Below are 144179 nucleotides of genomic sequence, written 5' to 3' on the forward strand. Positions count from 1 at the left end.
TGAATCCATCTCTTGGACGCCTTTAAAGAGTAAAATTATGAGTAGTTTTACAGAAGGGAGACAATGGGGGCAATAAGGAAATTAAAAAAAGAACACTTAAATCATGTGATCACCCACCATGTGATTAGGAGGGGTCATAGAGGGTCAGGGTATTCTCAAAAACAAATCAAGGTCCTGGGTTGGGGAAGGTCAGGTTCCAGGAAACAGAGAGCAACTCAACTCTCATGGTAAATAGAAACTTATTTTTAAAAATACAGCATAAGGGCTCCTGCCTTTAAAATGGAGTCAGGCAGGTTCCTCACTCCTAGAGTAGATGTCTTGAAGATATTGCTAACATTCTGAACTGCCCCTTGGTCTTCCTGACATTTTATGTAAAAGCCCTCTGTAAGAAAAAACCCCTCCCCTCCTTTTTCTTCTTCCTCTTTTCCCTCTTCACGGGGCTGTGTGCACCTCTGCCTTCCCTTCTCTCCTTTTCTCTCTTTCCTTCCCTCTTTCTCTCCATTCTCCCCCCTCCCTTAAACTTTCCACGTGGGTCCGTGTCTGCATGGTGTAACTATCCCACCTCTGCATCTGCGTGGTGTGTGTCCCTCACCCACTGGGGCACCCTGACCCAGCCGCCAAGTCCTGCCGTGCACTGTTTCACAACATTAACAGACGTGGCCAGAGCAGCCTTCCCACCAGAAGAACAAGGCCTGCCTGTCCTGGTGGCCTGGTCTGCAGTTAGTCCTTAGCCATCTACAGGGCTGTGTGAGCACACTGTGCCTTGGTTTCTCTGTGAGCGGTTGCTAGAACATTCTAGGGAGATGAAACATCTAGTGGAAAGCGAGGTTTTAGAGTGGACCTGAGTTCTCATGCCTACTGTGCTGCTGGAGCCTGAGTCATGTCCTGTGACGACAGTGACAATGGTGGTTACTGTCTCAGGGTGGGTGTGATGATTGAATGACGGTAGTGCTGAGGGGCACAGCCTCATAAATCACAGCACCCACCTCACTGTACTAACACATTTTCTTTCACACAGCTATCTGATGTAAGTGCTCATCTTTATCAAAGAGGCTAGGTAACATCACACTGCAGTGGCAGGGCCCAGGAGTCCAGGAAACCGTCACACTGCAGTGGCAGGGCCCAGGAGTCCAGGAAACTGTCACACTGCAGTGGCAGGGCCCAGGAGTCCAGGAAACCGTCACACTGCAGTGGCAGGGCCCAGGAGTCCAGGAAACTGTCACACTGCAGTGGCAGGGCCCAGCACTCCAGGAAACTGTCACACTGCAGTGGCAGGGCCCAGGAGTCCAGGAAACCGTCACACTGCAGTGGCAGGGCCCAGGAGTCCAGGAAACCGTCACACTGCAGTGACAGGGCCCAGCACTCCAGGAAACTGTCACACTGCAGTGGCAGGGCCCAGGAGTCCAGGAAACTGTCACACTGCAGTGGCAGGGCCCAGGAGTCCAGGAAACTGTCACACTGCAGTGGCAGGGCCCAGCACTCCAGGAAACTGTCACACTGCAGTGACAGGGCCCAGCACTCCAGGAAACTGTCACACTGCAGTGGCAGGGCCCAGCACTCTAGGAAACTGTCACACTGCAGTGGCAGGGCCCAGGAGTCCAGGAAACTGTCACACTGCAGTGGCAGGGCCCAGCACTCCAGGAAACTGTCACACTGCAGTGGCAGGGCCCAGGAGTCCAGGAAACCATTACACTGCAGAGGCAGGGCCCAGGAATCCAGAAAACTGTCACACTGCAGTGGCAGGGCCCAGCACTCCAGGAAACTGTCACACTGCAGAGGCAGGGCCCAGCACTCCAGGAAACTGTCACACTGCAGTGGCAGGGCCCAGCACTCCAGGAAACTCACACTGCAGAGGCAGGGCCCAGGAATCCAGGAAACTGTCACACTGCAGAGGCAGGGCCCAGGAATCCAGGAAACTGTCACACTGCAGAGGCAGGGCCCAGCACTCCAGGAAACTGTCACACTGCAGTGGCAGGGCCCAGGAGTCCAGGAAACCGTTACACTGCAGAGGCAGGGCCCAGCACTCCAGGAAACCATGTCACACTGCAGTGGCAGGGCCCAGGAATCCAGGAAACTGTCACACTGCAGAGGCAGGGCCCAGGAATCCAGGAAACTGTCACACTGCAGTGGCAGGGCCCAGGAGTCCAGGAAACCGTCACAGTGCAGTGGCAGGGCCCAGGAGTCCAGGAAACCATTACACTGCAGAGGCAGGGCCCAGGAATCCAGGAAACTGTCACACTGCAGTGGCAGGGCCCAGGAGTCCAGGAAACCGTTACACTGCAGAGGCAGGGCCCAGCACTCCAGGAAACCATGTCACACTGCAGTGGCAGGGCCCAGCACTCCAGGAAACCGTCACACTGCAGTGGCAGGGCCCAGCACTCCAGGAAACTGTCACACTGCAGTGGCAGGGCCCAGTACTCCAGGAAACTGTCACACTGCAGTGGCAGGGCCCAGCACTCCAGGAAACTGTCACACTGCAGAGGCAGGGCCCAGGAATCCAGGAAACTGTCACACTGCAGTGGCAGGGCCCAGCACTCTAGGAAACCATGTCACACTGCAGTGGCAGGGCCCAGGTCTGTTGTTTCCTTGGCTTTTGTTATGGGAGATTTCAAACACAAGTAGGAACAGATTGTGCAAGGCTCCTGATGACTGAGGAGTGTGGTCATTGGCAGGCTTCCAAAGACACCAGCGCACAGTGGAAGCATGAAAACCACAGCTCTCACCTTGAAGCAGGTAGGAGATAATTTTTTTTTTCCTGGAGCCAAATATGAACAGCCACAGTCCCAAACAGATTTAGTTTACCCAAAATTTTATTTTGCAACATAAGAGTTTTGTGAAGTTTTTATAGTTTAAGAACAAAGAAAGTCATATATCAAGATATTTTCTAAATAGATTGGCAGGAACATCAGGTAGGCAGGTTATAGCATAGTTATGTATCTGATGACATTTTTAGCCTTTGGGTTGGTGGAAGCCGGGGACCTCTTCACACCTCTCAGAAAGATGGGTCTAATAGCAGGTTAGGTCATGTACAGAGGAGGGCAATAAATGACTGGTCAGAGGGGCCAAAAGATAGCCCAAGATATTTGTCTCAGAGTCAGCAACACTGTAACATCTTCACAATTGGTGAAGCCACAGTTGGCCAATCCAGTCTGTAGACCGTTCCAGATCGGTGATAAGTTCTCTTTCTGGGAACTTTAGTTCATAGAGGTGACATAGAAACTTAGTATCTGTGTCCTCAGTAACTTAGCTGTTGTCTCAGTCAAAGAATTCACACAAGACCCACAGTATACTGAAGAGGATGGGAAAGGTTTACTACAAAAGAGGCCCTTTCTAGAAGGGATGGTGGGCGATGGCCCAGGGACCATTGTGCTAACCTTCATTTTTAGGTAGGTTTTCCTGTCCGGGTGATTGACAGGCTTACTTGGATCAATTCTTGAGAGGGGACAATGGTATGTTCTTCACCAGAAAGAGCCTCAGTTTCAACAGTAACTGAACTTCGGGGCCCTTCAGATTGTCATGTCCCCACTCTGGGCCAGCCATCTGACTTGGACCCTGTTCTTCTGGCCAGCAATCAGAGTGCTGAAGTTTGAGGTCCCAGTTTTACAAGCTGGGATTCTGAGGAAGGGGCCCATGCTTATGAGCTTCAAGCTACTATCTGACTGGCTGCTTAGCAGAGGAGGTGAACCGTGGAGGACCAGCTCCAGAGGCCACAGTCTCCACTCCAGCGTCAATGGATTCCCTCACTCTGCACTGCCTAGGTGTGTTTGAACAGGCCTCCCCTGGTGAGAGAGACTGCAAATTCTTAGGTGTCATTAGTATATGAGTTCGGCGTCCCCTACAGGGTGCCTAAAGGGGCATGCTCATAAGCCATTGTCTAGGTGAAGAAGAGCCTTGCCAGAAGACATCAAGAGAGATGTCTGTCCTGTGGGCTCCTTATGCAAACATTTGAGGGTTCTTTGACATACAGGATCTTGAGTTGTCTAAAAGCATGAGTTTGGGGCAGCAAAGGTATTTGTGAATCCCATCCCTTGGCTTTCCAGCTGAGCAGCCTCAGGCTCCCACACCTGAGCTCTGGGACTCCACATCTGTTAATTTTACCATTGAGATGGTAAGAGGATAAATTGAAAAACAAAACCAACATAGCATCCTATCCAGTAGATCATAGGAGCTCAATAAATGTCCATTTCTGCCCTCATCAGTGTGTTCAGAACCCCACAGAACACACTTGCACTCCTGCTCCCCAGGCTTTCTTAGCAGCTCAGATTGCAGAATACAACATGCGATGAGCCCATCACATGCCTTTGAGTCTTGCTTGCCTCGATGCTCTCCTCTTGTTCTGTGGAAGGACATGCAGATTTAAACTAGATCTACAGGTCAATGACTAGGCAGGTTCAGTGGGCTCAAAGTGGGCTTCTGAGTCTTGCTGCGAGAGGCGACCTCCTGGTGGGCATGAGATGTTGGTTCACTGGGGATCTGTTGGGTGGAAGCTAACCAATTCTCAGGGTAAATTGTGTTCTCTCATGTGGGTGCTCTTGGTAATGAGTTGAGGCACTGGCTTTTGAGTTCTTCCCAGGTACTCACTGGCTTCGTGACAAAATGGAATGATTTCTTAGGCACATCAGAGAGTCGTGCTGAGGTTTCTGCAGCAGGATATTGGACTCTTGGTGTTCAGTCCTCATTACTGAGCATGTTCCAGAATGGAAATCAGGTGGGAAACAGGAAAAGGAACCATGGCGGTGAGTGTAAATGGTGTCATTTGTTGTGTACCAATGCTACCCTGGGTGTCTGCTTACCCATTCTTTGGCTAAGCAAAATCTCAGTAACCCATCAGTGCAGTTGTTGGGGTGCGAAACGAAGAATTCAGACCCAGTCTTCTCTCAGTGTGACATTGGCCAGGCGCCTATGTGGGTATGTCTGGCTGCAGATTCTCATATAGCCTCTGGTACCCCAGAGATTCTGAATGCAGCATCAACAAAGTCCCCACATGAGTAAAAAAGGTCACGCAGAACTCAGGGAACCGGCAACCCTGAAGGGAGAAGCTTCCAGGAAGCCTGCATGGCCTCTCCACCTGCTCTGTGTTGTGTGGCTGCTCTGATTACTTATGAGCCTGCTCCGGGGAGAGCAAGGGCTCAGTTTGATGAGTTCTGAGGTTGACTCCTCTAATTCCTCCCTGGCTAGTTCAAAGAGTGCTAGGCATGCAACCCTCCCTGCTTCCTGCCAGCAGCCAGGCTCATCCGAGAATTGGAGACGCTGACACTTGGCTTGGTTTGTTGGCAGCATTCAACAGTCGGCTCTTCCCCTGCCCCCCAGAGGATCTTATACCATTCACTTACTTGCTAGAGGAGAGAAAGAGGGAAGTGTCTTGGTTATGCCCACCGTCATGTGTGTCTGCATCCTCTGCAGCTGCTCCTTGATGCTGTCCCATGTGGTACGTCTCCTGCTTTTACCAGGGATGTGGTTTCTCTCTGTAGGAGCCATGCTGATTCTGTGTTCTCTATGGTGTCTGCCACATCCCACTGTGCAAATATCAGGCATGAGGTACAGTATCTTCAGATTAAGGAAATACGTGGGAGCCGCCTTCTAAGTCCTTCCTGAATGCCTGCAGTAAGAATGGAGGTGTTCAGGCCTTGGAGGTGACTGTCCCTGTCCTCACATTTCTGATATTAGGAAGAGTAAGTGTGCTTGTCCGGCCTGCCACACCTACTCTGCTGGACCCTGTTTCCTTCTAATGAGTCTTTTGTGTAGTATCTTGCCTTCCACAACAAACTTCTTTGACATTAGTATATATCAGGTGCTGTCCTGTGTTATTTCTCTGCCTGCCAGTTCTTTCAAAAAGAACAGCCTTTTCAAAAAGCTTTTAATCCCTTCAGCTGCTAAATCATAAGCACTGTGGATCCCAGAGAGCGCCTGAATGCTTGGTAAAACTGGTAAGACCCTGGCTAAGCCTCTCTACTTTCCTTGGCGTTCTCCTCCCCACTGTTTCAGAAAAGTTGTCTGTCTTTGAACTCCCCCAGCAAGAACGTTTTTTTTCAACTTTTGAATGTTCCTTTTCCAGTGTTGATCACCTGGCTGTTTCATAAGGCCTGCTAAGTTTCTGGGATTAGACGCTGGTTCTCAAGTTACCAGCTGCTTCAGAATGGAATAAATGAAGAAAACCTGCTATGAGAGCCTTTTGCAAACTCCCCCACTTTGAAACACTTCTGCTTCCAACTCTGTCACTGACTGCTTGAAAGCCCGGCTGACCCATTTCATTCTCCACACTCGGAATCCGCAGACATTAAAATGCCTGCCTCACACGATCCTCCCAGATTGGGTTTTCAAAGACATACATAAAGCAGAAATGTACAAAGAAATGGAGAATAAGAAGATGGAGAGAGATGAGGCAAGCATACATGAACAAAAACCATGGCAACAAATGAAACAAATCAAAGGTGGATGTGTCATGAGGGGTAAAAGATGTCAGATACTAGTCAGGCAGCGAAAAGCTGGATGTGACTGTAGATGTGGGGGTTGATAACCTGGCCCCAACTGTATAGGAAGCAAGTGACTGCTGAGGGGACCACAGGAAGACATGGTCATTTGGATTGTTTTTTTATGATTCACCTTTCAAGTAACTGAGCATTAGAATAATAAAATTAGTCAGCTTGATCTGGTAGATAAATAGCTATAAGCAATATGTTCCCTCAACAGGAAATGTACATTTTTAAGAACACATACCTGAAAACATTAATTAAAAATTGGCTAATTTCCAAATTGGGTGAAAAATATAAATCTACAATTCAAAGTTTCAACAAGCACTAAGCAAGATCACCTTGGTCAATTCACTGGAGACCGAAATTAAATTGTGGTGGGTGTTGAAAACAGATGGGATGGAGCAGGAGTTCCTTGGCTCTTTCCTGGTTGAGCTCTCTATTCTCAGGTGCTCACAGTGCTGTTGCCTTGGGGTAGCTGCTATTCTTGGTCTTGGTTACCTAGCAGTGAGAAAACACTGGTTTTTGGTTCTTGTTTTTATGGGATGTGCATTCTGGTGGGTGACGGCTAACATACGACAGTAATACAGAAGCCTTTGTGAATGTGGGGCAATTGAAGACTGTTTTCGTATGAACTTTTTGTGGAGAAATGATGAAATTCAAACATTCAAGAGAGAAATAGAGAAAAATACAGCATGAGAATTTGCACTGGGATTTAGAATCGCATTCCTGGTCATGTTTCTGAGATTATGGCTTAGGAAAAGCTGGCACAAATTGGAAGTGGGAAGGGAAAATAAGAGAGTGCATAAGAAGCCTATCTTTTACTCTTTCATTAGGTTTTACCGTATAAAGCTTACAGTATGTGATAAAGGGTAACCTGAAAGACAAGTAGAAATGTAAGCAGCTAATTTGGCCTGGGGTGGATGTATCAGGAAGTAAAAGGGCATGTTAGCCTCTGCATATATGCAGGGTCACTAGACAGGGAGTGGAGACACAAGGAAGCTGCATGACTGGTTTGGACAAGGAGGATTTAGTTTTTTGTTTTTCTTAGAGTCAGGACCTCAAAGTAACAGTAGGCAAATTGATGTTGCAAAATTCTTGTGCATAGTCAAGGAAACAATGAATAGCCTGAAAAACAGAATGATAGAAAATATTTGCAAAGTATACATCTGATAATGGGCTAACATCCCAAATATATAGGGAACTCAACTGGAAAGTAAGACAGCAGATGAATTAACTGCAAAGAAGACAAAGGATCTGAGTAGAAAGCCCCGCCCACCCCAAGCCACCCAATGGTCAAGGAGGATGTTAAAAATGCAGACCACCAGTCTGAGGAATGGGACTACAACCATGAGCTAGCACCACACACCTGTAGAGCAGGATGTCACCCAAAGCCTTAAGGATGATTGGTGGACAGGATATGGAGGCTATGCGGCCATTTTGCTGAGAAGGTAAATGAGCTGGGCTAGTGGCAGCAAGCCCAAGCAGCTTTCCTGCTTCCTCCCTCCACAGTGCAGGGCTATAGGCATGCACGGCCATGCTTAGCTTCTCATGTGAGTGCTGAGTTTCCGACTTCTGTCCTTCACAGCAAGCACTCTCAGCCACTGAATCATCGCTCCAGTGTCTAAATACAGATATTTTAAATGATTTAAAACTTGTTTTCTGCTAAATTATGGTCAAAGTGACTGAATGGAAAGGCTGGGAAATGAGATGAATTCACAGTGCAGATATTAAACCACAGTGTGATTGTTAGAATTCTGCCCTCACCCCAGCTACATCACTGCACATGCGCAGTTCAGGGTCTTGCATTTTACGTCATCAATAGGCGCTGGCGACTACGTATGCATGGCGTGGTCACACAATCTGTGCCTTAAAAGCCGGATGCAGACCCCACACTCTCTCTGCTCTCTCTTCTCTGCTCCCCTCTCCCCCACCCTCTCCCCCACCCTCTCCCCCACCCTCTCCCCCACTCTCTCCCCCACTCCCCATCTTTCTCTCTTTCTAGACCTGGCTCTCCTCTCTCCCCTCTCCCCTTTCCCTCCTAATAAAGCTCTGAAAACTAACACTGGGTTCTGTCGTGACCATGACCTTTCCATGCAGTAACCAGCGCCACCACCAATGCCGTTTATCATCAGTGATTGCAAGGACTCAGAAGACTCCAAATCTTGTTTACAGGAGTGTGGTGGAGAAGTTACTTACGGGAGTGTGGGCAGCTTATCGGTGGTTATACCACTCAAGACGTGCCTCTCTTTTCCACTTACCAGTTTGTATCTTCAAGACTGAGAGAGGCCCCATGAGCCCCTCACTGTCCATGAGGGAACATCCATGGGTCTCTTCTTGAGTGGGTCTTGTGCAGGTAATCATAGCTGCTGAGCAGTCAAGCAGGCAATGGCATGTCCTACAGGGGACAGCTTTCTCTAGCACCACCATTGAATGAACGCTGTATGAAAGTCTAGACTTGATTTTACAGGCTCCATCTTAGGGAAAGGGCCACCATCTCAGACCACCTGCTATATACTCAGTTTCAGGAAGGACCTCAAGAATGTGCCATGACAACTTGAACAGATACTGTCTGCAGTTTATGGCCCCTGAAGATATCTAGATAATCCTGCTGCGCAGTCCAGATAATCCTGTTGAGTGGGTGTGGTTCCCCGCCAAAAGTCTAGCCCAATGGTTTCAAATGTGGTTTCCCACCCAAAGTCTAGACCAATAGTTTCAATAAGTCACCTTGCCCTATATGCCTTTTACCCAATCCCAAGTTGCCAATTCCTGGCTTGTGGTTTTTCCTTATAAAAACTGTCTACACCTGGGCTCGTGACCACCACCACATTTCCTTCCATCTGCCGTGCGGTGACTCAGGTTGAACCTGAATAAAAGGACCCCCTTATGTGCTTGCATCAGAAACCAGCTCCTTGGTGGGCTCTGGGTGTTTTGCGAAACAGGTACAACAACTGCCTTTCTTTCTTGTTTGCATTGAGCTCTGTAGAATAAACCACAGCCTGTGCACCACATCCAGCTTGCCACCTGTTGGAACAGATAGCAGCTAAGAATAGTTGTTTTTAAAAGTAAACTTTTATTTTGAGATAGCTACAGACTCACATGTAGCCGTAGGAAATAATGCAGAGATTGTGTGTACCCCTTACCTATCCCTCCATTAGGAATTGTATGTGGCGGGCAGAAACCCCAGATGCAGCAGTGGGCTGGTGGGTGGCCCAGTCCATGTGGGCACAGCTGCATGTCAGCAGGTGGTGATACACAACCCAGACGCTGCACCCGCACAGAAATGGTTTATTATAATAGAGAGATGAAGAGGCAGAAAGACAGAAAGAGGGAGACAGAGAGGGGGTGAGGGGTTCGAGAGGTGCATACCTCGTGGGAGGACAGCGGAAGAGAGAAGAGAGAGGAAGGGGTGGAGTTTTCCCTTAAGAATGGGCTTCTATGTCAGGGCATACAGTGTTGTGTGGGGGGGATCAGAATGCTAACAAACACCCCCCCCCCCCCCCCGATTAACTTTCTCACACCTATCATGAGTGTCTGAGGGTAGCCTGACATTGGTGCCACTGAGATGAATTACATGTACCTGGTGCCTGTGGAGGGCGTTGGATTCCTTGGACTGAAGTTACAATTGTGGGCTGACATGTGGGTGCTGGGAATCGAACCCGGGTCTGTCACAAGAGCGGCCAGTGCTGTAACCTTCTGAGCCGCCTTTCGAGCCTTGTTTGAGGATTTTCATCTTCTCTTTGCTGACGCCAGTGTCTTGGTTCTTACTGCAGTTTACTTTGCATTTCCTGAATGGTTAATGCTTAGACTTCCCCCATGTGCTTATCTGCCGCCCCTGGTTCTCCTCAGTGAAGTGGGGTGGAAGGGGTCTCCACAGCTCTTAACTGTATCTAGCTGGATTGCTGGCTGTTTTGCTGTGGAGTTTGCAGAGATTTTTATACATTCTAGACACTAGTTCTTGTCAGCTATGTGATTTGCAAACACTTCCCAGGAGGCTTTCTTTTCATCCTCCTAACAGGGCCTTTAGCTGAGCAAATGTTTTTGGTTTTGGTAGCTCCCCACTTACCAATTTGCCTTTCTATGCATTTTGATTTTCCCGTCACATCTCAGAACCCTGCCTAGCTGCAAATCCCACGGTTTTTATCCTAGGCTTTTTTCTTAAAAGATTTAATGGCTTCACATTTATATCCATGATTTGTGTGTTTATGTGTGTGTGTGGTGTATGCATGTATATTTGTGTGTTCATGTCTAAAGGACAAAGGTCAATGTGGAATGTCTTCCTCTAGTTCTTTCTACTGAATTTTGGGAAACAGTCTTTCTTTCTCTGAACCTGGCGCTTGCTGACTGTCTAGACTGGCTGGCCAGCGGCTTCTGCCTGTCTCCATGCAGATATCAGGCACATGCGACCATGCCTGATTTTTACATAGATCTGAGTCCAGATCTCCGTGCTTTCAAGGCAAACACCTTACCGACTGAACCAACCCCCATCTGTTGTTGTTGTTTTTTGACAGAGTCTCACACAGTAGCTCAGGCTGACTTTGATCAACTTCTCAGACTCTGTCTGCCTGAGATCCCCAGGTTCTAAGATTATAGGCTTATTCTGTCACACGATCTATTCGTACAATTATTAATTGTATTATTTATTAATTTTAAAACATTAATTTGAGCATAAGGTACACATTTTCCCTTTTGATGTCCTAACAGGCCTCTAGCATTTGCTGAAAGGCTGCCATACCTCCTCTGAATAGCTTGGTATTTTTGTGAAGAGTTTGTTGGGCATGTTTGTGTGGGATATTCCTAAGGTCCTTATCAGTACCTGTGATGGTCAGTCTCAACTGTCACCTTGATGTCTAGACTCACCCAGGAGAAGGGCCTCTGGGCAACCCTGTGGGGGATTATCTTGATTAGGTTGATTGATTAGGAAGACCTGCCCGCTGTGGGTGGGATCCTTCTCTGACTGTATCAAAATATTAGATTATATCAAGATCCTAGACCATATAAAAAAAGGAGAAAGAAAGCTGAACACAAGCATCTACTACTCTGCATGTGAAGGGGCTGGACCTGCAGACCTAAAGCTGCAAGATCTCTGTGACACAGGGCAGCAACAGGCTGTCCAAGAGGGGTCCCAGTGAGGACCCAGTATCAAGGGTGCAGCAGAAGCCAGAGGCCTCGAACCAGACCAATGACTCACTGCAGTGAACACTTAGGAGTAAAGATGTGTGGACTAAAGGGCACACTGTGTGACTCGCCACAGTCCATAACCCCAGGCTTTTTCTATTCTTTCTTTCTTCCTTCCTTCCTTCCTTCCTTCCTTCCTTCCTTCCTTCCTTCCTTCCTTTCTTTCTTTCTTTCTTTCTTTCTTTCTTTCTTTCTTTCTTTTCCTTCCTTCCTTCCTTCCTTCCTTCCTTCCTTCCTTCCTTCCTTCCTTTTTTCCTTCCTTCCTTTCTTTCTTTTTGGTGTGTTAGTTAGGTTTGATTGTTTTTGGTTTTTCTTTTAATTTTTATTTTATTGGGGGGAGGGTTGCAAAGGGCAGAGGGTGGATATGAAGGGATGGGGAGATGAATGAGATCTCCCCTGATCCTTACCACCAGGGAAGCTCTCCAGGACTGCCCCAGCTAGCTCACCCAATGCAGCAGGCAGCAAGGAGCAGGGCCAGTTCTCCTGCTCTCACATCCTTGGGGCCAGCTCATCCACACCCACACCACCAGAGCCAGCTCTATTTTGCCCAGGCAAGATGAAGGACCCACTCTCTTCTATGCTGCAGCTCATGAGCAGCAGGGCCAGCTCTCCTGCCATGGCAAGGGGCAGTGGGAGGATGTGGTGATATATTGTTTGTAATCTAAAAAACAAAACTTGCCTGAAGATCAGAGGATAGAGCCAGCCACAGAGTTAGCCACAGAGGTCAGGCAGTGGTGACACATACCTTTAATCCTAGCACTCAGGAGACAGAGGCAGAGATCCATCTGGATTTCTGTGAGTTCAAGGCCACACTGGGCTACATGACATTAATCCAGTCTAAAAGAGAGACAGAGCCAGGCAGTGGTGGCACACACCTTTAATCCCAGCACTAGGAAGATTGAGACAGGAAGTGATGTGGCTGGGTAGAGAAAGGAATATAAGACAGGAGAGACAGGAACTCTCACTCTTTCAGCTGAAGAGTTGGTAAGGTAGAGGTGGTGGCTGTGACTTGCTCTGCTTCTCTGATCTTTCAGCTTTCACCCTGATATCTAGGTTTTTATTAAGATCAACTAGGATTCGTGCAACAGGGGGAGGCCTTCTTTCCTTACCGGTACTGCCACATGGCAGACGAATGGGGGTGGGGGTCAGCTCTCCTGCTCTCACCCCCTCAGGACTGGCTCATCTGCACCCCCACCAACAGGGTCAGCTCTACTCTGTTGCCTGGGGGGAGGTGTGGGGGCCCATTCATTCTCCCAAGTGCTGCAACCTGTGAGGTACACACAGGACCAGCTCTCCCACTCTCATAAATTCAGGGTCTGCTACAGGTAGCAAGAAGGATGAGGGATGGGGAGGATATCTCTCCTTCACCCACTCCACCATATGGCAGATAAGGGGGTGGGGCCAGATCACCTGCACCCTTGTCAAAAGGATCAGCTCGCCGGGCGGTGGTGGCACACGCCTTTAATCCCAGCACTCGGGAGGCAGAGCCAGGTGGATCTCTGTGAGTTCGAGGCCAGCTTGGGCTACCAAGTGAGTTCCAGGAAAGGCACAAAGCTACACAGAGAAACCCTGTCTCGAAAAAACCAAAAAAAAAAAAAAAAAAAAAAAAAAAAAAGGATCAGCTCTACTGCGCTGCCCAGGTGAGGTGCAGGGCTGAAGCTGGCAAGGGGGCACGGTCAGCTCTCCCCGCTGGTGACCCCAGGACTAGCTTTCCTACCTGCAGTAGATGGCAAGGGGTCATGCTGTGGATATCGCTCTGTATAAATAAAACACTGATTGGCCAGTAGCTAGACAGGAAGTATAGGCGGGACTAACAGAGAGGAGAATTGAAGGAACAGGAAGGCAGAGGGAGACACTGCAGCTGCAGCCAGGACAAGGAATATGTAAGGTACCAGTAAGCCCGAGCCACGTGGCAAGGTATAGATTTATAGAAATGGATTAATTTAAGATAAAAGAACAGTTAGCAAGAAGCCTGCCATGGCCATACAGTTTGTAACCAATATAAGTCTCTGTGTTTACTTGGTTGGGTCTGAGCGGCTGTGGGACTGGCGAGTGAGAGAGATTTGTCCTGACTGTGGGCCAGGCAGGAAAACTCTAGCTATAAATGGCACCCAATGGCTCGAGTTTCCACCTTAAACCTGAGAATATTTAATAAGCAATTCTAAACAGTGCCAAAACCAGGTTCCTGCTTCATGTCTCATACGGGCAGCTAGATGCCGCAAAACGCAGGTTTGAGCTACTGGTGGGTTCCTGGCATTTGCGCTTGACCTGCAGTATGGTGGGAATGAGGCATCTATAAGTGGCACATTACACTGCTGCTGTGTGGTGGATTTAGCCTTTCCTAGTATAAAAAAAATAAATAAATAAAAGAGGTTTCTGGGCTACACGCTGCTTTGATAGAAGCATAGACCTACTATTTCTGAGAGTTGATGGCTCCCAGAGCTGGCAGAAAATGTACCACTGCCATGTTGGGAAGCTAAAGTGGGCAGAGCCACCAGCCACAGTGGCTGGTCTTAGAATGCTGCAGTTTAAAGCAATAGGTTCACATTAAGACTGATTCAGATGGAATAGTTTATAATGTATGTAAAAATGTATGTAGGCTTGAAAGAGAAAGAAAAAGGAATATATACAGTTATATAAACAAATAGTTTTTAAAAATAAAGTCTTTAAAGAGACAGTAAAATTAATATAAAAAAATAAGGCACGTAAAGATGGCTATCACACAGAGAATCTGGATTATGTTCTCTTTGATATTCATAACTGAAGAAAAACATTTGATTGTAAAAGCTGTTGAGTTATGCCAAAATGTAAATTTTAAAGATACCTTGACTTCAAAATTTGGATATAAGGATATGTTGCTTTGGAAAAGAGGCTATGGATTTGTTCCAGATCAAGATACATCAGGTTTGACCAGCCAAGACCCCCTGAAAGGTCTCCGATGACACCATGGTCCAGATGATCCAACATCCAGAACAGTTTCAAGGCAACTGGCTCAGACAATACAGCCTCACAGACTACTCCATAATCCTAAAATTTTCTTTGTGTCCCCATAAGATACAGCGCCTTCTTCCAGCAGGAAGTAGTAAGAGAAGCTACGCCCAAATTCCCAAATATACTAAGCTGGCTTTGGAGATAGAATCAGTTCACTCCCTCTCTAAACCCAGACATATTGCTTAAAAAAAAAAGGTTAAGAGATTCTTGTGCCCCCAAATCACAAGAGCCCTCTGGCGTGGGACAGAAAAAAACCAATATTTTTATTTAAAACAGGTTGATTATAAATGCAATTTCTTTCTAAAGAACAACAGGGGATATGATGTAGATATGCTAGGATAAAAGGGTAAATTGCTAAACCTATTTTAAAAATCAACAACTTGTTTAAAATGTTTTACATTGGTGTAGATTTTAGTTTATTGGTACAAATTTAAAGTTAATTTTGTTATACTGTGTGTATATTTCTACTCTTGTTTAAGGTATTATGTTTGTACAACTCATTTAAAATTGTAATGGATAATTAAGAAATAGATTAATAATTAGTCATCTATGATAATCATACTTGTAGCCATGTTAGTTAAGTCTTCTAGGTATATATAGATATATTTCAGATAGATAAATAATCTTCAAATACTTCAAAGACCTACAGAATATGGCATTTAAAATATTTTTAAAAATTTAGACTTTCTGGACAATGAGACATGTCTGCTCCTGGCAGCACCAGATTTACTTCAGAGAGGAAGATGGGCATCGAAGACACTCTATATGGAGTTTATCTTCTTCTTGACAAAAATAGCCATTTGGGCAAGAAACTGTTCTTGCTTGGACTGCTTGACTGACTGGACATGCAGGACCCATAGGAAGGTGACCACTGAACTTTGCTTGGCAAAATGGTCCTTCAGGTTCCTGCTTTGCAGAGGAAACTGCCAGACATTCTACAGGACACACACACACCAAAAAAAAAAAAAAAAAAAAAAAATGACTGAGAGACTCTAGCCCTGTGGGCTGAAGACAGATGCCCCAACTTTACAAGAGAACTTTAGATGACTGCCCAGGATGCCAGCTGTCTCTGTCTACCCTGCAAGACTCCTGAAAGTTGCTTGCATCCTTCTCCCATTTCTCAGGTAGTATTATATTCTTCTGAGGTCTTTGATGTGGTTGAAGACTAGATACTTATAATTTCCTCAGATATGATAAAAGATGGGTTAGATATAAAACCTTAGACTCACAAATATAAGATAGATAGGTTATCTTCTTTAATATTGTAACTGTAATTCTTGCTTGATAATTGTTTTGTTATATGTAATTTTACTATGTTAAAGTTAAAAACCTTCCTTTTTTAAAAAAGAAAAGGGGAAGTGCTGTGGATATCGCTCTGTATAAATAAAACACTGATTGGCCAGTAGCCAGACAGGAAGTATAGGCGGGACTAACAGAGAGGAGAACTGAGGGAACAGGAAGGCAGAGGGAGAGACTGCAGGCTAAGGTACCAGTAAGCCACGAGCCACGTGGCAAAGTATAGATTAATAGAAATGGGCTGAATATAAGAGTAAGAGCTAGATGATGATAGGCCTGAGCTAATGGCCAAGCAGTTTAAATAATGTAAGCATCTGCATATTTATTTTGTAGTTGGGCTAAGGGACTGCTGGGGCTTGGCGGAACCCAGAGAGAAAACTCTAGCTACAGGGTCATCTCTCCCTTGCTCCACGCCACCATGTGACAGAAGGATAGTGGGGCTAGCTCTCCCACTCTCAAGCCTTCAGGGCAGGCTCACCCCCTGTCAATGGGGTCAGCTGTACTGAGCTGCCCAGGTGAGGTACCGTGTTGGTGGGGTCAGGGGCAGTTCTCCCTAATGCAGCAACCAGTTTGAGGCAGGGCCAACTGTGTGCATTCCCATCCTCACTGCCTTTGGTGGTAACAAGAGTCACTCAGACATCAACACAGAATACAGCTATGGCAGGGCCAAGGACCTAGACATGGCCTTTGGCAGCAACCCAGGCCTGGATGACACCATGGCCCCAGGTGGCAACACAGGCCATTCAGATCTGTATGGCCCTGGCAGTGGCATGGCCCTTGGACACTAACATGGCCCTAGGAGGTGACCCAGATGACCCCAGACTTCCGAGTAGCCTTTGGTAGCAACACAGGCCATGGGTTCTGGCTGCAGTTGGACCATGGACCCAGACCTGGTCCTTGTCAGTAGCCTAGGGCAGGATGTCACCATGGCCCTGATTGGCATGGCCCGGCAGCTGCAAGTCCCTTGAACACCAACATGGCCGCAGGTGGTGGCCTAGATCCTGGGCATCCACATGGCCCCCAAAGGCAAAAGGAGCCTCAGACATCAACGTTGACCCTGGCAGCAGCCACTGACCCAGATATGGCTCTGGTCACAATTCAGCGAGGACAACATCATGGCTCCAATTGGCAGCACGTGTCACTAGGGTCTGTATGGCCCTGGCAACAGCACAGCCCTTAGACTGCCACATTTTCTTTATTCTTCTGTTGATGGATATCTAGGTTGTTTCCGGTTTCAGGCTATTACAAATAAAACTATAAACATAGTTGAGCAAGTGTCCTTGTGGTATGGTAAAATGTCCTTTGGGTATACGCCCAAGAGTGATGGAGCTGGGTCTTGAGATAGGTCGATTCCCACTTTTCTGAGAAGCTGCCATATTGATTTCCAAATTGGCTGTACAAGTTTGCAATGGAAGAGTATTCCCCTTGCTCTACATCCTCGATAGCATGAGATATCACTTGTGTTTTATATCTTTGCCATTCTGACAGGTGTAAGATGGAATCTCAGAGATGTTTTGATTTGCATTTCCCTGATGGCTAGGGATATTGAACATTTCTTTTGAGAATTCTTTATTTAGAGCTGTACCACATTTTTTTAATTTGATTATTTGGTTTGTTGATCGCTGGTTTTTTGAGTTTCTTATATATTTTGGAAATCAGCCCTCTGTCAGATGTGGGGTTGGTGAAGACCTTTTCCCATTCTGTAGGCTGCCATTTTGTCTTTTTGATGGTGTCCTTTGCCTTACAGAAGCTCTTCAATTTCATGAGGTCCCATTTATTAATTATTGATCTTAATGCTTATATGATTGGTGTTCTGTTCAGTAAGTAGTCTCCTGTGCCAATGTGTTCAAGGCTATTCCCCACCTCCTCTTCTATCAGGTTCAGTGTGTCTGGTTTTGTGTTGAGATCTTTGATCCACTTGAACTTGGGTTTATGTAGGGTGATAGATATGGATCTATTTGCATTCTTCTATATGCTGAAATCCAGTTAGACTAGTACCATTTGTTGAAGATGCTTTCTTTTTTCCCTTGTGTATTTCTGGCTTCATTATTAAAAATCAGGTGTCCTTAGGTATGTGGATTTATGTCTAGGTCTTCAATTTGATTCTGTTGATCAACATGTCTGCTTTTATGCTAATACCATGTGGTGTTTATTACTACAGCTCTGTAGTACAGCTTCACATCAGGGATGATGATACCTCCAGAAGTTCTTTTATTGTACAGGATTGTTTTAGCTATCCTGGGTTTTTTGTGTTTCCATATGAAGTTGAGACTTGTCCTTTCAAGGTCTGTGAAGAGTTGTGTTGGGATTTTGATGGGGACTGCATTGAATCTATAGATTGCTTTTGGTAAGATGACCATTTTTACTCTGTTAATCCTACCTATCCAAGAGCATGTAGGCTGCCATTTTGTCTTTTTGATGGTGTCCTTTGCCTTACAGAAGCTCTTCAATTTCATGAGGTCCCATTTATTAATTATTGATCTTAATGCTTATATGATTGGTGTTCTGTTCAGTAAGTAGTCTCCTGTGCCAATGTGTTCAAGGCTATTCCCCACTTCCTCTTCTATCAGGTTCAGTGTGTCTGGTTTTGTGTTGAGATCTTTGATCCACTTGAACTTGGGTTTATGTAGGGTGATAGATATGGATCTATTTGCATGTGTTTTTTTTTTAATTTCAGTTTGTTTATGTAGTGGATTATATTGACAGTTTTTTGTATGTTGAACCATCCCTGAATCTCTGGGATGAAGCCTACTTGATCATGGTGGATGATCTTTTTGATACGTTCTTGGATTCAGTTTGTAAGTATTTTATTAAGCATTTTTGAATCAATGTTCATGAAAGAGATTGGTCTGTAATTCTCTTTGTTGAGTCTTTGTGTGGTTTGTGTATCAGGGTATCTTTGGCCTCATAAAACAAATTTGGCAATATTCCTTCTGTTTCTATTTTAGGAGTACAGTATTGATATTAGCTCTTCTTTGAAAGTATGGCAGAATTCTGCTCTAAAACCATCTGGCCCTGTTTTTTTTTGTTTTTTTTTTTTTTGGTTGGGAGACTTTTAATGACTGCTTCTATTTTCTTAGGGGTTATAGGTTTATTTAAGTTGTTTATCTGATCTTGATTTAACTTTGGTAAGTGGTATCTATTGAGAAAATTGTTCATTTCTTTTAAACTTTCCAATTTTGTAGAGTTGAATATTTTGTTAATTTGAATATTGCTTCTCTGCCTTTTAGTTAGTTTGGACAAGGGTTTGTTTTCTATCTTGTTGATTTTCTCAAAGAACCAACTCTTTGTTTCATTGACTCTTTTGTATTGTTCTCTTTGTTTCTATTTTATTGATTTCAGCCCTCAGTTTGATTACTTCCTGCCTTCTATTCCTCTTGGGTGTGTTTGTTTCTTTCAGGTGTGCTGTTAAGTTGTTAGTATGAGATCTCTGTAGCTTCCTTATGAAGGCACTTAGCACTTTGAACTTTCCTCTTAGCACTGCTTTCATAGTGTCCCATAAATTTGGGTATATGTGCATTTATTTTCATTGAATTCTAGGAAGTCTTTAATTTCTTTCTTATATCTTCTTTGACCCAGTGGTGATTCAGTTGAGAGTTGTTCAGTTTCCATGAGTTTGTAGGCTTTCTATTGTTTCTATTGTTGTTGAAATCCAGTTTTAATCCATGGTGGTCTGATAAAGTACAGGGGGTTATTTCAATTTTCTTGTATCTGTTGAGACTTGCTTTGTGATCAAGTATGTGGCCAATTTTGGAGAATGTTGTATGAGGTGCCAAGAAGAAGGTGTAACACAAATCGCTAAATGGTTTTATTAATAAAAAAACCTGGAGCTAGATATTGGGGTGAAAGCTTAGAGATCAGAACAAGCCAGCCACAAGTTCTTACTGCTAGGAAATCCTCAGCTCAAGAGAGAGCTACTTCCTTATACTCACACCTCTTTCTGTGCCCTGTCATCTTACTTTCTTTCTCCGCCCATCTACATCACTTCCTCTTTCCACCCAGCTCTATCACTTCCTGTCTGTCTGTATAGACCTCCAGACCTCTATGGTTAACTAGTGCTAGGATTAAAGGCATGTGCTCTCACTGCCTAAATTCTATGTTTAATATAGTGGCTGGCTTTTTCCTCTGATCCCCAGGCAACCTATATTTATTAGAGCACAAATAAAAAATCACCACAAGAAGGTGTATTCTTTTGTGTTTGGGTGAAATGTTCTGTAGATATCTTTAGGTCCATTTGGCTTATAATGTCTGTTAGCTCTGTTATTTCTCTGTTTAGCGTTTATCTGGATGACCTGTCCATTAGTGAGAGTGGGATATTGAAGTCTCCCATAGTTAATGTGTGAGGTTTAATGTGTGATTTAATCTTTAGTAATGTTTCTTATACAAATGTATGTGCCCTTGCATTTGAGGCAAAGATGTTAAAAATTGCAGTGTCATCTTGGTGGACTTTTCCTTTGATGAGAATGAAATGTCCTTTTCCGTCTCTTTTGATTAATTTTGGTTGGGAGTCTACTTTGTTAGATATTAGAATGGCTACACCAGCTTGCTTCTTAGGTCTGTTTACTTGGAATATGTTTTTCCAACCCTTTACTCTGAGGTAATGTCTATGTTTGGTATTGAGGTGTGTTTCTTGTATGCAACAGAAGGAAGGATCCTATTTTCATACCCAGTCCTGTTATTCTGTGTCTTTTTATTGGGGAATTGAGTCCATTGATATTGAACAATACTAATGACCAATGGTTGTTAATTCCTGTTATTTTGGTATTGGTGGTGTTGGTGATAGTGTGTGTGTGTGTGTGTGTGTGTGTGTGTGTGTGCATGTTTTCCTTCTTGTGTTAATCTGGTGTGAGATTATTTATTGCTTGTGTTTTCATGAGTGTAATTAACCTCCTTGGGTTGGAGTTTTCCTTCTAGTACCTTTTGTGGGGCTGGATTTGTGGATGAATATTGGTTAAATTTTACTTTGTAATGAAATATCTAATTTTCTCCATCTATGGTGATTGAAAGTTTTGCTGGGTATTAATAAGTTTTAGGCCTCTGATTTGGTTGCAGCAAACCAAATCAGACCGAATCAGGAAAAGCCCAGGTTTAATGGGTGATATATTCCCAGGCGATTCCCACCCCATAGAGAGGAGACAAGGAAGGGAGACCAGAAGAACCACGAGTCTGTTTTTGGGGTGGGGGTGGTGGATGCTGCTTATATATCTCCTGTGGGAGTCATCCTGAGCCTTTCTGGGGTGGAGCTGTGTTTGGTGGGCTTTGAAGGGGCGGCTTTAGGGAGGAGCTGTATTTGGTAGGCTCTGAAGGGGTGGGTTTGGGGAGGAGCTCTGTGAAGTGGAGCTCCCACCCAAACAGGTATAGTAGTCTGGGTTGTCACTCATGGTCTAAGAGTCTGCAGCATATCTGTCTAGGCCTTTTTGGCTTTTAGAGTGTCCACTGAGAAGTCAGGTGTAATTCTAATAGGTGCCTTTATATGTTACTTGGCCTTTTTCCTTTGCAGCTTTTAATATTCTTTTTTGTTCTATATGTTTAGTGTTTTGATTATTATGTGGTGGTGGGCCTCTTTTTCTGGTCCGCTCTATCTGTAAGGTTCTTGTACTTTTATAGGCATGCTCTTCTTTAGGTTAGGAAAATTTTCTTCCATGATTTTGTTAAATATATTCTTTGGGTTTTTGAGCTAGGATTCTTCTCCTTCCTTTATACCTATTATTCTTAGGTTTTGTCTTTTCACAGTGTCCCAGATTTCCTTGATGTTTTTGTATTAGGAATTTTTTAGACTTAACATTTTCTTTGACCAGTGAATCTATTTCTTCTATCATATCTTCAACGCCTGAGATTTTCTCTTCCATCTCCTGTATTCTGTTGGTGATATTTGCATCTATAGTTCCTGGTCATTTACTCAGATTTTCCATTTCCAGAATTCCCTCAGTTTGTCTTTTCTTTACTGCTTCTATTTCCATTTTCTGGTCTTGAACAGTTTCCTTCAGCTGAGTGTTTGTTTTTTTCTTGGCTTTCTTGGCATTCTTTAGGGCATTTATTGATTTCCTCCAGTATTTGTCTTTTCTTCAGTTTCTATAAGGATTTTTTTCATTTCGTCTTTAAGGACATATATCTATTATCTTCAGAAAGTTGGTTTTAAGGTTGTTTTCTTGTGCTTCAGCTGCACTGGATTCTTCAGGTCTTGCTGGGCTCTGGTGGAGCCATGTTGTCCTTTCTGTTGTTGATTGTGTTCTTACACTGGCTCTAGGCATCTGGATTTGGGATGATTATAGATCTAGGTGTTGATTCCTAGATGTTGTCTTTGTTGGATGGGTCTTTTGTTCCTTGGTTTCTTTGGTCTTCTGGTCTATGTGGCCAGGGGTTCTGGTGACTAGTGAGTCTTCAGATCCAGTAGATTGTCTCCAATAGGGTTTTTGCAGCCTCCAAGACCTCTGGAGTTTTGGGTGCCAAAATTGCCTCTGCAGTTTCAAGTGTGGCCTCTGGGGTTCTGGGTACCTGCTTGGTCTCTGAGATTGCTAGTACAGCTTGGCCTCCAGTACAGCAAAAGTTTTCTGCCAAAGTTGTGGGCTGGGACGTGGAGCTCAAGGCAAGGGGGTTCACTCTGGGGCTGTTGGGTAGGCTTTTAAGGGGTATTAGTGGGCAGTGGGTGATGTCTTACTTATGGTCCCTAGGACTAGCCTGGCCTCCTGTAAAGGAGCAGGAGGTATGGGCTGGGATATGGAGCCCAGGGGAGGGGTGCTGCTGGGGGACATTGGGCTGGCTTTAAGGAGTGTTGGGAGGTGTGTGGGTATGGGTATGAGAAGGGGGTCTAAAATTTTATATATATATATATATATATATATATATATATATATATATATATGTATGTATGTATATGTATATATGTGTACACACACACACACACACACACACACACACACACACACACATATATATATATATTTGTCTTTCGAGTCAGGGTTTCTCTGTGTAGTTTTGGTGCCTGTCATGGATCTTGCTCTGTAGACCAGGCTAGCCTTGAACTCACAGAGTTCTGCTTGGCTCTGCCTCCTGAGTACTGGGATTAAAAGTGTGTGCCACCACCACCCGGCTAAAATTATATTTTTAATTAGCTTACAAAGTGTGAGTTTCCATAAAGTCTTTCATATTGATTTATGGTTTTGTTTTAAGGACTTGGTCCATTTCAAGTTGGTTTTCTGATAACCATTTGTGTTTGTATCTGTTCTTGTTTTGATAATTTATACCCCCCCTTTTTTTATTTGTCAGTCTGGCTATAGATTAGTCAATTTATTGATTTGTTTTTCAGAGACAGCTCTGAGTTTTCTCCATTTTCTCTGCTTTGCTTATCATTGCTCCCTATGCTTCATTGCTTCCAACTTGTTTTGTGGCTTTTTTTTTTTGACTTTTTGCTTCTAGATTCTGCAGATTTGAGTCTTATCCTGTTTGCTAATGTATGCATTTAGTCACTAAATTTCCCTCTTTGCACTGCTTAAGCTTGCTTGTGAAGGAGACTCTCAAAGTGGAAAGGTGGCTAACCTATCAAAGCCTCAGCTGTCTAGTGGATAGCCTATCAAAGCCCCAGGTTTCACAGTGGATAGCCTATCAAAGCCCCAGGTTTCACAGTGAATAGCCTATCAAAGCCCCAGGTTTCACAGTGGATAGCCTATCAAAGCCTCAGCTGTCTGTGGTCTCTGACTGGATTAGTCTTGTCTTTTCCTAGTGAGAGAGGTGTTTTGCTGAGGTTTTTTGGTTTGATATATTGCCAGCTTTTCCAGCTCCAGTTCAGGGATATGAGAGGGTGTTGGTTTGCTGGGGCTACCCCAACAGTGTGACACAGACTGGTGGCTTAAACAGCTGGAATGCATTGTCTCTCAGGCCTGAGGGCTGAACATCTGAAATCAGGATGTTGACTGGATGTGTTCCTGCTGAGTGCTGTGAGGAAGAATCTGGGTTCAGGCCCCCTTCTTAGATGCCTGTGGTTTGCTGTCAATCTTTGGCATTCCTTGACTGATAGGAGCAGGACCTTGGTTTCTGCCTTTGTCCCTAGTGTGCACCCGTGCCTCTGGAGCTGTGAAGGATGAACTTCTGGTGTTTACAAGTCATCTGGTCTAAGGTATTTTGCTACAGTAGCCTAAATAGACTAAGACAGCAGGTCACCACACTTGAAGGAACACAAATCGATAAGTGAGAGGCTTAATTATTGGAAATTACCCATTATCTGTGGTGTGTGTGTGCAGGCTTGCACACGCCACAGTTTGCCTGTGGAGGTCAGAGGAGACCTTCCTGGAGTCTGAGTCCTCCTTGCACCTTTCCGTGGCTCTGAGGAGTAGATCCTGGTTGCCAGGCTCCTGCAGCACGTGCTTTAACTGCTCAGCCATCTTGCCAGCCCATTAATTACCTTATGAGAAGCAAAGTAAGTTCTCACTCTTGTTAAGAAAAAACAAGACAAAACATGTTTAGAGAAAGCTGATATTAAGTGGAGTGCTGAAGTGGTGATTTAACTCGAGTCTGCTCATGGGTTGATGCGCTGGTGCATGGAGGCTGGGCCTCAGGACACAGTCTCCCACTCTCCTCACAGCTGATGTCTGAGAATGCTGTATCCTAGATCTTGGTTACCCCAAGGAGACTCAAGTGGTCCAGGACTTAGGACTCGGTGAAGGTATGTTTAAACTTTCTGATCATTTCTGTTTGTTTTAGGGATGTACAGGCTGTAGACAAGATCAGATGAGTTCAGGATGGTTTGGCCATGGGCCCCATTTCTAAGTAAACAATTTCTTCCCATCTTCTAAGGAGAACACCGACATACCTTTTTTCTCTATTTGCTTGGGGTTTTGGTCCTTTTTATTTTTGTTGTGTGGTTCGGGATTCACCTCAAGGCTTAACACATGTTAGACCCATGTTCTTTGTTCATTGTACCCAGCCTAGAAACTAGTCAATAACAGAAAAGTACTCCAAATCCTATGGTTTTCCTCACAAGGGGCTTTTGTGGGCACATTAAGGGCATGGAACTCTCCGATGTTTCGACTGTATCTCTCTTCCCATTCTGCCTGCTTACAGGAAGTGATATTGTGATGAGAGCCAGGAGTCCACAATCCATACTCTTTTGTGGTGATATATTGTCCACCCCAATACACAGTATGTGTACCCTAATAAACTTATCTGGGGATCAAAGGACAGAGCCAGCCATTAGATTAGACATAGAGGCCAGACAGTGGTGGCACACACCTTTAATCCTATCACTCAGGAGGCAGAGATCCGTCTGGATCTTTGTGAGTTCAAGGCCACACTGGACAGAGCCAGGCAGTGGTGGCACACACCTTTAATCCCGGCACTTGAGATTTCATGTCTTTGCTTGGGAAGGACACACACTTTTAATCACAGGAAGTGATGGCAGGAAGCAGAAAGGCATATAAGGTGTGAGGACCAGGAACTAGAGGCTTTTAAGCAGTTCAGCTGAGATCCCTTCTGGGTAAGGACTCAGTCTTTCAGTCTAAAGAAACAGGATCAGCTGAGGAGCTGGGGAGGTGAGGTTAGCTGTGACTTGTTCTGTTTTTCTGAACTTTGTTTTCACCCCATTATCTGGCTCCAGGTTTTCAATTAATAAGACCTTTTAAAATTTGTGTTACAGTATGTATGTGGATGTGTGTAGAGGCCAGAGGGTGTGTGCAGAGGCCAGAGGCCAGAGGCCAGGTGTCCTGCTCTGTCACTCTCTCCCTAATCCCCTTGAGACAGGGTCTCTCAGTGAACCTGGAGCTGGGCTAGCAGCCAGCAAACCCTGGTGATCCCCCTGTCTCTGTCCACACAGCATGGGGCTTACAGGTGTGTATGGCCATGCCCTGTCTTTTTACATCAGTACTTGGATCTGAACTCAGGTCCTCATGATTAAGCAACAAATTCTCTTTCTCATTGAGGCACCTTGGATACTCATTTTGCTAACATCAAATTCTTAAGTTTAAATGGTGCTGTGGTGTGTTTGTGTGTGTGCGGGCACACGTGTGGTGGCTAAAGGTCAATCTCAGGAGTCATTCCTCTGGTATCTTCTACCTTATTTTTTGAAACAGAGTTTCTCATTGGCATGGAGCTCCTGGGTTGGACTAAGCTAGCTGACCAGTGAATGGGGGATTTGCTTGTCTCTGCCTGTCCAGCACTGGGTTACAAGTGTAGCCACCACACTTGGCTTCTTTACATGGGTTTTAGGGACTAAATTCAGATCCTGTGTGTATAAAGCAAGCACGGTACCTACTGAGCTGGCTTCCCAGCCCCTTAGAAGGGATTTTATACCATAAATGTATCTCCCCTCAAATTTATATGTTGAATTCCCAACCTTCAATGAGATGCATCAGGAGTAGGTGGGGCAGGAGGTGGGGTGGGGGAGCTTTAGGAAGGCATCGCCCATATGAGGGTGGAGCCTCATAAAGGTAATGGATTATCATCCTTATGAGACCTGAGAGAAATTGTTTTTCTCACCTCATGTGAGAATACAGCAATAAAGTGTCTGTCTCCAAACCAGGAACTGGGTTGTCATCAGACTCTAATCAGCCGGGTCCTGGATCTGGGACTTTGCAGCCTCCCAAACTGTGAGAAATCCTGTTGAAGTCACACAGCCTGTGGGGCTTTCATTGTAGCTTAACTACCATGGCAAGCTTTTGAAATGTCAGGAGCTGTAGAGGCACAGACAGCGATGCTTCCCAAAGTAGATAGCATTTTGTATAGTTCACATGAAAACAACACTTGTTATCCACGGACATAGGGCTTCTCTTTCAGCGTGTCCACACTATTTCTTTAAAAAGAAAGGAGACTGCAAGAGCTGTAGTCCTACCTTGAAGTTCTTCATAATCTCTGTGTGCTCTGATACAGATGTACAGGCAGGGGTGTGTGTGTGTATTCCATGTTTAAAGAACAAGACATCAGATTATCATTTTGTATGTTTATTATGTGAATTTCCTTATTCATTTTCTTGCTATTATTTCTGTAGAAACTGGACACTTGTAAAGCCACTGAATTTTGCATTCCTTTATTGTATTACAAACACGGATGATTACAAAGGAGACAGAGGAAACATGGTGCTCTGTGTTTGCTGTGTCTCAGTGGCAGCATGGCTCTCTGGCTGTGCACAGCGCACATTCAGGATCCTGCTTGATGTTAAGGCAGAGACACTACAAAAGTGAATGTAGAAACAGCAAAGGCATGTCCTTGTGCTTCTAAAGCAAATCTTAGGGTGTTTACATAGTCCAGTGTATCTATCTAAACACCTTTCACTTTTAGACGTCCTTGAGCTTTTGTGCCCAGCACAGAGTGGCTGCACTCACTTTCCTTACATTTGAGTTGAGCACTTCCCTTTCTTGCTGCCTGTTACACAGGAAATGGGACTTTAGCATACATGATTAAAATCAGAAATAATTTATTTTTATTCCCAAACTGTTCCTTAGACAGGAAAGAAACCCTTTGGGGCTAGTCATGCTTATTCTATCCTAACAGAACAATTAGTATGTGAAATGCAGAAACAAGGAGCTTTATGGAACAAATGCTCTTTTCTAGCTGCCTTACAGAAGAGTGAATGGCTTGTGGAGACGGAACCAGATTTCTGTTTCATGAGCCTGCTTTGCAAGTGTTGCGCTGGAGCTTTCCCCCTTTCTTCCTTTTGGAGAGGAAGCAAACAGAAAAGGTGCAGAGCTCATATGTGTCTGCTGTGCTTGAACTTGGTGTATTTGTTAAGCGTGAACTCGGTGTGTCTCTGCAGCTCGTCGATGTGTGTGTTGAGCAGCTTCTCAAGCTCCTTGGCCCGTCTCTCTTCTTCCATCAGGAAGTGCTGTGTAGCCAGGGAAGCCGGGAAGGATACATCTGGTGGAGACTGAAGAGAGGGAGACAAGTGAGGCGTGGCCAATGCGGAGCCTTAAGTCACAGGCATGCACCTCCCTGTCAGTCAACCCTGCAGCATTGACAAAGTACCCAGTTTTGAGCAGAGTCCTCCTCCCCTTGCAATGTAGTCCCTGCTAATGAAACCCTCGAGGATTTGAGACATCTCGGCTCCACACCATTAAAGAGCTCTAGAAATGAAAACTGCAATGACCAGCTGCAAATCCAGGGTGGACCTAAGTACCAGGGAACCCAGGCAGAACACATTTTGCTGACTTGCAAGGCAGGTAATCAGAACACAGGTAAGTCCCAGATCTGGAGTGAAGATGTAGTAGATTGGGTAAAGATGATTCATTTGAAACAGAAATCAGGCTAGGTTTGAGGAGGGGCTGAATGCCTAGGGGAGTTAGGTGGGGAGGAGCCTGGCCCAGGACATCCTGCTGGAGGTGGCGCTCTCTCTGTCTCTGTCTCTGTCTCTGTCTCTGTCTCTCTCTCTCTCTCTGTGTGTATGTGTGATGGAACTAGTGCTCCAGTCCTCCCCACCTGTCCTCCCCACTAGTTGGGCTTAGTGGAAGAAATCTGAGTGATGCCCAGTATGCCTGGCTGGGAGGTGTGGGGGTATTTCACAGCTTGTGATGTGCTTAGTGTATAATTTACGCAAGAAAAAATTATGGAATAAAGGGCATTAGTTTTATTTAAACATCATAAAATTATTAAAAAATTACACTTTAATTTTCTAGTTCTTTTATCTACCCTTCTTCCTCTTTATTGTTATTTGAGACAGTGTTTCAGGTAGCCCAGGCTTGCCGGTAACTCACTCTGTAGTTGAGGGTGACTTGGATCTCTACTTCCATAGTGCTAGGATTCCTGGTGTGCACCAATGCACCTGGCCACCTTGATTCTTCTTTACTTTTTATTTGTTACGAAGAATGAAGCTTTATGGAAGTGAACCAGGTTCTAAGTTTAATTCATCAATCTATAGAAACTCCAGATCACAGCAGGCGATAGCAGAGGCCTGTAGCCATGTCCAAGGGTTAAATCCCAACTGTACCTTCTGCACCAGGTGCAGCCTCTCCACCAGAGTCTAAGGAAACAGCCTTGAACATGCAGTGTCTACTGCTGGTGGGTCAGGCACACTCTTTCTAAATATCCAGGGCAAAGATGATCAGAAGCAGTTGTTGTTACATAGGATGGACACTGTTAACACCAGGTTTGCCCCAGCTTGTGCTAATGATGTGTCGTAGTGAATTCCAATGGACTTTGCCCATTCGGACACCCAAAAGACCATGCCTGTGTACTAACACAAGTATCAAGTTAGAGAAGCTGAGGAACCCAAGGCTTGAAAATTTGCACACACTCCAGGAGTGGAAACAAAGCCCCACACAAGACTCAGGGGCTTGGCATGCTTTTAGGTTGTGTGGGGCAAGCAAAGATATCCATGTAGAGTGTAAGTTAATGTGTACTGAAGTTCTGTGCTTTCGGATAGAGCAACCTGGTGCCATTACCGGGCAGCACAGAAGGCTGGCAAGCCTAGAACAAAGGAAAGTTCCATAGTGGGTTCAGGATAGGTTAGAAATCCTGACTCTGGGGTCAGATGAATGGTAAACCCTGTTCTAGAAAAAATCTCCAGCAGGGAGAATGCCTTGTGCATTTCATAAGCCTCAGAGGGAAAGTCATGTTGCTGATGTTTAAGACCAGAGTGAGGCTGTGTCTCCTATAGCAGAGCCTGCATAAACCTTAGACGACGCCTTCCTGTGAGCCCAGGATGACACAGAGCAGCTAGCAGATGGACAACGTTACCTGTCCCATTTTCTGTCCTTGGCAACCCCAGAGGATATTATGTATGGACCCAGTGGCAGAGTGGCCCTCCCATTGAGAGCTACTTAGCTTGCTTCTGTTGACTCTTGGGCCAGCTGAATCCAGGAGGTGTGCCACCCCTCACTGACACTAGGCAGCCTCTTGGTTGCAGCGAGACCTCACTGGGTCCCTTGTACTTTGGAGAGGGCAGAGTTTTCTCCTCCCTGGAAGTGATCTGCATTCCTGGGCTGACCCTTTCTGCCTCAGGGCATTAGCACTTACATCAATGTTCTCTGGGATGACTCAGCACATGGCCATGTTCAGTTTATACATGCTACTCTATGTTAAAATCTATTTGGGTCTGGTGGTTCATGCCTGCAATTCCAGTACCTGAGGCGGGAGGATGGTTGTAAGTTCAAAGCCAGCCTGGGCTGCCTGGTGAATTCTAGGTTAGCCTGAGCCCAAGTGAGATCCTGTCTCTAAAGAATGAAAACAAAACAAACAGAAAACTAAAAAGTATAGCCAGGATTCTTGGTGGGGTGTTATCTTTTCCTTTTAGAGATAGGTGTGGTCAAATGGCCTGTAGAGAGCACCCTGCAGTCTTATTTCAGAGGTCTTTGCCACACACCTTTAATCTCAGCACTCTGGAAGCAGAGGCAAGTGGATTTCTGAGACCAGCCTGGTCTACAAAGTGAGCGCCTGGCTAGCCTGGGCTACACAGAGAAACCTTACCTCAAAACCACAAAACAAACAAAAGAGAAAGAAGTGACATTTTAAGCTCTTCTGCCCTTCCCTGTATTGGTCTCAATATTGAATAATCTACCCTTAAAGGAAAACTCAGCTTCCAGAAACTCACCAGAGGGAAGACTTCATCGTCACTAGCCAAGGGACTTATCATTTCTTTAGTCTGAAATGGCAAAGGTGGTATCGGTGGTGTTGGGCATCTGCTCAGCTCACAGTCTTGGCTAATTCTAAAAGAGAAGAAATGGATGTCAATGGTCTTCCTAAGTATCCTAGTTTGTTTGGTTTCCTATTGCTGTGATAAAACACCATGACCAAGGCAACTTATAAAAGAAAGTGTTTCATCTGGCTTATGGTTTCAAAGGGGTGGAGTCCATGATGGCAGCATGGCAGAAGAGCTGAGAGCTCACATCTTGATCTATGACCACAAAACGAAGAGCTAACTGGTAATGGCATAAGTCTTCTGAATCTCAAAGCTCTCTCCTCCCCATGGCACACCTCCTCCAGCAGGACTGTACCTCTGAACCCTTCCCAAACAGTCCCACCAACTGGGGACCAAGTATTCCAATTTATGAGGCCACTTTCATTCCAACAACCCACCAAAGGCCATGTGCATTATAGCAAGTTTTGATTTCCCTAATGTTCAGCTAAGGAGAGCCAGTTGAATGAATGAGTTTGTTGGCGTATTTCTTTGAAAAAAAAATTTTTTTTGAATAATCTCAACTCCCCTTTAAAAGCTTGGAATGCAGAATTATGAAGCAGAAAGCACAAAGATTGCTAGGACAGTCTACTGTCCTGTAGTCTCAGCCTTCCTAATTCTGTGTTGTGCTTTTGTATTCTAGGCCAAATAAATAACCGGAGCAAATCTGACAGAAATCTGAACACTGAACACTGCTGCCATGGGGGAGACATTTGAGTTCTCTGCTGCACTTCACAGGCTTTCGTAACAAGTCATGCTTTGGGGATGTGGTACCACGTCTCTGTACTAACCAGTTCCTTTGGATTCACTAACACAGTCTGCTTCCCAATGGCGCCCTCCCAGGCGTCTTGGTCACTTGTTTTCTGACTTTCTCTCTCACCTATGAGAAAGGGTTCTTAGGACAAGTGCAAGGTCAATGCATGCAGAACACGGAGAACACAATGCCTGCTGCATTCTCGACACCCAGTGAGGGTCAGGGTCATCTTGATGCTCATTTGATCTTCAGAAAAGCCCAACAAGGTGAACATCACCACAGATGAAGAAACTAAAATGTAAAGTTAAATTATTTACCCATTCATTTTCTTTTCCTTTTTTCCTTTCTGGTCCTGGGGAACTGAGCCCAGATTCTTGCAAAGACTTCTAGGTGAGTGCCCTACCACTGAGCTACATTTTAGTTCTGTTTATTTATTTATTTATTTTAAATCCTAGACAGGGTCTCCCCAGGCTCTCCGTGAACTAGAAGTCCTCTTGCCCCTGTGCCTCTCCTTCCCCTGATGCCCCAGCCCCACTAAATGTGGGATTATATCCTCTGAGTCACCAGTCCAACTTCAATCATTTATTTTAATTGTATGAAATTTTTTTCTTTTATTTTTGAGATTACAATATAACTACATCACAACCCTTCCCTTTTCTCCCCCAAACCCTCCTGTATACCCCTCCTTACTCTTTCAAATTCATGGTCTCTTTTTCCATTTTTACATGCATATATATGTATAAATATGTTTATATATTCCTAACTACAAACAGCTCAGTCTGTCTAATGTTACTTTAGATTTCAAAGAAGAGAAGCAATGGACAGTCCTGCACAGCCATGACACCTGTGAACCACATCAACAAGCAGAATGGCACTATAACCTTAAAGGTACGGCAGTGCCTTGGTGATAACTAACAGCTCTCTAACTGGACTTAAGATACACTCAACAAGTGGATAATCATGCCTGGTACTAGAAACCCAACCAACTACCCAAGGCTAATGAAGTCATGGATCTTGGAGAAGAACCCATAATTTTACTAAACCAGTGTAGTCTCAACTACATTGGAAATATTTGTCCCTGTACCCATATAAGCATAGTCCTCATCCCTCAGGAAGGAAACTTCTCTTTGCAGCAGAGAGAAGCCATTATAGAAAATTATAACTAATCAGTATAGAGTTGTGGAGCCCAGTCCCAGTAGATACATCTACAATACAGCTCCTGCACCTAAGGCTCAGAGAACATTGCAGAAGATGGAGCAGAAAGATTGTCCGAGCCAGAGGACCAAGTTTGCTGTGAGACTGTCCCTCCTAGGAATGTCAGAAAGTCTTACCATCGTGATTGCCCAAATGTGAACAGAACAAGGCCAACACCAATGGACACACCAAAGTGGATGGAGGAAATCCTATGGTGCCTCAGCTCTGCACAAAGAACTACAGGCAACTAAGGAAGGCTGAGAGGGAGAAATAGTCTTCCTTAGGGAAGAGTACACCAGTTGGTTATCTAGTACCAAATGGTCAACCCTGGCGTGGGAGCCCACAGAGGCTTCCTAGTGACAACTTACTCAGGGTCAGAAAATCTCAGCTTGCTTTACCCAGTAGGGCTGTGTAAGGAGATGATTTGGCCACAGGCGTGTTTACCAAGTGTTTGGAAGGATCTACACTTGGCTGTACAGCATGCTTTGATCTTTGCTTCTCCCCTTGGCATATTATAAAAAGCCCTTTTCAATAAAGGGCAAGGCTGTTGGGTATTGACCCAGGCCCTCCCGAAGCTATCCTGAGTCTCTGTCTTTCTTTTCTTTGTCTAGGTCTATCTTTCTATCTGATATTTCCTCATTCCTCTCTCCTCCATCTAAGAACCCTTCAAAAGGTGGGAGCGGACTCCCACAACCCTAAAAACAATAGTTTACTTTAAAAATGAGAATAAATTGCTAGGAACTGGTAACTTTGAACTCAAATCCAAGTTTTCCTGAAGTTGAACCCCACAACAAGAATGCAAAGCACACTATGGAATTTATTGTCTGTGCTAAAATATTGGGTGGAAGATGTAAGTAAAAAACAAACAAACAAACAAACAAACCACTGAACAGATAAGCAAATAATGGAACAACACAACATACCTTAAAATTGGACCAAAGACTATCCCACCTGGCCTGTTTGACTAAGTAAATGTCTTTCATGAAAATGGGGCTTAAGTTTAATCAAATCATCAAAGACCATGAAAACATAAAAACTCTTTAAATGAAAGCTACTTATCCTTATTAATAACCCAGATTTCCCACAGGTGTTGACTATTTTCAAAGCAATGTTTTGATGCAATTTAAAAACCCACACTGTATTTTTCTGTTCTCATCCCAAGCCCAGTCCATGTAGACTTGCTTCTTATGCAAACTTCTTCAAGTCTGTGCATATAAATGGCACAAAGCATCGTGCTAGGTGCCTGCAGATTGGTGTAGAGAAGCAAACAAATGTTTCCCAGTTTTAGTTATCTTGAGATAAATCTTTTCCCCCATTATCCCACACCATAATTACCATGAAAACAGAAGAGCAAATTAAATGGAAATAACATGGTTTATGATGTGAACAATAGATGAAACATCTCACAGTTCAAACTGAGCAGTAACAATCGTATAATGCACCCATGTATCATCTCTGGCCTGAGCCTAGTGTCTACACTTCCAGGTGGAAAAAACAAGACAATTATAGAGGTGATCTGAGAAGTGTGTGTGTGTGTGTGTGTGTGTGTGTGTGTGTGTGTGTGTGTGTAGAGATTTTATACAAAGTATTATTTTTTCTAAATTATCTAAGTAATTATCCCAATTATCCATTTTGCTATGAATGCATAGAGATGGCTTTATGGTGTTAATTACTAAGATTTATATAGGAATATTTTTTATATTATAAGATCGATAAAATATTGAGATTGAAGGAAAAAACTATATTATGAAGTAAAGTGCTTTGCCTTAAATCATCTTTATAGCTGAAAGCCCTTCTAGGACATAGCTATTCAAATACTTCATAAAACTACCTTACCAAAATGCTGCACATATCAATTTAAAGAGGGCTTAAAAGTTATTGCAGAAGGCTTTTGATATCCACTCACAAGTCCCACTGTGTAATTAGCTTTCCCATAGGCCCTGCTCCAGGCCTGCTAAGTATGGCAGGCTCTTCTACTTGGATGGAATGTGAGGTCCTGTCTGACATGTGCAGGCCTTTGACGTGTGGCCCATCCCACTTCTCCAGGTCCTCCTTCTGGACTATGGGATAATGTTCTAGCTGGGGACAAGAACCCATCACCTATTGCTCACCTCCCCAGCCTCACCTTCTCACCGTTCTGTGGCCTGCACTGTCCAGGCCTGGACCCTTTATTAGGCTGTGTTCCACTTCTTACTTAATACCACAGTACAGAATTTCTTAACCTATTTTTGGCTTCTAGATTCATCCCCTGACAAGGGACCTTGCAAGCAGCAATGACAGACCTGCTAACTGTGTGGCCTTTTCCTATTGGACACTAACTTTATTAGCTAGACATGAAGCCATCTTAATGATTAATGTTTCCAATTACTGATGTCTTCTTGGTTCATGATATAAGAATTTAAACCATGAATATCACATTTTAAAAGATTATTTATTTTCATGTGTATGTGCCTATGTGGGCTTACTTGTATGCAGGTGCTGGTGGAGGGCAGAGGGAGTCAAATCCCCTGAAACTGGAGTTGCAGGAGGTTGTGAGACACCTGATGTGGATGCTGGGAACCAAACTCAGGTCCTCGGAAGAGCAGTAAGTGCTCTTAACCACGGAACCATCTCTCCAGCTCCTGTGACTTCACTTTTAAGTGTGTATTCTCATATAAAGACAAGCTCCATTGATTACAAAATTGGTTTGTCGTTAAAATTGGTTATATATTAACAATTCTGGATCCCAGTACTTCAAATCAGCTTGTAAGTTCTCCCATAACTTCAAAACACTGTTTTTTAAAGAACACTACATAGAGCATCTTCACTAAATTCCATTAAATCTCATAAAAATTTTAAGTCATGAGTAGATTATTATTCTAGAAACTCGATGCTTTGGATCACCTGAAAATGCTTCAGATTTCAAGTGAGCTAACATTAGGGTATCACTTCAGACAGGGGTGAAAGACAAACGTTAGGAATGAACAACAGATTGTCTAACTCACAGACTGCCAGAATCTTCCTCACTTACAAGGGAGCATTTCCTTAGACTGCGACCTTGAGGTTTTATGAAGCAATTTTATTTTTCCTTCTCCAAATAGTTTAACCCATTGGTTTGTAAAGATGACTTGGGTATTTTCTGGCTAAGTTACACCAGAAACACACCCTACATGTACAGACCCACATACATACATATATACACATATAAACTATATATATAGAATACATACACATATGCATACATATATACACATAACACACATGCATATACATACAGATACATATATACCACACATACACATAACCACACACATTCACATACATATATACATATATATACATATACTACACATACTCACATGCACACATACACCACACATATTTATATACACACGTATGCATATGTATACACACACATCCATGTAAATGCACACATATGTGCATATGGATTTTGCTTCTTGACTCCCGGAGCTGGGCTGTGAGGAAAGGCTTCCTCTTCCACTGACAGCTTCAGCGGGGAGCTACCTGCTTTCTGGTTCTCCACTGCTGAGCTCACAGTGTCCCTGCATCTCAACAACTCTTCCCTATAGTGGGGTTTACATGGCAATAATTTATTCAGACTATTTGAAATGCTGTTTCTTTTCAAAACCAGGTCACTGAAGAACACTGAAATCAGACGAGGCATTAAAACAAATTTAATGAAACTTTCAGCAAATGGAGCTGGCAGGGCACGGCTCTGCAGTAGGAGCAGTTGTCCAGACAGCTTATTAAGATAATCTCCCGCGGAGCCTTTCACTCCCTCCTGCCTCTGTCTCCCACTGTCTTGTTTTTGTTGGGCACTTTCAATACATGCTGCACTGCCTGACAAAGTAAGATTAAGGGCCAAGAAAAACATTTTTAAAATCACAAACTGCAGAGTAATGGCACAATACCTCACCTGACGCTACCGGAGTTGCTCTAGTGACTGAGGTGAGGAGCTGGGAGCCCAGGGCCTCAGTGACTCACTGACATCAGCCATCAGTGGGCCAACCCTTCCCAGCATCTTGAGGGCTCTGTGGAGACTGAAAGTACTGACATGCTTTGTGAGGTTTCGATTCTAGATTAGAAAATGACCTCTTAGAACAGGTTTTCAGGTCTACCGGGTGATCAACATGTGTTCAGTCATCAGAGGACAGGTTTTGGGCTGTGGCTAGAGGCCTCTTCATTTTCCCACAATGCTTACACTGAAGCCCCCATCATTGTGCCATACCATGGCACTCCTTCCATGGCACCACCACCACCATGGCGCCTCCACCACAGCACCCCACCGTGACACCCACACCACAGTACCCCACCGTGACACCCACACCACAGTACCCCACCATGACACCCACACCACAGCACCCCCACTATGACACCCACACCACAGCACCCCCACCATGGCACCCTCATCATGGCATCCCCTCTAGGACACCTCCACTATAACACTCACACCATGGCACTCCCAGCTATGACATCACCACCACAGTACTCATATCCTGGCACCCTCACTATAGTGCCCCCACTGTAGGACCACCATAGTACCAACTGTTGTGGAATAATCTTTTTGTACACTGTGAAGAAATGTCACTAGGATTGGTTTAATAAGAAACTAAATGGCCAATAGCTAGGCAGGATTTTTGGGGCAGGGAGAATGCTGGGAAGAAGAAGGGTGGAGTTGCCAGACAGACAGAGAAGTAGTATGGACAGTACAGAGTAAAGGTCATAAACCCATGAGACAAAAAGTAGAATGATAAAAATGGGCTAATTTAAGTTGTAAGAATAGGTTAGTAACAAGCCTAAGCTATTGGCCAAGCTTTTATAATTAATCATAATAATTAATATTAATAATAATTTTATAATTAACAAATGGCACCCAACATTCAGCCACATATATCCACATAAGACCTGAGAAAACTTAAAAAAAATATTCTAAACACACAAAAAATGAGCCAAATGTGGCTTCCTAGTCTTGTGTCTCTCATGCTGGCCACAGTACAGAGACAGGTCTCCCGGCAGCTGCCTGAATGCTCGAGCTACCAGTGCACCACGATCTAAGCTGCATGGCAGGTTTAAGGTTTTGCTCATGCAGAGAGAAAAGGTTACCATATGCAGCAAAGTAGGTTCAGATGGACAAAAAACCTCTAAATAGGTTACAGTGTCTTTAACAATGTGTCTAGGCTTAAGAAAAAAAAAAGGTATAAACAGTCATAGAAAAAATAGTTTAGCCGGGCGGTGGTGGCGCACGCCTTTAATCCCAGCACTCGGGAGGCAGAGCCAGGCGGATCTCTGTGAGTTCGAGGCCAGCCTGGGCTACCAAGTGAGTTCCAGGAAAGGCGCAAAGCTACACAGAGAAACCCTGTCTCGAAAAACCAAAAAAAAAAAAAAAAAAAAAAAAAAAAAAGAAAAAATAGTTTAAAATAATAAAGTTTTGAGAGAGTAAAGCAATAAAAAAAATTAAGCCATGTAAGGATGGGAAACACACAGGGAGTCTTGATCCTATATGGTGTCATTAACTTTGAAATATTAAATGCTAATGTACAAAAAACAATAGCTGCTGAGAGACATTGGATTATGGAAACTGCTAAATTAAACCAACCTGTATATTTTAACAATGTCTTAACTTCAAAATGGAAATCTGTCAATGTGTTGTGTTGAGAGAGAGGTTATGCTTTTGTTTCCAGAGGAAATGAAAGGCTGTGGATTCCTTCTAGGTTAATAGAGATTAGATTTGACCAGGGGAGACCTCCTGAGTATCTTGGCTACAGACATGGGGGAAGAAGCCAAAAAGACTACAGGACAGGTGACATGTAAGCTGATCCCTTGACATGGGAACAGCTCTGAGATAAGATGAGACATGATAAATCTTGTTGGCTACAGAGTCCTCGTGACTTATTATATGCCATCCTTTCATATGGCATGGATAGAGATTTATATTACAGTTTGATTATATAGTCCAAACGGACTTAGAAAGTTGACAGATGTCTTTCACCTGCTCAAACATAAAACAAAAAATTATCTCTAGCTGACTTGTGGACATTGTACATTCTACACTTGTGTTAATGCTGATATGTATATTACCTTTGGAAGTTTAGATGTTTTCAGAGCAAGGGGGCCAGACACCAATGAAAATGGGTGGCACAGATGACCCAGCCTCTTAGAATGCCTCTGTTGCAGTTTCCTCAGAGTTCAGCATTCAAAACAGCTTCAAGACTGCTGACTGAGATAGTCCAGCTTTACAGACTACTCCAGGTAGGATTTAAAATAAGCTGTGCACTTTCCCATTGCACAGAGACTGGACAACAAATAATACAGCTAACTCTCCCAGGACTTGACCATTATCCCAATTTTCTCAGGGTCTTCTAAAGATTTCAGCACCCCCAGACAACAGAAAGCAGTCTAGAGAACGCCCATATTCGCAAGAGGTGGGCTTGATAGCTTTTGGTCATTCAATGGGTTACAGATATTTGTCATCATTTAGGAAGGATGGTTACAAGTTGTTATTTTTTATGGTCAAGAAAAAAGCTAAACAAAGGAGTTAGATTCAAGGATCCCTTTCTGAAGGAAAAAAGGGAGATATAGTATAAAAATGAGCTAAAAGGGTAGATTGGTGAGTCTAATTTTGAACAATCACTAGTCTCAATTATTTTACATTGGTATGGATTTTTGTATATCGATACAAATATAAGATTATTTTTGTTAGAATAGATATTTCTACTCTTGTTTAAGGTATTGTACCTATGCAGCTCATTGAACAATGCAATGTAAATTTCTAGTCCTTGAAAGTTATTATTACAAACTATTTAGGATAATAAAGAAATGAAGGTTAATAGTCACCTATAACAATGAAACTTGTAGTCATGTTAGGTATGTTTTCAAGATCAGAGATACATTTTAAATAGAAAGTCTTCAAACACTTCAAAGGCCTGCAGACTATGGCATTTAAAATGTTTTGTTAACATAGGGCTTTTCATGACAATGAAACATGTATGCTCCTGGCAGCACTAGAGCTTTTCATGACAATGAAACATGTATGCTCCTGGCTGCACCAATTTACTCCAGATTATGGACATCAAAGAAACTCCATGTGGAGTTTGCTTTCAATGTGGCAAAACTAGCCATTTGGGCAATAAACTGCTCTTGTCTTGACTGCTGACAATATGATGTACAAAGTGTACAAACAGGACACAAAGGAAAAAGACTGTAGAACTTTGCCAAGATGAGGTGGGGGTGTCTTTCAAAATTTCTGCTTCATAAAAATGTCTGCCAGACATTCTGCAGGACACATAGGAAAGTGACTGCTGAACTTTGCCAAAACAAGGTGGGACAGTCCTTCAAAATTCCTGCTTCATAAAAAAGTCTGTCAGATATTCTAGGCCTGTAGGCTGAAGATGGATGCTCCAACATTACAAAGGAACCTTGGGTGACTATCCAGGCAGCCAGATGATTGTCATTTCCATAGGTTTGGAAGTGGCTTACATTGCACTTCCTGTTTACTCAGGTAATATTATAACCATCTGGGGGTCTTTGATGGAGTTGAAGACTAGGTAGTTATAGTTACAGTTTTCCTTACTTATGATAGAAGGTAAATTAGGTACAGAGCTTTGGACTCACCAAGATAGAATAAGTAATAAAGTATTTTTCCCAAATATGCCAAATACAAATGGACTGAACATTGTAAATGAAATTCATACCTGATAGTTGTTCTTATATATAGTTTTACTATGTTAGAGTTAAAACCTTTACTTTTTATTTAGGCAGAAAGGGAGAAATGTGGACTAATTCTTTTGTACACTATGAAGAAATGTCACTTGGATTTGTTTAATAAGCTAAATGGCCAATTGCTAGGCAGGATTTTAGGGGCAGAGAGAATGCTGGAAAGAAGGGCAGAGTCGCCAGCCAGATGGAGAGGAAGCAGCATGGACAGTACAGAGTAAAGGAAACAAATCCACAAGACAAAAAGTAGGTTGATTAAAATGGTTACCTATGGGACTGAAGTAGTGAAGGGAGAGCACTGCTCTAGAGCTTGGGAGTGTTGAGCAGACTTTCCTCTCCCCCCTGTTTTGGTCTGTTCCATAGGTTTTGCTTAGCTATCAAGATGAGCCTGGCATCATCACCTTCTCCAAACCTCAGGGTCAGCTACTAGTCTAGTCGCCAAAATACACATTTTAGTCACCATGAATTATTATAGAAGTATTAATAATATAAATACAATTTATTAATAATATTAGTGATTAGTGACCACCATTAATGCGACTACACATATTACACAGATTCTCTCATACAATCTCCACTAACACCCCACACACAAGAAACCATGACATCCACGCTAAGTGTCTCAAGCTTCTGAGGACAGGTTGAGTTGCAGTGTGGTCTGGACTTTCTTAATCACCATGAAAGGCTTATGTCAGGGAAGTTTGGTGAAGGCAGCATGCCATAGCCCTTCTCAGAAACCCACACTGTAAACTAACATCTTCATGGCTCTGAGAAGTTCTGTGGAAAAAGAATCGCTTTGCTGCGCATTTTGTAAGATTGAAGAAACAGTGATCAGCCTCCAGAGACATTTCTGACTCCATAAATCCTTGGTTAAAATTGAATTAATTAGCATGTTTCATTGTTAACATTGACTTAGGATGTGAAATGGACAGTGGGTATTGATCTTCCATGCACTCTACTCTCTTACTGTCCCTAGGGCCCTTGTAAGGATGTGACCAGCAGTTGGTCACCATGGCAAGAATGACAGCACCAAGTGGCTGTACCATGGAAGGACAGACAGAAGTGACGCTTTGCCATCATACCTAACGGAGTAGATCTAGTTTTCTCTATTCTCAGAACATTAAAAAGACTACTAGTTTATTTGTACAGCATGTCTTCTTGCACAAGTGTTCTGAAGCAACTAGCAAACAAAAAACCCTGGGAACTCTCCGCCCAGCTCACCATTGTAGTTGGGCAGCTATTGCCAGTGGGTACTTCTTATGAAATAGTGTGCCCCGACTCCTGTGTTATCACTACCAGATAAATTAAACACCCGAAGAAGCCATCATTTGATATTACTTATGAATTTCCCCCAAGGCATTTTTAAATATCTGTTCCTGATGGTCAAGCCAGCATACCTGTCTCCACTGGTCTCCATCTTCAGCTGGCTCTGGTAGGCATATGCTCCTGCTTCATCATAGCTACTCTGATTAGACCATGCTGCTTTTCCATTGACATGGAGCTTTGCAAGATCGCTTCGGAGCCTTTCATTCTCGTATTCCAGTTTGTTAATCGATGTGTACCGTGAATGCGTCTTGTCAGTGCAGTCCACACTCTAGGGAGTAAAACAAACCCCCGCTGAATGACCTCACACACGACACGTGCTTTCCACATGTTTGAACTCATACTCTGGGAAGGCCTTTTCATTTGAGCTAGGTGACATGGTTTTTGTGAACTCTTTGTTTCCCCAGAACATTTTAGATTTAATAAATTAATCAAAATATATTTTAAAAGACTTTCAATGGCTGCATTAAAGAGGTGTAAAATTTATTTAATCACTCCTGTTCTTCAAAATTGAGTCTGTTTCAAAATCATCAATGGCACTGTGACTTGCTCACAGACTTTCACTGGCATCCCTTTAGAACGTGGGAATAAACTGAATGGGTGTCTTCGAGGACCTCCCTGGGAAGTGCTACTCCCTCTCATTACTCTCCAACATTCGACATGCGGGCTGGAGAGATGGATCAGAGGTTATGAGCACTTGCTGCTCATCCAAAGGACCAGCATTCAGTTCACAGCACCCACATTGGGCATCTCACAACCTCCTATAACTGCAACTCCAGGGGATCTGATGCCCTTTTCTGGTCTCCAAGGGCTGTGAACCGTGAGGCGCGCACACACACACACACACACAAATAAATAAACAAACAAATAAATAAATCCTTAAAAGAATCTCACAAATTCCCACCAATAGACTAATGGTCTTATTTATTACACTCCCAATTGAATATTAGTATTTGTTAGATTTGCTAATGGTAAATAAACACCCATCTTCATCACTGAAGTTGAATATGTTTTCCTTCTCTTTTGGCAATTTTCACTCTGTGTTCTCAGTTGCTTCTTGTATTCTTTGGTCATATTCCCACTGAGGAATTTCTGCTTACTAATATCGGCATATTTTTTAACAGTAGAGGCCGCAATCCAATGTTTCTCCCTTTGGTGAAAGTATGGTGTGTGTGGTTTTTAAAAAGATACTTTTAAAGTTTTAATTGTGGTATGTGGCATGTTTTATCTGGAAAGGGACTTTGAGTTTCGTTGTTTTAATTTAATGAAACGTCATCTTTTCCTTGTGCCTTCCTCTTTGCCTCACATCCAATTTTCTTTTTTTTTTTAAAGAGCTATTAAATATTTACTTCTACTTTCTTATGTTTGTTTTATGATTTCATTATTTCACATTCAATTCTTTAGCTTATTCTGAGTTAATTTTGCTATAAAAGTAGAAGAGACAGTAAAAATAATAAATTCTTCCAATTATTCCAATCGCATATTGATTAAAGTATCATGCCCCGCTGCTGGGTGATGTAACAAATCACATGATGACCCTATGTGGACTGGGCCTGGAATCTGGACTGTTTGCTGCATTGATCTTGCAGTTGAAGCAGAGTCAACCCTGCATATCTGGAGCCATGTCGTTTCATAGTAGAGATTTGCTACCTGGTACATTAATGCACCACCTCAGAATGTAAAATGAAACATATTTAAATTACAAAAATTAAAAAAAATACAAGCTTTAAAAAGAGGCTTAGAGATTTCTCAGGCTGTTTTAATTAAACACTGTAGGAAGTTTCCAGGGCAGGTGTGTGTGTGTGTGTGTGTGTGTGTGTGTGTGTGTGTGTGTATGCACTCTTCTTTCTCAAAGCTTTGTAGGATAGACTCTAATCTCACATAGCAAGTTGTGGGAAAGCTGTGTGTGACACTCTATTATCCACCTCGATCCTTCCAGTCCTGTGAGTTGACCATCCCAAGCTGCATTGTGGCTGACGGGACAACAGAAGGGTAGAAGGGCAATACCTTAGCACGAAATGCTTGGCTTGGGCAACCCCTCGCTTTTGAAGCTCCAAACATTTGGGATTCAAGGCCTAGAAAACTAAATGATTGGAGCTTAGGCATTTCTTTTTGAAATCCCTAGACTCCCAAGCTTTGAGAACCATTCACATAGAATAACACTCAACATTGCTCCCAGCTTTCTCACATTTTTTGAATAGCTTGCATAATGATAATCATTCATACCATCAGTTAATATCAACACTGAAAATAAGCTTATAAATACAACTATGCAATATGTACATATAAGCTATTAAAATGATTACTTGTTTTGTGTCAAAGGCTAGCTACATCTACTTACTGTTTTCTTGCATACTATGATAGTTTAGGAAATGCAGAGGAAGGTCTGAATTCTGGCTGAAGACTCAGGAGGGCATCCAGTCGGCTCACTGAGACCTGGAGAAACTTGGCCACTCTGTGGCTGACCCAGCCAATCCTTCTCCACAGCTAGAGGAAGCTGCCCACAGGGCAGTGGTACACAAAGCGCTTCCCCACCACTGCCCAGGCGTCTTAGATCAACTTTTTCTCCTCAATGGAAGGACGCAAGGAGCTTCAGAATTAGGCAACCAGGAGCATTCTCAACTCTGTATTTATTTAGATAGGACCAATCTCAGGATCAGAAATTTCCTGTCTAGAAAGGAAATTCCGGGGCTGGAGTTATAGCTCAGTGAGTGGTTAAGAGCACTTGCTCTTGCAGAGGATCCAGGTTTGGCCCCACTATGCACATGGCAACTCATAACTATCCCTAATCTTAACTCCAGTTCCAGGGTATCAGACACCCTCTGACTTCTGCAGGCAATGCATGCATGCGGTACGCAGATATACATGCAGGTAAAAAAAAGAAAAAGAAAAAACAACTACTATTTTAATATCACCCAAATATCACAAATATTAGGAGGCTGAAAATAATGATGTATATATTTTGTTTTTTTATACCTAGGGTGAAATTTCAGCTCTAATCATTCAATTTTATATTTGTATATTCTAGTAATTGCTGAAATAATTATCTGATTATGGGATTTTTTGTATTTACAGAATTTTAATACATAAAAGTAGAGTTTTCTTCATTTCATAAAATTTGAAAAGAGTAACAAAGTAAAATAAACAGGAATAAGAAATTGACAAACTCTAATAATAAATTAAATAGGGTGCTAAAGAGAGGGCCCTGGCTGGTCTTCCAGAGGACTCAAGTTCAATTCCCAGCAACCATATAGTGGCTCACAATCATTTGTAACACCAGTCGCAGGAGATCTGATGTTCTATTCAGGCCTCCACAGGCACAGCATACATGTGTTCCACAGGCACAGCACACATGTGTTCCACAGGCACAGCACACATGTGGTCCACAGTCACAGCACACACTTGTGGTCCACAATCACAGCACACACTTGTGGTCCACAATCACAGCACACACTTGTGGTCCACAGTCACAGCACACATGTGGTCCACAGGCACAGCACACATGTGGTCCACAGACATAGATGAAGGCAAAATAATCAGACACAAAATAAAAATAAAGTTTAAAATTTTAAAAAATAAATGAAGTAATAGTACCCTCAAAGCCATTCTTTATACATGTCAATAAAATAAACTTGTGAGTCATAATTAAAACAAATGGAAGAGAATGTGTTCAACCACCCAAGCCCAAGAGTAAGAAAGGAAACTAAAACCAGAACTGGGCACAACAGTTCACATCTGGAACTCTGACACACAGGAGGCTGATGTAGGAGCTCAAGGCCAGACTTGGATAAATAGTTCGACCCTGTCTCAAACAAGAAAACCTGACAATAACACTTGGCATATGGGAGATGAATAAAGCTGCTGGCTCTGAGTAACTTCAGTAATGAGGAAACAAATGGAAATGAGCATGTTTCCTAAAAAGATACAAATGACCTTAGAAAAAATAGAGGCTTGAATAAGCCAAGAGGAAGAGGCAAAGGGAGCTCCTTCGTGTCCAGGCTGACATGTCTCATTGTTTGCTTCACCTTTCCTAATTATGCTGTTCCTAACCCCTAGTCAGAACAGGGTCTCCACAGAGGCAGTGGGCCCAGAGTGAACACCCAGCAAAAGGAAAAGGAAAACCTGCCTCCTGAGGATCATGGGATGAGTCAGACCTGGGAACCACAGCACCCTGAGACAAAGCACTGGTGTGAGGCACTCTTCTGCCCAGGAACACCAAAGACTGTCTCAGACCAGCGGAGAAAGAAGAGGAGAGAGGGAGGGAAAGAGGGAGGGACCGGGGGTGGGGTGGGGTGGGTTATGTGTGTGCAGAAGCCTCCTGCACTGAGGTTAGAGGGAGCATGGCCCTGAGGACATGTTTGGGACTTCTAGCCTCCTCCCAGAGCCCTGCTGTTCTAAGCAAACACACTGTGACATCAAGCCAATTTAGAACTGGGAAGAATATCCCAGGAACCCAAATTTGGATGAAAACTGGGAAATACATCAACCACAGTCTCTACACATCACCAAATGCAAGGGGGAGACTCACTCAGTGTCGTCTCTGCTGCAAAGGCCCTGGCAAGCTCTAGCAGCTGCATTTCACAATGGGCAGAAAGGACGACACAGGATCATGAATTGAAAACAAATTTACATCCAGCAAACCTCCAAAAGTGAGACATTCATAGTCATAAACTAGAAAGTTTGCCAGCAAGTACTGCCATGCCTCTCCTGGAGGTCCTGGCAAGGGCGTTGTGACAATGATGAGATTGGGGTGAGCACAGGAAAAGAGGAGAGAGCCAGAGAGCTAAACTCCATTAGCAAAGTTCCTTCTAGAACGGGAGTTCCCAACCTGTGGATCGTGACCCCTTGGAAGGTCAAATGACCCTTTCACAGGGGTTGCCTTAGACCATTGGAAATGTCAGATATTTACATTACAATTCATAACAGTAGCAAAGTTACAGTTATGAAGTAGCAGTGAAATGATTTTAGGTTGGGGGTCACCACAACATGAGGAACTGTATTAAAGGGTCACGCATTAGGAAAGTTTTGAAACACTGCTCTAGAAGGAATAAAATAACCTTCTTCTATATTGGCAATTAGCTGCTTTATGTGGTAAAAAGCAAGCTATTCCATTTATAACAGTGACAAGAATTGTAAATAACTTGGGAAATAATTTTAAAGAAAGGAAACAGGAACTATTCAAAGAAAATTGTATTATTGGGAAATGTGTTATAAAGAAATGGGGAATCATGCTATATCTTATTATAATAAAGGCGTTGTCTTCAAAGTTAATACAAAACCAAATTCAATTCCAGATAGAATGCACAGGAAATTATAAGAACAAATCCGGTGTACTGAGCATGTCTACATGAAAATTTTAACTGAGATATTACACATTGCATTTCAAAGTACAATTTAAATGGATTGAACAATTGGATGGAAAATATAAAACTTCTGAAAAAATACAAAAGCATATTCATATGTGTGGAAAACCCTATTACCAAAAAAGGAAGCTCCAAATATATCCATAAAGAGAGGGTGATTTTTGGCAAGTCAAAGTTTAAAACTTCTTGTATCACAAAAATATAAAGTTACAGAAAATACTTTGAAAATGCTTCTATAAATTGACAAGTAAAAGAAAACTAACATCAGAGAAAATATGCATAAAGTGTGTCTAATTCATATTGTTACAAACTGTCAGCTACGGCAGGAAACTGATGCGTGTCTATTGGCAGGGAATGGAATCAAAGTGCTGTTGGAAAAGTTACTGTAGCAACAGTACTGGCAACAAGAAAGCACAGTGCTGCAAAAGAGGCAGGCTGTGATAATGATATTAACATTAAAACACACATGTCCCGTGAGCATGGCTCCTCCCCCAGAAAGCTGCTCCAAGATGGACGTGTTGGGAGTTTCATGATCTATTTATCCAGGTGAAAATACAAAAACAGAGTCAAATACACTAGGACTAAAATACTTATGAAAAACAGTCTAATACATTTTGATATATCAACACCATGGAATATTACACAACTATTATAAAGGGTAGACTATGTTTCAGCCAGTTGGTGTGGAAAGGCATTTTGGAGCAAACAAAAATAAGACTCATAGAAGTGTGGCATGTAGAGGTATGTGAACCTAGGTTTTAAAAAATAATTATATGTATCTCTGTGTACCTCTGTGTGTATATATGTGTGCCTTATATGTACAGGAGCCTGAGGGGATCAGAGGATGACATCATATACCCTGGAACCGAACTTGGCAGGTCATTGTGAGCTGCCATCTCGGGGTGGGGAACTGAATCAGATCTATACAAGAGCAGCAAATGCTCTGAAATTCTGAGCCATCCCCTCTATCCCTGTCACCCTTGATTGTTTTTTTTAAATGATAAAATCCCCAAATAAGCATATATGTGTGTATGGTATGTAAATATACAAAGTGGTAGATACAAACCGAGGAATCATTGTATCTGCCTGGCACACGGGACGAGATGTGGAAGAAGGGCATGGAGAGGCAGAAGCAAGGAAAACGTGTGCTCTGAAGTCACCTGAATGCACATTATGGTTAATTCATAGACAATTATGTGCAGTTTAGATGAGTGTAAAGTTTCCTAGGACTTGCTGACTTGTACTGCTGTCCACACACACACATGGCTGGAGGTCAGCTCTGGGCAACGCTTGAGTTTCACATCTATGTTGTAGGAGACTCCGTCTCCCACCTTATCTGTGGGAATGATCAGGAAAAAGCCATTGTTTGCTGCCACAGAGCCTTCTGCTGCCCAAGTGGGGCTAGAGAAAGGGGTGTGGGTAATTAGCAGCTGCTTTTATATATCTTTGTGCGTTTTAGTTCTTAAAAAACCAAATAATATAAGTGAACAAAGCTAAAAGCCTAAGGAGCAGAGTGAAGCCCCTCAGCAGGGCTCTGGTGACCTAGGAGGTGTGCAGACAAACACTTGGCAGCCGCTTCAGCTTGTGTCCCATGCTAGGGAAGGAAAAGGCGGAGATGACGGGCAGGTTTTTAATGTAGCAGGTAGGGAGACTTTTTTATCTTCCCTTTTTATCCATCTGTGCTGCAGTCACAGGGTCCACAACCACGCTCAGGGAAGACGGGAGAGTGCTTCCAGGTGCTTCTCCTGTCTTCGTGCTGGAATACGGACTCGTGTGAGAACAGGTGCACAACATGATAGAAATACAACATTGGCTTCAGAAGGGGCCCGGCCGAGGCCTCAGGCAGCTTAGATAACCATGATACCCAAATTTTCCTATCTTACCCTTTCTGTTCCTTGAACAGTTAAAAAAAAAAAGGTAGGATTTTCTCTGAGTGACTATAAGAAAAGATAACAAGTAATGCTAATATGTCAATATTTCAACCAACGAAAGTTCTTTAAAACCAACTGTTGACGGCCACGTTAGACAACGGGAATCGAGAGGCTTGGAGCCGTTTCACTTGTTTGCGAGACTAGGTCGAGCCAGGGGCTAATTCTTTATTCAGTCAACAGTATTGAACGCTTGCTTTGTACGGGATGTCCTGAGCTGATGGCTATGCCAACTTCCTGCTTGTCATCCAGTTGAAAGGGACAAGTCACAAAACAAGTCAGAGCCAAATACGAACCAAGTAAGGACGGGCCAAATCGTTCTGATTCGGGTTTGCGGACTGAGCATAAGGTTGGCACTGAAGTTGGGCCGTCTAGGATATAGGGTTTGGGGATTAAAAGTCACGAAACTGCATGTTTTGCATGTCTGGGAAGTGATTAGAACTGAGCCCTAAACAAGTGTCCCAGCCTGGGCAAGCCACCCCGGGAAGGCAGCACCCAGCTCTGGCGCGCATGCTCAGTGACCACACAGAGGGTCAGCCCTGGCCAGACAACCCCCTCCTAGGAGTTCAGTTCGGGGAATGAATTCAGCGCATTACCAAGTACCGTGCAGGGTCCAAGTCTCCCATCATCCCTTTCAGGTGTGTGTTTTCTGTTCGGACTGCTTTGTATCTCATATCCGAGACCTGAAAGATTAGTAGATAAGAGGCACGCGTGAAATTCACGGCGGAACTCGTCATTTTGTTCATTAGCTCTGTCCCGTGGGTGCAAAGCCCTTTCTGTGGTGGCGAAAGGGAACCATTCATCAGGTTCCCTCTCCTGGCCTCTCTTCCTGTGTGAGCAGTGCTGGATTTAAACACTTAAATAACGATTTACCTTTTCCCAACAAGTCCGAAATTCCATTTCTCATGTATAGGAACTACAGCCAGAAGAGCCACAATTTTAAAGCCCTTCTTGAGGAGACTGCTCATTACGCTTCTTAACGCCCGATTAACTTTTACAGTAAGCAGTATATGGCTTAATTTGTTCCTTCTGGTGTTTTGGCTGCGTTTCCTTGCCTGCCTATGACTTCATTTTGTACCTTTCTTTTTTCTTTCCCTGATTTCTACCTGAAGGTTGGGAGACCAGATGTGTGCCTCTATTCCTGGCCTGCTCCTTTGTATAGCTAAGGCTCATTTTTTTGTTTTTATAAAACTCTCGCTTTATAAAGATTTACTTTTGTAAGTTATAGAATATATGTTCATTGACAAAATCTAGGAAACATGGCCATATGAAAATGAAAATGAGTCTCAATCGCGTGCAGCTGCCCACTCTGCCAGCTGCGTATCCTCTGCCCGTGCAGCGCCCTGTCGCCATTTTCCTGGGTATGGTACAAACTGGTCAGTCTAAAGCCTGTGACTGGATGGAGGCCTACTCTTTCCAGTTTTTGTAAATACACATGATTTAACTGCTCTTGTGCAGATTGTCTTGGTTCATGTTTTGTGCGCCTAGATTTAGAATGAAAAGGCCATAAAGTCCATGCTGTCAAAGCAGGCTACAAATTTGATTATTCATAAGAGAGCGGGGAAAGACTAAATAGGGAGGGAGGGTGTGCATGAGCATCCCTTAACGGATGAACCTCACAATCTCTGCTCGTCTCTGAGGACAAGCTGTGTGCTGGATGGATGTTTAGTCTGCAGCCTCCATGTTTAAAACACTAATGGCAGTCTATTAAATGTGTGTGGGGGGGGGTGTGGGGGAAGTGTTAGTGGAAAGGGCCTATTGAAAACACCGGCAAAGGAAGCAGGGTACATGTGATCTGAGAAGACAGCTGCAGGAGAATGCCGGCGTGGGACTGATCACCCTAGCATGCCCTGTCTTTAGTTTCTTTGATGATGCTTTGTGGTACGGCACAGGATTTTATGAGGCACCGCAAAGCATCTCTGACACCAAGTCTCAGACACTGACCCGAGCACCCAAGGCTCTTGACAGAGGAGGAGGAGGGTTAGGACTGAGCCTGAGTCAGCCCTGGAGAGTGCTTTCCTGCATGCATACCTGTTGCTTTGTTAACATTTTTTCTTTTATTTCTAATTCTATCTTTAGCTGTCTTTCCAGAAGGGCAGCTTTCTTCATGACAGTTGCTATAGTGATCTCCTTCTGCTGAAGCTCCTGGGTGAGGTTGGAGATCTCATTCCTCATGCGTTCCTGTTCGGAGCATCGGTCTTCCTCCTGGTAGAGCTGGCTTCTCATCTGCAGTGAGAGTGACCCAGAGACATGAACCCCCTCACTCACGGAGCAGCTGCAGCTTGTGCTGGACTCCCTCAGTCCTCCTGCCCTAAGAGGTCTGCGGTCCATGGCACCCCCTTTCTGACCTGTGCTGACGGACAAGCACCTCACTAAGTTCACAGTTTCCTCCCAACCCCCAAAGTCCACTGCTTTCTTGTCATGTGTAAAGTGTCACTAAGGACTCAGCTTTGCTACAGACTTGACAGAAATTGTTACTTTGTTTTGTTTTTGAGGCAGGGTCTACCTCCACAGCCCAGACTGTCCATTATCTTTGGATCCTCATGCCTTGGCCTCTGAAGTTCTGGGATTATGGGTGTACACCACCAAGTCTGGCCATCAGGACCTTCTTATGGAGGAAAAAAAAAGGACCTATGAAGGGTGAGCACCTTGCTCAAATCATACAAGAGTAAGTGTCAGATTTGAGAGTAGAACTCACAGTTCTCGGCTTTAAAGTTTTAAAAAAGGAAACAAAGTGTACATCCCACTGTGCCAGCTGTGACTCCACACTGCATCTGAGAACCACTGAGTAACTAAGCACATGGTGTCGGTTAGAATGTCTTCCTGGCTTCTCATGACCCCTCGGAGTCATCTTCACTCACCTTCTCCAAACAGGACCTGTGGGACCTGGACGCCTCACCACCCGCAACTTTCCAAATCTAGCCCAGTTCACCCTCTGGGATCTTCGGTTCTCTATTCCTGTTACTCCCACCTTGGTCACACTCCCCAGCATCATTTTAAAGAGTACCCCCAGCTTCTCACTCTTGGGAGTCACAGATAAAGTACACAGGGAGCCCTCTTGTGGAACACACACATGTGGGGCAGGTGGAGAAAAAGAAACATAGTCACAGCACAGGGTAGAAACTGAAGTTTGAGGAATGCCCTGGAGGGTGCCTAGCCCAGCTGAGAGGTGGGGGAGGGGGGCTTGTATCAGGATAGTCTTCCCCAAATCCTGAAGGGTAGATGGAAGCCAGAAAGCCAGGAGGAAACTCCCAGGCAAACAATGCAGCAGGGTGGGCCAGAGAGCTGTGTTCACTGAGGGAGCCTGGAGTGTTTTGATCATCTGTGTGCCAAGAAATAAGGCCAGAGAGGGAAACCAAGAAAATCCACGGAGACATACATGAATATACTCAGACACTTGGAAGGTGAGAAGTGACTTTTCTATACTTCCTCTTTGAAAACCCAGTGTATATCTCTAAAGGAGTAAGGGCTCTTTTTCTGTCCTCTCTCCCCCCAGAACACCTTTACAATGTCTTCACGATCACTTCTTCCACATCACCAAATAGTCAGGCAGAATTCCAATGTCAAATTGTCCCTATCTCCAATGCTCTTCAAGTTTGTGAAACTGAGTTAGGAGCTCACCACACCCATCTGGCCCTCTCTTTCCACTCTGCTCTCTCTTCGTGCATGTCTGGTCTCTTCATCCAATCCCATGATCTCATGTTCCAGTTCCAGTCCTCATGAAAGGCAGTCACTTCCAAACCTGTGCCCCATTCAGAGTGGGTTGCACACTGGGATGGCCAGGATTTAGGACAGACACCCAGGGAAAGATGACCTAAAGCAGGGGGTAGCTGTGTCCAGAGGCCAATGTGCAGCAGCCTAGGCTAGGCACCACCCACTCCTTATCTGGTCCTGCTCTGATTACTAAGACTAGAAATGTGACTTAGAAATAACATGGTCTCAACTTTGCCATTCAGCAAATAGGAACCAGGGGTGTGTTATCCAGCTCGCCAAAACAAGAGCCTCGGTGGCGAGACCTAACCCCAGAATACGTGATGGATCTCTTTAAATTACATTTGTTTGTGTGTTCATGTGCATGCTACAGCACCCATGTGGAGGTCCAGAGAGCTCCTAGGTGTTGGTTCATTCCTACCAAGACTCTTGGGGATGAAACTCAGGTCATCAGGCTTAGCAGCAAGCCTCTCTATCTACTGGGCTGCCTTGCTCACCCCCTCTCAATCTCTTTGATTCCCATCTCTCTATTTTCCCTCCTTATAGTTTGTTTGGTGAACCAACCATATTATTCTGCAGTGTGACAGTCTAGATTTTACTGTTTATGTCCCTGTGGTATACTTTAGCATGGTCCTCTTAAAAATGAAAGTCAGAAAATTAAGAAAATGAATATGCTATTCTGAAAGAGGATTAAGATTTTTTTATTAGTTTAGTTAGATAGTAAAACAACACACTCTTCCACAGAGCGTGTTTCTAAATGAGATGAATTTATCGTTGCTTCCAATGACATGGCTTTTTTTAAAATGTGAATGTTATCAAAAAATAAGGGACTAAAAACAGCTCTGTACCCACAAAAGAAAAACCACTCACAAGATTCATAGTGCATGGCACTTGTTGGTGTCTTTACAATGGAATGGAAATGCTCTTTGCTGATACTTCTGGAAGCTGCAGCTAGTTACCCTGACTATCCACTATCACCCTGCACAGCGCTGCTGCCTGGGCCTCTAGGGGCCTGGGAGATCTGTGCCTTGATCTCTCCCTCCACCTCAGAGGCTGATTCAGAGGATTCTTTACTCTGTATTTCTGACTCTGTTGGAAGCCTCTGAACTCCAGGAGAGTCCAACTCCACACAGTGTTAGTCACTCCTTTTACCATGGCACAATCTCTGGAATTATCAATTAAGAGCAGTTTTTGAAAGTTGTATTTTTAAAATCAGTAAAATCAGTTTTATGGGATTATGTGGGATCAGTGTTCAAAACAGGAGAGCAACAACAATTGATCTCTCACACATTTTCTGTGCTGGACCTCCATTAGTTCTCAGCCAGCTCTGCCGGATCTGTCTTTTAAGGGGCTGAAGGGTAGAGACAGAGTCTTGATATATAGCCTAGGTTGGCCTCAGACTTCTTGCAATCCTCCTGCCTCAGCATCCACAAGTGTTAGGATTATTGGTATGAATTGCCACACCCAGTCAGGATCTATCATTCCAATGTATTTCCTATTGCAACTGGGGAATAATTACAAGGAGGATGTATTGGTTGTAGGAGAATGAAGAACCGCAGGCTCCATAGGAACCATGCCCACACCCTCCTCATCTAAGGTGTTTAGCTCTTGGCAGGTCTATGCTGGGCCCTCAGAAATGTGGGTGTGGCCCAAACCACCGTAGGCCACATCTGTCATGTGTTCCTCTGAGCCAGGCCCTGTTCTAAGCATGTGACTTGCATTAGCTCCTGGATTTTAACAGAGGTAGGTATGTAGTCTCTGGGGTAAGATAGCCTACATTCAAAACATGTGTCTACCACTTACTGTGTAATGTGGGAGAATCTGTTCAACTTCTTTGTGTCTTAGTTTCCTCTAAAGCAAAAAGAGGATGACATAGATTCCATTTTTAAAGATGGTTGTGAGGACTGAGTGACGTTAGGCTGTTAAATCTTTGGGACAGTTTGTTCCTGGCACACGCTAAGAGCCACAGGAGTATCGACAGATACCAGTTCATTTCACCCCCATCATAACCTCAGGGTGTTGGAAGGTGTGTTTCTAGTTCCTCTGAGTTGAGACAATCCCTCTGGAACTGAAAACAGAGCTTATAAGACTCAGGAAACTAATAACCCCCTGCAAGGTAAGCCCAGGGGCCCAGAAAGTTGTAAGGTACCCCAAGTCTAGCCACTGTTCTCAGCAGTTAACAGTTGATGGGACGAGGAGACTGCAGCAGAGCTGCCAGCCAAGAGCTCCAGGGATGCAGCGTCTGTGATGCATCCTCCTCCTGCAGGTCTCTGCAGTGATGGAGCTGCCTCTGAATCACACATGGTCCTGTAACTATGCCCCCTTCTGAGGGTAATCAATAAACTCATTGGTTTACCAAGTGAGCCTTGAGTGGAATCCTTCCCCCATCTATAGTCAGTGCCCTCTCTGGGGTGACAGACGTTTGTTCACTCTGTCTACAGTACTAACCGCCCCGTCCTAGATGAGGTGTGCAGGCAGGTCCCCCAAGGTCCCCCACATGCTGAGCACCTGCCTGCAATCGCTCACAAAGGCACACCTCCACATTTCATCTGCAGTCTCCCGCTAGCAGAATAACCCAAGATTTGTGTTCACACAGAATATCGGAATTATCCGCTTGGTGGATTATTTCTTTTGGAGACAGTACATCAGGAAAAAGAAGGGAGCGTGAAGGAAGATTTTAAAGCCAATTTTATGCAGAGACTTTAGAGCTGAAAGAATGGATCTCATCATATTCCATACCTTGTTTAATTCTTTTTCATGATTTGGTTGATCTGAGACCATTGAAAACAACTCTTTTCTTTTTCTTTCTGGTTCTTTAGTAGAGGGGGAACATGATGATTCAAGTCTACAAATTAAGAATAAAGCAGGCAACACTTAAGCTTAACTTGGCGAATTCTTAATTAGATTGTTAGTGTAGTCATTGGAAGCTGTAGAAATAGATCATTATATTGTTAACACTAGTGGCTACAAAAATCACAAATTCTAATAATTCTAAGTCCTGAGAATATTTCTGGTTTTGAGTGAGAGTGGTTTAAATGGGAGAAAAGGAAGCCGTTAATAGCCATCTCAGTTATACATTAAAATAGGCAGGATACTGGGGTTGCATATGTAGATAAGATTTTTTAAGCGTATTTATTTATATATTTTATGCACACAAGTGCTTTGATTGCATGTATCCCTGCACACCAGAAGAGGGCGCCAGACATCATTACAGATGGCTGTGAGCTACCATGTGGTTGCTGGGAATTGAACTCAGGACCTCTGGAAAAGCAGTCAGTGCTCTTAACCACTGAGCTAGCTCTCCATTCCTTGGAGATAAGATTTTTTAATAAGAGGAAAAGACTTCTTGTAATAGCATAGCTTGGGAACCTAACTGGAACTATACCCAGCTGCTGGGGTGTCAGGTGCTGATGCACTGAGGTGAAGAACTGTTAGAAGTCCAGGGAGCGAGCACACAGTCTGCAGAATACTGAAAATGACACCTGACACTGTGGCCAGGGAGGGAACTCAAAGGGGCCTGGTTTTTGCTATTTGCATATAAAATGGAACAGAAGCCACTTCTCAATATGGGGAGGGGGGAGCAGTGAGGGAGGACAACCCCACTTGATGCTCAGAGAAGCACAGCTAGTGAGGGCCACTTCCCTGTGTGGTAAACTGGAACCAGGCATTAAACTATAAAGGGGTGGGCAGCAGCTCCAGGACGATGGGCGAGCTCACCACTCTAGAATCAGCTGTGACTCAGTAGGAGTCACCTGTGAGGATAACTGACTTTCCAGAGACATCCCGAGGGTGTTCCAAACATCAGAAACACAAAGCACACAAAATGAAACCACAACTCCAAATCTGAGCAATGGTGGAGAGATAATTACTTTAAAGGTTAGAAATAAAGGATCTCTCAAAAGGTACAAATTCAAGCGGTCTCCCTAAGGTACGCATGTCTAAGCTGGGTCAATCTTTCTGACCACCACAGTTATCACACACCCCTCCCCCACCACAGTTATCACACACCCCTCCCCCACCACAGTTATCACACACCCCTCCCCCACCACAGTTATCATACACCCCTCCCCCACCACAGTTATCATACACTCCTCCCCCACCACAGTTATCATACACCCCTCCCCCATCACAGTTATCATACACCCCTCCCCCACCACAGTTATCATATACCCCTCCCCCACCACAGTTATCATACACCCCTCCCCCACCACAGTTATCATACACTCCTCCCCCACCACAGTTATCATACACCCCTCCCCCACCACAGTTATCATACACCCCTCCCCCACCACAGTTATCACACACCCCTCCCCCACCACAGTTATCACACATCCCTCCCCCACCACAGTTATCATACACCCCTCCCCCACCACAGTTATCACACACCCCTCCCCCACCACAGTTATCATATACCCCTCCCCACAGCACAGTTATCATACACCCCTCCCCACAGTGCAGTTATCATACACCCCTCCCCACAGTGCAGTTATCACACACCCCTCCCCCACCACAGTTATCATACACCCCTCCCCCCCACAGTTATCATACACCCCTCCCCACAGCACAGTTATCACACACCCCTCCCCCACCACAGTAATCACACACCCCTCCCCCACAGCACAGTTATCATACACCCCTCCTCCACAGCACAGTTATCACACACCCCTCCCCACCGCAGTTATCACACACCACCCCCCCATATTCCCCACGCCCGAGTTTATGTAGGCCAACAGAGTGTGTGAGTGTAACTACCACCGTTGTGTAATGACCCTGGAAGGACCGCTGTCAGCCTTTCTGTGAATGTTGTCCTCTCCTCCGTATATACAAGTGAACATGTTTCTCCTAAGCCTGGAGTACACACTACATGTTATTATCTAGTGTCCTTGTGTTTCTCACCAACTAATGTGTTGTGAGTACTTCCATTTTATTTAATATCCTATTTCAAATGTAGTCTTCAAATTTCTCACTTGCTATGATTTGGAAAGGAAAAAAGAATGTTCTCATTTCTAGATTCTTCCCAAGCACTCTCAAGGGTGCAATGCTGAATGACCACTAAGCCTTTGTGGTGAGCTTGCCAGGTTCAGTGAGTGAATGGAAAAACATGCAATTCTGGTATGGATATGTGTTTGGAAAACATGACCATGCTAGTGCAAACAGATAAAGGAGGTATGGTTTTTCACTTAGGAAAAGGATCGTGGAATTGTTTTTTAATAATGCAAAACAGGTCAGCTCATGGTGCTTGTGCCCTGAAGAAGGAAATGGAAAAGCTAACAAAATTTAATATCATCAAGAAAGGTTCTGGGAATGAATGGAGACATCACTAACCACTGTGCCCGTGCTCTGGGCTGCTTCACTTTAATAAAGCACAAAGAGGAGGCAGGGCCCAAGTTCAAGAAACCCAGACAACAGAGCAGACAGGCAGCAGCCATGGAAACCAGACCGGAAGGATTTGAAAAGTGCAGCGGGAAAGATGAGGGCTGAAGACTCTACCATGGCGGGAAGCTGCCGTGCTCAACATGGCATCTCATGACATCTCAGAATGAGACGTCTGAGGGGTCCCTTCAAGGGAGAAAGACATAGTGTTTTTTTTTTTGTTTTTTTTTTTTTCGAGACAGGGTTTCTCTGTGTAGCTTTGCGCCTTTTCCTGGAACTCACTCTGCAGCCCAGGCTGGCCTCGAACTCACAGAGATCCACCTGGCTCTGCCTCCCAAGTGCTGGGATTAAAGGCGTGCGACACCACCGCCCGGCGAGAAAGACATAGTATGGAGACCAAAATGATCATACAGCTTGACAGAGACTAGAGAAGAGTTTGTAGTGAACAAATACGTAGGAACTGTGTATTGAAAGAAAGCTGGCTATGTTTGGACTGAACATCACTAGTTTTGTTCTTTGGTAGCACTAGCTAGACTGAAACTCACTCTGTAGACCAGGCTGGGCTAGAACTCACAGAGATCTGCCTGCCTCTGCCTCCCTAGTATTGAGAGTGAAGGCCTGTGCCATCATGACTAGCCATTGTTTTTTGTTTTTTTTTGTTTTTTTTAGGATTTATTTTATGTGTACGGGTATTCTGTCTGCATGCATGTCTGTGTACCATGTTTGTGTGTGTAGTGCCAGCAGAGCCTGACAATGATGTTGGATCCTCTGGAACTAGAGCTACAGATGGTTATGAGCTGCCATGTATAGGGATGAGTTTAGAAAGTTGAACCCAGGATTTCTGAAAGAGCAACCATTGCTCCTAACCACTGAACAATCTTTCCATGTTATCATGTCCTACAACTCTGAAGAAATTATTACTGTCTGAAAAGCAATCATCTTTCAGTAAAATACCCTTGATCATTTAGCTATTCAGATTTTTAAAAATCCTATCATTCGTTTCATTAGCTTGCTGATTCTGAGAAGAAAGTTCCACACCAGTGAATTGTTGAAGAAATCAGATCATCTCTTCAGAACTTCAAACACCAAGAATTCTCAGAAGACCTACTTGTTAGTGGTTGTGAAAAACTTAATATATGTCTGCTCTTAAGGGTGGGGGGAATCTGTGTTAGTAACAACTTCTTAAAAAGAGATTTATCTTATTTTAAATTATGTGTATGTATGTGTGTCTGTGCACATAGTGCAGGTGCCCTCAGAGGACAGAGGCATCAGGTCTCCTGGAACTGCAGTTATGTGTTTGTGAGCCGATTGCCATGGATGCTGGGAACTGAGTTAGGGTCCTCTGGAAGAGTAGCAAGCTCTCTCAAGCACTGAGCCATCCCTCCAGAACAAGTAATAACTCCGAATATAGAGCTGCAGGTCATGAATGCAGAGGCAAAGTTACCACACCACCCTCAACCAAAGCAGAAACAATTATAATAAAGAATAAATCTCATTTTTCTGCAAATCTATAATTAAACACCAGCTCCACACTGTTGTTTATATTGATATCCTAAAGAATATGGTAATTCAAATAAACATTAATCTAGTTCAAATGTGAAGCCCTTGAATACGTATACACATCCTGCTTTGAGAAGTTTCTCTCCAGGGTGAGAACTGTACCTTCTCCTGTTGTCTTGAGCAGTCTGGCATTCTCCCATTTTCAACAGTTCCCTATGCAAGTGCAATCTTTCCATTTCTATGATCCTCAGGAGGTCATCACGTGACTGTAACTCATTCTTTACCTCTGACAGTCCTGCTTCCATGGCCTGCAGTAAAAATTTTTTTGACGTTCACTTTAGAATTATTGTGCACAGTAGATTAAAAAACCATCTAGCCCTCAAAACAGTACAGGATATTGCCATTGCTCTCGGTTGCCCACCAGACCCTACTGTTGAAATATTGATTGCAAGACATGGGAAAATCAAGCTGGTAGCTTCCTCCCTGAAGGACAGCACTGACAGTGCCAGAATGTGCTAGCCAGGCTGATGTGGGAGAAAATTCATCAGTGGCATTACCCAGTGGAAGACCCTGCGTACCACCAACATGCCAAGCAGCACGTGCCTGCCGGTCCAGTAGTAAAACCAATGCTGTGGAGCTAACCAGTCACATGCCGACTGGATTTAAGGCTTGCTCCACAGGAAGGAGTCCATACCTGGGACTGGATGACGGAGAGATCCTAAGTCCGAGGAAGAAGCTGCTACTGTTACTTTGCTAAACAAACATGTTAAAGTGCCTTCTAAATATTTGTTTGTATCCATAAGTTAGTGCTGTTCTCAACCTTGGTCAGAGAAGCTTCTTCTTGCCACAGGCAGTGGTTACCTCAGAGACTCATCACTGGTCAAAATGCTGAGAATAAGCCCCTGTGGGTGCTCAGCCCTAAATGGGACATTATATCACCCGACCCCTCGAGGCTCGGGAAATACTGTGCAAGGGAAGAATGCAAGAGCCAGAGGATGAGGAGTTCTCTGGCATGATGTCTAGTGGACATAGCCTGGCTGTTGTACTCGAACTCACAGCAGCTGTGGTTACCTGTGCAAGATAGAGCCTGTCAACATTCCATCACGGATGAGAGAGGGCTCTTGAGGACCCACTCCTCCTTGAGAAGCTACTGGTAGTTCATGGAACTTGGAAGAGAGAAATTGTTTTCTTCCATGATGTAGTCACAGGCAAGTTGCCCATGCTCCAATAAATAAGTCCACACCCATGGAAGCAATCCTAATGAAACCCACAAGGTCTCTCTCCCTCCCTCCCTCTCTCTCTCTCTCTTACACACACACACACACACACATACACACACTCACACTCATACCCAGACACTATCACACACACACACACTCTCATATACACATACTCATACACACTCACATACATACATACACACTCTCCCATACACACACTCTCACTCTCTTGTGCACACACACTCAGTCACTCACACACACACTTTACACACAAGCTCACATACACTCAGTCTCACAACACACTCAGAGTCACAACACACACACTCACATATCACACAACACTCATACACACACACAGTCACACACACACACTCAAACACTCTCTCACACACATGAAAGTAGGAAGAGGGCTTGTTAGGAAGAAGGAGGGATACGGTGGGGGAGGAGGGGACTGAGAGAGGATGATGATGGGTGAAAATGACCAAAATCCACCATATACATGGATGAAACCATCAAACAAATTAAAAATTAAAAATTAACACCTCTAAGTCAATGTACTCAGTTTTAAGTAAAGCATGTTTCCTCTTTTGCCCCCTCTTTCTTACAGAATTCCTTTCACTCAATGGACAGATCCTAACTGAGCTCCTAGTAGGTGCTCTGGGGCATAGATGCTAATCGCCCTCAGAGAGTTCGCCATCCTGGATAAAGACAAAGAACGTACGACCAAACCACACCTACGTGGTTACACTGTGTGTGAACCTGAAGCAGAGAAGTTTGAATAAAGTACGAGGGTGAACTCTAATCAATGCTGGTACTTCTGATTAATAAAATAGTAAGCAAATGACAGATAATCTCATGACCAAAGCCATCAGTCAGCTTTCCCCACAACGCTGGCAACACAATGGGCTATGAGCCTTGCTCCTCTCCTGCCCCATGGCAGCCAAGCTCTGCTGAAGGATCTAGGAACACCAGTGACCCTGTGCGTCTACAAGAGGCCTGGACAGCTGGAGTGAAGCAGAGGATCTGGACAGGAGAGAAAGGGCAAGAGCAGTGGGCGAGGCTCCTCAGAAGGTGGTTGGGAGAAGCAAAGCCAGGACAGAGAACCTGCAGTGAGACCAGTCTCCTCCAGCAGCAGGAAGGAAGGACGGATGGGCTGGAGGTAAGTTTCTGTGAGACCAGTCTCCTCCAGCAGCAGGAAGGAAGGACAGATGGGCTGGAGGTAAGTTTCTGTGAGACCAGTCTCCTCCAGCAGCAGGAAGGAAGGATGGATGGGCTGGAGGTAAGTTTCTGCATTTGGATACGAGGAGCTTCAGAGCCCGGCTGTCTGTTGGTGGAAGGGAGGAGGTGTCAGGAGTGGGGTTACAGACAAGCATGCTGGCCACTTCAGTGCTGGGTACCATTTCAGGCCTGACCACGGCCTGTTGGATGATCTCCTGCAGCAGTGTGGCAGCGCTCTAGGAATCAAAGGGTCCCACGCAGGAAGTGGCTCCTGAAGCTGGTTTCTTTCCCTCGGCAAGTTTCCAAGGTTCATCCATGCCGAACTACATCTGTTCCTGTTTATGGCTGAATTATAGCCCGTTACATGGATATACCACATTCTGTTTCTGTTCATCATTTGGCACACATTGGGGGCTAGCTCTACTTTGTGGCAGTCATGAGCAATGATTCCACTTTAATGATGGGAGTCCTCAGGAAGTTTTCTTAAAGAAAACCTTTCATTCCATGTCTTTCCCAAGGGCCTGGGTTTGGGAAGAACTGATTAATATACTTGGCCACACACATTCCAGGTGACTCAGAAATAAGTTTAAAAACAGATTCAAAATGATGTCTTATGAGATTAGTTTAGCTATTCTCTGTTTTGAAGAGTGGGGATTTTCTCAGGTAGAGTTAAAATTTCAAAAACTAAAGAGATGTGAAACAATTAATTATACAGTAGAAAAGCGATTTACCTTAATGCGAAAGCCACCTGTTACGTTATGCAGGTGAAGAAGGGACATGCTGGGCTCTCTGCTTGGTGGGATTTCCACCGTGGAACATGAAAACCAGGCAGACAGTGGCTGTGTCTTTCTTGGGGGAAAGAAGAGGGAAAGCCTCAACTCCAGGCTGGTGACCTGTGGTGTTAGGGTGATGGGAGTGGTCTGTTCCGTTTCTAGAAAAAATTCTCTGTGGTGATGAGTATCCAGGAGAAACACACTGTGTAATGATCCACAGGTGTGAGAATGTAAATTAAGATGTACATTGTACAAGTTGGAGATAATGATTTGACAGATAAATAGGCAAAATAGATTGTAGTTGACAGAGTAATGTAAATTGGCTGCAAAAGTATAAGAACAATTGGAAGGATTTGTTGATATTGATAAATCTAGAATCATCTTCTTGCTTTGGATTCAATAAGCTCAAGTTGACATGAGAATTAATGGATTTTTAAACTAGAACGTAGTTTTGAAACTGGTACAATTTTGCATCAAAGTCAGATCAATTATTTGTCAATGTGTCAACCATCTGGGAAATGATTCGTTTTGGGGACTTTTCAAGCGTGTCTGGAACAGTGTAAGCACTGCAGGCTCCCTTTAGTGTTGATCTTTTATGAAATCTAAACACAAATCAGGCATTTAGGAGTGAAATGTAGGTATGTTTGTAGGTTTAACATATATACAAAGTTTTAATGACTTAGTATGAAAACTGTAAGATATCTCATTAATCAGTTTTACATTTTGATTACATTTTAAGTGACAATGTTTTGATATACACATATATTGGTTTGAATAAACATACTACTTACAGTAAATTTACCCATTTCTCTGTAGTTCTTTAATGTGGCTACAAGAAGATTTTAAACCAAGGTTGAGGATGGAGCTCAGTTAGTACAGCGCTTTATCTAGTGTGCATGAAGGCCTGAGTGCTGTCCTTAGTGCTGCAAAAACATAATGTGATGGTGTGCAACTAAACTCCCAGTTCAGGAAGTGGAGGATGAAAAGTTCAAGGTCACCTTAGGCTATATAGGGAATTTGAGGGCAGCTTGGCCTACATGAGACCCTGTCTCAAAAAAAAAAAAAACCAAAAAAACCAAACAACAACAACAACAACAAAAAACAATGAAACAAAACAAAAACCAATAACAAACACTCCAGAATTTAAATTAGATCTGTGGTTGGGGCAAACTTTTCTCGGACAGTGCTGCTCTAGTTTTTAACGCTGTATCAGCAAGCACATGAGAAGTTAACTTGCCCAGCATAGATGTTTGAAAGCCGCAGAACCATTTTTTTTTTTGTCATTAATCTCTAGTGGAGAATGCTGCACATTTAAAAACATGAGGGGTGTGTAGGGTAGTAAATAAACATGAGCCGTGGGCTGTGTGTGCTGACACATTTCAAGGTTGTGGAGAGACAGATGATGAGAAGACGCAGACACAACCGCTGTCAGAAGGTGCCGCCGCATGTTAAATGACAGCGATTTAGACAGGAATTCCTGTCTTTTTACATTACGCCCGCGATGTGGAGCACTGTCAGGTGACTGAAGAGAGGACACTTTTTTTTTTTTTGTAAATGCATATTATGGTTGCAGTATTATTTACCTCTACTTATCCTTATGTGGTAAAATGCAGATTTTGTAGAACAAACCTAAGGCCCATCTGTTTCATTAGGAATTTGTTTAATTCTGAGAGGAGCAACAGTTTTAAACCTTCAAATTAGCTGACAAGCTTAATCAATGGATTCTCAGCCTTTACCAGAAGGCACAAGGACAGGCCATAAGTGACACCTGGAAATGAAATACAGGGTGGAGGAGAAAGAAAAAAAAAAGAAAAGAAAAGAAAAAGCTGGGGTCTTGGTGCTTTTTCCAAAGAGAAATTGTGAAACTTTGAGTCAAGTTACTTTTCAATTTTCAAAAATAATTTTTTTTAGGACAATAGATATTTTTCCTCTTGAACATGTTCCACAATCATTAGATTTTCTTTTTAATACATGTAATTTGTGTGTATGTGTGTGTGTGCTCGTGTGGTGTGTGTGTGTGTGTGTGTGTGTGTGTGTGTGTGTGTGTGTGTGTGTGTGTGGAGGACAGAGGTGCACCCTGGCTATCTCCTATGGCTCTCCACCTTGTTTTATTTTATTGCGAAAGGGAGACATGGTCTTTTGCTGAACCAGGAGCTCACTCTTCAGCCAGACAGTCTGGCTAGCAAAGCTCTGTGGATCCTCACATCTGTCCCCACCTACTCAGCAAACACTGCGGGGGACAGACTCGCAGGGACCAGAGGCAAAAAGACCCCAAGAAGAGACAAAACACAAAGGTCTTCAGTCCATGCAGTGTGAACTGAGGCCCAGGGCAGAATATTTTGGGAGGACCTAGGAAACTAATCTGCTTATTCCTTGAGTCTGATCCTGGCTCAGGCTCCACCTGTGAAGACAGCAGTGAAATGAATGCTCATGTTGTCTTTAAACAGAAGGTAGGGCCAGTGTCCCACCCCAGGGGAGAGACTCCTGCTGGACCCGGAGCTGTGCAAATAGCTCTCGGGCAGGTGGGTAACTAGCAAGCTCAATACCCGGAGATCCTGGCAGACTTCCCGGAGGAGGATTAATCTTAGACGATGGCGGAACCAGGGCAGATACCACCACACCTGTCCCCTATGTCTGGAGGATGCCTGACTTCTTCAGGGTCCAGTGTTTTCAGTTCAATCTGGTTTGTCTGTTTACATCTGTACTCAAAGTTTATGTTAGAATAACGTCTTTCTCCAGACAAAGTTGGAGTTCAAGATGGGGGAGATGCGGATCTCTTAGAAATACCACTAGAGGAGAGCATGTGGGAGCCTTGTGGTCTGACCCCTGCAAACACAGGGGGAGGGCAGATGTTGATGCAGAGGTTTCAGGTCAGCCCTGCAGGTCACACTGCAGGGCGGGGAAGGAGGGGCTGGCCCAGGACTAGGAAATGATCCTGAGAGGTGAAGAGCAGAAGCTATGGGGCAGACTCTCTCAGAGAACAGGGGTCTGCCCGGGCAGTGAGCCTTAGGATGGCGACCGATGAGAGGAGCTCAGAGATGGGTGGACCGAAGGAAGAAAATGGTAGAAACAACATCTGGAGGTGGGAAAGGAGGACCAGGGGCAGAGAAAGGCCGGTAAGGATGTCTCAAGTGTCTGAATTCGCACAGGTAAGAAATGAGTGTGGGACAGCAGGAGCTGGTTTTGAAGGGTGCCGTTACCAAACCTCCCTGCTAATTAAATACAAAGTACTACAAACATTACAAAGAAAAATAGCTGGGCTTAAGGAAGACAAAGCTGGGTACACACCTGTCAGCCTGTCGGTCTGATGGTGTCACTGAGAACTTCAGTTCCACAAGACTGTTCCGCAGAGCCCCGTGACCAAGTGTGAGGACCAGACACTGACAGGCCTGAAGGCCTGTGCGCTACAGGCCTACTCTCCAGAGTTTCTATGGGCCAGGCGGTCGGACCTTTGGGAGATGGGGGCCCGTGGACACCCCACTTTGTTCCCCTTCTCCTTGGCTGTGGGTCATGAGGTTTTAGTTTACCCTGCTCTCCTACCAAGATGTTCTACCCCACCACAGGCCTGAAGTAACCATGAGCCTAAAGGAACCTTTAGTCTTCACTGTTTACCTAGTGCTTTGCAAAATGGTGGAAAGTGGGCTGATGTGGGCTCCCAGCCGTAAATCAAAGAGTAGCTCCGTGCCTCCCGCCAAAGTCTAACCCTGCAAATAAGACCAGAGGGGAAGGTGGTGGGTAGCCACTGGGGTACGGTTTTTAGGCACCAAGGTTTGCGGCTGCTGTCCCGATGCACTGGTAATAATACACACTGTCACTGTGCTACAAGACTCCGGACACTAACACACCCACGGGATTACTGAATTTACTCAGGTGAGAATTCCAGAGGGGAGCGCTGACTTCAGCTGAAGTGCAACAGAAAGCTGTCCTGTGACTGTCCCTATCCCTATCAGGCCAGCGTCTGTGCAGCAGCTCATCAACAACAGCTGGAAATGGAGCCGAAAGCACAGATCCTCACCTGGAACCACCTCTGCTGCAGACCCTCACCTGGAACCACCTCTGCTGCAGACCCTCACCTGGAACCGACTCTGGTGCAGACCCTCACCTGGAACCACCTCTGCTACAGACCCTCACCTGGTACTGACTCTGCTGCAGACCCTCACCTGGAACCACCTCTGCTGCAGACCCTCACCTGGTACCGACTCTGGTGCAGACCCTCACCTGGTACCGACTCTGGTGCAGACCCTCACCTGGAACCGACTCTGCTGCAGACCCTCACCTGGAACCGACTCTGGTGCAGACCCTCATCTGGAACCACCTCTGGTGCAGACCCTCATCTGGAACCACCTCTGCTGCAGACCCTCACCTGGAACCACCTCTGCTGCAGACCCTCACCTGGTACCGACTCTGGTGCAGACCCTCACCTGGAACCGACTCTGCTGCAGACCCTCACCTGGAACCGACTCTGGTGCAGACCCTCATCTGGAACCACCTCTGGTGCAGACCCTCACCTGGAACCAACTCTGGTGCAGAACCTCACCTGGAACCGACTCTGCTGCAGACCCTCACCTGGAACCGACTCTGCTGCAGACCCTCACCTGGAACCACCTCTGCTGCAGACCCTCACCTGGAACCACCTCTGCTGCAGACCCTCACCTGGAACCACCTCTGCTGCAGACCCTCACCTGGTACCGACTCTGGTGCAGATCCTCACCTGGCACTGCCTTTGGTACATCTTTAGTTCTTGCAGAAGCTTCTGGTTCTCATCCTGTAACTTGTTCCTGCTCAGTGCTATTTCACTCACGGCCGACTTTAACTTTTCAATAATGAACTCATCTCTTTGGCTGGCTTCACAGCCAGGATCTGATTCACACACCAGGCGAGGGATCTCAGGGCTGCTGTCCTCCGGGCATTGCTTCTTACCGTTTAGCTGAGTTTGGTAATTCTGTGCCTGTTTCTGAAAAATATGATAATCAGGTAAATTGGGAGAATAATATCATACTTAAGCTTCCAAACAGGCAAAGAAGTAAAAGAATTGGTAAAGATATCTTTTAGTATTAAACTTGGCTTGTACAGTACAGTGTTATGCTTGTTTATAATCTTAATTTCAATCATATGAAGAGAAAATGTATTTGCTTTGGAGTAGGGAAGGAATCTGGAGGAGGAGAGGTCCTATTAACCAATAAAGAAAATCTAGAAGTTATAAAAGGAGAAAAAATATTAATTCAATCACATAATAGTTGAAAAATGTCTCTGTGATAAAGAAATAAAAACCAGAAACAGACTGAGGAAAAAACAGTTGCCAACACATAACTGGTTTTAGTAATTCCTGATGTGTGCAACCTCTACATCTCAAAGGAAAAGCAAGTTACGCAAGGCAGGATGCACAAAGTGTGGGGTGTAATGCCGAAGCGTGGGGTGTAATGCCGAAGCGTGGGGTGTAATGCCGAAGCGTGGGGTGTAATGCCGAAGTGTGGGGTGTAATGCCGAAGCGTGGGGTGTAATGCCGAAGCGTGGGGTGTAATGCCGAAGCGTGGGGTGTAATGCCGAAGTGTGGGGTGTAATGCCGAAGCGTGGGGTGTAATGCCGAGAGGAGGGAGTGAAAGGTGCTAACAAGGGCATGAGGCCATGTTCGGCCTCACAGGTGGTACGGACACGTAAAACAAACCATACAGACATCTATTTTGTTTTTTCCTTTTTTTTTTTTTTTTTTTTTTCGGTGAGTCAGAGTCCTGTTAAGCAGTGCGGGCTTGCCTCACACTCATGCCCTTCCTACATTTGGCAGCCAAGTGCAGGAATTACAGGGGTTTCCCCAAACTGCCTGAGAGCATATGTTGTTTAAAGGTATAACAGTACCAGACTTTCAGACACAGAGGCTAAAATACCGGTGACAAAGGGCTGTGTATGTGGTCATGCTGTCGCCAGACCCCCAATGGCTGTCCCCCAGTCCACATTTCCATGAGTAAGTAGATGCCATACTGAATGCAAGGATGGCAGTAGTTAACCTCTACTTATGTTTTCCAATTCAGACAATAATAATAGTTTACCTGAAATTGATTACATTTTTCAGATAGTAATTTTTGTTGAGCATCCAAAGACACCAGGTGGGTCTGGTAGAGGATCTCTTGTTTGTCCCATTCCCTTGACTTTGCTCTAAACTCCTTTTGGAATAGGGAAGGGGGAGAGAAACAAATCGAAAATTATTATTCACTGAAAGTACAGTGCACAGGGCTTCCTCCCTTTGTGTGTCTTCATTGGGAGAAGAAAAGGTCTGTTCTTTACCTATTAGGAAAGCAAACAGGAAAAAGATGTAATTATACATTGATTGATTACTACGACTCTGTGTTCTGCATCTGAACCACTTGGACCGGGGAGCTGCATTTCAGATTTTGGATTATTTACATATTCATACTCAGATGCCTCGCTGACGCCATCTAAGTCTAAACCCACACTCATGTGTTCCACACACCCTGTGTGTACTCTGCCAAGAGGGGACATTGTGTGCTGTGTTTAATATACCCCTGCTGTGGCCACCCATATGATTTGTGGCATTGTGTCAGTGCTCAAAAAGCCTGAGATTCTGGAGCTTTGGGGATTTGGGGATTTTAAGTTTTCAGAAGAGGTGTGCTTAACCTGTGTATTCCATTTTTTTGAGGAAATTATACAATTTTTAACATACACAGAAACCAGAAACACACCGAAAGCCCTGATCTCCTGTCAAAGGACGAGTGCTAACAACGGGGAGTCGGACAGCCTTTGGCAACAGCTGGCACCTCCTATCCACTCCTCGGATGCGCCTCTTTTTTTCATTCCCCACACTTTGTCACTGGACATTTTCTTTCATTACTTAAGAGGCGGGTCTAGGCTGAGCTGGAGAGATGCTCAGCGATCAAGAGCCTGTACTGCTCTGCGGAGGACTCCGCAGCTGCAGGGGATCTGCCACCTCTGGCCTCAGCAGGCATCCGCATTCACATGTATATACCCCCATAATTAAACATAATTCCTTAAAAAGATGCCTATTTATCAAGTTCCATGAACTCAGTGTTTGAGCCTCTTTTAACTACATATGTTGAAACCGAATGCTCACTGTAATGAAACTGAAAGTTGAGCCTCTGGGAGGCTATTGAGTTATGATTCTGGAGCCAGTGTGGGTTGGATTAGTGTTCCTGTGATATAAGATTAAGAAATACTGGGGTCAGGCTGGGCACGGTGGTGCACACCTTTAATCCCGGCACAGAGGCAGGCAGATCTCTTAGTTTGAGGTCAGTCTAGTCTAGAGAGTGAGTTCCAGGACAGCCAAGGATACAGAGAGAAACTCTGTCTCAAAAAAATCACACACACACACACACACACACACACACACACACACACACGTGTGAGCGTACACGCACAAAGAAGAAGAAGAAGGAGAAGGAGAAGGAGGAGGAGGAGGAGGAGGAGGAGGAGGAGGAGGAGGAGGAGAAGGAGAAGAAGAAGAAGAAGAAGAAGAAGAAGAAGAAGAAGAAGAAGAAGAAGAAGAAGAAGAAGAAGAAGAAGAAGAAGAAGAAAAAGAAAAGGAAGGAAGAAAGAAAGAAAGAAGGGAAGGAAGGAGGAAGGAAGAGAGAAAGGCAGGAGTCTGGGAGATGTTCAGCTGGTAAAGCATTCACTGTGCAAGTACAAGGACCTGAGTTCAATCCCCACCCACTGTATAAAAATTCTGGATGGGCCAGGCAGTGGTGTCACACGCCTTTAATCCCAGCACTCAGGAGGCAGAGCCAGGTGGATCTTTGTGAGTTCGAGGCCCGCCAAGGCTACAGAGTGAGTTCCAGGAAAGGTGCAAAGCTACACAGAGAAACCCTGTCTTGAAAAACCAAAACCAAAATCAAAAAAAAAAAAAAAAATCTGGATGGTATATCGGTGGCCATCTATAATCTCGGTGCTGGGGAGGCAGAGGCAGGAGGACCCTGGCCTAGCCATTCTAGCCAAATAGGGTCTCAGTGAGAGATCCTATCTCAGAAAAGTAAAGTAGAAAGAGATGAGGAAGATACCTGATAATGATTTGCAGCTTCCACACACGCACAGATTCTCATGAACACACACACCTATCCCCAACAAAGGTAAGAATCACGCCCCCCCATTCCTCCTATTTCCTGCTGTACAACCAGCAGACAGCTGTTGAACCAAGAGGAGGCCCCCATCAGCATCTCGCTCTGTTGGCCCTTTGTGTAAGCTACCCAGCCTCTGCATTCTGCTAAAGTAGCCTGAGCTAACGCTGGTTTTACTGTCCTCCTGTGGCTTTCAAAGCCATTGTGTATAGGGTGAAGCTAACATCGTTTGGGGAACAGAGAACACATCTTGGCCTTCATTCCCACGTGTCAGTTGGGGAAGAAAATGTGGGACTAGCTGGATCCTGCATGCTTAGCTGCACAGCACCGACTCAGGTAACGCAGTGTGGAGCACAACGGCACAATGCAACCCTGTGAGCCACGGACATGACTTCGGGGGTGCCAGAGAAGACCTCCCTGCATCTCACTCTGGCTGGGCTGGCCACTGCAGTGTGCCTTTCTACCCAGGCTTCAGAAAACTAACCTGGAAGACTGCCTGCTCCGAGCTCTGCTTACAGGACCTTGTTTGGAACTATTTCATAACTAAGTCCCTGCCCCACTTTTAAAGGAAAATATAGTAAAGGAGCAGCATGCACATATAAACAAGCCATTTACAGTACACAAGTATGATAAAGGTGTCACATAAAAGCCACGGGGATATTTTTCCTACTCTGTCAAGTTGGAACATGGCGTGTTTGGCTGGAGTATTTTTAAATGGCTGCAGGGACTGGCTGGGCTATGCTTGAAAGGAAACCCGTTGATTCTGAGAATGCAAACTGTATCTTGCTTAGAATGAGAAAAACAGCGCTTTTCAGATTCCTTGCACAGAAATGATTTTGAAGAATATTTGGGAAAATTTAAGTGTCTATGTTTTTTTTTTTAATACACAAGTCCTAATCAGTGAAGGAGGTCTGTGAGTGAGGAAGACTTTATGTAATTAAAGGCAATCTGAAATCAAGTAGAGGGAATTTGCCTGGGGAAATGCAGGCACATACCTCGCCATCTACATGCGTAAAGATACCTTATGACAAACTCTATTTATTAGGATAATGGGGACAGTCCATTTATGGACTGATTTTGCCACTCAATGATGTAAAAATTAAGAATGAGTCTTCAGTAGCAGTTACATATTTGAAAAATTAGGTTACAAATAGAGGATAAGAAACATTTAAAAATCAATGCAAGTTTAGATTTCAAGAATTTGATTTTAATATTTATGATGATACCATGAGGAAACCCATTATTTTGTATGCTAACTTTAGGAATTAATTATTTTTTTTTAATTTAAAAAGAACTCTTTGGGGAAAAATAGCAAAAATTGGAATAAGATTGGCTTAAACAGTAAATGTGTTTTCCTCTTTTGAATGTTTCAGATAGCATCTCAATGTTCAGCCCAAGATGGCCTTGAACTCAAGATCCTTCTGCCTTCGCCTCGAAAGTGCTGAGATTAGAGGTATGACCCATATGCCCAGTTTAGAAAATATCTTTTAGATAATAAATATGCTTATCATCACCTACTTAACATCCACAAATAATCTTAAATATTCCCCCAGAATGCTTTATGGGGAGGCAGTACCATTAACTTAGCTCATAAGGGCTAAAACAGGCATCGATGAGGTCTAGGATGGCTAGACGGTGTTACTGACCTATCAGTGGGTACTGATACAGTCCAGGTTCCTTCATTAATCAGAGGTATGGCTTTCAAGGTTAGGAGAGTCACCCAGCCCTCCAGGGGGAGTTCTTAAGACTACAAAGCCATCTCTGAGCCACTTAGGTTGAGAGTGGGTCATGATCATAAAAATGCGTATTTCTGGTGATACCTGGGTGTTACTTTTTGGTTGTTGTTTAAAAGAGCCCTTCTTCTGAACCCTGAGTAACAGTGCCACGTGATGTATCAGTGAGACTACAAATCACAAAATGACCTTAACTTCTTATTAGGAATTTTTTCATACTTACATAAAAGTGGAGAATAACCAAAACCATGTGATCTTTACCCACATTAACGTTCTGTCTCATTTCTTGCTCATATCTGTTGAAGTATTCTAAGGGGACTTTCTGAACTCATGCATTTGGAGGTCAAAGGGCAGCCTCAGGTGTCATCCCTCAAAGCTGTCCACTTTGTTTTTTGACTGTGTGTCTCACTTGGCCTGGAACTTAGTGACTAGGCTAAGCTGGCTGGCCAGTGTGCCCAGGGATCTGTTTCAGGCTCCTTAGTGCTGGGTTACAGGTATGCACCTCCATGCCCAGCTTCCAGACATAGAGTCCGGCACTTGAACTCAGGTCCTTGTGTGTGTGAGACAAGCACTTTATTGACTGAACTGTCCCCCAGCCCCACCGGCCTAATTTACTGATCAAAGATGGAACGTCTGAGGCTAACATGGGTTAAATGTCATAGAGTGAATCCATGAGCAACATAGGGGATGCTCTGGGTAATAAACCATGATGCTCTCCGACTGCACACACACACTGTCCCTAGGGACACTACTATAGCGTTGAATGTGCTTGTCCTAATGGAGAACATGCTACATGCTTGAAAACAAGAACAGCCATCCTCCTGCATGCTATTTCCAGATGGCTGAAGAAAAACAGCTATGTTGCATGCTTATAATCATTCAAGTTATACTGTGTTTACTTAAAACTCTTGCATAAGTATAAACATATTCACGAGGATGCGTGTTGTCAGAAACAAGTGTATGAATGTGGTTCCCCTCCATCAGCCCACAAAGAACCAACTAGATGGACAGTGGGTGTTCTGACCTTCATGTCAAGAGGGGCGAGTTCTCCAGAGCCTGTGTCTGACGCCTCGAGAGGCCAGTCACACCATTTGAGAGGCAGGGAGCAGGTGTCAGGATTTCCTGAGTGCCCTTCACTGGGTGACAGTGGCTTTATATCTGAAGAACTCTATCTTATCCAGCAAGGTGGGGAATCTGTGGAGCCTTGAAGGTAAGCCCCGGGCCTTCTACCACACCGGCTAGTTCCGTGGCTGTGATCTCCAACTGCGATTCTCTCTGCTTTTTACAGAGATTTTGGAGCAGGAGTTAGAAAAAAAGAGCAGAGTAAGGTGGTGATGTCTGAAGACAAGGAGACAGGAAGAAGGTCAAAGGCAGATCCAGCTGGAGCATGACAAGGACGAGAGAGGCCGAAGATCCCTAAACTGTCTCTGACCTTGGTCCCTCGGAGATGCAGGATGGTCCTGAGCTCATGAGTAGGAGAAAATGAGACTGTTGGCTAGGGATGGGTTGCTCGGCTTAGGACCTGAGGAAAATGAAAGAAACTGAATAGGGTAACACAGGGGTTAAGGAGAAAGTGACCCCTAAGTTGTGCTGGAGCCCCAGCAAGCCAGATGTCAGGGGCTCACGGAGACACCATCCCTTCCGGATTTTCCACAAGGGTTCTCAAGAGCACAGGAAGAAAGAGCTGGTTCGTGTTTTCTAAAGCTGTGGTGTTAAAAGGATGGGAATAAAGGTCCTGGCAGCATACGGAACCTTTTCAGAGATGGATTTTAGAAGTTCTCAGTGACATGGCACAATTTAAAAGGACTGGAATTAGGCCTTTACAGAAGAGAAAACAAAACAGAAATCCCTGGGCCTTCAGGCCCTGTTCTGAAAACAGGCTTGAGGTTCACTGAGATTTAGTACACTAATAGTTAAATGGTCATTAAAAGATTTAGTAGGTATTCGATTTAACTGACCCCAGGGTGCCCTTCAGTTTCACTCAACAGCTGCAGCCTTTGTACTTGTATTCTTCTTAGCTTTCCCAGTGTGTGTGTGTGTGTGTGTGTGTGTGTGTGTGTGTGTGTGTGTGTGTGTCTTATAAATCATAGTCATTTTTGAATTCACCAAGTTCCTGAAGAGGAAGGTGCACTGAGAGACCATACTGAGTGCCACGTGCCTGGACACCGAGCCCACGCCTCCAGTAAACCACCTTCAGAACACAAATGGCGATGTGTGCTCACCTCTAACTTCTGGTTCAAACTGCTCAGCTCAAAGGGTATTTCTTCTTTGCTGGGGGCTTCCTTTCGGTGAACTTGGTTTTGCTTCATCTGGTGTAATCTCAGTTTCTCAAAGTTATTGGTTAGCTTAGAAAACTGCAAATGATACGAAATAGTACCAGTTACTTACAGCTGGCCTTCATAACATTTCTTTGTCGCGCAGCTCTTTGAAAACGTTAAGTCATGATTAGAAAGTGCAGTCAAACTTAAATGTTCCAATTAGTGAGGATGGAACCTGCTATTAACACTCAGTTACTGAGGCCGAGTGTGATTCTACTCTGTGCACATGAATCTGGGCCTTCATTAACTGTGCGGTGAGCCCATGACTCACTTGATAAATGTTTTGTTCAGTTTTGTGTTAAGTGTTCGTAGGCAGCAAAGCTGACAGTCTAAAAAAAAAAAAAAAAAACCCACAATTTTCCTTACTTTTACTTAATGCCATCTTGTGTTGACAACTTTAATCTCAACAACTCAGTTGGTCTAACAGCCGGCTCATACTTTCACGTACGTCTATAGCATCATATCATAGCATCTGAGGAGATTTCAGAGTCTGTTCATTGTACCCACTGACTATCTTTGTGTTGAACTAGCTCCGGAGGTAGCTAAGCCGTTGCTGACAGACTCAGGGGCCGTGTTCTTGAGCAGTCCCTGTGTTTGTTGAAGGGCTAATCTCCTCCGCTGAATCATGGCGGCACACCCGCTTTCACTTCTTAAACACTGCATGCTGTAGTTTTGTCTTTTCTTTTTACTTTCAACCTCCCTGTATAATCATATTTGAAGGGAATTCTCTGAACAGCTCGTTGAGCTGGGTCCTGTTTTTACATATCTGGCACTCTTTAATTTGTGTGGTTAGGTCATTTTTGTTTAATATAATTATGGATATGCTCAACTTAAGCTTGGCTTCTTGTGTTTTGTTTTCTGGCTTCCTCTAGCTTATAGTTTGGTTTTACTTTCTTGTCTTCCCATGGCTCACGGGGGTATTTTTAAGGCTGCACTGTGAGTTGTAGATAGTTTTGAGTGTGTCTTTTCACATCTTTTTCAGCCATTCCTCCGAGCATCAGGTTAAATACACACAGCTTGCTGCGGTCTGCAGGTATCTGATATTTCTCTAGTTCAAATGTAGGATCCTTATTTTCTTTTCATCCTGACTCGATTATAAACAAAAAAATTACATATTTTTGCTACATACACTGGAAACTACATTAGACATTTACAAATTTTTAAATCAAACAATTAGCAAAACTCGAGAGCAGAAGGAAAGCCTGTGGCCAGGGACCCAGGATTTTACACCAGATGTCTTCCTGGTGCCTGTAAAGAACTTCCGGTAGCCATTGTGTTAAGGTAACGTGACCACTAACAGAGGCTTGAGTGTTTCCCCCTCTGACTGTGCCTTGGTTTCCCCATCACTCCTGAAGGATATTTTCTTTGGACGGAATCCCAGACAGTTCTGCTCTCTCGGCACTTGTGACCCTTCTGCCCCTGCCATGAGAGGTCGCTGCTACCCGAGCTGCTTTTCCCCTCTTTAAGACTTGTTTCTTTCAAATGCTTCTGAGGTTGTTCACTGTTTCTTTCTTTGGGTTTATCCTGTTTGAGGTTCCACTCAGCTTGGTGACACTTTGGTCAAATTTGGGGGCATTTTGTCCACCCTTATCCTCTTTTTCTTCTCTCCTGGGATTTTAATGGTTTGTTGTGAAGCTCCATGTCCCTCAGGTCTGTGCCCCTTTAGTGTTCCTTACCTCTTGTATTCTCCATTCTGCTTCTGAGACCCTCCATTGAAAATTTCAGTTTGATTATTCTAGTTTTCAATTATAAAGTTTATAATTATTTTCAATATTTTAACTTCTTTGCTAGAATGGTGTGTGTGTGTGTGAGTGTGTGTGTGTGTGTGTGTGTGTGTGTGTGTGTGTGTGTGTGTTTTGAGACAGTGTTTCTTTGTGCAGCATTGTCTGTCCTGGAACTCGCTCTGTAGACCAGGCTGGCTTTGAACTCACAGAGATCTGACTGCCTCTGCCTCCAGAGTGCTGGGATTAAAGGCATGTGCCACCACTACCTGGCTAGAATGTTATAATTTTTATCAATTTCAAGCATGTTTGCAAATATTCATTGCATCATGTGCATGACCATCGCTTCAAAGTCCTAGTCAGATTATTCTAATGGTGTCATCGGCATCTGCTGATCCTGTATTCTCCTTTACACTGAAATCTGGTTTTGTTACTGTGAGTGATTCTCTGTAGGAACCTGGAAATTTGGGGACACTATGTCTCAACACTGTCTTCTGACTATGTTGGAGCAGGGAAGATGGAAGGCCATGGCTCCTGCTGGGCGCCAGTGGAAGTCCAGGTACCAGGGCAAATGCTCCTCCTTGCAGCTGGGAGGAAGGGGAGTTCTGAGGATGCTGCCTGCACTTGACTGGGGGCATGGGTACCGATTACTGCATACAGACTTCAGCGATGCCGTGTGGGATGCGATGAGGTGAATCTTCACCTTGCTGCTGCTTTAAGAGGCTTCCTCTGACACTACTCTCCGCAGCGGGGGTGGAGTGTCTTATGACCTGCTACAAGGCAGCTGTAGAAATCCAGGCTCCACATTTGGTCTTCTTGACACCACTCAGGCAGGCAGCCTGGGCAGGGGTTCTGTCTGGGAGAGGGTGGAAATCTAGGTTTCCTACTCAGTGTTGTTGCTGGGCCAGGGTCATAGTTATATTTCTGTGGTACTTGGCTATTTTTGAGAGTTTTTGTGTTGGTAGTTTTTCTACTTTCTTGGTCTTTCTGCTATAGACGACAGGATTTCCTTTGGGCTCTGCCACTGTTTGTCTGTCTGCACCCATTACTATGTCTGAGCTGTGTGATGATGCTAAAACAAATCCCAGTGAGCTCACCAATGCACTGTGTTGGCTCTCAAGGCCCCTAAGCAACTGGCCTGTTCTCCCTACTTTCCAACAAGTTCACAGGCTGTCTTACAACGTCCAGGGCTTTCAACTGTGCTTAGGAGGATAGAGAAACACACAGCTGGTCTAGCTCTCCAGAAGTATCAGACATACCCACACTGGACTGTAAGAGTGAATTCAGATTTGTGTTACTATTTTTGTAGGAGGAAAAAAAAGCCAAGACTGATTGCATCAAGTTTTAGATACTTCTGGTCTCAGCTCAGAAAACTGTATGCAGCTTCATAGTACAAGCTGCCTTCTAGTGGCAGACGCCTGAATTGCAGGCAAAATGTAGACTTAGCTAGTCTGAAATATTTTGTAATAGCAGTTAAGTAATGGCTTCAAATGTTTCCCATTCCATTTTTAATAGTTGAATCCCCTTTCTAGAAAAGGCACTTAAGGAGGAACACTGAATACTCCAGGCCCCCTTAACTAGGTTATTACATATGAAATCTTTGCTTTCCAAGAAACGTTGGTGGTTGGAGTTCACAATCCCACCACATTCCCTACTGACTCCTTTACTAGGTTAAGGACCTCAGCAGCTGCTGGGCCTGTGATGCCGACACCTGCCCTAAGAGGTATCTATGGTAGGAGACAAGACTTTGAGGCAAGCCTAGTGGGGAGCTGCAGTGATGGGGGACAAAGAAACTGGCACCCCTCTATGGCATATGCAGAGGCACTGCCATTTATGAACAGCCCATCAGTAGCAAGCCCAACTTGGTTCTTTCAGCTGCTCACTTCATAGTAGCAAGCACCCATATTTTAGGCTGCTGTGGAAAAAACCCTATCCCCAGAAACAGGAGAGAATTTTGTTTTTTGTTGTTCTCATAACTAATAACCATTAAAAAACTGCCCCTGGAGAGACAGAAAGTTATCTGTCTAGCGTCCTGTCACAACGAAGGCAGTGCAGATGGTATCCGAGGTGACAGCCTCGTCAGGGAGACAAATCAGGACACAGAAGATAACGAAAGCCAGAGACAAACATGCAATTAAGACGCAAGAACATTTGCTTATATACAAAACATTTTCTTTTTAAAGTTAACACTTTTATCAGTCAAAACATGTATCAAAGTATGTAACATTACACTTAACAGGTTCTCTTACTTGAGCTTTTAGGGTCTGTAGCTGTCCTTCATAGTTCTGAGTCATTACTAAATTACATTTTTCTAGACTATCCAGCTTCTGTCGAAGTAACCCCACCTGCATTAAGAACAAACTTTAAATTAGCTTTTTCTGAATTTTACCTTAGAAGATCAGAAAATGTGCAAAGGAGAAGTGCAATCCAAGTTAAGCTGCTGCACTGAGCCAGGAGTAAACATTTGTCCTGCAGTTCTTAAAATAGCTGCTAATAACTGAATTCACAGACACCAAATGTCTCTAGCCGGTCCACCGGCCATGTATTAGGACAGCATGGAAGTGTGTTTATCAAGAGATCCTTGGCACTGCTGCAATTTAAATTAAAATTTAGAATTCACTCTGTATGATCTGTTTTGGGAGGCCGTTATCATGTAAAACTTCTGCTAATGTAACCAAAGGATTTTCTTTTGGTTAGGTTCCACTTCTTACCAGTCTGGTTGGTGGTCTATGGATGATTGTCACATTTTATAAGAACTAACATATTAATGAGAAAATAAACACGTCTAAGAGCACTTGTTAAGGATTTGAATGATTCTCTTTCAATGCAGACGAGACACGTACTTATTACACACCTGTGTCACTGCAGGTCCTTGCCTATGCCAGGACCAATGGACCTGCCAATGGAAACCAGAGCCACGCCCACCTGTGAAACACCAACGCCCTTGGCTTTGCAAACACCAAGTGCCATGTAGAAGTCCACAGAGGCAGAGAGTGGCTCGTGAAAACTTCTGTGATGACGTGTGATTCCTGACTGGAGAGCTTTCCCATGTACATAGGAGAACATACCCCCACACACCCATACACACCCACCCATACCCACAAACACATGAGAACACACATGCACGTGCACACATACACTTTCACCAAATGCACTCTCCTTTGGCAATTAACTCTTTTGATATGCTTGTTCACAAAACATTTTCTCGCAGATCAGAAGCAGTCAACGCTCATGACCTCTCCTGAACAAAGACAGCTTTGGTCTCTATGGCAGAGCTCCTAGAGGAGCCAACGCATTTTTACCTTTGTTTCCAAACACTCTTACTTCACATGTACCTTAAATGTCTGCTTACATTTATTGGCAGCACTGACGTAGTGAGTGTCTCCATCAGTAAATACCTGATTTAGTCTCTGCATCGATTCGATAGCATACATTTAACACCAAATGTGCTGACAGGATTGTAAGTGACAAGCGAGTTGGACGCGTGAACACTTTGGTGACATGTGTGCTCAGTACCTCCTGTCCTTTCTGGTCCAAGCAAGTCTGTGCATTGGCCAACTCTTGATCCCGAAGGTCTAACCGCGTCTCTAGAGCCCGCATCTTTCTTTCCCAGTCCAACTTCTTGTTGCTCACCAGGATGTCAATTTGTTCCATCAGTTCTTGAAGCTCCGCTTCACAAGGAGAAGCCCTGGTGAATGCGGAAAAGTGAGATAGTTTCAGAAGACTAAGATGGGGCAGGAGGGATTCCTGCCTCACTCTCTGCAGCTGCATGGCTTCCTCAAATGGGTCAAGTAGGAAGAAGCCTCAAAGCTGCACGTTAATCCCTTAAATAAAAAGGTAACTTCAGAGATGATAGCTCCTGTCTTAGTCAGGATTTCTATAGCTTCGATGAAACACCATGACCAAAACGCAAGCTGGGGAGGAAAGGGGTTATTTGGCTTACACTTCCACATTGTAGTCCATCAGTGAAGGAAGTTGGGACAGGAACTCAAGCAGGGCAGGAACCTGGAGGTGGGAGCTGATGCAGAGGCCATGGGGGGGGGGGGCTGCTGCTTACCAGCTTGCTCAGCCTGCTTTCTTATAGAACCCAGGACCACCAGCCCAGGGGTGGCCCCACCCTCAATGGCCTAGGCCCACCCTATCAATCTCTAACTAAGAAAATGCCCTACAGCCAGATCTTACGGAGGATCTCAGTTCAGGTTCCTTCCTTTCAGATGACTCTAGCTTGTGTCAAGGTGATGTAAGACTAGCCAGCACAGTACATTTATACTTAGCTAAAAAGAAAAAAATCTTGTTACCCACTTGTAATCCTAGCACTCAGGAAGCAGAGTAAAAGGATTCCCAGGCAGTCAGTCGGGCTATATAAGAGTTTCAGACACTTATCTTAAAAACAAAAACAAACAAACAAACAAACAAACAAACAAAAACTGAAAAACAAAAAGCCAACAAACCAAACAACACACACACAAAACCCCCACAAAACCCAAACTGAAGCCAAACCAAATTTAACAAGCACAGTCTTTTTAGAATATGCTAATTCTAGGGGATATGGTAATTCTGAACAAATGCTAAGTGCTTAGGGATCCAACAATTGAAAATGACACACACAGATGTCTGTCATAACTCAAGGAGGTTTGACAGAGACATCCTGGGACATCAGTCAGGTCCACGGTCACACAGTTCATCTGCGGAAGGGTCAGACACAGGCCTCAGCTTCCCACTGTGAAGTCCTTGTACTATGAAATGAAAACAGGTCCTTTCGATAAGAACTGACTTAAAATCTATGGTACTAACCATGGTAACCTCCCAAATCCTGTGTTTCCCCAATTGCCCAGCACAGTCTGCACAGTGCTGTGTCTCTAGTTTATCCAGGACATTCACCAGCCTTGACGTTAGAGAGGGGCCAAGTACAAAGTGTTGTTCTGAAGCCTTCTCATGTTAGTACCAGACTAAGGCCCAAAGGCTTTTTCAATTTTTATTTAAAACTTAAACCTAAGGAAAGGAAGTATGCCAATTCTTCTGTAGAGAGCCTGAGTAACTGAACTGGAGTCACGATGTGGAGAAGAACAGAACCATAGTGTTTCCTTTTCACACTGTCTTTTCATAACTACTTATATTACTCCTTAGTGTAAATAAGATTCTTTTCTTTCTGTTAGTATAGGCTCTGAGAAAGAAAGAGCTGTTAGTCTTGCTCATCACTGTCTCACCACAAGCCAGAGCAACACGCCAGCACAGAGGGAACGCTCCAGCATATGGTGAGTACTCTAGCATGTAGATAGTATTCCACCATGTGGTAAGTGCTCCCTCATGTGGGAAGTGCTCCCTCATGTGGAAAGTGCTCCCTCATGTGGAAAGTGCTCCAGGACATGGTGAGTTGCAAGTGCTCAATACACCTCTGTGGTGATAAAAGAGCTTTTTCATTGACATTTCTTTGGCATATAGGAATACAACAAGCCAGTGGAATTCACATACTGGCCCAACATTGACTCTGGAATAAAAGAATCTACCCCATTGATATTGTTAAATAAACAAATGAATGGCTTGTTTCCTGGCTATGACTACAGTATAATAAGCTAGAATACATGACTCACAGAGCAGAAGAAATCACACACAGAGGTCATCTAACTCACCTATTGGTCCAGCATGCACACTCCTTCCACAAATATTTTTTAAAAGAGTCGTCTATCATACACAGCAACGCTCAGATTTAGTGGGCCTTTGATATGATTCTGTGTCAGTAACAAAAGTATCTAGTGATTCCTACAGTTTGTGATCTATTTTGAAAAACCACTGCAAAGAAGTCACCCAGCATAGGTCTGAGGTCTCCTCTAAACAAGTAACTGCCACTCTCTGAGATGATATCGTGTTAGCAAGAAGTGTTCTGTTTTCACAGTGACTTCTCTCCCACTCCCTAGTCCTGACTTGATCCTGAAGTCATTCAGGACTCTCAACACTTATGACCACACAGTACTGAGTCGGTCATGTGGGGGGTACAGTTCTGGTTGTACCCTGTCTTCTCAACATTTCACATCAGCTATCTGGATATTCAAGTGAATGGTGGCCAGACCACATGACAGCAGACTCTGACCTGCATCTGCTGTACCAGCCAGCTCAGAAAGCCAAACTACCAAGGTTGCAGGTGTCACCAGATGACAGAACATGGTTACTGAGCGTCCTTGATTTTTGTTCCCCTTTCCACCTCAGAAACAACTAGAGAAGGATAAATATGTTATCCAAACCAATCCCCTAGGATGCCTCACATCTAGTTATCCTCTCTCTAACCTCTCCGTGCCAAGAGCCCTCAACCACAGCAAACCCAAAGTCTTTCCTCTCCTACAGGCTTTTCCACAGTCTGCTCTTCCTTGAATCTGCAGATGCTCATGTGATGTTCAGCCTTCATTGTCAACTTGACTAGACTTTAGAATCACCTAGAAAACCTAGCTCTGCATGACTCTGTGAGGGTATCATCAGAGAAGTTCAGCTGAGGAGGGAAGAGCTACCTTTAAAGACAAGGCGGTTGACCAGGTGGAGTGAAAGGGGGGAGGCGACCAAGGAAGCCCACTGAGCCCTGGCGTTCATCTCTCTGCTTCCCGCTACAGAGAGACGCAAGATACCCAGCCACACTGTCTCCCCATTATGGTGGACTGAATCCCTTCAAACCATGAGGCCAAAGAAATGTCCTTCCTTCGGTGGCTTGATGGCGAATGGCTTCCATAGACTCGTGGCTGGAGGAGGTGTATCATGACGGGGAGCTTTGAGGATTCCCAAACTTCCCCTCATCCCTGGTGGCGTGGCTATGGCTTGCTGCTGACAGAGGAGGGAGGGAGTGTGCATGTGCTGCATGTGAAGCAGAAAGGTAGGAAAATGCATTTGGTGAGAAAAGCAGCGTGGTTTTTAAAACTGCAGTTTCGGTAAACTTTAAAACAAAAGTGAGCCGGGCGGTGGTGGTGCACGCCTTTAATCCCAGCACTCGGGAGGCAGAGCCAGGCAGATCTCTGTGAGTTCGAGGTCAGCCTGGGCTACCAAGTGAGTTCCAGGAAAGGCGCAAAGCTACACAGAGAAACCCTGTCTCGAAAAACCAAAAAAAAAAAAAAAAAAACCAGAAGTGAAGGTGGTGGTCTGGTCTCCTCCATGCAGTCTGGCATGAGTGTTCCTCACACCCTCATTTCTCCCTTCAGTCACACCCCAGCTACGCTGTGTTAAGGGTCTTTCTCCACTTCCTCTCCTGGTCCTTCCAATGTCCCCTAAGTAGGTATTATATCTCAATTTTAGAAGAGTTGATTGAGGAGCCAAAATGGAATAAAAAGAAGCTCTTAGGGTCATCGGATTTGGAGACTGGGTGGGATGTGTCTGCGTAAGGCGCAAACTCAGTCTTGACCTTTGGGTTTACCTGTGGGCACAACTCACTAGAGAGGGCTCTGCGCTCAGGCCAGACCCTTCAGCCTTGACATGAGGAGCCAGAAGGGAGAGGGCACGAGGCCTTCATGATGATGGAATAGTCTGGGATTAAACGTCAGGATATGACATCGGGAGGAGAGAGAAGAGGACAGTTATGAAATCATGGTAGCAGGGTCAGCAGGGGTCAGCTGCGGGCCTGGGGCAGGGGTGAAGAGGAAGTTGTGTTTACAGTGAAGGTATGGGCCTAAGCCAATTTTCCAGCCATCTTGTCTGAGTTCTGACACTACATTGTCTGAGTTTCTTGTGTATTCTGGATATTAACCTCTTGTCAGATAAGTAATTTGCAGATACATTTGCATGTTCTGTTGGCTGTCATCTGTGGTCTACTGGCTGCCTGCACTCTGTCACTCGGATCTGTGTTCTTCCGCTGATTGCTTCATTTGCTAGGAAGAAACTATTTAGTTGGATGGAATGTAATCTGTTAACTTTTGTTTTGGTTTTCTATGTTTCTAGGGTTATCTCTATCTATCTATTTATCTGTCTATCTATCTATCTATCTATCTATCTATCTATCTATCTATCTATCTATATCTGCCAAAGTCAAGGTCCCCCAGATTTTTTTCCTATGCCTTTTTCTAGTAGTTTCCTAGTTTTGGGTCTCACATTTCAGACTTTAATCCTTTTAGAGCTTGTTTGTATCTGGTAAGAGTGTAGATTCTTTCTTCTATATAGATATCCAGTTTTCCCAGCAGTTTATTGAAAAGATTATCCTTTCTCTGTGTTCTAGCAACTAGTGGAAACACATGAACTGTGAACCAATAGCTGAGGAGCCCCCACGGAACTGGATCAGGCCCTCTGGATAAGTGAGACAGTTGATTAGCCTGAACTGTTTAGGAGGCCTCCATGAGGTGGGACCAGGACCTGTCCTTAGTGCATGAGCTGGCTTTTTGGAACCTAGGGCCTATGCTGAGACACTTTGCTCAGCCTTGGTATAGGGAGGAGGGGACTGGACCTGCCTCAACTGAGTGTACCAGGCTGAGCTGAATCCCCAGGGAAGACCTTGCCTTGGAGGAGGTGGGAATGGGGGGCAGATTGGGGGGTGGGAGGCTGGGGGGTGGGAGGAGGAAGGACAGGGGAATCCGTGGCTGATATGTAAAATTAAATTAATTATAAAATAAAATAATAATTTAAAAAATTCAATTGGCTGTAAATTCATGGGGTCATTTCTGGGCTTTGTGATGCTTCATTGGTCTCTGTGTGTTTCTTTTCTTTTTCTTTTTCTTTTTTTAAAAATTCTTCTCTCATACTTTACATCCTGACCGCAGCCTCCCTCCCCCACTCCTTTCTCCCCCAGATCTACTCCTCTTCCATTTTCCTTCAAAAAAAAAAAAAAAAAGAGCAGACCTCCCAGCGATATCAAATAAACATGGCATAACAAGTTACAATAAGGTAGGTACAAACCCTCCCATCAAGGCTGGGTGAGGGTGTATCCGTCTTTATGTTGATGCCATGCTGCATCGGAGACTGGGTTTTAGTGTGTTCTGAGGTACAATGACTCCTCTCTTATTCTTTCTGCTCAAGGTTGCTTTGTATATGCGTAGGTTTCACCACAGTGAGAATGTCTACTTGGGGTCTTATCACAGTGAGAATGTCTACTTGGGGGTCTCACCACAGTGAGAATGTCTACTTGGGGTCTCACCACAGTGAGAATGTCTACTTGGGGGTCTCACCACAGTGAGAATGTCTACTTGGGGTCTTATCACAGTGAGAATGTCTACTTGGGTCTCACCACAATAGGAATAGCTATTATCAAAAGGAAAAGAACAAGTGATAGGCTGTGACAAGAGGAACCTTCATGCAGTGTTGGTGGGAATGTCATTAATGTGGCCATCACGGATTTCTAAAAATCAGAGTAGAACTACAATATGATCCAGCAATCCCACTGCAGGTTTTATACCTGAAGCAGATTCAATCTGCATATTGAAAAGGGACCCACAACTCAACTTTATTACTATCTACAAGAGCCAAAACACAGACCCAAACCTAACGTCTACCAGCCCAGCAGATGGCAAAGAGAATGTGGCACAAAGACACAGTGGAATACTATTCAGACCTAAAACCTGTGCAGTCCTGACATCTAGACAGCATGGATGGAGATAGAGGACATTTATGAAGTGAAGTGCATCCTCACAGACAGACAGACAGATACCCACCCACTCATGTAGACTTGGAACAGCTGATCTCATAGATCTTGACAGCATGACCATTACCAGACGGGGTGGAGGGAGAGGGGATGAGAAAGAGACAGGGAACTGTTGGCAGGAGTAAGTTCTGGTGCTGTGTGGAGCAGCACAGTGAATATGATCAATGGTAAACACCACACATCTCAACGTGTTTAGGACAGACTAATCAATGTGTGTGTCAATAAGAAACAATAGAGTTTTAAAGTGACAGCACTAATCACCTGGCCTTGCTCACTCTACCGTGTATGTACATGACTCAAACCTTCACATTGTACCTTCTGAATATATGAAAATGTCATTTGTGAATACAGAACTGAGAAATAAAAATGGAGTCCATAGAAGACACATGGAATTATCCTCAAGTGACCAGGGTGATGCAGCAGCTGGTGGATTCTCCCCTCACAGGGCTTTGAAATGCAGGCTTCTGTTTCGGTTCCTTTGTGTTGTTATTTGTTTGACTGTATCTCACTCTGTTTCTCAGGCTGGCCCAGAACTCAGGACATAGCTCAGGCTGGCCTCAAATGACAGAAACCATTTTGTCTCAGCCTCCTGAATCCTGGGACTACAGGCTTGAGCCACCATGTCTATCTATGTTCTTAAAAAGACAGCCGGGCAGCGTCGGCCCAGCTGTGCTGGCCTTGTGACATCATCTAAACCAAGGCAGCTGTGAAAGTGAAGAGAGCACATCAGTAATAATTGCATCAGTGCGGTACTGCGGAGGCAGCGAAGTATTGCACCAAACACGGGTCTGGAGCTTGGGAGAAAGAAAAGGGAGCTCATCATAGGAAAAGGGAGGTCATCAGGGAGGATGGAGACAGGGAAAGAGCATGTTCCTTTAGGAGACATAGAATCATCTGAAAATGAGTTTCCAACGAGAGCAAGGTCTCTCAGGAGACCTTACCTTTGTCACAATCTCTTAAGAAAACTCATTCTGAATTACGTACTCATTTCCCTGAGCTGACAGGCGACTGCATGCATTCGACCTTTCCACGGTGGCTCACAGCAGACACTGCAGCACATGGAGACACAGATGTAGGCAAAGGGGCTCTGGAGGTGACCAGGACCTGCCTGACCCAGTCCCATGCTCACAGTGGTCAGCGTGGCTCCCCTTCAGCAGGACGATGGAAGTGCTGTTCTTTGCAGTCCTACAGGTCAGAGCTTCGTGGTTCCCTTCCTCAATATTAATTACTGATTCACGGACATGCTTTTCCTCAGGCACTCTCCCTGCCATCTAAACACATATTTACCATCGTCCTGGGAGTGTGCTGAGTTAGCAGTAGTCAATGTCTATTTTCCCTGCCTGCGTGTGATGGAGCCTCATGTCCTACCCAGTCCTCCTCTTCACTTGCAAGAAGCTTAATGGATGTGGAGGTGTTACAAACCCCTCGTTCTAAAGAAGGGGCACATGAATAAGGGCTGTTCTAAAGACTTTGACCTGAGGGACAGGGAGCCCCTAACAGATGAAAAGCTCTACAGTACCCCAGCCCCGCCACTGACATGGAAATCTAAAATATCCTCTTTTCTTTCCTCTGAAAGTGGGATGTTAGGTTAAAATGGACACATCACAGATAGGCTCTGTAATAACTTTTCACATTGTGAGAAACCTCTCAGTGAACAGACAGGGAGGAGAGCAGATGGGGGGTGGGGGGAGCACACAGGGAGGGAGGGGAGCACACAGGGAGGGGAGCACACAGGGAGGGAGGGGAGCAGATGGGGAGTGGGGGGAGCACACAGGGAGGGAGGGGAGCACACAGGGAGGGAGGGGAGCACACAGGGAGGGGAGCAGATGGGGGGTGGGGGGAGCACACAGGGAGGGAGGGGAGCACACAGGGAGGGGAGCAGATGGGGAGTGGGGGGAGCACACAGGGAGGGAGGGGAGCACACAGGGAGGGAGGGGAGCACACAGGGAGGGGAGCACACAGGGAGGGAGGGGAGCAGACAGGGAGGGAAGGGAGCAGATGGAGGGTGGGGGGAGCACACAGGGAGGGAGGGGAGCACACAGGGAGGGGAGCAGATGGGGGGTGGGGGGAGCACACAGGGATGGAGGGGAGCACACAGGGAGGGAGGGGAGCACACAGGGAGGGAGGGGAGCAGATGGGGAGTGGGGAGAGCAGACAGGGAGGGAGGGGAGCACACAGGGAAGGGAGCACACAGGGAGGGAGGGGAGCACACAGGGAGGGAGGGGAGCACACAGAGAGGGAGGGGAGCACACAGGGAGAGAGGGGAGCACACAGGGAGGGAGGGAGCACACAGGGAGGGAGGGGAGCACACAGGGAGGGGAGCACACAGGGAGGGGAGCACACAGGGAGGGGAGCACACAGGGAGAGGAGCACACAGGGAGGGGAGCACACAGGGAGGGGAGCACACAGGGAGGGGAGCACACAGGGAGGGGAGCACACAGGGAGGGGAACACACAGGGAGGGAGGGGAGCACACAGGGAGGAGGGGAGCAGAGAGTGAATGTAAGTTGGAAGGTGCTGGCCTCTTCTCCAGGGGAAACCCTGTGGTTTTGAGGGAGCACACACACTTCCCTGCCCTCGCAAACGGATGCATGTAAGCGTTGAGGAAACTGATAATGTTTGTCCTCATATTGGGTTCATGTGCTCCTGGACAATCCCCATCCCCATCTGATGAGACCTGAGGACATTGTTAGTGACCCGAGGACAGGTATTCTGCCTTTCCTACCTGACAGCAGGGCCGGGTGTCTCACTAGGCCTCAACAGACTTACAGAAATAAAACTTTAGAGGGATACTCTGCTTTCAGAATGCTGGAAATTTCCCATGAACCTTTCTTGCTAGCATGTGCTAACTTCTAGGCATTTCTGCAGCCTCAAGCCCTGAACTCCAGGTATCCAGTCCAATCCTGTTCACTACTGGCAATTCCACAGGACGCTGGGGGACTCTGAAAACATCGTATGTGCAAACAGACTCCGATCCTTGTTGCTCAAACCCGCCCCCATTCCAGTCTGCTCCGTATCTTTACACCGGCATAACTGCTCCCAGCTGCCAGCTTTAAACTCTCCTTTTGATAAGTGAGTGCTACTGGTGCCACCTCCGGTCCGTACCCTGAATTCTGCCCTCTCATCGTATCCAGTGATAAAATCTAACCAAGAATCATGATCCCTTCTTGTCAGCGTGTGGCTGGAGTGCATCTCCCAAAGGTTGACAGTGTGGTTTCTAGCATGCGGAAGCAGAGAGGTGGCCCCTTAAGGTCTGGTCTTGTGGGAGACAGTGCGGTGATTTAGTTCTAAGGAATCTGCTTAGGTCTGTGGGGCTGAGTCTTGAAGAGAGGAACCCTGGCCCCTGGGTCCCCCCCCTTCCTTTCTTCTGCACACCTCTGTCAGATGCCGTGAGCAGAGACAGCGGCGAGGCTCCAAAACTGAGCTAACTATACCTCTGTTTATTAAAAACCATCCAGCTTTGAGCATGTTGTTATAGCAACAGAAAAGGGGCAGTAACCTCCTCAATATCCATCATTCCATTCTCACATATTAGCAGAGTTTTCACGGGATTTACTGTGTTGTAGCGAAGGTTTGGACGGCATCTGCATGGACGGGGCTCACTGGCTCTATTCTGTCTCCCATGTGTTGTCATCTGTACACGCTGTTGTCACTCCTCATACGACAGCTTAGCAAGGAGAGCCCAAAGACAGCTGTACTGTGCGTTTGTGGGAACAATGGCAAAAATCCTGTTATCTTCAAGGCAGAGCCTAGTTTAAGCAGCGTTAGAAGGTGTGTCTCAGGTGTGACCCTCAGAGGATCCCTGAGCAGACTATGGTCAGGAACTGCTGCCACATGGCTGCGTGTCCTAAACACCCTGGTTCTCCTGGACCCCATCATTTTTCAGATCGTTCTGCTTCTACCCGATCTTGAACTCAGCTCTCTCTTCTCTGGTCCCCTGCGTGTGGTGTTTACGCTGCTCTTCCTGTCTTAGACATCACTCCCGACTGAGAACACTCCCCATGTGAGATGCTCTTCCAGTCACGGAGGTGTAAGGAGAAGATGTTGCTGTCGCTGGGTTCCATTCAGGCCCTGTGGGTCCTTGGTCACCATTGCCTGAGCTCATTTCCTGGCTCTGTTTCTAGCTTTCCTTTTTCTTTCTGCTTCTTGACTTTGGTGGAGGAGGACATGATTTGTCATTAGCTGCCGTCCAAGGAGATCACTCCTTTCTTCAGAGGCGAGAACCCTGGGGGCTGCTCACATCACTAACTCTCCTGTGCCAGCCACACTGACTAGTAGCTCTCAGCTGTTCTAGGTGGTTCCAACATGTTGAAAAACTATGCCCCAAAGAACACCAGGTCAGGCTAGGTGGTGCCAGTGTGCACTGTTAGGTCTGTACACTCAGGCCCCTTTCCCCTTAATGTAACCAGTGGCTAATACACCCAACAGAGTCCTATAAAAAGTGAAGGCATACGTGTTTTGTGTAGAGACGCTTCTTAATCTTTCTCTAACATTGTTAGTAACTCAATCTGTCTTTTGAAGGAATCTCCACTTCTTTCTTCCCTCCCTCCTGAGTTTTTTCTTTCACAGTCACTAAACCTGTCCCTAATCAGCCCCAAGCTAACACTTCAGAGTCCACCTTCATGCCACACGCCATGATGTCCCACCCCCATCTCTTTCTCATTATTTCTTCATCCAAGACACAGGAATTTAGAGGAACTTGGTATGTGTGCCTATTCTGATGAGGATCAGGCATGGGGGATGGTGAAGAGTCATGTGTGGAGGCACGAAGGTGTGGGCTGGGCTAGCTAGAAGTCACAAAAAGTCACAGAAGTCAGCCAAAAGGCATTCTCAATGTACAGAAAGAATGTGCTGTTACTGTTCATTATTGTCCTGCTTTAGGGGCTTAGATCAGAAAAACCAGAATTTCTTTTTACAACTATAAATAAAACCATACTTAACTCATCACAAAACGAGCAAGTGAAGCTGTGATTGTGTCTCTCAGGGGAAGGACCCTTGAGGGTTAAGCAGACACACACAGATGATGCAGTGTCAGGAAGGGCTTTTGGGAATTCAGGTGGGAAGCTTCTCTTTAAGAGTCAATCTTTCTCCGTCCTCCGAGAGATGAGAAGAGTTTACTGGCGTGTGCAGTGGCATCCTGATTATGAGAACCCTTTGACAAGACTCTGAAAGGGACCAATGGCTCAGGAGTTCGTCAAACAATGCAGGGAATGTAGGAGACTCAGCAGATGAAAAGGAGGCTTTGGGTAAAGAGGGGTGAACCCACAAAATTTGTTTTTTTTCCCAAGTCCTACTAAATGAAGCAAGCATATATTTTTAACCTGTGAAGTTAAACCTACAAAGGCGGGGACTGTGGGAGTCAAGTAGCCACTTGTAATAGTTAATATTGACTGTGAACTTGACAGGATCTGGACTCACCTAGGAGGCAAGCTTCTGGGCATGTCTGTGAGGGGCTTTCTGGAGGGAAGACCCACCCCAAGTGGGGATGGCACCATATCATGGGTGGGTCCTGGACTGAATAAGAAGTGAGTTCAGGGGCCCAAGGAAAGCAGCTCACAGGACTGAGAAGATGGGTAGGTCCAAAGAGAAAGACTTTTTTGGGGGGAAATAGTTTAAAAGAGGTTTATTTTAAAATAAAGTTTACATCTTTTTTTTTTACAGATGAAATCCCACCCCCACCCCTTCTAAAGAAGGAAAGAGTGGAGAAAGAAGAAAACTTCAGAAGTTTGTGATATCAGGATTCCTAACTCTAGGGGGCAAAAATGTTGAGCAGGAAGGAAAAATGATCACAGTCAGACTCCAAGATGGATGTGACTTACGAAGTCATAAGAAGACTATTATAAAGACACGTGGAGACTATGGAGGTTACCAAAATCACGGCATATTAGGCGGTTTGGGGAGTGAAAAGTGTGTGTGTGTGTGTGTGTGTGTGTGTGTGTGTGTGAGAGAGAGAGAGAGAGAGAGAGAGAGAGAGAGAGAGGTGTAAAAGTCAATAGACAATGCCTAAAACTGAAAAATCAGATAAAGCACATTATTTAAAGATACTGAGTTAGACATCAAAGGCCTTGGGAGAGAGCCCCTGCCAAGAGAATTGGAAGTGGATGTCTTTTAGAATAGAAAACTGGGTGGGCACCAACACAACTAGATTTTATTTTGGTTTGGTTTTGGTAAGGCATAGAACCAAATGAATTTTTGTATTGCACACATACCTTCCTCTTCTTATCAGTGTTTGATATATATATATATATCAATATATATATAGATATACATATATTTGCATGTTTATACAGTTTTAGAGCTACATAAGCTCACAGTAGGTGCTAAGTATTTGTTGAAAACAGGTTGCTTCAAAAAATGCTGGAGGAATATGTTTATGAACTTGCTAACAAGTCTCTGGAGAACGATCCACATTTACTGGTTCCTTAACAGCATTAGAGTCTGTGGTCTCTGTGCTATGGAGACCATGGTACAGAGTGTCTGGCCGCATGTCTACCATGATGAGTGATAGTCTTTCAGGACAACTGTGGTGTGCTCATTAACTTCTGCTCTGTAACTATCTGGACCCAAACAAATCTAACTCTCTCCAATAAATTCTAAGTTCCTTAAGGACCAGGTCTATTTTGAAATAACCTTTGCATTTCAGGGCTTAACACTCAGTAGAGCTTACCTTGAATGAACGCAGAGAACCAGCCATGCCTTTAGATTTGCAGAGCTGAGGTCATCTGCTGTCCTCAGGCTTGAGGCCTCCAGTCTGTCTTACTGTACCCTAGTGTCACAGTCACACCAGGGACCCCACATATGTTCATTTTGACTTGACTGAGATGTGGACTCTAGGCAGGCCACCCTCGCCCATTTCCAGGGTAGAAAGAATTCAGGAATTGGAGTCAGATGTATTTCCATTCAAACCCTGCCTCCCTCACTGACCAGTATTCTATCCTGGGGGTAAATCCATGTTCCCTTCTCTCCATCTCTCTGAGGTTCAGTAGGGCAGAGTCTGCTGGGGACGCAGCAATGGTCATTCTTCACCCTTTAGATGCCCCTCAACTTACAGTGGAGTTGGCTACGGCTGGACAGGGCCATTATATACTGAAAATACCATAGGTTGAAAATGCACCAAATATGCCTACCCGCTGAGCATCACCAGCTCAGCCACCTAGTGTTTTGTGGTGTGGTGATGGTCGATCCTCACCATTGCACGGCTAACTGAGAGTGTGAGCTCACTAGCATTGTCAGAGTGAATCCACAGATCACTAGTCTGCAAAAAAGATCCAGATTAGCAATCTGAGGATGGTTCCTACCAAATGTCTACAGCTTCACACAGGCATACACGTGGTTATAAGCTGAGCGATCCTAAGTCCAGCACCAACTATGTGTGGAATTTCTAAACTGTAGCTGAACATATACTGGCCAGGTGGAGACCACATTTCTGAGCCTTTTTTACAACTAACTGAGACTGAGTTCTGGCCAATGTTAATGAACACAGTAGAGGGCTGACATCTCTAGGCAGACTCCTAGAAGGGAAGTCTTTCCTGCCCTCCCTTCGTTAAGAGCACTGCCATGCTGGAAGGTAAACAGTCACAATGAGGGGAGCTGAAGCAATCACTTTGGGTCTAGAGATAAACCCACCCAGTCTGACATAGAGATGAGCTTTCATGTTATTCAAGGCTCTGTACTGTGTGTGTGTGTGTGTGTGTGTGTGTGTGTGTGTGTGTGTGTGTGTTTCAGGAGCTTCAGCTATACTGTAATATATTCTATTTTCTTGTTGAGAATAAGGACTATAGTAAGGGGGCGGGGCTCAAAATACAGTCATCATTGTTCACACTTCTTTGCTTCCCTTTACCTGATGTCAGAGTCACAGCCTGAGCAGGTCACTGGAAGTGAGACATCTAGAGTTGTGACTAGAGTAAAAAAGTCACAACCAAGACTGGGCTCTAAAGTACCGCTGTCTGCCCCCAGCCAGTGGCCGGGGGGCTAGTGAAATCTTCATGGTGCTGATGCCAGATGCGAGGTAGGACAGACAGTTGTGAGAAGGAATTTGGTCCATTTTCTACCACAATGAATGTTTTCCAAACCCCATTCTTTGTCTAAAATATCCCATTCTTGCTGTTCTGTGGAAACATGTGTATTGTGGAGCTGTGTTTAAATGCTGAGAAAACATGATAAATCTTAAGAACAGGAGCAGAGAAACACTCATTACAGCAAGAAAGGAGCAAGCTGGCCAGGACGTGTGTGGTGGACATGTAAGCGCTGAGAAGGCCAGCCTGGGTCTGTACCTATGATGCCCACAGCATCACTGAAAGTGCTGTCTTCAAGGGCAGAGCCAAGGTCTCAGCATCAGGAAGATTCACGCAAATAGATTCTTCAGAAGTTATTTGAAATTTCCCTCAGTCCACTTACCAAAAGTGATCAGCAGATCCTTCTTGTAACAATTCATTTCAAAACTCATACTCCATTAAGGAGTTTCGGACATAAAGATCAACTAAGTAAATATTAGCTTTAAACCACTTACCCTGGGGTAGTATGGGATTGGTTCTCCATGCCAAGAAATGTCTACATTTGGCTTGTTCTTCTTGAGTTTTAATCTGTGAGGGGAAATTATTTAGATTTATAAAATGCTTACATATATTAATATAAGATGATTTTCTTGCTGTTGGTAAGTCATTATATAGTATGGGTTTTCTGTGTACGGAGGCTCTTGCTTCTACAAGCACAGAAGTGGGTGGGCCTTCATTGGCTTGAAGTCCCCACACAGACAGGAATACCGGCTCAGCCCTTGGTTGAAATATGAGGTACTGGCTGAAACCAGCATGCATTCATCTTTAAGTAAGTGGCAGCTCAGTGTCAGTTGCCTTGTGAAGTGGTCAGTTCATAATCCCTGCTTAGAGGAATGCTGTCTAGAAGCCCTCAAAATTCCCGTCTCAGTGGAGTTCCTATGCTTTGCTTTTGAGAGCACATGTTCTTTCACTGGCCTTTCTTGACTTTTTAAAAGAGTGAATAAAGCAGGAAATTTAGGACAGAAAGTCTAAGAACAGGGGCTGGAGAGATGGCCCAGCAGTTGGAGTGCATAGTGCTTAGAGCAGAGAGGACCCCTGCACTGGTCAGGTGGCTCAAAACCACCTACAGCTCTAACCCTAGGGCAATCTGGTGCCCTCTCCTGCCCTGTGAGAGCACACACACACACACACACACACACACACACACACACACATTATCCCAGCTGTGGACTAATCTGCAAGGTAAATTAACAAAGTGTTAAAATGAATTTAAACCCTCTTAAGAACTATATGAATCAATTAAATGCCTGAGAAGGGAGGAGGAGGGCCGAGAGAGAGAGGAGGAGAGGAAAAGGAGAAGGAAGAGGAGAGGAGGAAGGAAGAGAAGGGGAAAGAAAGAAAGAGAGAAAGAGAGAAAGAAAGAAAGAGAGAAAGAAAGAAAGAAAGAAAGAAAGAAAGAAAGAAAGAAAGAAAGAAAGAAAGAAAGAGGGGGGAAGAGGAGGAGGAAGAAGGGAGGGAAGGAAGAGGGAGGGAAGGAGGGAGAAAGAATCTCCATTCACACCGTTTTCACACCACTGGAACTGCAGCATGGGAGGCAATAGGAGGCAAAATCAGATCAGAAAGTACAGACAAATAAAAGAGGGAAATTGAGGCACATGCCATGGTTCTGATGGAAGCTTGTCTCCTGAGTTTGCCCAGCACATGTCCCTGCTGTCCCCGTGCCAGCTGCGGCCGAGGGGAGCGTCCCGGGTCCCGGATCCCCGGTCCCCGGAGCCAGCCGGTTACCTGCGCTGCTTTCTGGAGAGGTCTGAGCTGTCCTGTCCAGCCCGCTGCGTCCGCCCAGCGCCTTTGGCCTCTGGTGCCCCTCGGGTTGCCATGGAGACGCGACCCGACTCTCACCCATCAGTTTCTCTACAGCGGGAACTCCCCAGCACTAGCGCGGGCAGTCCGCAGTCCAATGCCTCCCGGACCCGCCTCCTGAGACCCGCCTATCCCGGCTGCTGCAGCCCCCAGGCACCCGGCACCAGGAGGCGCGAGAGGAGCGCGGGAGGACGCTGCCCGCCCAACCAGAAAGCCCGCGGCCCTGGGAACACAGCACAGACTGGAGCTCCTAACCCTGGACTGTGACCCCCTCCCAGGCTAGACCAGGCGCGGGAAAGAAAGAACTCCAGGCAAAGACCCTTTCAATTCACCGTAGTGACTTCCAGCTGGGAATCTGCGAGGTTCACTCCACTGTCACTGGGTTCGAAGCATTTGAACCTCTCTCTTTACACAGTGCTTCGCGTCCTTGGAAAACTTCTAGTCAGGTGGATCAGAATGTATTGGGGACAAGGGAGTAAGTAGCTAGCTTCTAACGAGGGGAACCAACCTGGACCCACGGTAACTGATTCCAAATTCTTTCCCTTTTCAGCCACATTCCAACAATAATTGATGACAGAATCTCAGTCGGACCCTGTTGATTTCACCGAGGAAGTGATGGTATGTACCGGGTATACATATGACAGAACACACACACACACACACACACACACACACACACACGCATACATTGATACACGTACTGTTATACAAAAAACACACCTACATACACGGGTGTGACAGCAAGTAAATTTTCTAAGCACTTGAATTGGGGAATGTTGCTGAACTTACTTTAGAAACATAATTGTTTCTGAACACCGTCTAGTAGATAGATCGCTAGGTCTTAAAATCTTGTGTTTGCATTTTCCTTTTGATATTTCATGTCACTTTGTTACTTTGACATGGCTGTCAATTTTAATCCAACCCACAGTCCTCCATCCAGGTCTGTCTGATTCTTAGATGACTTGTATGGAGTAACTCAGGATGCTAGTTCTGATTAGTGTTACACTGTTCTGACAGGGACTGAGTGAAGTATGGTTATTTCATCTTTCCCTGAAACATCTCTATTCTGAGAATGCTAATCATAGCCTTCATTCTTGCCTATGTTGAAATTTTTCCCCACAAGAAACACAATCACCATTATTGCATTATTTATTTATTTTTATTGTTTTGAGACAGGGTTTCTCTGCGTAGCCCTGATTGTCCTGGAACCAGCTTCTGTAGAACAGACTAGCCTCAAAGTCAGAGATCTGCTTGCCTCTGCCTCCTGAGTGCTGGGATTAAAGGAATGTGCCACCACGCCCTGCTATTTATTTATTTTTATTGTTGGTGTCAGGGAAGGTGACACATGAATGGCTCACTGGTGGAACTCTGCTCTTCCCTTCTACCTTTTGGTTCCTGGGTATCGAACTGATATCCTCAGGCTTCGGTAGCAGGTGCCTTCACCAGCTGAGCCGCCAGATGAAAGTGAGCAGAAAGAGCAGAAAGGAAAGAGATATGAACCAAGGCCATCTTGACTTCAGATTTGGTGCTCTTCAAAATCTTCCCAGAAATTAGGTTTATGGTTTTGAATATCCAGAAGTCCATTATATGTAGGAGTCTAGGTCTTGTAGAGGTGATGGTTGATTTCCTATTTTCAGAAGAATGGATGTGGGAAGGATTTTCAAAACCTGAGAGGACATATACTCTAATGGACTTTAGGAAGACTAGACCTGTCCCCCCCCCCCCCTCCGCCATTCAATTCAACAATAGGAACAAAGTCTTTCTTTTCAGAGTGGTTGTTAAGACCCAAATGAAATGAAGACTCAGCTCCACTCCTCAACAGGAAACACCTGCAAAGGCTCAAGTATGCCTTAAGATGCACTGGTTACTAGATCTTTTAGGGCGATGTTTTGAAAGATATGTTTTTAGGAAGGCTCCAGGTTCAAAGAAGAGTACAAGTGGGGGCATGTGGTCCTAACAGGAGCTGCTGAGAGGTACTTCAAGAACTTAGTCCTGAAAGAGTATCATATGACAAAGTGAGTCAGGACAGGTCCCACCCTGTAGCTAAAGAGCTATTGGCAATTGATGACTTGCTGGGTGAGTCAGTTTTCTTCAGGGATACAGAACATGAGAGGCTTCTCATGGTCCAGCAGATGGTCCTACACCCATACACAGACAGCACTAAGTAGATTCAGTGAGTTTTAAAACACAGAACATGTGCATTTGAGAGGCAAGAGTGGCGAGGGGGGTAGAGGAGGAACTGGAAGTTACCAAAGGTCAATGTGGGATAGCATGGCGTGGATAAGGACACTACGCCATCCAGTCCTTCACAATCCATTCTCCATGAGCCATCTGGCCCCTCATTTGGGGTTGTCATTGGATCATGTTCCCACCCCTGACAGTTTCTAAAAGTGAGGCCAGTATGTACTGCTCACCCTAGATCAGACTTGAAGGGGATCAGGGCTGCACTCTTGAACTTTACATCCTCTTACCTCCAACTGCGATTACATGTACACACTGCTATCTAGTTGTTGTTGTTGTTGTTTTTTAAAAAACTCATTTACTTGAAGCATTAGTCTAATTAATCTTTATCAATAAAAAATTGGGAATCATTTAGTAAGATACAAGATTAAACTCAAAAAAATCAGTAGCCCTCCTATATACAAATGAAAAGGGGGCTGAGAAAGAAATCAGAGAAACATCACCCTTCACAATAGCCACAAATAATATAAAATACCTTGGGGTAACTCTAACTAAGCAAGTGAAAGACCTGTATGATAAGAACTTTAAGTCTCTGAAGAAATAAATTGAAGAAGATATCAGAAAATGGAAAGATCTCCCATGCTCATGGATAGGTAGAATCAACATAGTAAAACTGGCAATCTTAACAAAAGCAATATACAGATTCAATGCAATACTCATCAAAATACCAACACAATTCTTCACAGACTTGGAAAGAACAATACTTACCTTTATATGGAAAAACAAAAAACCTAGGATAGCTAAAAGAATCCTGTATATTAAAGCAACCTCTGGAGGCATCATGATCCCTGATCTCAAGCTCTACTATAGAGCTATGGTAATAAAAACAGCTTGGTACTGGCATAAAAACCAACATGTGGACCAATGGAATCAAATTGAAGACCCTGACATTAATCCACACACCTATGAACATATGATTTTCAACAAAGAAGCCAAAATTGTGTCATGGAAAAAAAAGAAAGCATCTTCAACAAATGGTTCTGGCATAACTGGATGTCAACATGCAGAAGATTGCAAATAAATCCATATCTGTTGCCATGCACAAAACTCAAGTCCAAGTGGATCAAAGACTTCAACATAAATCCAGTTACACTGAACTTGATAGAAGAGAAAGTAGGAAGTAGTCTGGAACGAATTGGCACAGGAGACCACTTCCTAAATATAACACCAGTAGCACAGACTGAGAGAAACAATTAATAAAGGGGACCTCTTGAAACTGAGAAGCTTTTGTAGAGCAAAGGACACGGTCAATAAGACCAAACGACAGCCTACAGAATGGGAAAAGATTTTTAACAACCCCACATCTGACAGAGGGCTGATCTCCAAAATATATAAAGAACTCAAAAAGCTAGACATCAAAATACAGAACAATCCAATTAAAAAGTGGGCTACAGAGCTTAACAGAGAATTCTCAACAGAAGAAGTTCAAATGGCTGAAAGGCATTTAAGGAATTGCTCAACATCCTTAGTCATCAGGGAAATACAAATCAAAACAACTCTGAGATACCATCTTATACCTGTCAGAATGGCTAAGATCAAAAACACTGAAGACAGCTTATGTTGAAGAGGATGTGGAGCAAGGGGAACACTCCTACACTGTTGGTGGGAATGCAAACTGGTACAGCCACTCTGGAAATCAGTATGGCGGTTTCTCAGAAAATTGGCAATAAGTCTTCCTCAAGACCCAGTTATACCACTATTGGACATATACCCAAGGAATGCTCAAACTTACCACAAGGACACATGCTCAACTATGTTCATAGCAGCATTATTTGTAATAGCAAGAACCTGGAAACAACCTAGATGCCCTTCAACTGAAGAATGGATAAAGAAAATATGGCGCATATACACAATGGAGTACTATTCAGCAGTAAAAAACAATGATATCATGAATTTTCAGGCAAATGGATGGATCTAGAAAATATCATCTTGAGTGAGGTAACCTAGACTCAGAAGGACAAACATAGTATGTACTCACTCATAAGTGGATACTAAATGGGAGGGAAGGGCTGGCCAGACTGCAACCCACAACTCCAGAGAGGCTAGCTAACAGGAAAAGACCCTAGGAGGGACACATGGATGATCCTGTGAAGGAGAAGTGAATGAGATCTATATGAGTGAACTGGGTGGGTGGGTGGGGTGGCAGAGGGTGAGGAGTGGGGGAAGAGAACATAGGGAAATGGGAGGGTCAAGCTGGAACAGGGACAGAGTGGGAGGGCAGTGAGGAAGATACCATGATAGATGAGGACATTATGGGAATAGGAAGAGGCAGGGTGCTGGGGAGGCTGTCAGGAATCCACAAGGTTGACCCCACCTTGGTCTGCTGGCAGTGGTCCAGAGGGTGCCTGGACCAGTCTACCTTGGTGACCAGCCTAGCAAATAACCTAGCTGTCATCATAGAGCCTTTGTCCAGTGACAGATGGAGGCAGATACAGAGATCCATGGCCAGGCACCAGACTGAGCTCCTGGAATCCAATTGATGAGAGAGAGGAGAGGTACTGCGGGTGAGGGACATCGAGATTATGATGGGAGGATGAGATCATGATGGAGGTCGTGCAGACTTGACCAGCCACACTAGTGGAAGCCCATGAACTGTGGACTGGTGGCTGTGGAGCCCCCATGGGACTGGACTAGGCCCTCTGGATACGGAAGACGGTTGTTTGGCTCAAACTGTTTGGGGGGCACCAAGGCAGGGGGATCGGGATCTGTCCCTGGTGAATGGGCAGGCTTCTGGAATCCGGTGCCTGTGGTGTGAAACCTTGCACAGCCTTGGTGCAGTGGGAAGGGGTTTGGACCTGCCTAGGCTCAGTGTGTTGGGCTCTGCTGACTCCCCATGGGAGACCTCGATTTGGGAGATGTGGGGTTGTGGGGTGGCTTGGGAAAAAGGGCTGGGGGTGGGAGGAGGGAGGAATTGGGGGTCTGTGGATAGCATGTGGAGTGAGTAGAAAATTTCTTAATAAAGAAAAAATGAAAAAAAAGGGAAAAATGGGAGTCAGATATGGGGGTAAGAACCTGAAAGGTCAGAGAAGCAAGGGAGCAGCCACATTCACTTCCTACCTCTCCCATTCCTCTGTCCAAAAGGGGCCAAGATCATCTCTCCTCTCTGCCTTACTACTTCCTATCTCCTCTCTGTCTACAGTCCTCCAAACCTCTATGGCTAATTTAGGTCAGCTAGTGGCTAGATCTGCTCTCTGACTCCAAGCAAACTTTGTCAGAACACAATCAAAATATCACACAACATTTTCTCCTTACTCTTTGAGGGCCCATCACTCAGCCCCCAAGTAAATACATGGAGACTTATTCTTACTTATGAATGCCCGGCCATAGCTTGGCTTGTTTCTAGTCAGCTTTTCTTAACTTAAATTGTCCCATCTACCTTTGCCTCTGGGCTTTTGCCTTCCCCTGTTTTATATGCCTCTCTTTCCTTCTTACTCCATGGCTGGCTGGGTGCTGAGTGGCTGCCTCCTGGTATCCTCCTCTCCGTCCCCTTTTCTCATTCCTCCTTCTCTCTGCTTTCTTCTCCCTCCTATTTCTTCTCTCTGCATGCCAGCCCCGCCTATCCCTTCTCCTGCCTAGCTATTGGCTGTTCAGCTCTTTATTAGACATATCAGGTGTTTTAAGCAGGCAAAGTAACATAGCTTCACAGAGTTAACAAATGCAACATAAAAGAACGCAACACATCTTTGCATCATTAAACAAATATTCTACAACATAAAAGAATACAACACATCTTTAATTAATATTCTACAACATACATACATACAAAAAAATTGCTGTTTTAAAGAAATTAACTTCCTCAGAGTAGTTTTGTATTTATAAAATAAATCTGTGAACAGAAAGTTACTATGTTCTCATATCCAGTAGCCCCTAGTGTTGACACCTTACACCGGCATAATCTATTTGTTCTAGTTAACAAATCCAAACTGATTTTTAAAAACCAGTTAAGCCTACTCTTTACTCATAGTTTTTTTTTTCAGCTTATACCTAATATACTTGTTGCAGTCCACACAGGACACCATACTATGCATAATCACCTCACCTCTTTAAGTGCCTCTTGGCTGTCAGTTTCCAGAATTTTTGGTTTTGATGAGCTCAACTGTCTTGACAGTTTTGAAGCATGCTGTGGTTCTTGCAGAATTCCCCTTCATAGAGGTTGTTTTCTGATTCTACTGGGGGAAGGTCATGGAAGGCATCTGCCCCGTGAATCATATTGTACCAAGGCATATGACACCATGCCCTGGGTTGCTATGTCTGCCCACTGTGATGTTACCCTCCCCTTTTCCACACCGTGCTCTTAGATGGCAGTCACACGTGAGGCCCAACCTTGAGGGGTACAGAATCATGCTCCATCTGAACCATACAGCTTCTGTCTAGGTTATTTGAAATTCTTTTACATGGAAACCGTGTCTCCCATTTGTTTTGTTTTTTTTAAAAATCAGTTTAGAATTATGAGTATTTGCTGTGTACTTTGTCTTTTAACCTGGAGCTACCACATTTTGTCCCATGATTTTACCAGCTTTCACCACTGAGAGCACTGTCACACAGGTCTCACTGTGCAAATTTTGATTTTGGTTGGGGCTTCATTGCTCATTTTGGTTAACTTCAGTACTTCCTACAGGGTAAGCCATTCCAAGCTCCTCTTGTCTATTATGTATCATCTCATCCCCAGTTCTGCAGAGGGCTGTTTCCCTAGGGACATGGTATCTTCAGTTAAGAATGCAATTAGAAACTGATATCTTGGCACTGAGTACTAGTTGGGTCTCATTGTTTCTAGGCCATCTTGGCTGACAGAAGAAGGAAATATGTGTCTTGTATTAACCTCCTAGGCATATATATATATATATATATATATATATATATATATATATATACAGATTTCCATATATAATCATCCATATCTCTTTATAAAAGATTTATTTATGGGCCATGGTGACATCTGTGCCTGAGCTGCTGCCCAGGGCCATGTCTGGGTATGTGGCCCCACTGTAGCTGGGGTCTGTGATGATGTCCATGGCCTGTGTTAGCCCAGGGGGTCACTGGAGCCATGCTGTGCTGAGCCAGCCCCGCCCTTCACTGGTCCTGGGATGGCTAGCCCTGTTCCTGGATGGATACTACAACAGGAGAGCTGGATCCACCCCTCAGGGGAGAACTCCCCTCCTACACACACACACACACACACACACACACACACACACACACACACACACACACACACGGGAAAGATGGCCCCACCCCTCACCTCAGGCATGTATCCTGTCTGGGCAGCACAATAGAGCTGACCTTGTTGTTGGGGGATGCAGGTGAGCTGACCCTGAGGGCATGAGCAACAGAGCTGACCCTGCCCCCTCGTCTGCCATGCAGAGGCATGGGTGAGGGAAAGATGCCCTCCCCACTCTGCCCCTTGCAAGAGAGCTGGTCCCAGGGTCACAAAAATGAGAGAACTAGCCCTGCCCCTCACCAGCTGCCGCACACAGGAGAGTGGGCCTCGAACCATGCCTGGGCAGCGCTCTAGAGCTGACCGTGTGGTTGGGGGTGGAGGGCACAGGTGAGCCAGCCCTGAGGGCATGAGAGCAGGAGAGCTGACCCCACCCCTCCCTCGTCTGTCCCCTGTGGCAATCAGGAGAGAGGGCCCTGCACCTGGGCCAAACAGTAGAGCTGGCCCTGGCGGTGTGAGTGTGGCTGAGCGGGATCTGGGGACCTGAGAGCAGGAGAACTGGCCCTGCTCCTTGCTGCAGGCTGCATTGGGTGAGCTAGCCCAGGCAGTGCTGGAGAGCTCACCCAGGTAGTGACAATGAGGAAAAGCTGGTCGGCTGACCAACCCAGCTACCACCCAGGCCCAGATCCATGGCTGTGAGGTGACCAACTCTAACATCCCCCCCACCTGTGAACTGTTAGAACTTGTGAAGGGGACGAACCTACAGACCCAAAACAGCAGGATCTCCATGACACAGGACAACAACAGGATATCCAAGAGGAGCCCCAGTAAGAGCCCCTTTTTGGTGGTGTGGCAGAAACCAGAGGCCTCCTGCCAGACCAATGACTTCTGGCAATGAACACTTGCAGGTAAAGATGAATGGACTGAAGGATAAACTGTGTGACTCAACAGGCCACACTACAGCTTCCATGACGAGATTCCCCCCCCGCCCCGCCCCTGTTCCTCTTTTATTTGTTTGTTATATTTGGTCTTCGGTTTTTCTTTTAAATTTTGTTTTGTTTGTGGGGGGAGGTTGCAAGGGCAGAGGGAGAATGCGAGGGGACAGGGAGATGAGTGGGATTGGAATGCACGATGTGAAATCCACAAAGAATCAATAAAAGTTAAAAGAATTAAAAAAAAAGATTTATTTATTTGTGTGTCAGTGAGAGTGTATGTGTATATATGGGTGCACATGATGCACATGCGTGGGGCCAGAAGAATGCATCAGACATCTTCCTCTGTTTATTACCTTGAGGAGAATCTCTCCCTGAACATGGAGCTCATGTTTTCTTGGCTCGGCTGGAAGCCATCAAACCCCAGCTATCCTTTTGTCCCTGTCTCAGTGCTGAGGTTACAAGCATGCATGGGATTCCTGGCTTGTTTTGTGTGTGCTGGGGTCTGAACTCGGGTCCTAATGGTTGTGGTAAGTGCTCCTATCCAGTGAGCCATCTCATTGTGTCTTTATTAACTAAGCATGTGCTTATACAGATATTCCCAATTCTGTTATACACTGTGTTCTCAGTCAGTGTTCTCAGTGAGGACCGTGGAACTCTTATAAAGGAAAGCATTTAACTGGGGGTCTTGCTTACAGTTTCAGAGGTTTAGCCTCTTATCAGCACTGTGGGAAGCATGGTGGCAGGCAGGCAGACATAGTGCAGGAGACAGAGCTGAGAGTTCTACATCTGGATCCAAAAGCAAACAGGGAGAGAGAGAGAGAACCCTCAGGGACATACTTCTTCCAACAAAGGCCACACCTACTCCAACAAGTTACACCATCTAATCCCTGTCAAGTAGCGCCACTCCCTAATGACCAAGTATTCAAATATATGAGCCTATGGGGGCTATTTCTAGTCAAACTACACAGACATACTCATAGGCAATTCTGGTTTCCCTTTGTTGTTCTGTGAATCCTGATTCTACCAGTGGAAAAACAAGCTCTGGCCATTGTATTTAGTTGGGCATCTGTAGTAGTATATATAAAAATGCTAATTTAATACAATAATAATGGAATTATTAACTTGTACCTGGGGGGACAACTTTGTCAATCAGAGCTCAGCAGTTAATCTGACCTTCAGCTTTTATGTTGGTTAGCTTTGTCAACTTGAAACCTAGAATCACCCGAGAGTCTCAGTGGTGGACTTGTCTACACAATGTATTGGGTTGGTCTGTGTGCATGTCTGTAGGAGATTGTCCTATGTGACTTAAACTGATGTGGGAAGACATGGTCTACTGTAGGTGGCACCATTCCCTAGGCAGGGACTCCTGAATTATGTAAGAGTAGAGAACCATGCCCTTTGCACTACAAAAGCTTTCCTGAGACACTCTTTTGCCATCTTGGCTTTGAGGAGAATCTTCTACTGGGATCAGCACAGAGCAGAAACTCCAGGCATGAGCTACCACCAGGATTTGCCCCCTTGTTGGCGTTCCTGCCTTTACCTGGGGGTTGACGTTTTTGCATTCCCTTCTTTCATTCCAACCCACAATATATTAATATTTTAAGAATATTTTCTTTGTTTTAATTTGAACACTTATTGAGAAGTATCTACTTAAGTCTGCTACTAGAAATAGAAGTCCTTTCTACATTAATCTAACTTTTTTTCAAATTATGTTTGAAAAAACATATAAATATCTTTTAAGTTTTCTTAGGTTCCTGTTTTTAGAACCGGGGAGAAAAATGTAAATAGATTAAATAAGAAATGAGTGAAGACCATTTGTTACGAATAATGTTAGGGAAAGACTAAAGAATACAATACAATAGTTTATACAAAAGAGCTGTGTCTTTAAGATGTATTTAGAGAGCAGGGTGTAGGAGCACACATCTGAACTCAGCACCTGGATGGTGGAAGCAGAAGATCAGGGGTTGTGGGGTATTTTGATCACACTGTGACACTTCAGACTGTCAATAAAGTTTACCTTGAATAGGGGGGGGCAGAGCCAGTGACTAGCTGACCAGAATTAGCTATAGAGAAGCCAGCAATTTGGATAGAGAAGACACATAGGAAGGAAAGGGTGGGGACTAGAGTTTGAGCTTCCTTTTAGTTCTGGGATGAGGGAAGAGATGCATCTCTTGCTGGGTCTCTGGCCAAATATAAGTCAGCTGGTTGCTTCCTGGCTTCTCTGATCTAGTAAGTTTTCACCCCCACATCTGACTTCCAAGTCTTTGTTGGTAAATAGAATGATAGAGACTTAATTTAAACCTATATATGGTTGCTGGTGGCAGAGCCAGGGCCACAGGACTGGAAGCCCTGCCAGGCTATGGCCTGAGTAGCCTGCAGGGTACTGACTGTGGGGTCATGGGGCCACAGATGATAATTAAAATATCAGTAGATTCATGTGCAGCCACTAAGCCAACAGAAAAACATCATTTGGCACCCCACTTCAGACTTTTCTTTGGGGTCACCAGCTCACAAATAATGACATGGAGACTTATTAATTATGAAAGCTTGGCCTTTAGCTTAGGCTTTTCCACAACTATCTTTTATAACTTAAATTAACCCATATTTTTTAATCTATGTTCTGCCACATGGCTTGTTACCTCATCTCAGTACTGCACGTCTTGTGGCCCCTGCAACAGTGAATCCACCTTTCTTCTTCCCAGAATCCTCTCTGCCTGGAAGTCCCTCCTATTCTCTCTTGCTAACTATTGGCCATTCAGCTATTTATTATACCAATCACAACAATACATCTTCATACAGTGTAAACAAATATTCTGAAACAATCAGGAATTTAAGATTATTTATTCTCAGCAACATAGCAAGTTCAAGGATAGCCTGAGTTACATTTTTTCAGCCATCCAATCTTAGAAATAAAAACAACAACCAATATGTGATTGCATAATGAATAATTTTACAGTAGCAAGCAGTTTTTATTTTCATAAGTTACTATTTAATTTTACTGAGAAATCCTCCATGAGTTGAGAATCTCTCTGTGTATCTCTGAGTCCCAAGGCTTTTGCTAGCCTACCCCAGTGGTTAACTGAGTAGAGCTGAGACACTTGACAAGTACTGAAAACAAGCATGGATGAATAAACAGGCTGTACCAGGAAGCAAGGTGGCGTACGCTCTAGAGAGATACCAGTGTTTTGTTCATTCGAGAGTCACCTTCAAGTCTCATGTGGTTGAAGAGAAATGAAGCTTGTCACTCACATCGCTTGGGCTTGTACTATTACATGGTTCTCTGTTCCTTGTTTTGCCCCTGGTTCACTCAGCACAGCTGCTGCTGCAGCATATAGGCTGTTTCAGAAATAAGAAAACATTATTCTAGAATAATGCACCTGAGTTTAGCACTGAGGGACCACAGATTTGCCACATGAAGCAGGAAAACAGAAGATAGAATTTTTCTTTTTCTTTTTGTCTGGACGGAATTCATGAAAACTCATGGACAGATCTCGGGAAAAAAAAAAAGAAGTAAGGAAATGCTTGTGCATGGAATGTAACTTGAGGTGCCCTCACACAGTGTCAGCTGCTCCCCACGTCTGAGTTCCATCATGCTATGGTTCTGTTCAGAAATAATTTTTGACGGTAAGAGGAGTTGTCTCTAAAAAAAAAGTCATTTTACATCATTCTGATGGAACATGTAAGGTGTCCATGGTGACCTCAACTTCCTGAAGCACATATTATCTCTGAAAGTTTGCAAATTGCTTTTTGAAGAAGCCATCCATCCTTGTCTATATGGTGTTGTGTTCAGATTCATTATTCAGCTTTATTTCTGACTCGACTGAAAGAATTTTCATAGCTTGACATAAATCCTCCAACAGCAAAGACTGATCACAGGGAGATTTTCTGCATTTTATTTTTTCCCTTTATAGTTAAATGTTTCAATTGCACTTTCTGATTTTGAGCTATAGGTCAAGTTGCAATTTGTATATTTTGTAAAGGGCTGGAAGCTTTTTCACAGTGTGACTGCAGAGAGATGTGATGGGCCTACAGGAAGTCAGTGTGTCACAGGGTACCATCTGTCTTAGTCAGGATTTTTTATTGCTGTGAAGAGACACCATGACCATGGCAACTCTTATAGAAAAAAAAAAACCATTTAATTGGTGTGGCTTGCTTACAGTTTCAGAGGTTTAGTCCATTATCATCATGATGGGGAGCATGGCGGTGTGCAGGCAGACGTGGTGCTGGAGCTGAGATTGCTACATCTAATTACAGGAAGTCAACTGAGTCAACTTCACACTGAAGGAAGCTGGGAGCAAAAGAGACCTCAAAGCCCACCCCCACAGTGACACACTTCATCCAACAAGGCCACACCTCCTAACAGTGCCACTCTCTTTGGGGACCATTTTCTTTTAAACCACACCATCCATGGAAGGATTTATGTTTGTCTCGTGGGACTGTAGTCCAGGACTGCAGCAGGTTGTTTTAAAGTTTGACCTGCCATACTGGTGGCTGCTCTCTCACATTCCTACTAAGTAGTACCGTCTGCCATGATGTGATACAGTATAAGACCCCCAAGGACCAGGTGGTCACCCAAGCTTGGACTTCTCAATCTCTTATACCATTAATCAAAAGAAAACTAATTTCTTTATAAAGTTTCCAGCCTTCAGGATTTTGTTGTAGTAACCAAAAATGAACTGAGACAGGACATTAAACCCATCGATGGCTGTGTTGAGATTGTAAACCATAAAGGAAATGAAAATATCATTTCTTCTCACTAAAGGTTTTTTTCTTCTTTCTAGAAGTTACTGAAAACATAAGCAATAGGGGCTGCCCTCTTTTTTTTTTTTAAGTGTTTGAGTTATTTAAATTGGGGAATTTATTTACAGAAAGCCCTTACTTTTCAGTGTGAGAAAACAATGAAGTAAGCAGTTTATGTCTAAGAAAGTCAGCTGAGGACTGTGGAGAGAATATGAACTTTGAATTTATGCAGACAGGAGCCTGGATCCAAGCTAAGCACTCCTTCTTCTCATTTCCACGGTGGGGACAGTATTTACAGGGCTGCAGCAAAGATTACATTGGGTCAGTTACGTACACAGTGCACTGTCTATGCTATAGATCCCCAATATTTAATATTAGCATCATTAATCATGTCCTTATTGCCTTATGATTATTCTAGTCCATGGCTGCTTTTAGAAGCAGATTAATATGAACTATTTTTTTAAGATAAAGATCTTAGAGAATATTCAAGTGGTAATTGAATAGTGAAAAGTGGGAAGGGAAAGGATAATTAAATTAATTAAAGGCTTTCCTCAATTAAAGTTAGTGGCACAGGGTTCAGTAGAAACTCTGCATATCTGAACATCACTTATTCAATCACTCATCCATTTTGAACTGCTAATTTGTGTAATATGAACTGTTTGGGATAAGAGATAAGAACACACAAAGAGAAATTAATCTGAAATAAAGAAAACACTTTGCCATTCCACAAACATACGAAAAAGGGTTCTCAGTGTTTCCCCTCACCAGGAGTTAAAGATTAAAACCCAAAGTGGAGGGGTGCTTTCTTTCACAGGGTTGGGGAAATTGGAGACGAATATAAGACTTAAAGTTAGTATGGGCAGATGTGTTGGTTTATGCTTGGAATGCCAGCACTGGAGAAAGAGAAGTGGGATGCTTGTGAGCTTTAGGCCAGCCTGAGACACCTAATAAGACCGAGCCTTAGAAAATACAGGAGCTGGAGAGATGGCTTACGATGAAGAACACTTGCTTCTCTTTCAGAGACCAGAGTTCAGTTCCTAGCACCCATGTTGGGCAGCTCAGAACTACCCATAACTCCTCCTCCAGAGGACCCGATGTCCTCTTCTGGCCTCCACAGCACCGCCTCCATGAAATGTTCTGATTTTTAAACCTATTTTTATCTTGTGAGTATGAATGTTTGTCTGTCTGTATGTATATATGTGCATGCTTGCACGCCTGGTTTCTGAAGAAGCTAGAGAGGGACAAATCCCTGTCACTGGTTATAGATGGTTGTGAGCCACCATGTGGGTGCTGGAAATGAAACACAGGTCCTCTGCAAGAGCAGCAAGTGCGCCTAACCACTGAGCTAACTCTCTAACTCCCACTCTATTGCTATACATTAAAAATGCAGAAGACCCACAATTCTAGTTTTAGGAATGGATTCTCCAGAAATGAGTCATAAGAACATGATGATGTTCATATATAGAAATTTATTATCACACCGTTCACAGTTTTATAAAATAGAGAGGAGAAAGTAACAGAGTAGCACATGTTTATAATACTTAGGACTGGCTGGATGGCAAATTACTCCAACAGTTAACAGTCCAAACAGCAGACATTTGTGATCCCAGAGCTTAAAAAATGTTATATCATTATGTATGTATGCATTACTGTATAATTTGTGTGTGTGCATACATTAGTGTGGAAGGGCACATGTGTGTCATGGCAAGCCTTTGGGGGTCTGGGGACAGCTTTCAGGAGTAGTTTCATTTCTTCTGTTATGTAGGTCTTAGGGGTTACACTCAGGTCATTAGGCAAGCACTTTGGCCACTGATCTGTCTCTGCTGCCCTGTCCCTACAGTTTTCATAAGTCAGGACTTGGAGTGTGTGTTAGCCAGACAGTCCCGGCTTAGGATGTTAAGATGTCAGCTGGAACAGTGGTTATCTTGACAGAGGGACAGACAGAGGTCTGAAATGTGAGGAAATGGACAGATGGCATCATCAGCAAGGGCAGAAGAAATGGCCAGGGCACTTTTACCAGCTCTGACTCTGTTTGCCTCCACAGGCAACAATGGCAGGAGGAGAGAAGGGTTGTTTCTCTCTTGTCTAAAATAATCTGAACACAAGAAGCTTGAGGCTGGTAAGGGTCCCAGTTTCAGAGCACAAGTCTCCTAGCTCACTGTGTGGATTTCACTTGATATTTGTAGGACATGGCTGTGATGGACGGGTCAGACTCCATCTTAAGATTAGAATCCATCTTATTACAAGGCCAAAATAAATTCATTCCTATTTTCTGTAAAACTTAAAATTTGAGCAGGTCATGACGCATTTTCTGGAATTTGACGTGTTCAGCACCCTATATCCTAACCTCCACCATGATAAGATATTCTGCCAAATAATTTTGAAATGTTCAGCCAAATTGCTACGTAACCAAAATTCCCTTGGAAACGCCCAACCCTTGGAAACCCCCTAGCCTTGCAGTTTGGGGGCTATATAAACCCCACCTTCTCCTTGTTCCATGTTACTTTCTCAAACCCTGCTTTAGGGAGATAGCCCTGTCTGACATAAAATAAAGCTTGCATAACTTGACCAAAGAGTTTGGGTAACGGTTTTTACTCCCGTTTGGTGGGATTAACAGCGGCTGCAGGCTGTGCCATTGAGTTTGTGCTTCAGGCAGTGGGCTGGTGGAAGGAGACAAGGAAAGACATGGTGCGTGCCACAGAAGCCTGTCCCTCTCTTCCTGTCTGAAAGAGGTCATTGGGCCGCATGCAGCTGCAAAGGGCAGAACACAGATCACTTGTGTGGACAACGAAGTATTTATCTGAAATTCAGTGTTTTATTGCTTTAGAGAGGCTAAAATATATAGTAGAATACACGTGGTTTCCCTGAGACAGTAGGGCAGGGAGAAGCAGCGAGGCCGGGATGAGGTTGCAGACAAAGCTGTTGTTGCCTGAAGAAAGGATGCAAGGACTGGAGATGCGCATCTGTTAGCACAGTGCTCGCCTAGCCTGCATGAAGCCCTGGCTTCCAAGCAAATGGGTGTCGTGGTGCCTGCCTGTAACCTTAGCACCGGGAGGGCGAGGCAGGGGGATTAGAAGTTCAGGGTCATCACTGGCTACATACAGAGTTTGAGGCCAGCCTGGACTACCTGAGTCCCGAGAGAGAGGGAGTGGGGGGGTCAGGCACACTCACATATCCTTAAATGCTTACACTACACAGTGGGTGGAAGTAGTTGGGTCATGGATCACTAACAAACACGAATAGCCTGTTGGTCCCCAGAAGTCCATGCATCCTTTTTCTCTGAAACACATTTAGCCCTGTCAATGTTTTCAGCACAGGCTCCTATGCAGTGTTCCTTACAACAGTTTCTGCGCTCAGGGGCCCTCTGAATATTCTATGATATCCAAACATCTCCTGCACATTTGGGGATTCTTTTTAAAGAGTGAAGATGTAAATATTTGAAGTAAGAGACCAATACATTTGGCCATTAAATTCCTGTTTTGGACAGTGTGCATCTGCCAATTAGAGAGCCTGGTGTTTGGATTCCCAAGAGAGGAGATGACTAAAATGATACTATTCCAGAGGACTCAGCATCAGCAGAGAATCAACTTATGAAATCTTCAACATGGTTAGATTTCCATCTGTTTCAGAAGCTGTTGATAGTCCATGTGGGGTTATCCAGGCACTGTTTCAAAATGATGTGAGTGGCAGGGACAGTTAATCACCTGCTGACTCACTGTGGGAGGGAGACGTGGTGCCAGGTGCAGTGTGGCAGATGCTGTCCCCAAATTACTAAGATCATGTCACAATTCATTCACACTATGGCAGTCTGGTGTTCAAAGTCTGCTGCAGAGCAGACAGACATATGCTGCACACCTGCTGGGTAAGCATGTTTCTCGAGGTAATATATTATACCTAGCAGGTGGATGGAGTAATTGATTTATTTCTGATCTGCTAGAAATGTCTGGGAGCATCTCTGGACACCCACGTCAAAACCTTCAAGTTCTAGATAACAGGCAAAGATGAAGCTCAGAAGCTTGCTGGGACCAGGACAATCAATTCCTCGTTTGATACTAATGCGTTGTAAAGTGAGTACTAATGAATTACAAATGATGTCACACCATCTTTGCACATTTTCATATTAATTCAAGATTTAGAGCTTTAAAATGCACTTCCAACATCAGTCAAGTGTACAAATATTAAGGAGGCATTAACCTTTATCAAGCCGTTTTTTTTTTCCTTGTGTGAAAAGATCAGAGTTTAATATAATAGAACCCATAGTCTGGCTTGCTGTAGTGTGGCTGATGAGAGCATCTCTCCTTAAATATTCATATATCCCTACTGAAACATTCCATTTATACTTCTTTGGGAATGTCAGGGGTAGGGATGGGATTTGGGAGAGAAAGGGGAATGCTTTGACTAATGAGGGGGAATGGAAAAGAAGAGTGTCTGTCCACCAACATTCTGCCATCCTTAGCACAGACAGGAACAAAGCCCATGGGAACAATTCCAAATGAGCCTTCGAATCTCCTATCCCAGACACACTGCAGTGTTTAGGCCTTTCAGAGCCTCTGATGCAAACATTTTGTTCAAATACTTTGTCTTCCACCCACTTGCTATCAAGAAACAAGTTTTCAAGGTCAAATGGATATTTTTGATAAGCTTGAATGTGAGATCCCATGAACTGGCCTCCTTGAAGCTGATCAGAGACCTTGGTGAAGTAAATTGGGGTTTAAATTTGTCCTTACACCAGTTACTGACCCACATAGCTATCAAGGCCCTTGGGGGGAAAAAAAACAAAACCAATAGCAAAAGAAGCAGTAGCAGCAGCAGCAAAAGGGCCCTTGCTCAGCCAGATCGGCAGGAAACTAATCTCTACCCTGGACACATCCAGATAGCAAATAACAAACAAACCAAGCCCCAAAGCTGACAGGAACTCACTTCTGCTTTCTTTTGTCAATCTTCACCCTTGGGGCAGCTATTTGGGGTGCATGATGCCTACCACCTCACTCGCAAGCCCACTCAAATAGCAGACTCTGTAGCGTTCCCCACTGCCCTGGCAATCGTGTGGACCAGGGCCTGGTGCAGAGCAGGGGCTTCAGCTGTATGTGTTGAACAGGAACATAGGTGAACAGGATCAGACACTGAAAAGAAGCTCTTTGAGTTAATCACTCCAAGGAGCAGCAAGTCATAATTAAAATGTTATGTTGCGAGCTATGACCCTGATACATCTAAGGGATTGGACAGTTTCTGAACTGCTAAGGTTGTATTCTGTAAAATGAATCTCTGTGTATGCTTCTGAACACACGGGCAACAACTAATTGGGGTATCAATCAGATCTGTACTGGAGAAAGTAAGTCCAGGTCCTTATTAAAACAAGGAATGTGTAAGTGCGGTTATAAAATAAATTGTGGAGCTTTAGAGATTGTAGTCACATGACTTCAGTGGTATACCACCTGTGATGGCTATTCTTGGTTGTCAACTTGACTACATCTAGAATGAACTGAAAACCCAAGTTGCTGGGCACACCTGTGAGAGTTTTAGTTAACTGGATCATTTGATGGAGGAAGAACCACCTCAATCCTTATCACTAGAGGTAGAAAGAGACATCTTAAATCCAGACCCATGGAGGTGGGAAAACCCACCCTAAGTCTGGGCCACACCTCCTCCTGGCAGCCTAAAGGACAGGAGAGAGAGAAGCTTGCTCTTGTCTGCTGGCCTAGCTCTCACTTCACTGGCATGAGAGCCTACTTCTTCTCTTCGGGATTCTGACGTATACTGAAGACTAGCTGAGGCATCCGGCCTCATGGACTGAACAACTGCTGGATTCTTGGAGACAGAATTGTTGACCTACTTGGACCACAGCCTGTAAGCCACTCCAATCAACCTCATACATGCATATTCACCATACACACACACACACACACACACACACACACACACACACACACACACACACACGTTCTGTCAGTTCTGTTCCTCTGGAGAAGACTAACACACCACTCCATGACAGGCTGACCCATTTTCCCAGCCGCTTTCATTACTTACATGCTGCATGCCTCAGGAGCTTGGCTCAAGCACTGGGATCGCTGTTCGCCACCATACTGAATGATACCTCAGCTTGGGCATCTTGGGATAAAACAATTGGAGTGATGTAGCACTGTTCCCATGAATTCATTTGGAAGTGAAGGGGAAGAGAGTACAATGATTTCTCTCTGAGTGAAAACTCAGTAGGGCATGAGGGTTGAATTTCTATATCCTGCTATTCTGTGAACAAGCCATCCACTGCCTTTAGACAGAGCACCACCAACAGAAACTATTCCGCCGAAGTCTGGCTTTGTGGATTGATAAATTAAGTGGGGTTACTCAGGAGCATGGGCGGTGGGTTACTCACAGGAGCCTGGGGACCTTACGGGTGGCTACAGCACTGAAGAAACTCTCTCAACAGCTGGAGTCTTGGTTCCAGAAAGCTTTAGCTGCCTGTTTATCCCCAGGGAAGGCCAGGGCCTCGTGATGGAATGCTAATGGCCCAATGTGTCCAGACTTCTGCCACCGTTTCCAGTGTATTTACCCTCTGTGACACTTCACCAGGTTGTGATCATTTTCTCTCTAGTTGTGCAAAGTTGTTATCAATTAAGAGTGTACCAGAAACCTCATCTAACACATACTCATGTATGTGTGCATGTGTATGTGCATATATATGTGTTTTGTGTGTGCATGCACGTGTATGCATGAGTGTGTGTATTTGTGTTTGTGTATGTGTGTGTGCACATGCATGTATATGTTTGTGAATGTGTGTGTATGTGTATGTGTGCATGTACATGAGGAAGACGGGGTGCATGTCAAGTGTCTTCTTCAATCACCTATCCCCTTATTTTTGATCTGTCACTGAATCTGGAGCTTGTCAGTTTGGCCAGGCTGGCTAACTCCCCAGGGATCCTCCTGGCTCTGTCCCCTCAGTGCTGGGATTATAGGCACATGCCGATTGCAGTTAATCTGCTGGAGCTGGAGTTAACAGCAGCTGGGAGCTGGGAACCGAACTCTGGTCCTTTGCAAGAGCAATACAGGCTCTTAACCAGCCCGTTTGTTTTATTGACGTGTGTTTGTGTCTGTGTGAGTGCATGTGCATGTGGGGTGATGGTGCAGAGGGTGCAGAAGGCCTCTGAGCTGGGGTTACAGGCATTTTGCCTGATGGAGGTGCTGGGATTTGAACTCTGGTACTCATAATTGAGCAGCAAGTGCTCTTACCATCTCTGCAACTCCAAATCAGACACTTTGAATTCCTTGTTTTGTGCAGGTCATGGCCTTTGGCTGTGTTCTAAGTCCACTTAGTCTAGGTTTAGCCAAATCTTGCTGAATTCATTAGTGAAAATCCCATTGGTATCAAATGATTGACTTCCACATGCTGTACCCAATGTCTTCGAATCTGTCTGCAGATTCCTCTTGAGTTGGTCTAGCTACAACCCTGCTGCCTTGATGTGTCCTTTGATCACCCCTCTCTTGGCCACTTCTCTCAACTTGTCCTTTTTGTATGTGGAGTGGAGCACTGTGTGCACGACCCCAAAGCTCTCTGTTGCACCTGTCCCAGGACTGTTCTCTCTTTTGTAGTCACTGAGATGAGGTGAGTGTCGCTGTTCCTTCCTGGATGACTCTCAGAAAAGTTGGGAAACTCCAGGGAATGCACGCCTTTGGAAGCAAAGCATGTTTTCCTAGCCTTCCCTCCTGTGTCCAGTCTACAGTGAGCGCCTAATAGGTGTGCGTGGAATGAGCTCCTCACCTTGAGATAGGCTTTGAAGGTCAAAGGAAGAAACACAGGCTGAAGGTAGAGTGGAGTGGCAAGAATGGGAACCATGCTCTGAGGAGAGATGGTTGTGGATCAGGCTCGGATGGGCGGGGGTAGAGCGGCAGTTGGGAGATATAGAAATCTGGTTGATTGAGTCATAGGGAGCATGCAGGAGCAGAGGCAGAAAAAAGTCTGAAAAGTGTATTTTGGTCACATGACAAGGCCCTTGAACACCAGGGTCCCCATGCCAATGATTTTGGCTGGCAGTGGAGGGTCCCTGGAGGCTCTTGAATGAGGCAGACGTGCAGCTGGAGCAGTGCATCTTGGGATTGATGTGGAAGTAAGTGGCATGAAGCCTGCACCTAAGGAAGACAGGAGGTTTTAAAGGAAGCCACTTCAGCTGCTCCGTGGTAATCCAGCAAGATGATGGAAGGCTGAATGAAGTGCAGAGGGAGAAAGTGAAGAGGCACTCAGAGGTCCTGAATCATCTCTCCAGCTGTGACACGGATGATGCGTCCCTCTGCCTCCTTCCCTTCTCTTTATCATTGATGCCAAAGGCAGCTAGAAGCAGCGCAACATTACCCACAATATGCTCATGTTTCTTTAAGATGCTGAAGGTATCTGAGCTTCTCAGAAATACACAGATTACATAGATAATTCACCGAACGGATGGAATTAAAACAAAACAGTAAACCGAAGAGCCTTGTTGGCTGGGGACTTCAGCTTCCCATAAAGACATTACGTAATTAAAATTGAAGTTCAGAAGGCCACATTCTGATTTGCTATCTTCCTAGAAAATGCATTTGCAGATTTGAAAAAATACTCAGTAGCCTCATAAATTAATAAAAATATAGGTTAAAAACTCTGGGAAGGAAATAATCAATCACGGTGAACCTTGGCAGCGTATGACTCGAGTATCCCAAAATACCTCAGGTGCTGTTAACCATAGCTTTCCTCTAAGCCACAGAAGAAAAGGGCTTCCGGGATTATTGTTGAAACCAACTGTCCGTCATCTCATGGAGGAATTTCCCTCTTTGGAATTCCCTTTCTTCTCCCTGTTTTCCATCATATGAGGGAGCCATTTGATTCTTGGAAATTGACTTCTACCTCCACTCCCAGGAAAGAACCAAGTGACCTGCGCTTGGAGTCCTTGCGTGTTCTTTGCACTGTGAGCTGGTGTAGGGAATATTCTGAAGGTCACTGCTAGCTCTGACTCAAATTGGCTAAAGTAATAAGGACTTTTTATTCCTTTACAAGAAGTTTCAAGGTAAACCACTTCCAGCTACACATGTTAAGAGCTTCTGGTCCTAGCTCTGCCAACACACAGCGTGCACTAACCTCACTCTCGTTCCTCATGACTACAGCACGACTTCGAGCAGATGCTAGGATAGTATACCACACAAGTGAGCCTGCCAGATCCTCTTGGTTTTCTGTGTAGCTGGGCCACTTGAGGACATAGCTTCCCTTGAGTCAATGAATGACCATGAAAATATCTTTGTTACTATACTGTGCTTTGATTCACATGAGTCGGGACCCTGGACACGACGTAGGTATTTGAAGAGCGTGTTCCCTTAGGAAAGCAGAAGTTAGGCTAGAGAGAGAGGAATGTGAGTGTGGAAAGAAGCTGGACTCCTGCTATTAACTGACATGATAGCACGAGCTACAAGCTGGAGGGCAGTTTACCTGCAGAGGCAGAGTAGGTGGCCAGGACGGCAGAGAGCCAATGACACGAATCCATCAAACCAGGGCTATTCTGTGGGAGATTGACTGGAGATTGAGAGAAGGCCTGGTGTGAATGACTTGGAAAGAAAGCTGCCTGCATGCTCTGAGTTCCAAACCATCTCCCCTTGAGGGAACAGTGCCCAATCTCAGCGGGAGCAGAGGGAAGGCACCCATGGGGTACTTGGCTGTTTCCTCTGTAGGTGATCCCAGACTGGCGTGGAAGTTCCATTTCATGGACACATCCATTAAAGAGGTAGAATTAGTAAGATGTTAGCTGCTTCCTGGTCTCAGTGTCATACTGCAAAGCCAGCTTCTCACTGGTGTCCAGGTGTGACCCTCCCATGACTTCCCAGTCCCTATACATCATTCCTGCTGTCCTAGCCTAGCCTTGAGCATGAAGATTTTCTCCACAGGCTTCATCAGGACCTTCTAACCTCCCATCTATCCTTTGTGTTCCAGACAGGTACTTCCCGGATCAGCTTTCCTCAGTTCTCCCAGGATCCCAAAGTTCCTTCTTTTCTGGTGACTCCAGCCCAGCATCATTTTTCTGAGAATTGCATGAGGCTTGACTTTGATTGCCCATTAGTTCACTGATTCATTCATTCAACAAATTCTGAGAGCTGAAGGTACTTTGTGGGTGCCAGTGATGTACACAACAGGTGTTGTCAAGGTCCTCGAAGGTAACATCTTGTGTTGAGAAGACAGGCATGACTAAGGAAGAAAATATATAATTCAAGTTTCTGTAATTATTATGAAGGCAACCTTACTGATGATGCATTGAGAGAGAAAATCAGGGATCTACCCTAGGCTTTGTGCTCAGAGGAGGTACCTTGAGAAGGCAACACTTACAGCAGGAAATATGATTGTTGCTTAGACAAGTAGGTAATAGGCAGGAAACACAATGTAGGCAGAGGAACCCTGAGCCCAGAAAGATCCAAATATGCAAGAAATGGAAAAGATAAGGAAACCTGTAGCTGGAGAGCTTCTCTCCGGGTCCCACCAAGCACCCGCAGTCCCACAACCCACGTATAAAATAATCACTCAGACGCTTATATTACTTATAAATTGTATGGCCATGGCAGGCTTCTTGTTATCTACTTCTTTTATCTTATATTAACCCATTTCTATTAATCAATAAGTTGCTACGTAGCTCGTGGCTTACTGGTACCTTACATCTCACTTGTCATGGCGGCGGCTGGCAGCGTCTCTCTGACTCAGCCTTCCTGTTTCCATAATTCTCGTCTCTACTTGTCCCACCTATACTTCCTGCCTGGCTACTGGCCAATCAGCATTTTATTTATACAGAGCAATATCCAGAGCAAAAACCTGTTTGGGCACAGTGGCCAAGGGCTGGTAGCAGGATTCGGTTAAGCTCAGAAATAGAGGAGATCTGATGTGAACTTCCGGGGTTGGGTTAACAACCTAAAATTTAGAGCTAAGGATATTGGGAAAAATTTGAAGGGTTTATAGCAGAGCAGCAATACCCCATATCTTGTTTTGCAATTCTTCTTTAATTTTAAATAAAAAAATTAAAATAGAATTACATAATATGATGGCTATACCTGGTTGTCAACTTGACTGCATCTGGAATTAACTGAAACCCAGGTGGCTGGGTACAGCTGTGGGGGATTTTCTTAATTAAGTCTTTTGGAGTGGGAAAGCCCATCTTTAATGTGTATCTTTCTTTTTTTTAAATTTTTTTAAAATTTATTTTTATTTTATGTTCATTGGTGTTTTGCCTTCATGTGTGAGGGTGTAGGACCCCTTGTTACTGGAGTTACAGACAGGTGTGAGCTGCCGTGTGAATGCTGGGAATTGAGCCCAGGTCCTCTGGAAGAACAGCCAGTGCTCTTAACCGCTGAGTCATCTCTCCAGCACTAATACGTATCTTTCAAGGTGGGAAGATCCACCTCTAATCTGGACCACACCTTCTGTTGGCAGCCTATATAAAGGACATGGAAGAAGGTTTACTCTGCCTGCTTGCTCTTGCTCTCACGGCAAGTTCATTCCTTCACTGTTATCAGAGCCTACTTCTTCAGGATTCTGACATACACTGAAGATCAGCGGAGACATCCAGCCTCTTAGACAGCTACTGGATTCTTGGACCTTCCGTTGGTAGACAGCCATTGTTGGTCTAGCTGAACCACAGCCGGTAAGACACTCTAATCTCAATCTCCTCCCCCCCACCTCATATACATCAGTTCTGTTCCTCTAGAACCCTCACTGAAACATAGTTCCCCCTTTTCCCTTTCCATCCTCTAGTTCCTCTTAGGTATTATCCTCATGGAAGTATTGGTGTGGCTGATTCCTCTGGATCCTGAAGGTGGGAACCCATTCCTTGGTTCTTCTAGCTTCTAGAGGTTGAACTGGCTTGTGGCTTCATCACATCATTCTCTCTTCACTAGCATTGCCTCTTGTAAGAATCCCCATGACTACAGTGGGTCCCATAGAAAACCCAAGTTGATCTCATGTCAGGATCCTGGTGTTTACAAGTCCCTTTCTCTATAAAAGTTGATGTTTCAGGTTTAGACATAAGGACATTATTGGGGAACATTTATTCGGCTCCCATGGGCACTAATTAATTTAACGAGATCAATAGCTGTTGAATGGCACAGAAGGAATGCAAACTGAGGGCTTTTGCTTTAGAACAGAAATTAACACACTAAGCCATGTTGTCCATTGCCGAATTATTGATGTAGTTTGGCTGTTTAAATTAGCTTCTATGAGACAATTTAAGTAAGAAATTCAATTTATTGAATCCATGACTTGCCACAGTGAGGACTCTGGGCTGCGGACCTCGCTGGCAGAACACATGAAATGATGAAAGGGGATGGAGAACTGTTGGACAATTTCACTAACCAGGGCACGGACTTGATGCAGTGCCATCAGACTGGAATTGTTGCATGTGCTAATGACAAACCCTCATCAGACTCAGATGGCTCACTTAAGGGTATCCAGAGATCTACAGAGAGCTTACATCTTGCTACTATAACTGTGGGCCAGGACCAACAGCATTAGGAATATCTTGGTAGCATAGAGAACCTCAGGTACCACTTCAGACCACCTAAACTGTGACCTCCATTTTCAAAAGACACCACACAGTGTGTATGCAGATTCAATTTTGAGAGTTAATTTTAACCCATCTACTGCCTCCATGTGGGAGAGAGGGGCTGTTACTTGTCAAACCCAGGTTGTTCTTAGGACCCAAAACAGGCCATTCTAAAGCAATGCAAATGCTATTGGCTGCAAGGCACAGAGGAAGAGTCTGGGATAAACTGACTTCAAGATTAACTGCCACAGAATCAGAGTAGATAGTCAGTTCAGTAAGAGAAACAATTTCAAGCCAGAGAAGACAGGAGTCAAGGACATATTTTGAACATAACTTTCACTTAATTAAAGAAATCTGGAAAACATCCAAGAATGACCTTAGGACTGTCGTCATGCAATGCTGAAAAGCCACCACCAGGTCAGAATGAAATAAGATGAAATGTAAATGCCACCTGAATAGAACATAGGAAAAGTATATGTCGTTCAAAGGTCATAATATTAATAGAGGGGAGGAAGTAAAATATGAGAAGTCGTTAGGAAACTCTATTCAATTATTTTTAGAAAAATCAGTGACTAGAGCCAAAGAAGAAAAAGTCGTACATGAATTATATGCTCTGATTCAATGAAGTCAGACTCAGATGCATTGATTCATCCCATCAGGCAAGCATTTGTTAAACCCTCCCGCGTGCAGGTACAGTGGATAGGAAGATAAACAAGTCTAGTGATTTGTCTATAGGAATTCACAGAGAAGGCACATCTGTTTTGTTAGAGGCATGATATGGGGTAATGAGCACGGTGCAGTGAGGCCCTGGGGGGCTGGGGGAGCAACCGTGTCAGTGGTCACTGAGTGTTTAGAGAGTAGCAGTGTTAGGGAGAAGAAATACAGAACTCCGAGGGTCTGACACTTCAAACCTTGCTGTATGCCATTTGGGACTATTCCTCATGCACGTAAATTCATCCTGCATTTAATTCTGGTTTATAAACTGAACTGTTTAGAATTGCCCATTTTGCAGATGAAAAAAAATTGTAACAGCCAGGCATGGTGGCACACACCTTTAATGCTGGTACTCAGGAGGCAGAGACAGGTGGATCTCTGAGTTTGAGGCCAGCCTGGTCTACATATAGAGTTCCAGGCCAGCCAGGGTTATATAGTGCGATTCTGTCTCAAAAAATTACATCTTCAGATGGTTTAACCCAATATTCCAAAAACACCCTAGAATAACATATAATACCACAGATATGTTAAATAGTTTATATTTTAAAGGGTAATAAAACTATTAAAAAACAGTAGCTCCACAAATGGTTATGGCACCTGAGGTCCACCAGTGTCTAGCTTCCTACCTTATACTGTGGCTGTGAGTTTCTTGGCAGCTGAGATGAAACTGAAAAGCTCTTCAGGCATCAAAATTCTCTTTATAATTAAAGGAAGCAGATATTGTTTACCTGGAGTGATGAATTTTTCCACTCAGTGAAATAGAAGGTATTTGTCATTTTAAGTGACGTTTCCATTAGAGCCAAAACTTCACAGGGAAATGACCCAGTTTGGTTCTGGGAGATGGTTGCAAGGAGCTCAAGGTTTAGAAACTAGCTAGTCTCTCAGGCTCATTCTCAGATATTGCTTCCAGCTTTTAGTGGGTGTCTGTGTTGCTGAAGTTCGTTTCGAGTTCTGTTTCTTCTGCTGCGGATTAAACATAAAATGTCCCCCATAGGCTCATGTGTTTGAACGCTTGGTCTATCTCCAGCCTCACAGGCTCATGTGTTTGAACACTTGGTCTATCTCCAGCTCCACAGGCTCATGTGTTTGAACCCTTGGTCTATCTCTAGCTCCACAGGCTCATGTGTTTGAACACTTGGTCTATCTCCAGCCCCATAGGCTCATGTGTTTGAACACTTGGTCTATCTCCAGCCCCATAGGCTCATGTGTTTGAACACTTGGTCTACCTCCAGCCCCATAGGCTCATGTGTTTGAACGCTTGGTCTATCTCCAGCTGGGGCTGCAGTTTTGGAGTGTTCGGGAAGCTTTAGGACATGAAGCCTAGATAGAGGAAGTAGGTGACTTAAGGTAGGTCTGGAGGTTTGGTAGATCAGCCCGTTTCCTATCTGTTCTCTGCTTCTGACTGCGTCAGGGTGTGACCAGCTGCCTCATGCTCTGGCCTCCCTGCCTTCCTGCCGTGGGATGTACCCGCTCCAGCTGTATGCCATAGTAAGCCCCTCCTCCTCTATGCTGTTTCTGGTAGGGGATTTGGCCACCACAGTGAGGAAAGTTAACTAACACATGCCCCTAAACAGATAGATTGTTGTGCTTGGCTTGCTTAGTGAGCGAGGACCAAAAACATCTCACGTGACGTTTTTGATGCTATGTCATATCATCCTACCTACTTGGAGCTGGAAGTTGAATATTTTTCAGGGGCATATAGTGGGAACCAGCATATCTGTGTGAGCTTGTCACAGCCCTGGTGACACAGCCCCGTCCTAGTTTCTAAGCTAAGCCTTTTCTGGATTTACTTCTGTATTTCTGTCTCTCCTGTCTTCTTGGGGTAGACGTGTCACACTGAAGACACCCTGCAGAGGGAGAGGATTTGACAGCCACTAGCCCATCATGGACCAGAAAGGGAACAGGAGTAGAATGAAGCCATTACATAGGTTATGGGTGGAGGGCACATGGGCTCTGGAGTTGCACAGATGGAAAAATTCAGCTTCAGGCTCCCATGCTCACCGGTCTGTGACATCAGACCAGCTGTCACGCCTTCATGATTGTGAGTGTCAACACACCTGGCTTCAAAGTTGCTGGCCCATCTAGAATTTCTCCGATGTTGTTTTATTGTCACTGTTTACAGATGGATCTTGACGCCACAGCTACCAGAGAGCTTGAGAACATCCACAGAAAAATACCTTATGCTATCTTTTCATTTTCCCAAATTCTCAGGGAGATGAGATCCTCAAATGGAACTTTTGACCAGTCTTACTGAAAGTAATTAAATATTTGTTTTCTCATAAATGGAAATACCTTTTTTTTTTTTTTTTAAGTTTTACTGTTTGACCGGAGGAGAAATTCTGCTACATGTGGTGGAAGAGCTTGTGTTCTCAGACCTCTGTGTCCTCTGCCCCACAGTTATCACAGAAGCTTAGCAGATCTCTGCTGAGAAAGACCAGGTCACATCCATGTTTTCTAGTTTCTGCATTAAAAGACATCAAATCATGTGATATACATGCATGAGTTTGTCGTAATGAAACCTATTATTTTGCGCAGTGAATTATTATGCTAATAACTAATAGAAATTATTTGACAGCCACAAAATTTATGTGGCATAAAACAATGTAATACAATTCTTATTTCTAAATAATTAAAAGATTTATAAAAATATTGATGAAGGACTCATAATGAAAGTGATTGTACAGTCAACTAGCAGGATTTCTAACATTTAAAGTGTGCTCAGCTCATAGAAGGAAAAAATCAAAGAGCGGAGGTAAATGCCCTAAGATGCACACTGGACAGCTGGACCCACCCATGAGGCACACATATTTAAGCAACATGGTTGTTGACAACTTCTTTCAACCTTCCCAGGATGCCTCTGCAGCCACGTGGCTTGCTGTTTGTCCCTCAGGTCTGGAGGTCCAGCAGTCTGGAGGATCTTCCTCTTCCAGCCACACTTCCAGCCAAGCGCAGTGCTGTGGGTAGAGTCTGGGGCTCCCTCCGAACTCGTCCTTGCCCGGCCCTGCTCTGCACCCAGCTTTCTTCTCATTCCTCCTTCCATCCATACCCCGCTAACGTCTGCCTTTAATGACAGAAGGATGGAAACTAGGTTCAATATCCCAATAATCAGTGAAGTGATCTAGATGTCCCCAAACTCCTAAGGTAGATCTCTAATCTGATGTCACCTAGCCTCCTTCCCAGACACACAATGTGGAGGGACTCCAGCTGGTCCTTCATATCCTATTGGAAGCCGTAACTTGTTCAGTCTTCTGTGCTAAAAGTCCATACTCCTTTTTTTTTTTTCTGGTCCTTGTGTTTGCTCCCCCTTATCACCGACCAGGCTCAAAACCCTCCCCATTTCTTCTTGAGAGTATTGATTTTTATACCCTGAAGACACATACAGAAAAAATATCCTGTTATCTCTAAGAGGGTAAGTAACTTTCTAAAGGTTCAAAACTTGTCAGATGTTGTTTGAGCACAGTGCTCCTAACTCTGAAGTTAGTGAAGACCTTAGTAAACAGTCTCCAAGGAAACAAGACTCACAGTCTGTAGACACAGAGGAATTCATACAGAACCAGATCACACAGTTATGGAGTGGGGGTTGAGGGGGAAGTTCATGGTCTGTAATCTAAGTCCACCTCCTGGCTGGAGGGTTCGTGGGCTGGTGAAATCAGTCTCAGTCCCATTCAGTCGGGAGGACTGAGTGAGTACTGATGTCCTAGGGCAGGGAACATGGCTGTCCTAGCCCAGCAGAAGGTGAATCTATCCCTTCCCTATCCTTTTGTTCTGTTCAGATCCTTTGGATGACACCCGCTCACACTGCTCAGTGGTTCTTCTTCATTCAGTCCACCGGTTCAAGTGCTGACCTGTTAGCCAACACCGTCACAGGCAGGCATACCCAGAAGTAACAGCCAGCAGCCCTATGAGCATCTCTTAGTCCAGTCAAGCTGTCAGATGAAATTACCTTCACGATGATTTGAGAACACTGTGCTCCATGCTGCACTGGGAGGTGGATGAAGACTGTGAAATTTGCTGTGAGACAAACAAACCACAAACATAAAACACATAAGGAATGAATTTGAGGTTTAAATCCTGATGTTTCTCTTTGCACTCTCCAAAGGGATTCACAGACCGCAGACTAGGAAATTTTATTTGAAATTGATTGTTGGTTTCAGCGTTTGTGTGTGAGTGTGCTTGCTGTGGTCTGCAGATCTTTCTCCAGCTCCCCCTTTCCATCTATCACACTGCCAGCCTAATTGCTCCAAATTGCATCCATCCTATCACACCTCAGCTGAAAACATCCATGGCAATGTTGTGAATGTGCCTTTCATCCATCTTTTAATCATTTACTAACAACTTAAAATTTTAGTTGCTCTTTTGTTTACTATTCCATAGAATCCATAGGAGGCAAGCTAATGCCTGTCTTGTTTTTTGTTATATGACCATTGCCAAGCTCAGAACCGATATGTGTGGTGAATCTAAATTGTAAGATTGTTTGCATAGAAAGACTGTTGGAGACACAGAGATGTGGTTACAGCAAATCTCTCAGAGAGGTGGATTAAGGAAGCTTTCATTTCTGGATCATTTTTTTTTTAAAGTTCTAATGCTTTGCTTAGCCCACACAAGCTCTGGTGCTGTTTTCCTCCCCCTTCCCTCCTTCCTCAACATCTCTTCAGTTTGTCACTTAAAAGGTGTGGCAGAGTTCAAATCCGTGTTCACTGGATGTCTCCCCATGTCTCTTATAAATGCCTTCTCCAGTTAATTTATCCACACATGCATTAAAATGCTCTTTATGGAGTGTACCCTGCCCTGCTCCATGGCACAGGGAGAACATATATGAACAATGGATTATTGAAGAAGGTGCTGAGTGGCCATCCACTGCCCTGGGGATACACATAGGCTGTGGAACCACAGAAGAGTCTGCCACTGAATTGACTCAGGTGCCAAAGGGGTTAGGGAAAACTCTGGAAGAGAAAACCAGGCTGGAAGTGAGCTTTGAGAGGGATTTGTCCAGAGAGAAAATAGAGATTTTTATTTCAGGCAGAGTTGGGGGCCCATGAATAATTTCATTCTTCTAGAAGCAGCACAGAGCAAAATGCTGTGTGCTTGGATTTTAGGAGTCCACAGCAGAAGTGAGAGTCTCACACCGTGCCTCCTCCAGTGGGACTCCAGGGTTGCTCCAAGCCCCCTTGCCTCTCCTCCTGTAGTCCAGCTGCCTGACTATCTGGCATCTGATGCAGGAATGCTGCTTTTATATTTCCTCATCTTCCTGCCTCCTCTTGTGCACGCATCTGATGTTCACAGTAGGGACTGATTAGGGCACTCTGGTGTGCACTAAGTCCTAAGATAAGTCCCTGAGGGATAGACAGGTGACCTTTAGCCTCCATGCTTTCAGGTAACCACACAGAAATTGGTTTCAGATATCTAATCCTGAAGGTGGCTGGCTGGAGAGGTTCCATATATCCCTGAAATAAGGATCTTGTGCAGTAACCCTGAACCGTCTTTGGAATCCTCCCTCCAAGTAAAAGGGCAGGCCCAGAACTGGGGTAGAACCAGTGCTTCCATAAATAAGGTCTGCTGCGGCCCTTCTGACCTTTCAACATTGACTGAAAAGCTTGTTATGTTTACCAAACTCCCGAGATCATGGGAGTCTGAAGTAATCTCTCATGCCTCATTAATCTGCAGTGTTTGAAGTAGTTGCTAATGTGTAATAAATCTCTGCTCTCTGAGGTTTGAGCTGAGCAGATGTGTTGTTTCAGATGAGTAATGACAGGCGTCACTCTGCCTGTCAGTCACTCGGCCCTCAGTGAGGAGGGTGGCGGGTCTGAAGAGTGAGGCCCCTACTTGTGACTCACACTGCTGTGTCCTAAGTGCTTAACTGAAAGCAAAGAAAATCCACAATATATAAATACACAAAAATGTAGAGGATTGCAAAGTGGAGGGTGATTCCAGTGTCTGCCAGTTTTTTGTGTATTCACAAAGAGCACATTGCTGTTTCACTAATGTGGTGTATTTTTAGTCTGTTTTCTTTCTGTTCTAACGTTTATTATTTTCTCTCTTCTACTAGCTTGGGGTTGATTGTACTCTTGGAGTTTCTTGGGGTGCAGCTACAGTTTTTACCTGAGATCTTTCTGACTTTTTTGATTGATCACAGTGACATTCTTTCATGGCTTGGCTTTATGTGCCATTTTGTAGAAAGAAGACTCACAGAAAAAAAAATCTTGGTTGTTAAAACAATTTCTGATCCCCCAAATATTAAGAAGCTCTATCCATTGGTTTACTTGATCTGTCAAAAACCAACTAGGGAGGGATGTTAAACTACTAAATACAATTTGAAGTCAGTATTCCAACATATTCTCAGATCAGTAGAGACTACAATTTTTTTTTTATATATACAGGATTCCAGAGAAGTAGTTGTGTCTATGTTTACTATTTACCCATTCCATGAATAGCATTACACGAGCTTTGCTTATTTATTTTCAGGCATTGGAGTGGAATGCACAGAGAAGCTGGCTTCCTGAAGCATGGTGGGAAACGGAGCCAAGTCCCTTTGATGAAGCTGGTTAAATCTGGAATAAACTGCTCACATATATTGCACTTTTCCCAGAAGGTTTGTGTCAGCTCCTTAATAGTTTCTTCTGATGAGTTCTCCATCTCTTTCCTGATCAGCCTCCTCTGTTGATGCTCTGAGGAGAGACTCCCAGTTTTGAAAGCTTCTCACATCCTTATGGTGAAACAATTCTAAGTCATAGACTTTCTTAAGGGAGACGAGGGAAGTAAAAGACACCAATTTGGGGATGGGAATGACAGCCACGTAGACACAGACAGCTTAGAACAGGAAGCACCTGCTGACAGACCAGTCACGTGTTTTCAAAGAAACCTCCAAGAACACAAAGCCAATCTTAAAGAAAACCGGAACATTCTTAGAGGGGATGTTGGAATTCCAGCATGCTTGGCAAACATTCCTCTTGCCTAATCCCAGAGGTGTTCCCAGTGTCCCCTTATCCATTAGCTACAACACTGTGTCCCCATGTGCATATGACCCACAGTACTATCAGGGCCGTGAGCATGTCTTACCCATTATCCATGTAGATATAAAGCATAATTTCTAATATTTTTCTGCTGGAGGAAGGAGCGCAGGGAAGCCAAGATATGTGTGCCCGTCAGAGTCACAGGGAGACCTTGGAAACAGTGACGTTCATTGCAGTGGATGACAGGGTCTGCCTTTGTTGATTTTTCCCATTGTCATGACTAAATGCCAGAGAGGAAGCAACTTGAGTGAGGACGTTTAGTTTGGCTCACAGTGAGGAGGGTACACACCACCGTGGCAGGGAAGCCACACAGTGAGAGCACGAGGCTGCTTGCTCACATCTGGGGAAATCAGGAAGTAGGGGAAGATGAACGATGGTTCCCCCGACCCCAACTCTTTTTATTTGGTCTGGGCAACCAGCCCACAGGATGGTGCCATCCACTTCAGTATGTGTCTGCCTAACACAGTTAATGTTCTCCAGAAACACTCTTTCAAGGTGTCTGTGTAACTCAGACTGGCCTCAAAGCTAATATGCAGGCCAGGCTGGCTTTGAACTCACAGTCTTCCTGCCTTAGCCAGCCATATGTTCTACTATGCTCAGCTAAGCTTTAAAGTGAATCTGTTTTACTCACAATAGAAAGCAGTCATAAGAAGTGGCCCTAGCAGTAAGTAGTGGCCTTGCTGTGACTACATCTCTGTAATTTCTCCTATCCTCACTTGTCATCTTGCCATGCGTTCAACATGTGGGAAGCAGAAGGCTCCTCCCCAGGAAATGCTATTTACTGAGGCTGCTTCCAGTGGAGGAGCACTCAGTTAAGAGTCACAAGGCATAATCAGGCAGGACTCCTGCCTGGAGACTAAGCCATTCTCTGAAGATGAACATACACCCCACTGAATCCTTTTAGCTGGATGGTGACCTGTCTAAGTAAGTACCCATGTCACACACACTTCCTGTCACTGTGGGACTGTGACAAGACTTCTAGTTCATAAGCATGGATTAGGATCTTCTCAGTGGATGTGACATTAATAGCAAGTTGGAGTTTATTTAATTATCACACTGTCATACGTTTTTCAACATTTGTAGAATTCTAATACTCAAACACACTATGGTTTCACTGTGAAGACATATATAGGAGCATAACAATGTGGATTGCTAAGACATCTGTCATCTAGCTCAAATAAGATGAACCCTGAAGTATAAACATTTTATCTGCCAAGCTTTCAGGTTGTAGAGGTCAGTCCTATTTAAACTAAAACGTGGGAATACTGTCTTTCCTTTTCTTTCTCTTTCTTTCTTTCTTTCTTTCTTTCTTTCTTTCTTTCTTTCTTTCTTTCTTTCTTTCTTTCCTTCCTTCCTTCCTTCCTTCCTTCCTTCTTTCTTTCTTTCTTTCTTTCTTTCTTTCTTTCTTTCTTTCTTTCCTTTTTTGGTGTGTGTGTGTGTGTGTGTGTGTGTGTGTGTGTGTGTGTGTGTGTGTTGTGTGATGCATGCACATGAGTGTGCACACAGTTGTACCAACTTGTCCATATGAGCACAGAGGCCAGAGTAGGATGTCAGGTGTCTTGCTTTGTCACTCTGCCTCCTTGCCTTGAACAGGGCCTCTCACTGAAGTGGAAGGTCACCATTGTGACTAGGCTAGCTGGGGTCACAGGCACCTGCAACCATGCCTGGCTTTTCCATGGGTCCCAGGGGTCCAGACCCAGGCCTCACACTTGCAGAACAAGCACTCTTGCCCAATGAACCTTCCCCACCCACTCCAAGTCTTTCCTGATCAAAATAAAGCTTATGAGAAAAAAAGAAAGAAAAAGACTAACCAATGCCATTTGCTTTTCTTTTTCAGTTATTCTAGTCAAGAAAGAGGAGATATTCTCTTGTGGATATTGTATGAGCTAGTTTTGACTTGTGAAGAACAAGATCTATTCAGAATAAAAGCAGGACATTTATTAAAGGTATTATAAGGCCTATTTCCTTAGTAGGAGTCAAAATATTCTCTTCTTAGCTGAAATTCCAAGAACGAATGGAATCAAACACACCCGGGCAGTGGCTGCCAGGATGTCTGCTGTGGCTGTCTGGTTGTCTGCAGTGTCTGTCTGGTTGTCTGCAGTGTCTGTCTGGTTATCTGCAGTGTCTGTCTGGTTGTCTGCAGTGTCTGTCTGGTTGTCTGCAGTGGCTGTCTGGTTGTCTGCAGTGGCTGTCCGGTTTTCTGCAGTGTCTGTCTGGTTATCTGCAGTGGCTGTCTGGTTATCTGCAGTGTCTGTCTGGTTGTCTGCAGTGGCTGTCTTGTTGTCTGCAGTGTCTGTCTTGTCTGCAGTGTCTGTCTGGTTATCTGAAGTGGCTATCTGGTTATCTGCAGTGTCTGTCTGGTTGTCTGCAGTGTCTGTCTGGTTGTCTGCAGTGTCTGTCCGGTTGTCTGCAGTGTCTGTCTGGTTGTCTGCAGTGGCTGTCTGGTTGTCTGCAGTGTCTGTCTGGTTGTCTGAAGTGGCTGTCTGGTTATCTGCAGTGTCTGTCTGGTTGTCTGCAGTGTTTGTCTGGTTATCTGCAGTGTCTGTCTGGTTGTCTGCAGTGTCTGTCTGGTTGTCTGCAGTGGCTGTCCGGTTGTCTGCAGTGTCTGTCCGGTTATCTGCAGTGGCTGCCTGGTTGTCTGCAGTGTCTGTCCGGTTGTCTGCAGTGGCTGTCTGGTTGTCTGCAGTGTCTGTCCGGTTGTCTGCAGTGGCTGTCTGGTTATCTGCAGTGTCTGTCCGGTTGTCTGCAGTGTCTGTCTGGTTATCTGCAGTGGCTGTCCGGTTGTCTGCAGTGTCTGTCCGGTTGTCTGCAGTGTCTGTCCGGTTGTCTGCAGTGTCTGTCTGGTTGTCTGCAGTGTCTGTCTGGTTGTCTGCAGTGTCTGTCTGGTTATCTGCAGTGGCTGCCTGGTTTTCTGCAGTGTCTGTCTGGTTGTCTGCAGTGTCTGTCCGGTTGTCTGCAGTGTCTGTCTGGTTATCTGAAGTGGCTGTCTGGTTATCTGCAGTGTCTGTCTGGTTGTCTGCAGTGTCTGTCTGGTTATCTGCAGTGGCTGCCTGGTTTTCTGCAGTGTCTGTCTGGTTGTCTGCAGTGGCTGTCCGGTTATCTGCAGTGGCTGTCCGGTTGTCTGCAGTGTCTGTCCGGTTGTCTGCAGTGTCTGTCTGGTTGTCTGCAGTGTCTGTCTGGTTGTCTGCAGTGTCTGTCTGGTTGTCTGCAGTGTTTGTCTGGTTATCTGAAGTGGCTGTCTGGTTGTCTGCAGTGTCTGTCTGGTTGTCTGCAGTGTCTGTCCGGTTGTCTGCAGTGGCTGTCTGGTTGTCTGCAGTGTCTGTCCGGTTGTCTGCAGTGGCTGTCTGGTTATCTGCAGTGTCTGTCCGGTTGTCTGCAGTGTCTGTCTGGTTATCTGCAGTGGCTGTCCAGTTGTCTGCAGTGTCTGTCCGGTTATCTGCAGTGTCTGTCTGGTTGTCTGCAGTGTCTGTCTGGTTGTCTGCAGTGTCTGTCTGGTTATCTGCAGTGGCTGCCCAGTTGTCTGCAGTGTCTGTCCGGTTGTCTGCAGTGGCTGTCCGGTTGTCTGCAGTGGCTGTCTGGTTATCTGCAGTGTCTGTCCGGTTGTCTGCAGTGTCTGTCTGGTTGTCTGCAGTGTCTGTCCGGTTGTCTGCAGTGTCTGTCCGGTTGTCTGAAGTGGCTGTCTGATTGTCTCCAGTGGCTGTCCGGTTGTCTCCAGTGTCTGTCCAGTTGTCTGCCGTGACTGCCTGGTTGTCCGGAGTGTTTGAGTGCCTGCTGATGTAAAGTGCTTATGCTCCAGCTATCTGCTCTTGAGCCCACAGCTTCTCTGCAGATGCTGCTGTCCCATCAGCAAACTGGTGTGGCCTCCGCACTTTCTTGCTGTGTGATCTAGTTCCAAATCAATCTCTCACCTGATGATTTGTCTTAGCTGGAAAGAAACCTGAGAATTACCGTTTGTACTTTTCTGCCTTCTCCATGGTAAAAAGGAGTCAGATTGGAGATCAAACAGGCTGATTTCGACAGCTTTTGCCTGGGTAGACAGACGATACTGAAAGATCAAGTGACAGAGGGCACTAATCGGATATGATATTCTTTGGGGGCACTTCCTCTTTTATTATTGAGAAAGTTTTAATTATAATCCTTGGCTAACAATACAAAGGAACTGACCTGTAGATAGCTCACAAATCTTGAACCGTGTACACTGCCTAGGCTAGGGTCATCACTTTTAATATATCTTACCACACACGTGTGTTCTTACATGTTGTGTTTTTAGCTTTTTTGTTATCGTTATAAATATGAAATTATATGGTGTGTGATCTATTGGTATATCAGGTTATTTTTCCGTTGTTGTGATAAAAGGAACCATGACCAAAGGAAGACAGAGCTTATTTGGGATTACATTTCCCTATGGAGAGTGCACAACGTCAGGAGTGGGGGGTGGGATGAGGTCTGTGTGTATGTGGGGGGTGGCAGCAGGCAGCCAGAGCTGGAAGCTGGAAGATCACATCTGTCAACTACAAACAGGAAGCGGAGAGAGCCAACTGGAAGTGAGATGAGGCTACAACTCTCAAAGCCCGCCCTCAGTGATGGCTTCATCTAGTAAGTCTGCCTTTCCTAAAGGGTCTATAACCTCGCAAAGAGCACCACCAACTGGGGACAGCTTTTGAACACACGAGTCTCTGGGGGATGTTTCTCAACCACCACAATTGGTTCGTTTTCAGTTCATATAGTGCGGAGTCTACCTTTTATCTTTTACTTTTCACAGTAGCTCGCTCCTTTCAACTGCTCCACTCTGTGGCTGAAAAGATGAGATCACACAACGTGAGTATTCCGGCCTCTTTCTCTTAACGGGCAGTCAGGCGTTTCAATGTTTTGCTGCTGTGAACTGTTATTACGAAAATAACCATACATGTCCTGGAGCATTATGGGAGGCATCTTGTCTTCTTGTGGGACTGTAAGAGAACACTCGAGACTGGGTAATTTATAAAGAGCAGCCGGCTGGCAGTGCTGAAATCTGGAATTTCCAAGGTCAAAGGCTTGCTCTTGGTGGTGGTCTTTTTGATGAACTGGATCCTGTGTAGCAGATAGCTTTGGGAGTGTGTGTGAAGCAGCCACGCCGGCTTTGATAACAAACCCATTCTCACCCATAATCGCTCAGAACATTCTTGGGGGCAGGTGAGGAATATGTGCTTTTCTTCCCTATCTGCTCTAAGAATTCATGACCTTCCACAACTGGACCATAGCAGTTTCTCCCTCTGGTAACCCTATGTCAAACTCAGAGGCCCTGTCACTGACCTGAGCTGACCATCCCACTGAGCAGCCACCAGCTGCACGGGAGAATTAGCAATCGAAACGCAGGGATGAAGGATCTTGAGTGAAGAAGAAAACAACAGAAGGCCTTGGTGTGATCCGAGTTGATTGTTCAGGTGCAAGCCGGAAGGAAGGGCTTTGTTTCCCAGCATCCTATTCACAGTGTCGAACCAGGGAACTATTTTATAGTGATTGTATTGTCTTACTCAACAATAAGCCCAGATTGAGGCTTAAGGAATATTTTCTGAATTCTCAAATAGTAACATTTACAAAGCTGAATCCCAGTCCTCTGATTCATCAGTGGTCAAGGAGCGAGCTGAGGTCACAATCAGATTTCTTTTAGCAGAATTGCCTGGCATGTGCAATGGTCTAAATAAAGATGAAATACACGAAGGAAGCAACCAAGTTTAAAGAATCATTCTCTTTGGTTTCTTTATCTCAGGAATGTGCCCATGAAGCCCCTGGGCCTGGCTCTCTGCAGAGGATGGTATAAGTCTCCGAGAACTCACAGAAATTCTATGACTTGGGCTGTCTCCACAGTCTGCGGGTCTCTAATTCGCAGTAGCTAGCCTTCCCACAAGCCGTTGGAATCTGGATCTAGGGGATTCTAGATCTTGTTCTTCAAGGAGAGAGAAGCAAGGGGACAGGAAGGGAGAGACACAGCCTGCCGAGTAGGAGAGTTCAGGACACACAGCAGCCTGCCCTCCCCCCTACTCAGTCACCAATCAATCAGGGAGGCTAAAGAAGAAGCCAGGAGCCTCCACAGAGACACAGCAGGGGAAGCAAGGAGGTGGGTGGGGAACAGTGTTGACCAGAGGGCCACGTTCCCCAATTTGCACCTGGTAGAAGCATGCTGGCACACGTTAGCCAGACCTCCTGACACTCTGCCCATGCCACCACCTGCTTAGAGAGGCTTCATTCCCGGTCTCCGCCCCCAGCTTAGGTTTGTCCTCCTATATCCCACTCCAAAGGCAGTCCAGTCAGTCCATGCCTGTGCACGCTGGACAGTCCTCTGCCTGTGATCAGGCTCCCTGCAGAGTTCTCGGGTTTGGGGGTTGAGGTGACAGATTTCAGGCCGCCATGTGTCCTTCTAACCTTCCATTGCTATGCTTTCCACCATGATAGAAACTCTGTCTTTCAAGCATGACTGATCCCTGGAACGCACACTCTCTCCACGCACGCTGTCTGCAAAAATCTTTCCCTTCAAGAGGACGGCTTTTATGAGCCTGAGTTGAGCAGGGTGGTGGGGAATCTTGGAATCACAGCTGGAGTACATTCTCCTTGATTACTGGGACTCTCTCTCTCCTATGAGCCAACTATCAAGACGCCCTGCTCACCACCCTGCTCAGTTCCTTACCCTCTGTTTCAAAAGCCTTTCACAACCCCAGGCATTGACTCAGCAGAAATTACACACCTGGTCACCGAGAGACATGAACAACAATGTGTCCCATAGCAGGATTCATATTGACCTCAAACTGGAAACAGGCATGTGAGTCCACAGGATGGATCAGCATCAGCCCAGAGGCAGGCGAGCCCCAGCTACCATACCCTATGTGGAAAACCCTCCCAGGATGTCTTAGGGTTTCTGTTGTGATAAAACACCATGACCAAATGCAACATGGGGAGAAAAAAAGGTTTATTTCATGTTATAACTCTAGGTCATAGTCAAGCACCGAGGGAAGTCAAGGGCAGGAGCCTAAGGCAGGACCTGAAGCAGAAGCCATGAAAACAATGCTGTTTACTGGCCTGTTCCTCCTGGCTTGCTCAGCCTGCCTTCTTATACAACCCACTACCACCTTCTCTGGTGGGATGCCACCCACAGTTGGCTGGGACCTCCCATACCGATCACTAACCCAGAAATGTTCCACATGGAAAAACCCACAGCTTATGGTCCTGTTGACATAAAGTTCAAAATGAAACAAAACTAGTGTAGATCTTGAAATTTCTGGAGGGTCACACAAGGGCTGGGAGGGGTTCTCTCCCGCGTAGCTGTGCCCTGTGTAGCTGTGCCCTGTGTAGCTGTCCCGCCGCCTCTTCCATGGCACCTTTCATAGGAAGCGAGGAAAGGGAACAGGATAGGAAAACAGGGACCCAAACCCAGGCAGACTTTTGGAGAAGCAGCGGGTAAAAGAGCCAAGTCTTAATACAAAAGGAAGCAAGGGATGATGGGCACAGAGCAGATGCCTCCTGTGATGCCAACAGTTTCATTTTAATAATGAAATGACTATTTCTGTTACTGCTGTTCAGAGTCTGGGCAGATCCACAGCCTCAGTGCTCCCATCCGCCTTACCCATCCACACCTGGCTGTTTCTCCCACTGCAGCACAGCAGGCGGCTGTTGAGATCAGCGTTTCTATTCCGTGTCACACTGAGATTTTACTCTATTGCCTTTATCTCAGTGCTGTTTCTGACTGTTTTATCTGAGGCTTTCAGAACCTTCTCCTCTGAGAATATCACCCAAACAGGCCATGGAGCAGTAGAGACATTGACACAGAGGTGGAGGAGGCACATTCTCCCTAAGGCATTCGAGGAGACAGAGAGAAAACAGAAAAGGAGAAGTAGCTAGTGATCGGGGCTCAATGTAATTCTCAGTGTGTGAGTCATGTGTATGTGTGTGTGAGTGCATACCTGTGTGTGCGCATGCACATGCGCGTGCGTGCCAGAGGTTGGCATTGGGACGTCTTCCTCTATGGCTCCCCACCTTATTTTTTGAGACAGGGTCTCTTCACTGATCCCAAAGCTCACTGATTCACCTAGGCTGACCAGTGGATTCCTGAACACCACAAATCTGTCTCTCTGTCTCTGTCTCTGTCTCTGTCTCTGTCTCTCTGTTGTTTGTTTTTTTCAAGACAACGTGTCTCTGTATAATCCTGGCTGTCCTGGAACTCGCTCTATAGACCAGACTGGCCTCGAACTCACAGAGCTCTCTCTGCCTGCCTCTGCCTCCTGAGTGCTGGGATTAAATGTGTGCACCGTCACCACCTGGCACAGTCTCTTTGCATTCTCAGATTCTGCCTGTCTCTATTCCCCCAGCACTGGGACAAGAGTTAAGCCCAGTTTCACATTGGTTCTGGGGTCTGCACTTAGGGCCCAGTGATTGCTGTGGCCACTGAGCCATCTCCCCACCCTGTGACTGGGTCTCTGAAAGGTGAATTTAGGGTGCTGGGGGTGTTCCGTGGAGAGAGTGGGAGAGGTCTGTGAGTTGAATGTATCAAATACCAGGTGTTATCACAATAGTCCATGCATGTTTGTGGTGGTCAATGATCAACATATGGAATATTGAGACTGACAGGTGTATAGAGTAGGTGCCAAATAAATATCCAAATGAAAGACCAAAACGAGGCAGAAGCAGACATTTGCTCTTCTCATACTGGGGTCTTGATAACATGGAGTTCGAGAATGAAGAGACTCATGATGCCTCCTTGTCTACTGCCTTTATGACTGGCTTCAGGTCAAACACTCGAAAACCTCGGAATTGAATTGGAGGCAAGGATGAAAGAGAAAGATGTGGTAACTAACGCATGGCCGCCTCATAAAGATAGCAGGACTTTGTAGGCTAACGGAGAGCCTCAGGATGATTTTTTAGCTAAGAGGCTATCATGAGAGAATTGGAATACCCCCACGAGTCGTTTATCATGTCATCTCTGGCTGAGAAACCCAGACTTCCCAGTTGTTGATAACTATGCTTTACATTTGTATAGTCCCTCTGTTCCCAAGGAGATCTCAAAGACAAGATCTCCATTAAGTCTCATGTGATGTAAGCATGGACCCGAGTTACCTGACTTTGAGACCCACCATGAGATGCGAATTGTCTGCATTTTAGTTGTGGTAACATCATGAAGTACACGTACATCTATCCAAATGATAGATCTCCTGACATGACACACCTGGTCTATGTGGTGGAGTCTATACACTGGTCCTTGAGGTGGATCTTACTGTACCCTGGTCTCTGAGGTAAAGTCCTCTATAATCATGGTCTCTGAGGTAAAGTCCAGTGCACCTCTGGTCTCTGAGGTAAACTCCACTACATCCCTAGTCTCTGAGGTAAAGTCCAGTGCACCCCTGGTCTCTGGGGAGGCACTCCCTGAACTCCAACAGAGATCTCACAGAAAGTAGAATGAAAACCCAAGGCTAGTTCCGTTATGATGGTGAGAGACGACAACCCATTGTTGCTGATTAAAATGTCATTATGTGGTGCATGACCATTTTCTGAGACTCAAAATAAGTCCTGGGTTTCTAAATAACAGATTCAAATTTAGCTACCTGAAGACAGAAACAAGCAGATACCTTGGAAAGTTTGCTGTGAAAGGATACACATCCATTTATTAAGTAATAGGAAGAGCTTGTGAGAGTTAATTGGTGCTTTTCTTTCTGAATCCACCAATCAGTGTTCATTGGGAAGTATTTCCTCCTCCCCTTGCCGTACAAGAACCACAGAGGTGCTTGGGAGCTGAGATCGAGTGGAAGGGCTAGACTTGGAGTGGCCGGCCTGTAGATGTCTTTCCAGGGACTAGAGCGGGCAGGGTTGCCTGTGTGTTCTGGCCTCACTTAGCATTGAGGCCCTCCTTGTGAGCAGTGCAAGAAGTGGGCAGGTGTGAGATGAGACGCGCTGCTGGGGGCCAGGGGATGCTGTGACAGGTGCTGCTGTAGTCCGGCAGCACAGTGGCCCAGCCGGCAGTCAAAGACCAGGGCTCAGCCCCTGCAGGAGACCGTGGGAAGGGCTGAGGGGCTCTTCTTCCCACTTGCCCGGGCACACCTCCTGTCCACTTTGGTATGGCCCCTAGGAGTGAAAGGAGATTGAAGGCTGAGGACGGACTTACAACTAACCTTGGTAAACTGAGGTTTTTCTTTGGTTTAGAAAAATGCAGATATAATGTTGTTTTGTTTTTGTGCTAGAGACATCATGGAATCCCTCATTCTCCTTCATCCAGCAGCATTTATGAACCTGCTACCGTAAGCCAGACTTTAATGACGGATGCTGGGGATATGATGGGGGACTGGACAGAGGCACCTCCTGCCTGAGTAGCTTGTTACATGCAGCAGGGAAGAAAAAAAGCTAGCCAAGGAATAACAACACAACAGAGAAATACAGGGATCTGAGACACCACAGAATAGGGGCCCACAGCCTGATCTAGGGGTTAGAGCCGGCATTTAAGATGGGAAGCATGTTGAAGATGAGATTTGAAGGGCTGCCCTCTGCATTACATTCCCCCCATCCCCACCACCACCGACTGCAGTGACACATCATCTCTCTTTCACTCAGCATCTGGATCCCGGGTCTTGGGAAGGAATGCAGATTATTAAAAGCAAAGACACATCTTTGCATCCCCTTGAATTGAGTTCTTACGTATAGTAGGGTTTAAAAGGACACAGAAACAGACAAATAACTGACTGCAAGAGTGAGCACAGAGTCCTGCAGAAACACCCACCGAGTTCTCCCACAGCAGCCTCAGCCTGATCTGCTTCAGCAGGGCCACGGTCAGCTGTTGAGCAGCTTTGCAGGCCTGCAGAGAGTAGCATCTGCTAGTTAGGGCTGCACTGCCACCGTGAGGACAATCTGGCTACTGTCAGGATTAGGACCCTTGTGGTCCATGCCTGCTTGGAATCCCAGCTTCCTGCTGGAGAGAGCAATGGCTGTGTGGAGAAGCAAGGCCTAACCAGCCTTGGAGCCCCTTCCCCGGGCTGTCCCAGCTACAAGGCAAGAGCAGAGAGTCTCTGGTAAATGTGCACGGCACTACAGGTTAGAAAAGCACACATACAAAGGAGCCATGTTGCATTTCTGTCCCGGGCAACGCTGACTTCTCTTGGACTCCCACTGACCACAGCAGGCTCAGCTGCCTTTGAGAGGAGGCACTACTCCCTCTAAGGTATCCTCTTCAGGGCCTTTGCATGCTGATACAACCTAGTCATCAGTCCTGGGAGAAAAAGAGGAGCTCTTTAACAGAGCACCTTCCTCAAGGGTCTTTTGGTCAATCCTGTCTGTTGCCGTGTGCCCCAGAGAGTTAGCAACCAGAAAACTCAGACTGTAATCCAGCCATGCTGACTTCGGATACTTGATCCCAAGTTTGGTTTACCTCTTTGAACTTCCTGTTTGCTCATCTACAAAATAAATACTAATACACTAGACTTGTCTGACAGGCTTGTTGAAATCAAGGCATGTCCTGTGATGAATGCCAGCTCTGTGTACATGCAACACACTACCCCTAAGTCCTATGTGTCTGCAAGGGTGCATACTTCCAGCATAAAGGCAAAAGGAAGCATAGGTACACCATGATGGGAGTAATGTGTGTTTGGCAACTTGCAAACTACTTTTTGTGGATTTGGGGATCAATCAAGTAAATTATAAAGAACCTTCTAGAAAGGGAGTTTCCTGATGTGAAAATTAAAGAGGTGTATTTTCTAGAATGAGGGATTAAGGAAGGACTTTTCGGGGCTGGAGCGAAGGCTCAGCTGCTAAGAGCACTTACTCTTGCAGAGGACCTGGGTTCAGTTCTCAGCACCCACACGTCAGCTCACAACCATCTGTAACTCCAGTTTCAGGGGATCCAAAGCCTTCTTTAGGCCTCCGAGGGTACCAGACACACATGTGGTGCACACACACACACACACACACACACACACACACACACACACACATATATGTATATGCAGGTAAACACTCATACACATAATATAAATGAAAAAGGAAGACCTTTACTAGTAGACTAAAGTGACAAGTGACAGGTTGAAATACTTATTTCAAAGAAAGAGAAACTAATATATGTAGATGCGTTTAACTGGCCTAGCTCTTTTTGCCTTTTTCTTGTTATCATGAATGAGATCAGCATTGACCACCTGCAGGAGAGGCTCATGAGATTGGGCCTGTTAAGGCTCCCCTGTGGAGGGAGGTGGAAGGGTCACAGGGCTCAGGGGGCATTAATGACATCCTCACTGGTCCCTTTCCTCAGAGAGGTCACAGAAGCTGTAAACCACTGGGTTAGGACATTTTAGTAATGTGGCTGCCTGTAAGCTGAGCAGCGACCTTCAGGTGATGTGGCCACCTGGAGTGACCCATGCAACTGTAAGTAACTACAATAAACTCACCATTCACCAAGCTGGACTTCTGCAGAGACCTGTTTTTGATCTACTAGTCTACAATCTCAGGTGAGCAGACATTTTAAAAACGCAGAACTGTTACCTTCGGTGATGGTTGAGATTGATTGATTGTCAACTTGACAGGATCTAGAATCACTAAAGAGCCACGCCACAAGCATACCGTGAGGGATTGTCTGAATTCGGTTAGCTCTGGCAGGCCTATGAGGGATTATCGTGATTAGGTTCAAGCGGGATGACTGGCCTGCTGTGAGCAGCTCCGCTCCACAGGCCAGGCTCTCAGACGGAATGAAAAGGGGAAAATGAGCCAATGTGTCAGCGTTCTTCCAGCTGTGGAAGCAATGTGACCCCAAGCTCCTGCCCCATCATGGCGGTACCTTGAACTGTGAGACAAAACAAGCCCCTCCTTGTCTTTTTCCAGGGTGTTCTACACAGCAACAGGAAAGGTAACTGCCTGTGCTAAGGTCTTTCCTGATGACCCGTCACAGCATCCAGGGAACTAGGCAGAGAGCTCAGGAACGGAGTGCCTCCACTGACCTCTCCAGCGCCCAAGCTGTATTGTTCTCCATGAGAAGGAATTTCCCTTCTTTAAAAGGTATACCATTGCATCGGTTTTTCCAAAAGTAAGATAAGGAATTACGACTGAAAACACAGGGAAATGTGTTTCTCTTCTCAGACTGATTTACTTTTTTGTTGAGTAGGTACTTGTCCTTGTTGCTTCTTGTCAGTAATATAGTAGCAAGTATCTATCTAACAGTTACCTGTCAAAGACTCATCACCCCAGACAGACTGGTTCCAGTGACCAGGATTCCTAGAGGTTCAATAGGAATGTTCTCTGTATGTGTTGGTTTGTAACTGGGCAGCTCACATGGGATTGGCAGTTAGTTTGTAATAATACAATTTCCCGCAAGGTGGCAGCAAAGCCCACAGCATGGTTATTCATCTCTACTAAGCCTTAGTGTCCAGGGCATGGGCATGGAGAACCTGGTGAGGGTGGTGGAGCCTGCCATCCTACCATGCATATCATCCCAAGACTGTGATATATGCCTTGAGATGCCGTAGTTATTCTCCTGAGAAAACTATACTCCAAATTTAAAGAATGGATCTTAGTTTTTGACATTCTGTCACTAGAATTTATAGAAACACCTACATCCGTTAAAGAGATGACAGGGCTGACATTCAGGAAGAATTTGCTAAGTGCAGGAGCTGTGCTGAGTGCAAGGCTCCTGCCACTGCATCCTTGAGGATCCCTAGGGCCCAAACCCTCCATGGAGGAAGAACTAAGTTTGCTCCGGGCCCCTCCTGAACCGTAATGGAGCGCCTGACCCATGCATGCAGCCTTCTTCTTTTTTAGTATAACATAATTTCTTGGGAATTTCACATCACGCACCTCAATTCCACCCACCTCCCAGTCCTTTCATATCCTCCCCTGACTCATGCAGCACACCCCCCAAAATAAAAAAAAAATCAAACCAAACCAAAACAAGCAAGCAAACAAATAAAAAACAAAACAAAACACCTCTTCTCTTTTCCATTTTTCCGGCCTTTCCAACACCTCATTTGTCCTGGTGGCATTGGGAGCCACAGAACATCAGTACACCCTTTTGTCCAATCAGCTTTACTTGCAAATATTCATTGCAGTGAGTCCTTGGTTTGGTTCAAGGCCTCTAGTTTCTGGCACAACATCATCACTGGATCCTCACCAAAACTCCTCTCGGATGTACCAAGGCTGTCCAGAGTCTTGGAGATCCTGCAGGTATTATTCCTCAGGACTATAGATGGGTTAGATGTTAGGGTGGGCTAACCCAAGGCCTGGCTGTGGGCCTGGGTGGTAGTTGAGCTGATCAGTCCAGGCCACTGGGGCTGCACCCCTCAGGCAAGGGGTGAAGCCAGCTCCCCTATGCCCCTTCTTAGGGTCAGTTCTCCCTGCAACCATGGTGAAGGGTGGGGCCATCTCTCCCATGAGGATTAGGGCCAATTGTCTTGCTGCTGTGTCCAGTGAGTGCTGGGCCAGCTCTCTTGCTGCAGTATCCAGCGAGAAGCAGGGCCAGCTATCCCAGGGCCAGTGTAGGGCAGGGCTGGCTCAGCATGGCCCTCTGATTTTATCATGAATGGTTCCTATAGCCTCCTGAGGTGACAGGAGCCATAGACATCAATACAGACCCTGGCTGTAGGGCCACTGACCCAGACAGGGTCCTCAGCTGCAGCTCTGTCCCAGACATCACCATGGCATCAGGTAGCAGTGCAGGCCACTCAGATCTGCATAGCCCTGGCTGCAGCATGGTCTTCGGCCACCAACTGTTGTTGGTTGTTTTTACTCTTTTGGCTCTTTTTGGGGGCTCATCACCCAGCTCCCAAATAAATTACACACTGAGGCTTATTCGTAATTGTAAATGTCCAGTCTTAGCTTGGCTTGTTTCTTGCCAGCTTTTCTTAACTTAAAATTGCCCCATCTACCCTTTGCCTCTGGCCTTTTTCCTTTTTCTATTCCTGTATACCTTTCTTTGTTGTTTCTTACTTTGTGGCTTGCTGTGTAGCTGGGAGGCTG

At 44.9% G+C, this 144179-nt stretch overlaps 1 protein-coding gene and 1 long non-coding RNA gene across 5 annotated transcripts; one reads left to right on the plus strand and one right to left on the minus strand.

Annotated features, from left to right (window-relative positions):
* Positions 1–26933: 26933 nt before the first annotated feature.
* On the minus strand, positions 26934–96440 carry Deup1 (deuterosome assembly protein 1). Of its 4 annotated transcripts, none has more exons than XM_059267353.1 (14): positions 96238–96440; positions 94561–94633; positions 79968–80139; positions 78701–78796; positions 74635–74766; positions 68643–68756; positions 67310–67552; positions 59550–59695; positions 55254–55359; positions 50835–51029; positions 49400–49486; positions 41587–41783; positions 30445–30559; positions 26934–27786 (listed from the first exon to the last, which is right to left on the minus strand). In XM_059267353.1, the coding sequence occupies exons 2-14, from the start codon at positions 94587–94589 to the stop codon at positions 27610–27612; spliced, it is 1809 nt and encodes a 602-aa protein (XP_059123336.1). In that variant the 5' UTR covers positions 94590–94633; positions 96238–96440; the 3' UTR covers positions 26934–27609. The 4 variants fall into 4 exon arrangements, with proteins under 4 accessions (XP_059123336.1, XP_059123338.1, XP_059123339.1 ...); XM_059267355.1 differs by lacking the exon at positions 96238–96440 and adding an exon at positions 95831–95946; XM_059267356.1 differs by lacking the exon at positions 26934–27786 and having other exon boundaries at positions 30447–30559; positions 49407–49486.
* Positions 96441–96447: 7 nt separating this feature from the next.
* On the plus strand, positions 96448–97201 carry LOC131914737 (uncharacterized). The gene is made up of 2 exons (XR_009380182.1): positions 96448–96523; positions 97082–97201. It is a non-coding gene; the product is annotated as an uncharacterized LOC131914737 (long non-coding RNA).
* Positions 97202–144179: the final 46978 nt, after the last annotated feature.

This window comes from Peromyscus eremicus, chromosome 7, assembly GCF_949786415.1.
Source record: "Peromyscus eremicus chromosome 7, PerEre_H2_v1, whole genome shotgun sequence".
In the NCBI taxonomy this organism is placed as follows: domain Eukaryota; kingdom Metazoa; phylum Chordata; class Mammalia; order Rodentia; family Cricetidae; genus Peromyscus; species Peromyscus eremicus.

Coding starts and splice junctions, on each gene's coding strand:
- Deup1 (XM_059267353.1), bottom strand. CDS start 94,589: ATGGAGAACCAATCCCATACTACCCCAGG. Junction 55,360..59,549: donor GCTCAAGACAACAGGAGAAG/GTACAGTTCTCA, acceptor CTTAATTTGTAG/ACTTGAATCATCATGTTCCC. Junction 49,487..50,834: donor AAATGTTAACAAAGCAACAG/GTATGCATGCAG, acceptor CTAATCTTTCAG/GTCTCGGATATGAGATACAA.